General features: G+C 48.0%; 5 protein-coding genes and 1 non-coding gene across 11 annotated transcripts; 3 read left to right on the forward strand and 3 right to left on the reverse strand.

Annotated features, from left to right (window-relative positions):
* Window positions 1–4,437: 4,437 nt before the first annotated feature.
* On the forward strand, window positions 4,438–52,439 carry THRAP3 (thyroid hormone receptor associated protein 3). 2 transcript variants are annotated; one of them, XM_070404733.1, is made up of 12 exons: window positions 4,438–4,529; window positions 13,815–13,918; window positions 32,035–32,206; window positions 36,658–37,560; window positions 39,002–39,709; window positions 41,567–41,739; window positions 42,709–42,820; window positions 43,735–43,819; window positions 45,735–45,922; window positions 48,325–48,520; window positions 48,979–49,122; window positions 50,914–52,439. In XM_070404733.1, the coding sequence occupies exons 3-12, from the start codon at window positions 32,070–32,072 to the stop codon at window positions 51,133–51,135; spliced, it is 2,868 nt and encodes a 955-aa protein (XP_070260834.1). In that variant the 5' UTR covers window positions 4,438–4,529; window positions 13,815–13,918; window positions 32,035–32,069; the 3' UTR covers window positions 51,136–52,439. The 2 variants fall into 2 exon arrangements, with proteins under 2 accessions (XP_070260834.1, XP_070260835.1); XM_070404734.1 differs by having other exon boundaries at window positions 13,815–13,869.
* Window positions 20,740–20,846, forward strand: LOC139004572 (U6 spliceosomal RNA). Its single transcript, XR_011470446.1, has one exon. It is a non-coding gene; the product is annotated as a U6 spliceosomal RNA (small nuclear RNA).
* A 1,222-nt stretch (window positions 52,440–53,661) lies between the features above and the next one.
* SH3D21 (SH3 domain containing 21) lies at window positions 53,662–61,929 on the forward strand. The gene is made up of 17 exons (XM_070404735.1): window positions 53,662–53,753; window positions 53,913–54,070; window positions 54,157–54,220; window positions 54,442–54,560; window positions 54,780–54,870; window positions 55,050–55,105; window positions 55,226–55,271; window positions 55,421–55,521; window positions 55,639–55,725; window positions 55,911–55,953; window positions 59,383–59,430; window positions 60,277–60,370; window positions 60,448–60,491; window positions 60,594–60,688; window positions 60,816–61,513; window positions 61,611–61,674; window positions 61,755–61,929. The coding sequence occupies exons 1-17, from the start codon at window positions 53,750–53,752 to the stop codon at window positions 61,833–61,835; spliced, it is 1,893 nt and encodes a 630-aa protein (XP_070260836.1). The 5' UTR covers window positions 53,662–53,749; the 3' UTR covers window positions 61,836–61,929.
* A 677-nt stretch (window positions 61,930–62,606) lies between these two features.
* Window positions 62,607–64,358, reverse strand: EVA1B (eva-1 homolog B). The gene is made up of 3 exons (XM_070404738.1): window positions 64,061–64,358; window positions 63,579–63,674; window positions 62,607–63,308 (listed from the first exon to the last, which is right to left on the reverse strand). The coding sequence occupies exons 2-3, from the start codon at window positions 63,643–63,645 to the stop codon at window positions 62,881–62,883; spliced, it is 495 nt and encodes a 164-aa protein (XP_070260839.1). The 5' UTR covers window positions 63,646–63,674; window positions 64,061–64,358; the 3' UTR covers window positions 62,607–62,880.
* A 7,186-nt stretch (window positions 64,359–71,544) lies between these two features.
* STK40 (serine/threonine kinase 40) lies at window positions 71,545–110,454 on the reverse strand. 2 transcript variants are annotated; one of them, XM_070404737.1, is made up of 11 exons: window positions 110,269–110,454; window positions 89,591–89,710; window positions 87,613–87,698; window positions 87,102–87,245; window positions 84,870–85,070; window positions 83,969–84,021; window positions 80,086–80,201; window positions 76,216–76,360; window positions 75,963–76,082; window positions 75,458–75,542; window positions 71,545–73,840 (listed from the first exon to the last, which is right to left on the reverse strand). In XM_070404737.1, the coding sequence occupies exons 2-11, from the start codon at window positions 89,700–89,702 to the stop codon at window positions 73,622–73,624; spliced, it is 1,281 nt and encodes a 426-aa protein (XP_070260838.1). In that variant the 5' UTR covers window positions 89,703–89,710; window positions 110,269–110,454; the 3' UTR covers window positions 71,545–73,621. The 2 variants fall into 2 exon arrangements, with proteins under 2 accessions (XP_070260838.1, XP_070260837.1); XM_070404736.1 differs by having other exon boundaries at window positions 84,843–85,070.
* Window positions 110,455–116,668: 6,214 nt separating this feature from the next.
* Window positions 116,669–119,834, reverse strand: LSM10 (LSM10, U7 small nuclear RNA associated). Of its 4 annotated transcripts, none has more exons than XM_070403243.1 (2): window positions 119,722–119,834; window positions 116,669–117,469 (listed from the first exon to the last, which is right to left on the reverse strand). In XM_070403243.1, the coding sequence occupies exon 2, from the start codon at window positions 117,451–117,453 to the stop codon at window positions 117,082–117,084; it is 372 nt and encodes a 123-aa protein (XP_070259344.1). In that variant the 5' UTR covers window positions 117,454–117,469; window positions 119,722–119,834; the 3' UTR covers window positions 116,669–117,081. The 4 variants fall into 4 exon arrangements, with proteins under 4 accessions (XP_070259344.1, XP_070259347.1, XP_070259345.1 ...); XM_070403246.1 differs by having other exon boundaries at window positions 116,669–117,472; XM_070403244.1 differs by lacking the exon at window positions 119,722–119,834 and adding an exon at window positions 119,588–119,709.
* Window positions 119,835–125,610: the final 5,776 nt, after the last annotated feature.

Raw genomic sequence — 125,610 nt, forward strand, 5'->3', positions numbered from 1 at the left:
GAGGGGTCATTGATGTTTCACTTACAGTTACCCCAAAGGGGGACGCCCCAACTGCTGGTGGTTGGTGTTACATCCTGCTTTTCCACAGGACCTATTCTATGAGCCTCCTTTTCTTCTGTAAGGGTCTGGCATTCAGTGCTCAGTCTCCATTGTTCTGCCCACATGAGCGAATTGAAGAGAATTGAAGTGAAACCCTTCTCTCTGGTTCACTCAGAGATGTGTGTGTGTGCATGCGTGTGCATGTGTATGTGGGGATGTCATACAGAACAGTCTTTACAAGTTTCTTTGGGGGAGTACAACATCCTCTTGAGTGAACCTATCATAACTCCACACTTTTACCCTTTCCTGGCAACACCCCTCCCATCCTTCATGAACCAGCTCAAATGCTTCCTCTGTGGGAGGCCTTCCCTGCCCCTCCGAGGCTGTCAGTCACTGGAGACCCCTGAGAACAGAAATTATACTGCATCTCATCTGTATATTTGGTATTGCTTCCTATCTCATGAATGGGGCAGGAATTCAATCAAGATATGTGTGGTAGGCAACCAATGGATGTGTCTCTCTCACGTCGATGTTTTTCTCTTCCTCTGTCTCTCCCCCTCCCTTTCACTCGCTCTAAAAATCAATGAAAAAATATCCTGGGGTGAAGATTAACAAAAAAAGAGAGAGAGAAGTTGGGGTACACCTGAGAGGGGGGGGACCCTGAACTGATGAGATAAGCCTTTGATAGGTGGGGCAACTGGGAGGAAGGGCATGAGCTGTCACGAGGAGGCAGGAAGCCCAGAGTACCGTCAAGAATAGCACATATGCCCTAATCGGTTTGGCTCAGTGGATAGAGCGTCAGCCTGTGGACTGAAGGGTCCCAGGTTCGATTCTGGTCAAGGGCATGTACCATGGTTGCAGGCTCGATCCCCAGTGGGGGTTGTGCAGGAGGCAGCAGCTGATCGATGTTTCTCTCTCATCGATGTTTCTAACTCTCTATCCCTCTCCCTTCCTCTCTGTAAAATTCAATAAACTATATTAATAAAAAAAGAATAGCACACATGACTGGACCATTGTGTATGGAGGAGCTGAGGCTGGTGAGATCATGGAGGCCAGATGGTGGAAGGCCTTAAGCTTACCCTCCAACCTGATGGCAATGGAGAACCTTTGGAAATGAAGGTAAAGCTGGAGATTTAGTCAGAGGTTAGACCACGTTGGAGATTTCGGGTTTGATCCTGAGAGCCCTGAAGTCAGGGAGCAACACGATCAGAGTTGTACATGAATGACAGCACTCTGCACAGGATGGACTGGTTGGAAAGAGGCAGGAGGCAGGGAGGCTGAGGAAGAACTCGTAATCATAGCCAACATTCACATACCACTAACTGTGGCTCAGGCACGGTTTTAACCACTTTACAGTGCTAAGACATGAGAAGGCCTGAAAGAGGTTGGTAGGAGATTCAACACATGTCCTGGGGACAGAATACATTGGACTTTGTGACTGATGCCATACGGTGGATGAGGCAGCACGAGGAAGCCAGGATTCCTCTGAGATTTTGAACCTGGGCAATTGGGAGAAAAGAGGAGCCTCAATAAGAAAAAGAGAAAGAAGAACTAAGAAAAGTCCATATGCATTTACTACTGCCAATTCTGTGCCTAGCGCACCACCAGGCCCTAGGAAGACATGAACAAGCTAGTTCCAAAAAAACAAAAACAAAACACAGACACACAAAAACAAGCTAGTTGTTCCCATCTGAGAGATGGCTCTCTGTGGGAGACAAAGGAATATAATGGAGGATTTCAGTACCTTGTGATGGAGGTGCACAGATTTGTACAAGCATGGCAGGGGAGGGAGGCTGTAATAGTACTTCCATTCACATAGCAGCTCAAGCTAAAAACCTGGGGGTCAGCCTTGACTCCCCCCCCACTCTCCCACCCTGTCAATTACCAAGTCCGGTAGATTTGATGCCCTAAATACCTTTTGAGCATCTTTTGAATCTGCCTTTTCTTCATCCCCATTGAAAACACACTAGATCAAGCCACTGTGTCTCCTCATTTGAACTACTGTAATATAATTTCCTAATTGATCTCTTCACTTTCACTCAGATTTGCCCTAATTCATTCTCACACTGTGCCAGAATAATCCTTTTTTTTTTTTTTTTATTGATTTTTTTACAGAGAGGAAGGGAGAGAGATAGAGAGCCAGAAACATCGATGAGAGAGAAACATCGATCAGTTGCCTCCTGCACACCTCCCACTGGGGATGTGCCCGCAACCCAGGTACATGCCCTTGACCGGAATCGAACCCGGGAGGGACCCTTCAGTCCGCAGGCCGACGCTCCATCCACTGAGCCAAACCAGTTTCAGCAGAATAATCCTTTAAAAAAGGAAATCTGGCCTGGTCCCTGTGGCTTGGTGGTTGAGCATCAACCTATGAACCGGGAGGTCAAGATTCCATTCCCAGTCAGGGCTTGATCTCCAGTGGGGGCGTGTGCAGGAGGCAGTCTGTCAATGATTCTCTTTTGTTACTGATGTTTCTATCTCTCTCACCCTCTCCCTTCCTCTCTGAAATCAATAAAAATATATCTTTTTTTTTTGAATCCTCACCTGAGAATATTTTTCCATTGATTTTAGAGAGAGTGGAAGAGAGTGGAAAAGACAGAGAGAAATATCTATGTGAGAGAAACACATCGATTGGTTGCCTCTTGCACGTGCCCTGACCAGGGCCCAGGCTGGGGAGAAGCCTGCAACCAAGGTATGTGCCCTTGACTGGAATCAAACCCGTGACCCTTTAATCTACAGGCCAATACTCTATCCCAGTGATGGCGAACCTATGACACGCGTGTCAGAGGTGACACGCGAACTCATTTTTTTGGTTGATTTTTCTTTGTTAAATGGCATTTAAATATATAAAATAAATATCAAAAATATAAATCTTTGTTTTACTATGGTTGCAAATATCAAAAAATTTCTGTATGTGACACGGCAGCAGAGTTAAGTTAGGGTTTTTCAAAATGCTGACACGCGGAGCTCAAAAGGTTCGCCATCACTGCTCTATCCACTGAGCAAAACCGGCTAGGGCAATAAAAATATATCTTTAAAAAAACATACCAAAAAAAAAAAAAAAGGAAATCTGAATCCCTCTCCTGCTTATAAACCTTTCAATGGCTTCCCATTGCTCTCAGAGTAAAAGCCAATATCCTGGACCTGGACTATCTGACCCAGAAGGATCTGGCTCCTCAGGACCTCACCAGGCTCATGAGCTTCAGTTGCTGTTACATTCTAGAGTCAACGACAGGCCTAACAATATTTAGGATGTGCCAGGTTCCTTCAGACCACAGTGCTTTCCCATGTGTTCTTCCTTCTGCCTGGAATGCTCTTCCCCAATTCTTGGCCTGATTAACTACAAGTTTATGGGCCACTTGCTCAGGGAAACCTCCTCGGACCTTCTAACCTACGTCAAAACCTCCAGACTCTATGCCAAGAGTCAGCAAACTTTTTCTGCAATGCTTAGATAGTAAATATTTTAGGCTTTGCCAGTCATAGAATATCACAACTGCTTTGTATGATAGCAGCCACAGACAATACACAAATGAATTTATGAATGTGAGCTTTGAATTTCATAGGCGACTTCACTAGGACTGGAATTCCAGCGCACATCAGCCTGTGCCAAACCCTGCTATTTCCGGAGAAGTCTCTTTATAATGTAGATTCCAAGGCTACACTCCCCGGGAAACTTCTGGCACCCATTTTAAGACGGTTCACAGGATCACACTTTATCAGGGCTCTCATTGTTACTGAAGGCGGGGATGGGGAGGGGGCGCGGTGGCGGGCGGTGAAGCCCATCCCGGCTCCTGGATCTCCTGGATCTCGGAAGGTCACTATCACAATAAAAACAACTCCATTTTGAATCGCGCTTTCAGGGAACCAGAAGCTCTCACGAGCCTTACTTTGTGAGAGCCTCACAACAAGTCTGTGGGGTCGAAATAACGAGTCTCGTGTCAAGGGGGGTGGGGTGGGGAAACTGAGGCTCAGAGCAGGCGGACGATTTGCTCAAGGTCACAAAGCGATAAGGAGCCCGAATAGAATGAAAGCTAGGAGACCGGACTCTCAGCTCTGAGACTTTCAACAGCTAAAGCAGGCCGCGGGTGGGTGGGGTCCGGCCCTCCCTCCAAGCTGGTTCCAAAATGGTGCGGGCCGTAGCGTCAGCAACACCTCCGCCCCTTCCGTCCACCTCCGCCCTTCTTCCCCAGGCCACCCAGGCGGGGGGAGGGGACGGAACAGGGCAACCCACGTGACCACCGACGACCTGGCGCGTGACGCAAAACGGCGGGCCCAACGCTTGATCTGCCTTGTGGGAAACGTAGTTCAGCGCACCGTCAAGTGGGCAAGGAAAGGCGGGTCTCCGACTACATTTCCCAGGAGGGAGCGAGGCGACGCTGCCGCTGCCGCCGTCGGAGAGCGGGGACGCGGGCGCGCTGTCGGGCGGGGGCGAGGTTTGGGCCGGTTGTGCCGTTGCGAGGCTGCAGCTGCGATCGCGTCGGTGGGCCCAGGTGAGTCCCCGGGTGGGATGTAAGGCCGTTTGACCGGTTCCAGTCATTTCATCTTTTATCTTTTCCTCGCGGTGGCCGGGTCAAGGTCCCCGGGCTCGTCTGGCGCGGAGCGGCTCCCCGGCCCTTACCCCCTGGCCTCCGAGCGGGCCCTCGTTCTCCGGCTCCTCCCCCTCCCCGCCCTACTGGGCTCCCCTGCGCTCCGGCCTAGTTCCTCAGGACGCTCAGGGCTGCCTTTTCTCCGGAGCAGCTTCTGCCTTCCTTTCTCCTCCTTGCGAGCTGTCTGGGAGCGCCCCCCACTCCCCTCAGTCGCATGAACCAGATTATTTGGATTTCTTTTCCCGGAACTCTGGAGTGTCCTTCTCTCCCCCTCCTCCCCCGATAGTCTCCATTGGCCTGGTTCTGTCTTCCCCCTAGGGCGCATGTGGCTGGCACTCAGTAAACGTTAGTACCTCTTCCGTCCTCTTTGCCGCGTGGCCAGGGGAGGCATGGTCCAAATTTATCTGCCTCAGGAACATTTGTACGCCCACGTTTATTTCCATCCCTTGAGCTGGAGGTGAGGCCGACTTGACTTGCGTTCCAGTGATAATCTGCGTGTGTTCTGCTTACATGAGGCAATTTTTTGCCTGCCTTCGCATCTAACCAACTTTCTGTCAGCTGTTCTTTTTGCCTTTGTGAGTCTGAGGGGAGGAGCATGGCGGCAGAAGCCGGCGAGTAGCGCTGGCGGCCCGAAGTTGGAAGCCATCAGGGGTAGTACAGTGTTTACGGGGAGGCTGTTAATTGGATAGAAAGAAAGGCCTCGGGGAGTGTGGGAAGCCTGGCGGGGGAGAGCCCTGAGGCTTCTGGTGGCAGCATTAACAGAAATACCCTGGATTCAGCGCGCCTGCATTCGAAATTGGGCCCTGCTAGCTTTTGGTTTTAGGTCAGAGGGCTTCACTTCCAAGTGCCCCAGTTTCCTTATCTGCAAAATAGCGGTGAGTAACGGTGGCCACTTTATAGGATTATTGTGAAGGTTAAATAGGTTAAATTGAAAACCGCTTAGCTCATTACCTAATATGTATTAAACACTATTATTATTGTCACCATCATTTATAGGATCTCTAGATTGTGGGTCCAGAGTGGAAAGGCATGTATCACACCATCATTTTCCTTCCCTTTCAGGTGGTCCTCCCTTTTTTTGTTTGTGAAAATACTGTCTGTAGTAAAAATAGTGTCTGTAGTAGTCTGTCCTGTTATCTAGATTCTAGACAGCCTTATAAAGAAAGATCCAAAAACGGCTGCTGCCATGAACAACTTGTGGAGCGAATTGGGCTTAGTTTGTTCTTCACTGGGAAATGTGTTTCATGACCTGGTGTACACACTGTAGCGATATCAGAAACATTTTTCGGCAGCTATTTAGGCTTGCTTGGATTTTGTAGAAGAGGTGAGTTGGAGTTCCTATAAGAAACTAACAAAAAACCTTTATGCCCAATACAATTCCATCTTTTTTTTTTTTTTTTTTTAAACCTTTCACAAGAGTGAAAGCACTTCAGTTTTGGAGACTACAGTCCAGTTTGTAAAAATATATTTCTATTGATTTCTGGGAGGGACGGAGGGAGAGATAGAAACATCAATGATGAGAGAGAATCATTGATTGGCTGTCTCCCGCACATCCCCTACTGGGGATCAAGCCTGCAACCCAGACATGTGCCCTTGACCGGAATCAAACCTGGGACCCTTCAGTCCGCAGGCTGACGCTCTATCCACTGAGCCAAACCAGCTAGGGCTACAGCCCAATTTTTTTTTTTTTTTTTTGAAGGGCATGATAGTTTATTTTAAAAACCGGTACCACACTGATAGCCTTTTTTTTTTTTTTTTTTTTTAAATATATTTTATTGATTTTTTACAGAGAGGAAAGGACAGGGATAGTTAGAAACATCGATCAGCCGCCTCCTGCACGCCCCCTACTGGGGATGTGCCCGCAACTAAGGTACATGCCCTTGACGGGAATCGAACCTGGGACCCTTCAGTCCACAGGCCGACGCTCTATCCACTGAGCCAAACCGGTTAGGGCAGCCCAATTTTTAAAACTTCATTTTAGCGCAGCCATTTTGCTCAGTGTTTGACCATCAACCCATGAACCAAGAGGCCTCTGGTTTGATTCCTGGTCAGAACATATGCCCAGGTGGCAGCTGGATCCCCAGTAGGGGGCGTGCAGGAGGCAGCCAATCGATGTTCCTCTCATTGATGTTTCTATCTCTATTCCTCTCTCAAATAAATTAATAAAAATATAAAACATTGTATTCACAGATTTTTTTTTTAAATATACTTTATTGATTTTTTTACAGAGAGGAAGGGAGAGGGATAGAGAGTTAGAAACATCGATGAGAGAGAAACATCAACCAGCTGCCTCCTGCACAACCCCTACTGGGGATGTGCCCGCAACCAAGGTACATGCCCTTGACTGGAATCGAACCTGGGACCCTTTAGTCCACAGGCAGACGCTCTATCCACTGAGCCAAACCGGTTAGGGCCACAGATTTCTTTTAAAAAATGCATTTTAGAGAGGAAGGGAGAGAGAGAAACATCAGTCAGTTGCCTCCCACACGCACCCCATATGGGGGATGGGACCCGAAATCTGGGTATGTGTTCTGACCCAGAACAAACCCACCACTATTTTGGTGTACAAGAGGATACTCCAACCAACTGAGCCACTGGGCCAGGACAGATTTATTCTTATTTAGCATTCCCTATAGCTTGAAGTAGAGCACATTTTAGCCAAATAATAATGAGATTATTTAGGAATGTTTATCACTGATTTCATAAGGCACATTAAAAACGTTTTCCTTAGATTGTAACTGTCAAGAAAAGTCAGAAATCAGAGTTGACTGGATGGAGTTTGTGGCTTAAGGTTCTTTAACAGGTAAAAGGTAGCATGATGATGTGAAAGAACTGTGACACAGAGTCAGGGCCTTGGGTAAATTCCTTTTTTTGTTTTAATTTTATTTTAAAAAGTTTTATTAAGCTTACTGAATTTTTAGAGAGAGTGGAAGGGAAAGAAACATCGATTTGTTCCACTCTTTTTCCCGTCCTCCCCATCCGCGCCCCGGCCCCCCCTCCCCCCCCACTTATTTATGCATTCATTGGTTGCTTCTTGTATGTGCCCTGACCAGGGATCCAAACCTTGATGTTGGGCATGATGCTCTAACCATCTGAGCTACCCAGCCAGGCCCCCCCCCCCCCCACTTTTTAAAATATATATATATACATACACATATATATTTTTTATTGATTTCAGAGAGGAAGGGAGAGGGAGAGAGAGAGAGAAACATCAATGATAAGAGAGAATCACTGACTGGTTGCCTCCTGCACGTCCCCACTGGGGATGGAGCCTGCAACCCAGGCATGTGCCCTTGACTGGAATCAAACCCTTCAGTCTGCAGGCTGACACTCTATCCACTGAGCCAAACTGGCTAGGGCCCCCCTTCCTTTTTGGGGGGCTGTTTTTCTCCTGTAAAACAAGGGTTGTGTGAAATATCCCTAGGAGTGCTTCCAGTTCTTAATTCTCTATGACTATAATCCTAGTCATATTTGTTCAAAACTTTGTTCTGGTTCAGTGTGTTTGCATCTAGATTGGGTTGCATCATGGTCTCTTAGTCACAGGACTCTCTAGATCTTGGATTAAAGCCAGTTGTATACCCCTCAAAGCTCTACACCCTATCCATGATCTGAAGATAATGAACTTTCTCTTTATTCTAGCACTTCAAGTCACAATTCTCTTTTACAAATAACTATTTCAGTGAGATTAGAAATAGATTCATAAAAGTTATAAGTGTAGACTAGAAGTTGTGTTAGCCAGGTTCTCAGCAGAATATTACTGAGCAGAGATAAACTCCTCTGTTGCATTGTAAGTACCTGGGAGGGTTTCTGATTCATTGTGCTTTCAACAGTGCCCAGTGAAGGAAATTAACAGTTATTATTATTTTAGTGCTTGCTATGTTACTAGGAACTGTAGTCAAATTTCGATGTTCTCATTTAATTATTGCAGCAGCTTGTGAGGTAGTGTTACTCCTTTTTTATAGATTGAGAAACAGGCTTAAAAGAGTAAAATAATGTGTTTTATTTTTGTTTTTAATATGTCTTTAAAAACTGATTTTAAAGAGAGGAGGGGAGAGGGAGAGAAACATCCATTGGTTGCCTCCTGCATGCTCCCTACTGGGGAATGAGCCCACAACTTGGGCATATGCCTGACCAGGAATCAAACTGGTTATCTTTGGGTTCAGGGACAATACTCAACCACTGAGCCACACTGGCCAGGGCAAGAGTAAAAATGTTTTAAATTCGTTTTTCTGTGACACCAGATCCTGTAATCTTTTTTGCCTCAACCTACTGCTTTACAAAGACATTTTTCATAGAGTGCGCTCAATGAATGTTAGCTTAGTGAAGTATTTGTAAAATGTTTAAAAATCTTCTATGTGCATTGTTTCAGGCTTTTATGTTAGTATTTTTAGAAGAGAGAATAGCCAGTCCTTACAGGCCAACTGAATATCTTACTAAGAGGACATCTCAAGGCAACCAGTGGTTGGTAACTGTTCCAAAATAAACTGTGTTCCAAAATAAAACATTAAAACCAGCGAGGGGAACTAGAAATTGGGGATAGGGAGGGAAGAAAGATCTCTTTATTATATACTCTCGTACAGTTTGAAATATTTACTGTGTATATTTTTTTCCTTTTTTAAAACTACATATGCAGCAACATAGATGAGTCTTGACATTATGCTAGGTGACATAAGCTAGACATAACAGGACAAATATTGTATGATATGACTAATGAGGTACTAGAGTAACATTCATAGGGACACAGTAGAATGGTGGTTGTGGGCGATTACTATTTAATGGGTACCTAATTTCAGTTTGGGAATATTAACGTATTCTGTAGATGAATGATGGTGATGGTTGTGTAAGTGTGAATATACGTAATGCCACAACTAAACTATGCACTTAAAAATGGCTAAAATGGCCCTGGCCGGTGTGGCTCAGTTGGTTGAAGCATTGTCCCAGGCATCAAAAGGTTTCCTGGTCAGGGCATAAACCTATGTTTCAGGTTCAGTTCTCAGTTGGGGCACATATGGGAGGCATCCAATTGACGTTTCTCTCTCTCTCTCTCTCTCTCTCTCTCTCTCTCTCTCTCTCTCTCTCTTCCCCTCTAAGCATGTCCTTGAGTGGGGGCTAAAAAATGTTTAAACTGGTAAATTTTGTGTTAGATATATTTTATGATAGTAAAAAGAAACTGTAATTCATTTATTTGTCTTTCAACAAACATGTATCTAGACACTGGGAATCAAAAAGGAGTTTGATCTGGTAATTACTACCAATATTAGCATAGTAATATTGCCGTACCAGTAGTTTTCTAGAAAGTAGAGGCTTAAGTTGTAGGGAAATGGTGGTAGCTTATAAAAGTTTTGTAATGTGATTAAAAAGATGATAAATTCTGGGAAGATAGCTGTTATGGTTTCAGATAAGATAATCTTATCCTTTGGTGGATGACTAGAAGGACTCAAATGAGATGTTATTTGGTCCTGAGTGTCTCTGCATTGTGTGAGAGCATGATTTTAAAAATCATCAGTCTAAGTAGAAACTGTCATGCACAGATGGCATGTTGATCCTTCTCATGTAAACTGAGAACCTGTGGTACAGAATAATGGTATCATTTAGGGAGGCAGACTCATTCAGCCTGCAGTCAAGTATAGGCTTGTGTTTATTACCAGAGTGTATTGCTTAAGAGGTTTTGAAGATGTAATAAGCATCATATATTCTGATTCTGCCATAAAACCAAGTTCTGAATTGTCAAGAGAAAAAAGGGTAATTGTTTAAATGACCATACAACCGACTACCCCTACCAGCTGGTTGAAGTCTTTGTCTTTTTTTTTTTTCTTAAATTGATTTCAGAGTGGAAGGGAAAGGGGGAGAGAGAAACATCAATGATGAGAGAGAATCACTGCTTTCTCCTGCAAGTTCCTCACTGGGGATTGAGCCCGCAACCCAGGCATGTGCCCTTGACCGGAATTGAACCCAGGACCCTTCAGTCCGCAGGCTGACATGCTCTATCCACTGAGCCAAACCAGCTATGGCTTGCTTTGTAATTTTCAATAGAATGGATTTACAGACATCAAATCTGCAGCTTAAGCTAATTTCCATAGCCATTCAATATTCAATAATAGTGTTTAAGGGCCGTTCCTTTTGTTCAGAAAAATTTGAGATTCAGCCCAGAGCTAAAAAATAGAATCACAATAAAATTTTACTGCTGTTAACACGTTATGTGCCATGTTAATCACCAGTGACTGACACTATACTTTTTGTTTGGACCTCGCCACTCTCCAGCCGCCAGCATATCGGTGAAATTGGATATCGAGGGCTAAGCGGAAAGGAAGATAAAACAGGCTTGGCGCTTAACGTGTTAAGCCAATCGAACTGCTCTTTGGTAGAGCAGTTTAGGATTTACCTATTATTGACGGATGATGGTAAAGTCTACAAAATTGAATTGAGAGTGAATGAGTCACTCTTGACAATACTGGCTCAATATGGGATAGCTTAAAAATTTTTTTGCAGAGTACCTGCTGACAAATAGTACAGAATAATAACCATATGCTTTAAATACTGTGCATTTTAACAAGCTTTGTAAATTTGTCTAAACCCTCCACACATTTTTACCACCATCATTTCTGACAAGTTTTAGCAGATCAAGTTGTATTGAATTAGTGTTTTCTCAACTTAAAAAATAAATAAATAAATAAATAAATATATATATACACACACACACACACAGATATAGATATAGATATAGATTTCGGAGAGGAAGGCAGAGGGAGAGAGAGAGATAGAAACATCAATGGTGAGAATCTGCCTCCTGCACACCCCTTACTGGGGATCGAACCCACAACCCGGGCATATGCCCTTGACCGGAATTGAACCTGGGACCTTTCAGTCCACAGGCTGATGCTCTATCCACTGATCAAAACTGGCTAGGGCTCTCAACTTCTTTGAAAAAATTCTTGCCTGTTGTTCTATACAAACTCTTCATAGAGGCTAACTCTTCTGTCACCTCAAACTCAATATTAACGTTTCCAATAAACAACTGAGCAGTATCAAAAATTGCTTTCGGCCCTAACCGGTTTGGCTCAGTGGATAGAGCGTCGGCCTGCCGACTGAAGGTTCCCAGGTTCGATTCCGGTCAAGGGCATGTACCTTGGTTGCGGGCACATCCCCAGTAGGGAGTGTGCAGGAAGCTGCTGATCGATGTTTCTCTCTCATTGATGTTTCTAACTCTCTATCCCTCTCCCTTCCTCTCTGTAAAAAATCAATAAAATATATTTTAAAAAAAGATACAAGTTGTTTAAAAAAAAATTGCTTTCAGATCATCAAGAGCCAGAGAACATCACTCAAAATCATTTGCCTTTTTTTCTTTTTAAACAAATGCCTAATTTTGGAACAGTTTCAGATAGTCAGAAAATAGTACATGTATACCACACATGCATTTCCCCTGTTAACAGCAGATAGAGGCCGAGAAGTATACCTATGACTGTCCATATGATATAGGCAGGACAAGTTGGGGTGGTGGTGCATAAACACTGTGGTGGCAGGGATGACTCAGGGCTTCAGGTGTCTTCTTTTACAGAGTAACTAAGGGCCAGAGCCTCATTTGTATCTCCACCCATTGGGACAATGGAAAATTGAAGACTTGTTGGGATGATAAAGTTCTTGCCAATGTCCAAGAAGAGGTTAATAAGAAAGAAACATGATGGGATACTAAAATGGAAGATTTGTGTATGTTTGGTTAGGATTTTAAGGGTGGATGAATTGGAATAGTTCCTTAATTCAGTGAGTTGTAGAGTAAGCAGTTCTCAGTCCTATAACTGTCATGAGGATTTCCCTCAAACTGATGTGAGTCCCTGTGCCTCTGCAGTTAGAAATAGGGAAAGAGGTTTTGGATGCTGTAACCTAGGATGAATTCTAAGAATAAGCTGCAAGAATATATGCAAAAGAAAAAAAAGAATATGCTAAAATATTTTGTATGAGTTTTTGAAAGTGCTTTATTTTTACTGTTTATCAATTAAGTAAAATATATACCGACATTATCATTAAGTTGGTAACAGGCTGACTGAGTGATAATTTCATCTGTATAGAACAGTTTTATCCTGTTAGTTTTAAGGGTAGGTTTTTGTTGCCTCTTTGTAGTGTAAATTACCTGGTTACATTTGGTATAGGTCAAGAGTTTATTGCTTGGGTTATCAGCAGCCGTATCACTGTTAGGAAAATTGACATATTAACAGATAGAATGAGATGAGTGTAAGGAGAGACATGTCTAGGATAACACAGAGAAGCAGTACCTAACCCAGCCTAGGTAAGCCAGGGACAGCTGTCTGGGGGAGGAGACCCTCATAGGAATGGGTTTGGAAGAGGCTTTCTAAGCTGAGGGTTCCACATGTACTAAGAGACCATTCTTTAAGAAAATACATTAATTTCTTTCCTGGCTAAATAGGCAAGGGTTCAGCCGTATGTAAGCTACAGGTTTCAGAAAAAGCTAAGTTGGGTATCCTTGATTGAGTGAATATTAAGTGAAAAAAATTAATGTCAAGCCTGCATCTTTAGATGATTTGAATTGCGGTGCCTTCCTACTTTATAGTAATGTGAATGAGTGATAAAGCTTTAATAAGCTAGGAGTGAAGACATTAACTACATATATGAGCTTGTTGATCTTGGATTTCTTGTTGTAGATAACTGCCTACATAGCTTTGATGTATGTCCATTTAGTTTAGGTCTGGGAATATTTAAACAACTGGATCAGAAGGGGTTTTTTTGTGTTTGAGGGATGAGGATAGGAAGTTATTTTAATTTGAAATGTATTTATTAAATTTAGCATACCTCAGTTAAGTATTTTTGTTTCAAATAATCTAATTATTCTGAAGTAATTTTCCAGGTTAAATTAATGGTGTTTGTGAATTAGTCTTGCATAATGCAAACTAACACCTGAAATGTTGCCAGTGAAAGTATCAGGTTATAAGAGGAAGGTTTTGGCTTTCTGTACTGTATCCTTAGTGGAAGATGTTGAATGGGTTAAAACTTGTATGAGAGACAGGCAGACAGAGACTCTCAGGCCAGTCAGTGTACTTAGAAGCCTGTGTTCACTTGGAGTGAAATTCAGGGCTACAATAGAATTTTTGCTTATAGATTTTAAGTGTTTGCATTTCAAGATGGAATCTGCAAGGATTGTGTAGCTATTTTATCACTGCTTATTTCCTCTCATTCCAGAATTGTATCCTGACTTTGTACATTGGAGAAGCCAGCGGCATTGCCCGTGTTTGAGGTAGTGTCTGTTTGGGATCCATTGCAAGTCGAATTATTGTTCATATAAGGTAAATGCATGGTGGTGAAAGGAACTAATAATAACTTCACTGACTTCTAAAGCCAGTCTTATATTAAGAGTTGTATATTCATAAAATTCTTTAATGGGACTTTCTGGGTTCTTATTAAGCAGTGTTTGTTTGTCAGTTTAACCAACTGAAATAAGATGGTAAAGTAGCCAGCTCTCCTCTTTGATTCCTTTCTAAGTTGTAGAGTCAGCCTGTGCCCTGACAGGGAATTGAATCTTGACCTTTCGGCGCATGGGAGGATGCTCAACCAACAGCTATGCCACCCAGTGCCTAGCAGTTACATATATATATATATTATTGATTTCAGAGAGGACGGGAGAGGGAGAGAGAGACAGAAATATCAGTGATGAGAGAGAGAGAATCATCCATCGGCTGCCTCCTGCACGCCCTACACTGGGGATCTAGCCTGCAACCTGGGCATGTGTCCTGACTGGACAGTAGTTACTTTATTATTTTTAAAATTCTTTATTGTTGAAAGTAATACATATGTCTCCTTTTTTCCCCTATTGACCTCTCCTAGCCTGTGTCGTTACTTTTTAATTTTAACTAAGTTTTCAGTTCTTTACACATTTATTCATTTGGAAATACTGAAGAAAGGTCATCTATAAACTTGACGTATGTAATTATGGTTAATGTTTTGGTGCATCGTCTCTTTTCATGCATATGGTACTTGGATATGTGTATGTTTAATTAAGATTGGGATTGCACTGTCCGGGAATTGAACCTGCAACCTTTTTGGTGTATAGGGTGATGCTCCAGCCACACAAGCAACCTGGCCAGTTTCATGTTTTCATGTTTAAATGACTGATGGCATTTCATCATTGATGTGCCTTATAATTTTAACTAGTTCTTTTTAGTAGACATTTAAGCTTTCTCTCATTTTTCCCTGTCTTAGATAACTATGTGATGGATATGAATAAATTCATGTATACAGGGAAGGCAAAAGTAGGTTTATAGTTTTGAGCAGGCATATCAAACTCAAAAGCAAACACGAGCCAAATAAGATTTAAGTTTATGTGGGCTGCAAAAAAACAAAAGCTTCAATTTTCATAGAAACGTAGGTTTATTTCAATAGAGACATGCTGAATACAAAGAGCTGAAAGAAGTAATCGTTAACAAAATAATAGGCCCTGACCGGTTTGGCTCAGTGGATAGAGCGTCGGCCTCTGGACTGAAGGGTCCCAGGTTCGATTCCGGTCAAGGGCATGTACCTTAGTTGCAGGCACATCGTCAGTGGGGGGTGTGCAGGAGGCAGCTGCTCAATGCTTCTCTCTCATCGATGTTTCTGACTCTCTATCCCTCTCCCTTCCTCTCTGTAAAAAATCAATAAAAAATATATTTAAAAAAAATGATAGAACATTTTAATAAAAATTAATATTTTTTCTTGAACATTAACTTACCACTGAATAACTGCACAAATTAATAAGCGTAATGCAAGTAAACTTATTTTTTTTGATCTCTGAAAGCGAAATATTTCCTGTTGCCTCCACCAAACAAGTCAGTCCAAGACTGATGACATGGCAATTGACTGCTAAAATACTCGCTGCTAGTATTAGTGGAGAGAAATGGCGCGCCTGTGTGTAAGGCACGTAAGGGAAATGAATGCAACATGATTATAGTAATCAGTCATTGGCAAATGTTGTAGTTTGTTATTAATAACTAGAGGTCCGGTGCACGAATTTGTGCACGGGTGGGGTCCCATAGTGGGTGTGGGGGGTGGCGGGATGCAATTGGCCCTCCAGGCAGGTGGTGGGACGCCCTTGCCGGCCCAGGATCCGGATCCATCCTGCTGACATTCGTGCTGGTTGTCAACAGCCAATTGGTGGTCACTTTTATTTATTCATTTATTTATTTTTATTATTATTTTTAAAAAAATATTTTTATTGATTTCAGAGAGGAAGGAAGAGGGAGAGAGAGATAGAAACATCAATGATGAGAGAGAATCATTGATTGGTTGCCTCCTGCACACCCCCAACTAGGGATAGAGCCCACAACCCAGGCATGTGCCCTTGACTGGAATTGAACCTGGGGCCCTTTGGTCCGCAGCCAAATGCTCTATCCACTGAGCCAAACCAGCTAGGGCTGGTGGCCACTTTTTTTTTTTTTTAAATATATTTTATTGATTTTTTACAGAGAGGAAGGGAGAGGGATAGAGAGTTAGAAACATCGATCAGCTGCCTCCTCCATACCCCCTAACTGGGGATGTGCCCGCAACCAAGGTACATGCCCTTGACTGGAATCGAACCTGGGACCCTTCAGTCCGCAGGCTGATGTTCTATCCACTGAGCCAAACCGGTTAGGCCTAAAAATGCTTTTATTCTATCTGTATATTGATCATTGGTTTGGTTTGGGTATAGAATTCTAGTTTGGAAATAATTTTCCTTCATAATTTTGTAGATACTGCTCTATTGTCTTTTGGCTTTCATTGTTGGTGAGATATCATTTACCTTTGCATATAACCTGTATGTAACTTCTGGAACTTTAAAAGTTTCCCCCCCAATGTTCTGAACTTTCATAGTGATCTGGGAGTGGCTCTTTTCATTTAATGAGCCGATCACTCAGTGGACTGAAATTTTGTTCCTCAGTTCTGGGAAATTTTTAAAAATTATGTTGTTGATTTTTCTTGCCTTTATTTTCTCTACTCTCTCTTGAATTATTGTTTGGATGTTGGATCTTTTGAAATGATCTGGCACATCACCTCCCCCCCCACCCCCCGCTACTATTCCTTCTCCGTATTTTTGCTCTTTCTGGGAGATGTCCTTGGCTATGTTTTCTAACCTTTGAGATGCACACACACACACACACACACACACACACACTTCTTTATCCATTTCATAGTCAGCAAGAATTTTGTTGAATCAGTCCTGATTCTTCATGCAATCCTAAACAGCCTTGGTCACTGCAAGATAGAGTTATGCCCTTCATACATTTGTAGAAACTTGTTCTTCTACATTTGCTAGGACAAATTGGTAATAATTGGTTCTTTAAATTTTCCCATGTGAGTCAGTGATTCAAATTGCAATAAATTAAAAAGCACTTCCTCCCCATTTTTAATTTGCTAACATCATGGATGATGAGTTATTTATTGTAAGAACACTTAAGATGAAATCTACCCTCTTAACAGATTTTAAGTGTGCAGTACATTGTTCACCATAGATACAACGTTGTACAACGGATTTGTAAAGCTTAACTGCAACTTGGTGCACATTGAGTAGTAACTGCCCATTTCCCCCTCCCCCAGACTGGCAACAAACCTTCTACTCTTTGAATCTGTGAGTGTGTCTAGTATTTTAGATACATCATATAAGTGTAATTGAACAGTATTTGTCTTGCTGTGACTGGTTTATTTCACTTAGCATAATGCCCTCATGGTTCATCCATATTGTCACATATTGCAAAATTCTTTTTTAAGGCTGAATAGTATTCCATTTTATATGTATACTAGAGGCCTAGTGCATGAAATTTCATGCACGGGTAGGGTCCCTAGGCCTGGCTGGGGATCAGGGCCTTCATTCATTTTGTGCCGCCCCCTGGTGGTCAGCGTACGTCATAACAAGCGATTGAACTGCCAGTCTTTCGGTCGAGCTCCCAAGGGGACACTTTGCATATTAGCCTTTTATAGATATAGATTATAATTTTCTTTATCCATTCATCTGTCGTTCTTTGCACATTTTGGCTATTGTTTGTGTGCTGCAATGAATATGGGAGTGCTAATATCTCTTCTAGGTTTTTATTTATCTTTTGGATACATACCCAGAACTGGAATTGCTGGATATATGTTCTTATAGTTTTATTTATTTATTTTTATTTACTGTTTAAAAATATATTTTATTGATTTCAGAGAGGAAGGGAGAGGGAGAGACAGAAACATCAATGATGAGAGAGAATCATTGATCGGCTGTCTCCTGCATGATCCCTACTAGGGATTGAGCCCAAAACTTGGGCATGTGCCCTGGCCGTGAATGGAACCGGTGAACTCCTGGTTCATAGGTCAATGCTTAATCACGAGCCACAGCACCAGGGCCAAAAACTTTATTTTTTAAAAAGGAGTAATGGTGTCCACATCTCACAGTTTTGAAGACCAAGATAGACAGATAACTGGGAAATCCCTGCTTGCTGGAAGGGAACCCAAAATCCCAATACACAGCAAGCAACGAAGCTAGGGCTAGAATTCAGATTTCATTCCGTGTTTTCCATAATATGTTACTTCAAGATGTGAGCATAAAAGTGGGTATAAGTGAAGGAATATGCTGAAGCAAATACTCAACCTAAAATGCCCTGTTCCAAATGGACAGAACCCTTATTGAGTCGCTTTATAATACTGGACCAGGTTCTGTTAAGTAGTAGTGGCTTTGCCACCAAAAAAGAACTGGGTACAAATCTTGGCTCTTCCATTCATTAACTGAATAAGATATTCTCCCAATCTTACAAAAAAGGGACCTATACCTCACAAAACCAGCATGGGAATTAAATTAATATTTGTATGTAAACTGCCTGGCATGCAGCAGGTGAGCTCCATAAGCTATGTTTAGCTATGACAACAGAGAGATTGAGCTTCTCTGAGAGCAGATTTTACCACTGATTCCATTTTCCTAATATTAGTAATAAGTAATCAGATCTTCCTACACAGAATAAAGTGTTTTATACCTTTACTGGCTAAGTTGTTGTGTGCTACACTGAAGAGGTGTATAGAAGCAAGAGAAGGGCATATTCTGAGGTCATGACCTTTGGAGAACAAATCCCTTTGCTGCTGGATGTTAGCAGGGAAAATCAACAGCAACCTGAGGGGCCATTCATTTGGAATTCTTCATCACAATATCCCCAGTGCAGGTAACTTGTATCTTCTGAGAATTTGCTCAATGGAGGTCTACTATGCTCAGGATCATCTATGCAATTAAACTCTCATCATTGGAGAAACAGAATGAACCACATAGCATTGTCAGCAGTTTAAATCTCAGTTCACTCCAGACGCTTCTCTCCTATATCTCTAGGGGAGGGTCTAAATTATTTCCTAGGGTAACTTATATGCATATATTTCTTAAAAGGAACAGAACTGAATTAACCATATTATACATCCCTACATTTACTTATTTAAAGCAAGTTCTACTAAATTCCATATAATTCATTGATTTGTTGTTCCACTTATTTATGCATTCATTTGTTGATTCTTGTATGTGCCCTGACTGGGGATCGAACCTGCTACCTTGGCATATTGGGATGACGCTCCAACAAACTAAACTCCCTGGCCAGGGCTAATTCAGTATTTAAAGTTTGAGGATTTTAGTACTAAGCCGCATAAGTTGTTTTTTTATGCTAGAGATATGCACAGTTGTTCTTGATTCTGTTTTTTCTCCCTCTTACACAGGAGAGGATAATCTCCTGAGAAAAGCATAAAACAGTAAACATGTTTAATATTTCACCTGAGCTTTGTCTCCCCCCCCCCCCCCCCCAACTACCCAGAGGCATACAGAGCACAAGTCGGCCCACTGCTTTGTCTGTAATCCTTTATGAATAGTGAATTTCTTTCTTGGTTAATTTGTGCATCTAATTTTTCTTTATCTTAATCATTTGTGTCTTTTTCACCACAAGATTTCTAAGGGAACTAGGATAGCCAAAACTGTCCTGAAAAAGGACGAAGTTGGAGAACCCACACTTTATGATCCAAATGTACTATAAACCTATAGTAATCAAGATTGCATGACAGATCAATGGAATAAAATGAGAGTGCAGAAATAAATCCTCACATTTATAGTCAGCTGATTTTTGACAAAGATGTCAAGACATTTCAGTAGGGAAAGAGTTGTCTTTTCAACAGATGGTATTGGGACATACGGATATCCACATCTAAAACAATGAAGTTGACCCCGTACCTCACATTATAACACAAAATTTAAATCAAAATGGATCATGGACCTAAATGTAAGAGCTAAAAGTTTAAAGCACTTAGTTTTCAACTTATGAGTAAATCTTTGTGACTTTGTATAAACCCTTCTTAGACATGACATCAAAAACAAACAAGAAAAAATAAGATAAACTAGACTTCATAAAATAAAATTAAAAAGCCCTTTTGTTTCAAAGTTCAGCATCAAGAAAATGAAGACAGCCCTGGTTGTTGTGGCTCAGTTTGTTGGGCATCCTTCCGTGCACTGAAAGGTTGCTGGTTCAGTTCCCTGTTAGGGCACATGCCTCAGTTGTGTGCTGGATCCCCAGTAGAGGTGTGTGCAGGAGGCAGCCAATCAATGTTTTACTCTTACATCGATGTTTTGCTTTCTCCCTCTTCTTTCCTCTCTACAAAATCAATAAAATAAAAAAAAGAAAATGAAAAGACAACCTACAAAAATGGGACTTTGCAAAGCATGTATGTAATAAGGAACTTATGCCCAGAATTTATAAAGAACTCTACAGCCCAATAAAAGGACAGATAATCCAATGATTCAATTTAAAAATGAAGGATCTGAATAGACATTTCTCCAAAAGTAGTTGTACAAATAGCCAACACACACATGAAAAGATGCTCAAAATCCCTAGTCATTAGGGAAATAAAAATCAAAACCTCAGTAAGATACCACTTTACACCTACTAAGATGGCTATAATAAAAAGACATAACAAGTGTTGGAGATGTAGAGAAATGGGAACCCTTAAACACTTCTGGTGGAAATGTAAAATTGTATAGCTGCTTGGGAATAATAGTCTGGCAGTTCCTCACAAAGTTAGGCATAGAGTTATCATATGACTGAGCAGTAACACGCCCAAGTATGTACCCAAGAGAGAAAAACATCTCTGCACAAAAACATGTACATGAGTGCTCGCTTCGGCAGCATATATACTAATATTGGAGTGATACAGAGAAGATTAGCATGGCTCTTGCACAAGGATGACATGCAAATTCGTGAGCGTTCCATTAAAGAAAAGAAAAAGAAAAAACAAACATGTACATGAATGTTTATAGCAGCATTATGCATAATAGCAAAAAAGTGGCAACAATCCCAATGCCCATCAGCTGATGAATGAATGAATAAAGTGGGTTATATTGTGGTATGAAAAAGGAATGTACTGATAACATGCTACAATGAGAACATGCTAAGTGAAAGAAGCCAGTCACAAAACCCCTGAAGTAAAGACAGAACATGGATTAGTGGTTGCCTAGCACTGTGGGGTGGGGGTGGGGGGTGTGTACATGGAAACCAGGCTACTATTTTAATTTTTCACACTGTATTTTTCTGCCCTTTTCTGATTTATCTTGAGAGCAATGCTGCACTGAAGAGCCTGGTGCAACAGACAAGCAAGAACCATTTTATTATGTTCATTTTCTTGTTATTAGTCTCTTGTTACACAAAGCTCTTGTTCTCTACAATTGGCTGTAGCATTCTTAGTTTAGGCTTCCTGAAATCATCTATAGCAGAAACATTCCTGCTGTCTTTGGCAAGGGATGTGTTTTGCACTGCAAGTTCTGAAAGAGATTTCAGGCAGAGCCTGTTTTCAATTTTTGCATATGTTATGAGTTAAGAGTTAGGGGTTGGGGAAGAGAGCTGTTGGCTGCTTTAGTTAAGCATCTGGACTCTCCTGGTTCAAGATAATCATGCTTCTGAGATTGGTTGATTTTTATTTTTTATTTTTAACTGGTCAAATTCACAAGAGACTGATGGGTGAATATACCATGGGTAGCCTATAAGGTAATGGCTATTCTGGCGTAATGTCTGTGTTTGAATTCTGAACTTAACCAGCTGTAGAACTTTGGGGCAAGTTACCAACTCTAAGTCCTCATTTTCTATTCTGTAGAATAGGTACAGAACATAGTTCTTAATGAAGTTTGTGTATATAAATGATATAATGCTGAAAATTTGTAGCTCCTTGTCTGTCACATCTTAGTGTTTTTTCAATTGTTATTGATAAAGTGTCAGGGAATCAATTTCCAGTGGATACAGATCTACTAGGAAAGCCAATATTTGCCTAGGGTAGTCTTTTCTGGTAGGCAGGTCCATCCAGAGTCCAGATTCTAAGTTAGAAGGTGTTTGAACATATTCAAGATACAGAGCAAGAGGAACTAGATGTTCATAAGTAAGTCCATCAAATCAGGGTAGCTAAATTATCCTACTTGAGGAAATGATGTATCCTGGCCTTTCAGGAGAGTCCCAATTTAAAATACTTTTTCCCATTGTGAGCATAAATGTTCGATAAACTTTATGTTGGTAGATATTAATGTCACCCCCAAACCCCCAGTCTGTCTCAACCAGAAACAGGTAAAAAATCTTGACTATGTTAACTTTTAGGTTGAAGATAGCTATTTTTATTTAGGTAATTATTATGGGTCATTAAATCATATCATTCTTTTTCTCTGAACTGCAATTTCCCACTTTCAATATTCAGTATTTGTCACTAAAACTTGTGTGTTTATAAACTCGGGTCATAGATGACACACAATTAGTGTATCTTAGTGGTATTTACATCATAAATTAGAGACCCAAAAGGAATCTGTCTTAATGTTGAGATTTTTGTGTTTCTTTTTGTAGGGTTATTTCTTGGGAAGATTTCCATAGGTGATTGTTGTTCTCCATTGTTTTGACCATTAGCTTCCTTTTATTTATGCTTATTATTTTAAAATATATTTTTAATGATTTCAGAGAGAGAGGGAGAGGGAGAGGGAGGGAGGGAGAGAGAGAGAGAGAGAGAGAGAGAGAGAGAGAGAGAGAGAGAAACATCAATGATGAGAAAGAATCATTGATTGGCTGCCTTCTGCACGCCCCCCACTGTGGACCGAGCCCGCAACCCAGGCATGTGTCCTTGACCGGAGTCGAACTGGGATCCTTTAGTCTACAGACTGATGCCTGAGCCAAACTGCGTAGGGCCATTAGCTTCCTTTTAAAGGGTGGTATTTATTTGTCCTGTCCTGAAATTCTTTAGGCTTAGGTCTTATTTGGGTCTTGTAACTCAAACATTAAAATAAATGTAACATTCCTGCTTCATTGAATTAACATTTGGCTTTTCTATCTTGATCCCTTGGAAGTTTCGTGATGTTAATGCAGTCTAATAACCTAAGAAAATAAGATAACTTCTATGCTTCATTGCTACAGGGAATTAGATGTTGCTAGAAAAAGAGGCTGGTGTTCATCAGAATACCTCAAACTTTGTTTGGTCTTAAATTGATTGTAATGTGGGGATTGAAATGAGAGGTAACACCATGAGAAATGCTCTGAAAATGCCCTTTAAGGTACACGAGATCTCTTGAAGAAATAGAATGTATCCTGTGAGATAAGTTTTGATATTAATGGGAATGAGAAAATGAAATAAAAAGAGTGATTTGCCCAGCAAAGTCTTGTGCAGGTGTTAACAACAGTGAAGCTATTCAAAACATTTAGATGTAGGGAGGTGGAAGAGGGTTAGGAGGGGTAAATGGTGAAGGAGACTTGGGGTGGTGAACACACAATACAGGTGTATTGTAGAACTGTGCACCTGAAACATAATTTTATTAACTAATGTCACCCCAATAATTCAGTCAAAACAAAACACTTAGGAGTTAATATCAAGATCTCAAAACTATCCCATAGGCCAATGATGGCGAACCTATGACATGCGTGTCAGAGATGACACACGAACTCATTTTTTTGGTTGATTTTTCTTTGTTAAATGGCATTTAAATATATAAAATAAATATCAAAAATATAAATCTTTGTTTTACTATGGTTGCAAATATCAAAAAATTTCTAGCCCTGACCGGTTTGGCTCAGCAGATAGAGCGGCGGCCTGCGGACTCAAGGGTCCCAGGTTCGATTCCGGTCAGGGGCATGTGCCTTGCTTGAGGGCACATCCCCTGTGGGGAGTGTGCAGGAGGCGGCTGATGGATGTTTCTCTCTCATCGATGTTTCTAACTCTATCCCTCTTCCTTCCTTCCTTCCTCTCTGTAAAAAATCAATATATGTGACATGGCACCAGAGTTAAGTTAGGGTTTTTCAAAATGCTGACACGCCATGCTCAAAAGGTTCGCCATCACTGCCATAGGCATTAGTTCCCTGGCCCATCTCAATTTTCCATATCCTTCCATGGGTTGAGAGAGCTTTAAAAGACTTCGTTTCGAGTTGATTTTACATGTTAGGGTGGCTGTGGGTCTGTTTTATGTTATTTTATTTTCAGGTTATTTTTATTTATCTTTATTTTTACTTTTGAGAGTACATTTATTAAAGCTGGAGACAGTGAAACAAGGAAGGGCTCAGTAGTTCTCAACCTTCTGGCCCTTTAAATACAGTTCCTCATGTTGTGACCCAACCATAAAATTATTTTCGTTGCTACTTCATAACTGTAATGTTGCTACTGTTATGAGTCGTAATGTTAATATCTGATATGCAGGATGGTCTTAGGCGACCCCTGTGAAAGGGTCGTTTGACCACCAAAGGGGTCGCGACCCACAGGTTGAGAACCGCTGCAATAGAAGCCGCAACGGGAGAGAGATTAGGTGCGCTGCTTTGGTTCTCTAGAAATGTTACAGGAAATAAATGAGTCTATGGGGGCTGCTTTGGCTCACTGAGAAGTTAAAGAAAAGGGGGCCTTGGAGAAAGGTTCAGGGGGTTGCTTCCCTGGTTGCATGTCTCCTGGGGACCCTTAGAGTTTAGGAGATGCAGGACTGTGAGGGAAGAGGAAAATGTGGGTGTGCTCCTGGCAGGAGGAGCCACCAAATCTATAATAATAAAAGCATAATATGCTAATTAGACCAGATGTCCTTCTGGACGACCTTCCAGATGAAGCTGGGGCCGCAAGGGAAGCCTGGATCCCGGGTGCCGGGTGCTAGAGGGAAGCCGGGAGAAGGAAGGCCTACTCTTGCATGAATTTCATGCATTGGGCCCTTAGTCTTTCTATAAAAATAAACAGGTAGCCCAGCCGGGTGTGGCTCAGCAGTTGAGTGTCGACCCAGGAACCAAGAGGTCACCAGTTTGATTCCCAGTCAGGGCACATGCCTGGGTGCGGGCTCAATCCCCTGTGGGGGGCATGCATGAGGCAGCCAGTTGATGTTTTTCTCTCCTCGATGTTTCTATCTCTACCTCTCCCTTCTTCACTCTAAAGTCAATAAAAACATAGTTTTTAAAAATACAGTTAGGTATTTTCTGAGAAGACATTTTAGAATATGAGCTTAGTATTTAGGGATTGAAGGGTACTTGCGTAGTTTCTATATAGCCTGGCCATTTAGGCTGCCACAGTTGGAACAACCCCTGGGTGGTCAACTGAGAGGCTTTATTTGGCACTACTTAGTTTTAGGAACCCAATGTCCTACCAAGTATAACCCACAAGGTTCCAAACATGGGGCAAACTGTAGTAAATACTCTCAAAATGTTTGTTGTGGTGACTTCAACAGACATCTACCATGTGCCAAGCACAATGCTGGCATAACACTAGGGACACTAAGAAGAAACTTAATCTGGAGTGAGAGGGAAGAGGAGTAATTTAATTCTTTCTTATCTTTGAGGGTTTTTGATTTAGAGAAGCTTGCTTTGGCTTTCTCTGCCAATATTCCTTTTTCTTGGAGTTGAAAAATAAGATCTGTGTTTTTAGTGATATTAAAGCCAAGTAATTATATATCTTAGTACCTTTGTTGTGTTTTGTTGTAAGTAAAATGGCATCTGTTCTCCCAAGAGCTATGTTCTTTCAAGGACCGTTGATGTGCTTGGTAATTAGACAAGTGGTGGGGAGGGCTGGTCTTTGAAAGGGTGATGGGTTGGGAAACTCCTCTCAAGTGGCTCTGCAGAATAGTTTGAAGACGAACCCTTGCTCCAAGTGACAAAATTGTATCTGAAATGATTGCAAAAGGCTACACTTGGGTTTTAAATAAAAAAGGTGGAGGGATAAAACAACAGTTGTATAAATGTAAGATGGAGGAGGAGGACATCTTGCAGCTGAAGAAAGGTTTATGAAAAAGGACTTCAGGGTTTAGTGACTCAGAGCTCACTCTGAGTCAACATGTAGTGTGGCTGCCAGAAAGAAAAATCTTAAACATACTAGTAGTGTCTAAATAGTTCTATATTAGGCCACATTTCGAGAATCACATTCAGTGTATCCCAATGAAAGAGAACAAACAGGAATTGATTCCATGGTGAAGAGGGTAATAATGTGAGATATGAAACCATGACATCTGAAGAATGTTGGAAAGTTGAGGATATTTGCATCATACCAGGCTCTTAGTTGGGAGTTTAGGAACTAGGTCTTATTATAATTCTGCATTCTAACATAATAGATAGTATTGATCATTACTATCAATTGATATTTAGTATTGGTCATTCCTATCAAATAGATAGTATTGATTACTGCGTGGATTCTTTCATAATGCTGATGTAGGAACATGGCTATCTTACCTTAAGTGTGAGAATCTTTTTGTCCAAAATAGTTGTTTGAGGAGACATGTTTTTACCCCACGCACATTTCATTGCCATGAGCGGTCATATTATTCCGTAGTTCTGTAGGGACTCCACTTTTTCATAATATTCTAAATGAAACACCATAGTCAGCCAGGAAGAGTAGGCATTGTTGAAGAAGCAAAACTTACTTTTAGGGAAATTATACTTTGAACAGAAATTAAATAAATAAATACCAGGTACTTGTAAGATGTAAGAGGTGCTAAATTGATTTCCAAGGTAGTATTTGTTTATCTCACTTCCCTTTAAATTTTTAGAGCACCAACAATGAAGAAATGTTAGAAATATGAAAAACTGTATGCATATGAAGTTTGAAGGTCTTCAAAATAGAATTGAGAGTTGTTTTGAATGAATTTTGGTAATTTGATCAGCTGGTTTTAGTTATGATCATCCCTACCTTATACTAATATACACTGAATGGCCAGATTATTATGACCACCTGACATTTGTAGGCAAATTAGCTATAATTTCACACTGAAGTTGCTAGAGGGCCAGACCATTATAAATAGGGAAGCAGGTTGTTTACCACAACAGTAGAAGATATTTTTTTCTGAAGATATGGGTAAACAACGCGATTTAACAGCCTTTATACATACACAAACACATACATACATACACTGAGTGGCCAGATTATTATGGCCACTCCATCAGTACTTCGTTGGGCCACCTTTTGCCTTCAATACTGCGGCGATTCATCTTGGCATTGACTCCACGAGATGTTGAAAGGTGATGCGAGGAATCTGACACCATGCCTGATGAAGAGCACTGTCCAGTTCTGTGAGATTTGATGGTTGTGGAACCAGCTGCCTGATGGCTCTTTTAACTTCTTCCCACAAATGCTCAATTGGATTGAGATCTGGTGATTGTGGGGGCCACCTAAGCAAAGTAAAGTCTCTCTTATGTTCTTGAAACCACTCCTGCACAATACGAGCACCGTGGCGTGGCGCATTGTCTTGTTGGAAGAAGCCATCTCCATTGGGATATGCCATCAACATGATAAGATGAACTTGATCAGCAATGATACTTAGGTATGTTGTGCCATTCAGACGTTGTTCCACACGAATTAAAGGGCCCAAATCATGCCAGGAAAACATGCCCCAAACCATAACACTGCCCCCACCAGCTTGAAGGGTTGTATTCATGCATGTGGGGTGCATACTTTCATGCTGTTTCTGCCAAATTCTCACTCTGCCATCTGCATGATGCAACTGGAAATGTGATTCATTGGATCACATGACTTTTTTCCAATGCTCGACTGTCCAATCCTTGTGTTCCTGTGCGAATTGGAGATGTTTTATCTTGGTAACTGCAGACAGCAAAGGTGTTCGAACAGGCCTTCGGCTTCCACATCCCATACGATACAGTGTATGGCTAATTTGCCTACAAATGTCAGTTGGTCATAATAATCTGGCCACTCAGTGTGTGTGTGTGTGTGTGTGTGTGTGTGTGTGTGTGTATCTCCTACTTTCAAAGGCTGTTAAATCACGTTGTTTACCCATATCTTCAGAAAAAATTCACTTCTGTTGTGGTAAACAACCTGCTTCCCTATTTGTAATGGTCTGGCCTTCTAGCAACTTTAGCGTGAAATTACAGCTAATTTGCCTACAAATGTCAGGTGGTCATAATAATCTGGCCATTCTGATTATTATGTATATTTGTTGAGAGAAGAAACTTCATGTCTTTTGGACACTTCCCTTTTCATGTGACTTGCTCTTAATCTTCAGGTGACAGCTTAAATACCATCTCTTGACCATCCTATCTAAATAACTACCACGCTGCATATATATGCCAACATAGTATTTTCTTTGTCTTCTTCCTAGTACTTACCAGAATTTATAACTACAATATTGCTTGCTTGCTTATTAGCCTAAGTGTGCCTAGTTTATAAGCTCCATGAAGGCAAGGACCAAGTCTGCTTTAGCTTACCCACTATCTAGATCAGGGTTGGGCAAACTTTTTGACTCGAGGGCCACAGTGGGTTCTTAAACTGGACTGGAGGGCCGGAACAAAAGCATGGATGGAGTGTTTGTGTGAACTAATATAAATTCAAAGTAAACGTCATTACATAAAAGGATACAGTCTTTTTTTTTTTTTTTTTTTTCGTTTTATTCATTTCAAATGGGGATCCGGCTCGCGGGCCGTAGTTTGCCCACAGCTGGTCTAGATAGAGTCCTCTTGAATGAGTTAAGTATTTCATTAATTTATTTCCAACTGTTGTTTGTATCATCCAAAGTTATTTCACGTAATTCTCAAGGTATAGTGATGTTTTTACTGTTAGTTTCAATTCATATTAAAGAAGTTCCAGGAGTAGGAGTGGGGATGGTATCACAGTATTGCCACTCTTCAGTGTACTTGTCAATTCTAGTAAGTTTAATATATGTAGATGTATTAACTTTGGCTCTGTATGTATTTAATTGACAACTTTTTCTCTGAATGAAATTAGCTTCTTAATTTTCCAATTTCTGATGGTTGTAATGAGTATTTCCTTTTTCACAAACTGTTGCCTGTTCTTTTTCTTCTAAAGTCTGATATTGTCCACCTGTTGTGTAAATGATCTAAAAGGATTTTTATTTCTGGCTCAAGCTAAAATTGAAGATTGGAAAGAGATGTTGCTAGGCAAGACTATCCCTAAACTTGTAACAGAAGAAAGCCATTCAGCAAGAGTGAACCCAGAGAGAAAATCCCAAAATATGTTGAAGGCCAACTAGCAAAACAAAATGTATTTTCAATATTCAGTTTCTATAAATTGTTCATGTACATTCACTTCCTATCCCCGAGTAACTTATTCCTCTGCCCTGGCTTTGTATAATGATACTGCTGCCAAAAATCAGTTCCAAATAGAAGTATCTTTGACCTTGGTAGAGCACTCAACAGTTTGATCCTTTGGCAGGATCACTGTAGGTCTTTGGTGTCCTCATTACGCAATCTCTTACTCATCACCCTTTGTCTCTGGCTTCCTGGCACTTTCTCAGACCTCTCTAAATTATGTCTGTGGGATTATGGTTGTTTCCTATGAACTGGGGTTATAGTAGCTTCCTGGACTTTTGCCTTTCCAGAAGTTATTAAAATTATAAATGTAATAATTAGAAACAAATACCATCTTTCAGTTTTCCTATCTCTTGCCCTTTTACCAGATCCTAAACTTGGTAAGAGTGGAGAAGAGACTTAGATCTATGAATGACTTCTGCGTGCCAGACATTGCTCTACAGAGATGGAATAATAGTGGTTGAGAACACTGGCTTAAAAAACAAAAACAAAAAAACCAATACTGGCTTGAAGCCTGGTTGGCTGGGTTTAAATCTGTAAAATGGGACATAATAATGCCCTCTTTGTGCCCTGGATGGTGTGCTCAATGGTTAGTGCCGGCCCATTAACCAAAGTTTTCTCAGGTTCAGTTCCCTGTCAAGGGCGCCTGGTTTGCAGGAATGCAACTAGTCAATATGTCTCTCTCACATCGATGTTTTTCTTTCTGGCTCACCCTCCCTCCTTTTCTTCTCTCCCTCCCTTCTACTCTCTCTAAAAATCAATGTGCCCTAGATGGTTTGGCTTAGTGGATAGAGCATCAGCCTGTGGACCGAAGAGTCCTGGGTTCGATTCCGGTGAAGGTACATGCCCGGGTTGTGGGCTTGATCCCCAGTGTGGGGCGTGCAGGAGACAGCCTATCAATCACTTTCATAATTGATGTTTCTATCTCTCCCTCTCCCTTTCTCTCTGAAATCAATAAAAATATAATATATAAATAAAAAAATAATAAAAATCAATGGGAAAAATATCCTCTAGTGAGGATAAAAAATGCCCTCTTTTGAGGATAAAATAAGTTTGAAAAAAACAAAAACCCAAACATTTTAAAGCATTTGTTAACAATCCTATATAATAAAGAGCTAATATGCTAATTAGACTGAACAGCAGAATGACCCGTCCAGACGACCTGAAGGACAAAGCCGAACAAAGCCAGGGCTGTGAGGGCCTGTGCTTGCATGAATTTCGTGCATTGGGCCTCTAGTAGTTCATAAATAGCAGAAGTAAAACCAGTGAATTACTGAAGTAGTTATTAGTAAAAGTTTATTGTGCACACACCAAAAACACAGTTCATACACTGGCAGAACTCAAACCAAATCATGGAAGGAGGCTCAGGTCTATGTTGTTATGAAGCAGCTTACTATATAGTGAGAAAGCAGTGAATATGATTCACAGTGATTGATTATAATAATAGAATTTTCAGTGATTGCTTCCTATTAACCTTGGGAAACAGTTCGTTTTTGTTTATGATTTCCAGAGGCATAAGCAAGAAATACACATGTTAAGGTAAAATGCACATGCAAAATAAGCTAAATTTTTATTTGTTTGATTGAACTGGTTTTGTCTGCTTAGGGAAATTTCAAAGCTGATCTCCCTTTTGTTTTTTATTTTAACACTGTTCTGGGCATGAAGTAAATTAAGAAAGTTGAGATTTCTCCTGGTGGAAAGCTCACCTTCTAGTTGGGTAAAGATAGAAAACAAAAAAGTAAGCAAGATAGTTTTCAAGTACTGAATTGAGTTTTCCGAAGGGAAAAAAAACAAAGGTACGGGATTAGATCCTAGAAAATGACTGGTAGCTACTTTTGATCAGGTGGCCAGGGCAAACCTCTGAGCAGATAGCTTTTGAGCTGAGATCTGAATAACAAAATCTGTGAGTAGGGGAGGGTGAAATATTTGTTGATTATTATTTTTCCCTTACAAGCTGGGAGCAGCATCACTTAAAAGAAGCTATTGCTAAGCAGTGAGATGGCGAGGTGTGATGAAAAAAGCCCTGGCGTTTTGGCAATTTACCAGCTTTGTAATCTTTGACAGATCCCTTATTCTTCCTGGTCTTTGGTAGACACATACTTTAGCACTGCAGTGTTTTGCTACTTGGAAGATGCCCAAAGTTCTAGTAGGATATAAAGAGAATAAGTGAGTTAGCTTGACAGTGCACCTTACTGACCAAACTCAGCAGTCAGGGCAACTTCGAGGTTCTCTATTCATTCCTGTAGAGGAGAAAGAAAAGGAAAAAGACATTTTGTTTTTTTATGGGGGAAAATGACCCTATAAGAAAGTTGATAATAACTAGCTAGAAGAAAGTAATGGATCTTCACTTTATAAATTATTTTAGTCCTATGTTTATGGATTAATATCCTGTATTTTACAAGATGTAGTACATATATATTGTTGTGGTATTAAAATATTTGAGAACACTCTTGCACTTTTAAAACCTTTTTCTTGGAAATAAATATTAAGGCTATGCCTCAGGACTTCAAGGTCTGGGGATTAGAGAAATGGTCAGATGTGTACCATTTCTAAGATAGACCATAACCAAGATATTGCGTATGGTTTATTCTGTTAGAACTGGGAAGCCTGTCTCAGGTCATTTCAGGTCAGCTAACTTAGTTGGCAAAGTTTGTTTGCTTATTGCGAAAAACTGTGCACTGAATATTGTTAGCTCTCCTCATTTTTGCCAGTATTTTATAGTGTTACCCAGTTTGTGAGATATGTCAGGTTTTCCATCTGCTGCTGTGGCTTGGGTCTGTTGGGATTGTACTGCTTAGAACTCAAATCCTTGATGACAGGGGAGAGAGAGAGGGAGTGAGTTAATCAGTTATTTCATCTGCATTAAAAAAATGTTTCTAAGAGAAGTTCAGGTTTGCAAAGGGACTCATTTATTTGAATCTGTTTTCTTACATTAGGTGTAATTGAAGAGTGACTGACCCTTTCTTCAGAGATGTCAAAAACAAACAAATCCAAGTCTGGATCTCGTTCTTCTCGCTCAAGATCTGCATCAAGATCTCGTTCTCGTTCATTTTCGAAGTCTCGATCCCGAAGTCGATCTGTCTCTCGTTCAAGGAAGCGAAGGCTAAGGTAAGTGAGTGTGATTGTCTATTGAGATGATAGTTGCATCGGGCCAGATGGGTTTTTGAAGATCTTTTGTTAGATTCTTTCTGTGAAAGTCGGATGGTGGTGGTGGGGGAGCAGGGTTTGGCTTGAGGTGGAGGGAGGTTGGGCTGTAAGATATTTCTGGTTTCTTTAAATGCTACAAATCTAAATCACCTCTTCTTGCCATATTGTTTGCCTAATTCCTTTTCTCTGCCAGAGCACATACTATTTCTCATCTACTTTGGAAGAAAGCATTTTGTATTTATTTGAGCTGCTTACTTTAAATCTCTACATCTGATGATTTTTCATTGAAGTGTTTTTGGAGTCTTGGACCAAAGTTTATTTTCATCAGGAAAGAAAAGATAGCTAAGAGGATTAATAGTATGATCAACATTGCAAGGAAAAGAAGCCTTAACTCACTAAATAAACCTTAAAAACTATATCAGGAGTTTGTATACACCGGATGTGCCAATTACAAGCTGCATCTATTTAGTAAACACATCTTAAAACTAATCTGAAAATCACTATGTAGACATCACCTGGTCTTCTTACCAAATGTGCAAGTAATTCTTTCAAATTTATTACCAATATTCTTTAATTCAGTCAGTTTTCACACCTTTGGGTGGAATTTCCCTATTTCAATTATGTCCTGGAATAGGATGCCAAACCTCGGGCATCTTTTTCTCTTAATGTGTTGTGAGTTGGGTTTTTCAGACTTTAAAACTGTTTTAGTTTTCTTTTGTGAATAGATAAGAACCTTTCAGTAGATACAAGTTTCTGTATGTGCATTAGGAAAATATTGATGTATTTAAACCAAAAGGGGAATCTTTGCACAATTTCACTTTTTGTCAGAATTGCATTAGGCAAGGAGGTAATTTCTCAATTTTGCCACTTGGAACCCTTGCTGTTTATTTCTGATAAGTCTTTATAATCCTTTTCTTAAATGAATTGATTATGAAATTTAAGCCTCAGGAAAAGGTGCTATTAAAAGCTTTATTTTTGATGGTTCCATAGAACTTCTCTAAGAGTCGTAAACAAATGGTTGGTGGGATTTCTGCCCCCCCAACAAGATCAAGTTAATTTCTTAAATGGAATCTGTGAGAAGCTACCTGAAAATTAATTTCAGACCAGAGGATGAACAAAAAGTAGGTGTGCATAAGTATTGATGACTCCAATACAATATAGAACAGGAAGTTACAAATTTTTAGTCTTTCCTCCAAACAAATACTAGATATTTTTTCTTCTTTTTAAAGATAACATTACACCTTGAGGGTAAGCACTCTTAGCTTTTCTCCCTCTCATGTTTCTTGGGCATGCATTTTCCCCCCAAACTTTGTTCAAGCCCTACCAGTGGTCGGCAAACTCATTAGTCAACAGAGCCAACTATCAACAGTACTTCAAAATAGACTCGCCCAGGCTGAAAATGGACTTCTGCGCACGGGCCACGAAGTTTCAATCGCACTGTACATGCGCGCCCGCATGTGGTATTTTTGGAAGAGCCACACTCAAGGGGCCAAAGAGCCGCATGTGGCTCTCGAGCCGCAGTTTGCCGACTACGGCCCTAGACTAAATAGAGCCTGTCTGTTGCCCAGTCGTGTCAGAGTCTATAGAAATAAAATTCTATCCCGCCTTCTCAACTCCTCCAAAAAACAAGAGAGAAAACCCACTAAATAAATTTATATCTATCTTGGGAAGTTACCATCAAGGCCTTGGGACTGAGCAAAGACTCTTAGTAACTCCTACCTAGCACCCAGAGTTTTTTATTTGGGCTGATTAAATCTGTTTTAGCCTATTTGGTTCTGAAAGGTAACATTTTAGAACTTTATTTAGTAAGTAAAAACTAAGTAATTTGTTCAAAAATAAGAGGCTGTACAACCAAAACTCAGGGATAAAATAGAACTGACACAAGTCAAATTGAAAAATGTTAACCACCTCTGAGGTATTTGTGATAAATAGAACTGGGAGGATCTGTCTGGACAGATCTCTTCTGCTTATTCTACAAATCATTGGCATGGTCATCAACTTGGCAAATGAGGAAAAAATATCATAGGCAGGCAATATGTGTTGGGGTGGTCTAGAGCCCCTTTGTGTGCTATCTTATACCTAGAAAATTACTGTTTTGGAGGAATTTCTCCACTAGAAAACAAGCTTTTAGACCTGATGCTAGTGTGACTTTTCTTCTTAGAAACAGATAAATTTGCCATGGATGTTCAGTTCTTATTTCTGGCTTATCTGTTTCATAATTTTTTTTCCTTTTTGTTTTTCTTCTCCTATAAGGAAATTATACTATCCATCCAGAGAGTTTGAGAAACCATGCCTTTAAATTAACTTAGTTGCTGAGTTTTATAGAATTGGAGAAAATTGATTGTTTCCTTGTATTTCACAGACTGTATCCTTTTAAGTGACTTTTTGTAAATAACTTCATTTGCAATCTGCAGAGACTCATGTTCCTGCATCTGTACAGTGACCGCGGGTTTTGGATGCAGTATGCCACAGGGCCGTCACTAGTAATTGGTGACAGAAGCAACAGTAGCCTCTGAGGATGGCAACATGAATTAAATCCTCCTTAGTTTGGTGGTACAGCACCTCCCTCAAGTGTAGTCACTTAATCTGGTCACATTCACTTGCATAGCCTGCATCTGCCTCTTCCTTCTTCTTTTCTTATATTGTACTGTTTTCGAATGAAAAGTGTGGAAGGTAAGTTTGGTTTTTTTTAAATTGTACTTAAATAGCAACCATTAATGACCAGCATTATCATGCACCTTGCTAGTTGCTCTTGTTCTTGGGATAAAGAACCTGAGCACAGTAGGTAATAAGTAGTAAAAAACCAAGCCCACTTTGTCTTTACATTAAATTAAATGTAAATTTCTTTTTTAAAATGTCATTTTGTTGTTAAAACCTGTCACATTTGCTAAATGGAGTTATTTATAAAATAATTGGTTTCCAGTCAGACCTGCTATGAGGCCTGCTGAGTAACTGAAGGGTTTTTATTCTATATGTAAAGAAAATATTTTTGGAAAGCGTTTTCTAGCAATTTTACATATTTCTAGCTAACTACTTATGAGTAGCGGTTAATGTTAATGATGTGTATTATAGTTGACAAGACAGGTGTTATCTAAGAACCCCAGTGGATTTTTACACCAGCAAATACAGTTTTTGGCTTTTTGATCAATTGATAAGCCTGGTATTCATGGACATATAATTTTTACAAAGTTAGGTTACTGTTGAATACCTGTGATTCTGGAAATGTACCTGTGCCAAGTTAGAGTTCTATATTTTTAAACAATAAAGAACACAACTTAGGCTTTAGGTTGACTTGAAAGATGTGCATGGGAAGGAAGGGTTGTTTTATAGTTTCTCTGCTAATCTCCGGTGTACTTGTGTGTCTTACAGTCAGTAGTGCCCTCTTGTGGCACACAGTTAATCTCCTGTAGTTCAGCCACAGAAACTGATCTAATGAGATCATTTCCAAGTCCCCAGTAAAAAATTAATACTTGTATGCCTTGATGATATGATTTCAGTTAAAAATCTTTTAAACTTTGAACAGATGAATTTTCTAAGTCCCTAGTTAAGTGGCTTTAATTTAGATCTGTTACTGTGTTTTACAATTCCAGGTCTTAGTGGAATCTAAGAAATTAGCCCTGCACAGACAGAGGTGAATAGGATGGGGAGTAAAATGTTATAACAGTATAGGGGCCAAAGAACCTGAACAGTTAACTGTTTGGATACCATAGTTTGTAGTTCTTCCTTGCTTCCAATGATCTAGGCCCGTGGTAGGCAAACTACGGCTCGCGAGCCACATGGGGCTCTTTGACCCCTTGAGTGTGGCTCTTCCTAAGCCTTAGGAGTACCCTAATTAAGTTAATAACAATGTACCTACCTATATAGTTTAAGTTTAAAAAATTTGGCTCTCAAAAGAAATTTCAGTCATTGTACTGTTGATATTTGGTTCTGTTGACTAATGAGTTTGCCGCCACTGATCTAGGCTCTTGTAAAATCCCCTGTGCTGTAGAACCCTAAGCAATTAGTACACTATATTAAAATGGCCTTTGTTTAGTTTTCTGCATAAAGAACATTTTGCTATTCTTTCACTGCAGAAACATATCTCTACTTAAATGTGCTATACCTGGAGTGAGGGGCAGGGGTGGACTATAGGGGGTCAGTGGGAGAAAAAAGGGGACGTATGTAATACTTTCAACAATAAATATTTATTTAAAAATGTGCTATAATAAGCATTCTTGGCATCTTATTTGTTAAAATGATTCTTATTTGTATTTTTGTACTTAATATGATTCATAAGCAGTGGGATTAAATATTTAAGTGTGCTCCCTCTGAGCAGGAATTTCAAAATGTTACATTTTGTTGACAGGTTTTTCAAGAATAAGTATGTTTGTCTCAAAATTCTAACATTTCTTCTCCCTTTATCCCCTTTTCAGTTCTAGGTCTCGTTCCAGATCATATTCTCCAGCTCATAACAGAGAGAGGAATCACCCAAGAGTATATCAGAATCGAGATTTCCGAGGTCACAACAGAGGCTATAGAAGGCCCTATTATTTCCGTGGGCGCAACAGAGGCTTTTATCCATGGGGCCAGTATAACCGAGGAGGCTATGGAAACTACCGCTCAAATTGGCAGAATTATCGGCAGGCATACAGTCCTCGACGGGGCCGGTCCCGATCCCGGTCCCCAAAGAGAAGGTCTCCTTCACCAAGATCCAGGAGCCATTCTAGAAACTCCGATAAGTCTTCCTCTGACAGGTCAAGGCGCTCCTCATCCTCTCGTTCTTCCTCCAACCACAGCCGAGTTGAATCTTCCAAGCGCAAGTCTGCAAAGGAGAAAAAGTCCTCTTCCAAGGATAGCCGCCCATCTCAGTCTGCTGGGGATAACCAGGGAGAAGAGGCCAAGGAGCAGACATTCTCTGGAGGCACCTCTCAAGATACAAAAGCATCTGAGAGCTCGAAGCCATGGGCAGATGCCACCACATACAGTGCTGGTTCTGCATCACGGGCATCGGCAGTTTCCGAGCTGAGTCCCCGGGAGCGGAGCCCTGCTCTGAAAAGCCCCCTCCAGTCTGTGGTAGTGAGGCGGCGGTCTCCCCGTCCTAGCCCTGTGCCAAAGCCTAGCCCTCCACTTTCCAGCACATCCCAGATGGGCTCAAGTCTGCAGAGTGGTTCTGGGTACCAGGCTGGGTCACACCAAGGTCAGTTTGACCATGGCTCTGGGTCCTTGAGTCCATCCAAGAAGAGCCCTGTGGGTAAGAGTCCACCGGCCACTGGCTCCACATACGGCTCGTCTCAGAAGGAGGAGGCTGCTTCAGGAGGAGCAGCCTATACAAAGAGGCAAGTATCTTGCTTCCCTGGCCTGGTTGTGTTTTTATTTCACCAGCTGGCAGTTTGAATGTAATGTAATCTAAGTTTGACCTGTGATTAATGGTAAAGAGATAATCCCCATTTCCTAAACTTTTCATTAGCAAAATTGAAAAGCATCACCTAAGGACATCTTAAGCTTAACTCTAGCTTTCCTACCTTCCTGAATTTGTATTGCAGCATAAAGTTTCTTTAAACTACTCTGAAATGATGTTTTCACATTTAAAAATTTGCCTTGGATTCTACCAATGTAAGCCAGAGAACAGTAGAGATTTGTGGGTCAGCTATCAAAAAAATATGATCTTTGCCAAAATGAATGGCCATTGGAGCTGTTAGACCCGCTAAGAACCACCATCTACTGTGATTGATCTACATCAGCCCATCATGGTGAAGAGCTGCACCCTCACACCCTCCAGTTGAGGAGACTGTGCAGAATGGGAAAGTCCAAGGCTTAGACCAGGAAGGCCTTGTTTTAAAAATCACAAGGTGGGTGTATTCCCAGTAGAAGCCAACTGGGCTGCATGTTAGGAGAGGACGGGACAATGCTTTCGTCTTTATACCTTGGGGGACATGGTGAGTTGGAACCTGAATCTTCGTGTGGTTGGATGGATTGGGACAGCAGAGACATAACAGGGATGTTGGCTTGGGACCAGGTTGTCAAGAGGGATTTACTGGGCAAGGGGTATTTCTCTTATTATTCTTTGATATCCTGCTGTCCTTTGATTCTGTTTTACCATATTTCTCCATTAATGGTACAAATGAGATGTTAAGAATCTACTTTCCAGCCTTCAGTAAGTCTACTTTAAAATGTAAGTTTGGTTCCTTGCCAGAACTGTGAATGTCTTTAAAAGACTTGGGTATGAGCTCTGCTTTTCCATAATAAAGAGTAGGATGATTTTCCCCCCTGCTCTCAATTAACACATGTTTTGTTTTTATTTGTGTTTGCAGTATATTTCATATTTAGATCTTCTAGGTGACTTGAAGCAAATTTGAAGTCTCTTTTGAGACTTGTATTTCCAAATGTGAGTTGTATAAAAGCAAAACAGTCCAAGGTTGAACATTCTATGTTAATTTTGCTGAAAGCAGATTATAAGTGACTGAATGAAGGTTGGATAAGACCTTAATTTTTTTTTTCCTAGAACACTTACAGGTAAGTAGGTTTTTGTCTTTTAGTATCCTAAAAATTACCTTTGTTATTTTCTTTTTGGTTGCTTTTGTAAGACACAACTCCATGGACCATGTATTTTTCCCTTAAATTACTAGAAAGTAGCCAAGGAGAGAAAGTCCTTTGGTAACACTGGAACCCACGAGACATGTTTATTCAGAGATTCAAAAACCCAAGACCAGTGGCGCTGTTTTAGATCAGGTTGCTTAAGAAGCCTCTTGTGTGTCTCCCTTTTGTTTCTATAACTAGGTATTTAGATGAGCAGAAGACAGAGAATGGAAAAGATAAGGAACAGAAACAATCAAATACTGATAAAGAGAAAATGAAAGAGAAAGGGAGCTTTTCCGACACAGGCTTGAGTGATTCGAAAATAAAATCTGATCTGTTTGCTCCCAAAACTGATTCTGAGAAGCCTTTTCGGGGTAGCCAGTCTCCTAAAAGATACAAGCTCCGAGATGACTTTGAGAAGAAGATGGCTGATTTCCACAAGGAAGACATGGATGATCAAGATAAGGACAAAGCCAAAGGAAGGAAGGAATCTGAGTTTGATGATGAACCCAAATTTATGTCGAAAGTCATAGCCGGTGCAAACAAAACCCAGGAGGATGAGAAGTCAGGCAAATGGGAGGTGTATGCACCTTCAGGGAAGGAAAAGCAAAGGAAAACAGAGGAGCTGGAGGAGGAGTCTTTCTCAGAGAGATCCAAAAAGGAGGATCGGGGAGGGCTCAAGAGAACCGAAAGTGGGCACAGGGGGTTTGTGCCTGAAAAGAATTTCCGAGTGACTGCTTACAAAGCAGTCCAGGAGAAAAGCTCATCACCTCCCCCAAGAAAGACCTCTGAGAGCCGGGAGAAGCTAGGAGCCAAAGGAGACTTTTCCACAGGGAAGTCTTCCTTCTCCATTACTCGAGAGGCCCAGGTCAATGTCCGGATGGACTCTTTTGATGAGGACCTTGCAAGGTGAGGTTTAGTCCTTGATCGGTGACCTAAATGGTGTCTCCTAACCTCTCTTCCTGAGGACATTCTGGAACCAGGACAGTCCCCTCTTATATTTTCCCGTTGTCCAAGCTTCAGAGCTGATACCCTCTGGTCCACACCTGTCAGTGGGGAGTGTGTGTCACTGAGCTATTATGTGTTGAAGTCAGGGTGGTGAAGGGTGTTTCTTCAGTGACTGTTTTTTGGGGTTTTTTTGGTGTTGGATCCCCTCTGCTGTTTTCTGGCCCTCAGTCCAGCCCCCAGCCCCTCCTCACCTTCCCAGCCTTCATCCTGTTTTTTTGTTTGTTTGCTTTCCCCATGAATTTGCTTAAGGTGCCTTTGGCCTGTAGAGCCATCCAGGATCCAGTTCTCCGTTTTCAGTAGGCTCCTAGAGTCTTACTATTACAGGCCTTCACCAAGAAATAATATGGCAGTTTTTAGAGTTGGGGCTGTGGGTAAGAGGAGAACTTCAGGAAAGAATGGTGGTGGCAAGGCTAGTTTTGTTGTTTACTTTTATTAGTATTTATTTTACGTTGAATTTACTCCCAGGCCATAAGTTTTGTTTCTTCAGTTTCTTCTGGAATATCTTTTTCTTCTGTGCAACCTCCTCTTCTGGTTTAGAAACAATCTGCATGTTTTCTATAAGGATCTTCTCAATGAGGCAAGAAGAGCTCATGTATGGGTTAATATGCCCGTGAGCTCTGTATGTTCCACAACATATCTTGGGAGCTTTGTTCACCTGGGTGTGCTCAATGACCAGAGAACCTACATCTAAACCCTTAAGTTCAGCATTAGAGGCTTTCTGTGTTTTTAAGCATGCGCAGCAAAAATTCAGCACTCTTTTTGGGTCACCGACCATGTATCCAGCCCCACTGTTTTACCTGGGCACACCTACCAATTCCACATTGCAACGACGGAATGACACACATTGCTTCTGGAAAGTGACGTCCTTCAGATACTTGGTGGTTTTTTTGGACATGAATACCCTTGATGGCCTGGGCAGTTTCACGAGTGTTCTTAAAGTGAACACGAAGATTTGAACCTCTTGATTTGCATGATTTTGTGGGGGGTTTCTGGGTCAAGTAAATAGCAAACCATTTTCAGAAGTCACCTCTGGCTGCATTCTGGAGGAGGAAGAGGCTAGGCTTTTTTAAAAAAATACATTTGTTTTGTGCTTTTTAAAAAAATACATTTTTATTGATTTCAGAGAGGAAGGAAGAGGGAGAGAGAGATAGAAACATCCATGATGAGAGAGAATCATGGATTGACTGCCTCCTGCAAGTCCCCCACTGAGGATTGAACCCACAACCCAGGCATGTGCCCTTGACCAGAATTGAACCTGTGACCTTTCAGTTCGAAGGCTGATGCTCTGTCCACTGAACCAAACAGACTAGGGCGAGGCCAGGCTATTTTTTACTTGGGACAAAAACTCTGCAGCCTGTTGGAAGTCAGCGGGAGCCACATTCCACTCCTGCTTCATTGTGTCGATTCACTGAATGGCTCTGGCTGGCCAAGCTAGTTGATTTTTTAAATACATTCTCATTTGTTGTGTTTGGTAAAGCCAGCAGTGACCCCAAAAACAGAATCACTCATGTTTAACATTCACTCTATTTGTTTCTATTAAAGATTGCCAGTGAAAAAAGGGAAGCAATAGATTTTGGATACCTTTTTCCATAGTTGTGCATTGAGGTTACTTTGAAATTTGGTAGGGAATTTAAAAAGGAACTTTGTGGATAAAATTAAAGCTCTTTGAACAAATGCATTGCATTTTTAGGGTTTAAATGTTCTGACTTTCTGTATATCTTGTTATATTGAGCCCCCTTGTGTTTTTTTCCCCTCCAGACCCAGTGGATTACTGGCTCAGGAACGCAAACTTTGTCGGGATCTAGTTCATAGCAACAAAAAGGAACAAGAATTTCGTTCCATTTTCCAGCACATACAGTCAGCTCAGTCTCAGCGGAGCCCCTCGGAACTGTTTGCCCAGCACATTGTGACCATTGTTCACCATGTTAAAGGTGAGTCCCAACCCCAGTCTGCTCAGGATCCCTTGCCACAGCTTAGCTTCCTCTAATATAGCGGTTCTCAACCCGTGGGCCGCGACCCCTTTTGGGGTCGAACAACTCTTTCACAGGGTTCGCCTAAATACATCCTGCATATCAGATACTTACATTACGATTTATAACAGCAAAATTACAGTTACGAAGTAGCTACAAAAATAATTTTATGGTTGGGGGTCACCACAACATGAGGAACTGTATTAAAGGGTCGCGGCATTAGGAAGGTTGAGAACCACTGCTCTGTTACAAGCAGAAGGATGAGCAGGTGAATAAAGGAGCCTTATGAGGCCCTTCATCTTATTGAAAGGGCCTTTGAAGCGAGGGACTGACTGGAAGGAAATCGATTTCATCGAGGAGTTTCCATTTTTTAATTATAGAGCTGAACATTCTGAATTGTTAGTAGTGGTCTGTAATCATGACAATAGGTAAAATCTTCCACATGAAGGCTTAAAATGCTTGAAAAAGGAAATATGAAAAGTGGCTTTACCTGCAACTCTGTCTTTTCTTGTCCAGTAAGTGGACGCCTCTTGTTGACCTTATGCTGTGAATTTTTTCTCCACCATAAGGGCAAATGGAAGTGGATGGGTTGGGGAATGGCAGAGAGGTGATGTAGAAGCTGGGTTGGGCCAGTTATAGGTTCCATCTGAAATTTAAACTTAAGCAGGAGTTGGTGGTGTGATTCAAATGACAGTAAGCTCCAGGTTTCTCTCTTTGTATCCATGTCCTAAGATAAGGGAGCTACAGTGGTATTCTAGTGCCCAACATTGGATTGTGCAAATCAACCTTTTTTCCTTTCTCTTTTCGGTATGTTTGTTATATAGATTTGAGTAGTTTAGTCACATCTCTGTGGCTGCAGGTTCATACAAAAGAGTTGAATATTATGTCTGCCTTTGATGGCATAATGTGTTTTTCTTTGAATCCCCACAGAACATCACTTCGGGTCCTCAGGAATGACATTGCATGAACGCTTTACTAAATACCTAAAGAGAGGAACTGAGCAAGAGGCAGCTAAGAACAAGAAAAGCCCAGAGATACACAGGTGAGGACCTCAACCTTACATTGGAGGTGGTCATAGAAGACTGATCATCAGATATTAAACTATCCTTGCCTACCAGTAGAATTTAAGGTAACATCCTACAGATTCTAGGAAAGGAGTGGGTGTTTATAGTTGTGAATGGAAAGGAGTAGTCAACTCTTGAATGTGTTGTATAGTAGGCAGGACCACGTTTGTATAGTTGTCTTGGATTTAGGGTCATGCCCCTGTTGTTTCTCCTCTAGACCTATCTCATTGGTGGTATTCTAGTGCCCAACTTTGGATTGTGCAAATCAACCTTTTTTCCTTTCTCTTTTCGGTATGTTTGTTATATAGATTTGAGTAGTTTAGTCACATCTCTGTGGCTGCAGGTTCATACAAAAGAGTTTCTAATTTCCAAGGTGAAACTTGTTAGTAGGACATATAGTTAGTCCTTAAAAAAGCAACAAAAAAACCCCAATTTCTTATTGATTGATTGGTTTTAGAGAGGAAAGGAAGTGGGTGGGGAGAAACATGGATTTGTTTTTTCACTTATTTATGCATTCAGTTGGTTGCTTCTTGTATATGCCCTGACCGGGGATCAAACTCAACCTTGGCTTATCAGGACGATGCTCTAATTAATTGAGCTTCCGGGCCAGGGCTCTATAGATAATCTTGATATGAACTTGAAATCATAAGCTTGTCTGTGAGTCTGCCTTCCTGGATGTAGCATTACTGTTTGAGTGTGAGAAGTTTTAGATTTTGTATGCTTTGTGCATACCTATGGGAGAGGGTAAGAATGCAAAGAATATAAGTAATATGTATGTAAGTTATGAAACATAATAAAAAGGAATGCCTATGATTCCATTACCAACTTATAAAATACTACCTGTATTATAGTCACACTGGACATTTAAAATTTTTTGTGTTTTAAATTTTAGGAGGATAGACATTTCCCCCAGTACATTCAGGAAACATGGATTGGCTCATGATGAAATGAAAAGTCCCCGGGAACCTGGCTACAAGGTGAACTGTTGCTTTGATCAGTAATTCCGACAAAATGAGTGCGTTGGGCATGAACTTGACAGAAATGTGTTTGTTTAAATTACTCTCTACTTAAGTTTGTGTTTTTCTTTTAAGGATGGGCATAATTCTAAAAATGAACTACAAAGGGTTAATTTTTATTAAATGTATCAACAACCTTTGTGAAGTGGTTAGAATATGGTAAATGACCCCAAAGTCTATTGAGGTGAGCTTGAGAAAAAAAAAGGAGTTTTGGAACAAGTGCCCATGATGAGAGAAGAAACTTTTTGTGATATTTTTCTGCTTGTAAGTATTATCAAATCAACTATATACATGCACTATTTCCAACCATGATTTAAAAAAGACATGCATGTCAGAGGAGAGTGAAATATTCATATCTTAACTTAGTAGACTGTTTTAAACAGCTAGTCCAGTTTTTCCTAACATTGTACCATATCTGTCATCTGTTGGTTACTGTTACTTTGAAGCTAAACATTACTTTGATAGCCCAGCTACATTTGCAAGGATGTGCACGTAAAAACTCTGTTATTAAGAGGTTAAAGCTTATATCCACTCTTTTAATGTGAAATACTAGATTTGAGGCTTTAAAAAATCTTAGTATTTATTGACCTTCATTCACATATACAGTTGAAATTTAAAAATCAGAGATGGTTCTTCCAATGCTGCTGAAACCTTTCTAAAAATTTTAATTAATCTTCAAGTTTTCTAAACAAATTTGTCTTGTTGGTTGAATGTGATGAGAGGCACTCTTGCACAATCTCTGTTCTCTCCCATCCCCTTTTCTTTTTCTCGAAGAAGAGTCCACCAGATTGACACTAACATGTGAAAAGCAAGGTTTTGAAACTCAGAAGATATCTCATCTGTGCCTCACAAACCCAGCTCGTTAGAGATGTGTGCACCGCCTGAGGGAGCAGCGCCTGCTTTTGTCTTATTTTTCTTTAGTCTTTGGAGGGTGCAGAGACCGCCCCCCCCCCACAAAAAAAAACAAAAAAAACAACCCAAACAGTGGAGAGACAATAAACTTAATACCTACCACTCCTGTTAAAATTAAACTTTTATTTAAACAAAAAGCTTAGTGTAAGTGAAATGTTCCTAATACAGAGTGAACTGCTCAGTTCTTGCTCTTTTAGGGAGGTGTTAATCCCATGAGACAAGTCCTAGTGTGTAATGTCCTTGAAGTCACCTTGCATCTCTGCTCTCACTAAGTTTCCTGAGAACTGTGGGACCCTTGCAGTGCTGGTCATATTGTCCCTGCCCTGATGGTTACACTTCCTAGAAGATTTTTTCTTCTTCTTCCTTTTTTTAAAAATAACCTTTGACCTGGTTTTGCCACTTTATGAAATTATGGTACTCCCTGCATTATTGATACTTCCTCTCTAGAGAAATTCTCAGTATAACCAACCATTTAGGAAGGCTGTTTAAGGCTCCCACTGTCTGTCTTTGGACTCAGTACTCAGACATGATTCCAAGTCTAGGATAAGCTTGGGGTGGCTGCTACATTGTAGGTAGGAAAAGGGTAACATGTGCATTTCTACTATTGTTGGTGAGTAAGCAGGAGCCAGCCTTAGCCAACCACTTTCTAGTGCTGATTTGGCCTTCTCAATTATAGACTAGCCAGTTCATTACAGGGCTGCGGAGGAAACGAAGCAAGATCAATATAGAGTATTTTTAGAAGGCTACCATTATTACATTAGAGAACTGGTTTGGGATCTGAGGGAGGGATCCTCATGAAGTGACTTCTTGGGACATCTGCATCCCTCCCAAGCTTGGGTGAGGTGCCTCACACTCCCAGTTCTCGCTCTGCACCACTCCATTGGAGTAGTAACCACAGTTTATGGGGAGGTTGAGTTGGCAGCCCTGAACCCCAAAAACCTTCATTTTGATTTTCTTTTGGCAGGCTGAGGGAAAATACAAAGATGATCCTGTTGATCTCCGCCTTGATATTGAACGTCGTAAAAAACATAAGGAGAGAGATCTTAAACGAGGTAAATCAAGAGAATCAGTGGATTCCCGAGACTCAAGCCACTCGAGGGAAAGATCAGCTGAGAAAACAGAGAAAACCCATAAAGGATCAAAGAAGCAGAAGTACGTGAGCCCGTCACCTCATTCAGATTTCTGAGTGGAGTCTCATCTGCCCCCTTTAGGCTCTTCACTAAGCCTATCAAAGTGGGTATGAACCTTCTCTAAAGAAGGCCTGCCACTGGGAGATGGCCAGCTCAGTGGGCTATGGGAGTGTGGGAAATCATTTGGGATTCAAATCTTCATGGGGAGGTTATGTTTTAAAAATGGCTCAAAATCCTATCAGGTAACAACACTGGTCAAAACTGTGTGGAACTAGATAGGACAAGATTGTTGCTCTTAATGCTTTTAAAACTAAGTTAGCAAACACTTCCAAGAGAGGTTATTTGTTTTTCTTTTTTGAAAATGACAAGCTTTTATTTTATTTTTTATTATTATTTTAAATATATTTTTATTGATTTCAGAAGGGAAGGGAGAGAGAGCCAGAGATAGAAACATCAATGATGAGAGAGAATCACTGATCAGCTGCCTCCTGCACGCCCTTACTGGGGATCGAACCCGGGACCTTTCAGTCCTCAGGCCGACACTCCATCTACTGAGCCAAACTGGCTAGGGCCAAGAGAGGTTATTCTTTAAACAAAGGTAGCATTGTTGAACTTCATAGGGCAGCATTTATGCTAAGATCCTGTTTCTATGTGCATTAAAAAGTACATTTTTATTTATTTCAGAGAGGAAGGGAGAGGGAGGGGGAGAGAGAGAGGAACATCAGTGATGAGAGAGAATCATCGATTGGTTGCCTCCTGCATGCCCTCCACTGAGGATCCAGCCCGCAGCCTGCTGCAGCCTGGGCATGTGCCCTGACCAGCAATCGAACTATGACCTCCTGGTTCATAGGTCAATGCTCAACCACTGAGCCATGCCAGCCTGGCCGTTCCATGACTAATCAATCATGTCTCATTAAATGTAGCCAAGTTGAAGCCCCACACCTTCCCATAAGAAACAATGCCACCTTTGCTGTTTCTGAACTTCAGCTGGCAAGCATTTTTGCATCCATTTGATTATCAGATCCTTTGAGAACAGTTGGATAGTTGGTGTGAAGGTAAAGAAGCTACGCTCAGGACAATTTGTCCAAGATCGTAGAGGTACCGGCTGACATCAAAACTTAAGATCTTCTGTTGTACTTTGTCTCTTTCCAGTGTGTTACTTATGTATTAGGAGCCCCAGCAGCTTCAAGGCTGCCATCGATAAAGGACCTGCTACTCCTCAGTAGGATATGGAAGTGGTAACAGTAGTTCTCAGGGCTGCCCTGGTGGAAAGGGAGCAGAACCTCTCAAGTGTTTCGGGTTGGTTGGGATTACGGACTGATTCCTTCCCCTGGAACACATGGAGAGGCAGTGCTAGGATTCAAATCTGGAGCCTTTTGGAAACCTCTTGATTTCTAGAAGTCAGAGTTCTACCTCTGAGTTATGTGAATCCTATGACAATAACTTAGATTTCCCTTGTTATGAGTAAATGCTAGTAGGATTCAAATAGTTAAGTTCTTGAGTTTGTCACATGTGCAAAGTGGGGGAGGGGCAAGGTGATTTTCCTAATGAAGGAGGATGAGGGAAGGGAGGACAATGATAGGCCACTGCCACTTGGCTGGCTTCTTCCTGTAAGTCCTTTTCCACCCCTGGGAACCTGGCCTTTCTGCCACCTTAGAGGCAACCTTCCCTAGACGCAGGGCTGGCCCTGACCTTTAGTATACAGACAGTGACTCATCGCAGTAGTCTGATTTGCTATAGTCTGTAATTTCCACCAGATGAAGGGAAGGTAGGGAAATAACTGGGAAGGGTTCTGCCAGATTTTGTGCTTAATAACACAACCTGTTTGAGCTCAGTGTGAGGTGGTATGTGGAGCAGTAGTATAATTAGAAGTAGGTTTGAATCCAGGTTCTGCTCAGCTCTGTCACCTGAAAAATGAGGGAATACTGCTGAATACTCCGAGTTGCCATTTACTGTGTGCCTGCTATGTCAATGTAAAGTGTTCGATCTTTAGAGCAACCCCAAGAGATAGGTAGTGTTTGTCCTATGAGAATAAAGTCCTAGAAAGCACAGACAGATGCTAATATATATGGTCCCAGTACCATATACATGGGACTCTCAGCACAGTGTTAGTTTTCTTCTGCCTTTCTATTTCATGCATATGCATTAACTGAGCTGCCAGAGGCCATGGACTGTTTAGTTCCTTATGTGTATGTCCTATGTTCGTCACAGGCTCAAGTGTAGATGTGTCAGTGAACATGACTGACAGAATTGGGACCTCCCCAGGTACCCTGGGTGGGTAAGGTGGGATGAATTGGGGGTTTTTTTAAGTTACTTGTATCAATGCCTTCATCACAAACACATTCCTGATTGTCCTGTGCTTCTTATTCAGGAGGCCCCAGCCAAGGGGTTTATTGCTTTTTCCTGTCTCTTCTGTTTTCATAGGAAGCACCGGAGAACACGAGACCGGTCCAGGTCATCATCTTCTTCCTCCCAGTCATCCCACTCCTACAAAGCGGAGGAGTACACTGAAGAAACGGAGGAGAGAGAGGAGAGCACCACCGGCTTTGACAAATCAAGACTGGGGACCAAAGACTTTGTGGGTCCAAATGAAAGAGGAGGCAGAGCTCGAGGGACCTTTGTAAGACCCTGCCGTCACCCCTTCTCTCTAACCTCCTCCCACCAGTTCTAATTATGTGATTATCAGAATGCCAGTTTGGTTGCCCTTAATATAAGTAATCCAGTCTACAGACCTCAGAATCTGTGGTTCCCCATTACCCAGGCTTTCCACTTGTAGTTATTTTACTAATCATAATCGCTGAGCTAGATACCAGAAAGCCTCTTAGGACTTCTAGTCTCAGAACTTTCCAACTTACCTTGACTTCTGCTGTGCCTGGAGGCCCTGGTGCCATGTTGTCCTCTGTCTAGGCTATAGACCTTAGGTAAACAGAAAAGGATTGACTAGAAACCAGTGGACCTGCATATTGACTGCAGGACAACTATTCTGTGCCAGAAATGTGCTTGAACAGAATGCAAGGGCATTGTTTTTTTCCATCCCTGACATGGTCCTTTGTTCCTTTTCCCCTCTTTATGCCACAGCAATTTCGAGCCAGAGGTAGGGGCTGGGGCAGAGGCAACTACTCTGGCAACAACAACAATAGCAGCAACAATGATTTTCAAAAGAGAAGCCGGGAAGAGGAGTGGGACCCCGAGTACACACCCAAGAGCAAGAAGTATTACCTGGTATGTGTCAGGATAACCAGGAAGGGCCGGGGCCTTTGGCACACATAGTAGCTGATACCAAGGCTTTGGTTGGTATGTTTGGTCTGTTCGAACTGATTGGATATGTGTGGAGGCATCTTGCACTGGGGGATGTGTCGAGGGGCAGTAGAGTGCTGGCAAGATGAGTATTCTCTAAGAGGCAGCCCTGGCCTCGCAAGGGTTTATCAACTGAGATATATATGGATTCTAGGATAAACAAGAAGGGTTGCTTTCCCCTTTTTAGTTTGTGACTTGTTTTATTGCTCACCCACCCTCAGTCTCGGCCTCTCTTAGTCTCTACTCAGGGATAGAGCTGTAACCCTTCCTTTAAGCCACAGTTCCACTCTGTCACTTGCTGGTGCAAGATTGACAGGGAAGACAGCTCAGGATCTCTGTCTCCAAAATGAAATGCCACTGGGGCTTCTCTCATCTAGGCTGTTGGTCACTGTCAGGTACCAGGCGCCTTCTGCACATCGCTCCCCTCCCTCAGGTTAGGGCTCTTCTAGGCTGAATTACCTGGCTAGTGAGTGAACTCTCTTGGCCTTGCTATGTTAATAGCAGGCTTAGATCCAAGCAGAGAGATGTGCCTCTGAGTGTTGTGATCAAGGTAAACCTGGAGCTGAGTCTCCATCGTCTAGGAGAAGGGCTGGCCTGGGTCTGAGTTGTCATTTGCACAACTAGGAAACAGGCTATTGTGTAGATGGCTCTGCACAGCCACCTTCTCTTTTCTAGGGCTGCTGGGAGCTGCTTTGAGACTCCTCGAGGACCCTTGAGTCTGTATTTAGGGAAATGTTGACTGGGCCCAGGATAGGTCCTGGAGTGGGATTGCTATAGTGGGAGCCCTTTTTCCTGCCCCTACATGCCACCTAAGGGAGCATCACCCACCTGATGCATTTAACCGAGTAAACAAGCAACCCTGGAAGGAAGCAGCTGGCCCTTTCACTGGCTGACCCCCAGGAGCCTACCCCTATTGCATGGGTTCAGACTCTTTGAAGCCATGGGGCTGATGACTTAGCAACGACTCCTACTTTTCAAAATTCTCATTCATTCTTTCATTGGATGCCTCCTCTCTGGTGAAATGGTCAGAGCAGGATTGTTTGAGATGTAGGTTGTGTTTTTCCTACTCTGCCACACTGCCTCCTTACATAAAACTAAAGATGGGAGATACAAGACAGGAAACTGGGTTCTGGTCCTAACTTGGCCACTAAGTCTGAGACCATGAGCAACTCATTGACTCTTGGTCTTGCTGTCTGTTCTTGACCGAGGGTGGGATGGGAAGAACTGTAGCGTAGCTATGTGTATTTGAGTGCTGCTTCTTCTGTTAGCTGCCTGACAACCCAGATCAGACACAGTTTCATATTTTGGTGTGATTGGATTTTCAAGCCCATCCTTTGAGAGGTGGTGTACTAAATAAATAATAAGGAGTTAAAGTTCCTAAGCCTGTTTACTCATTTGCATAGTGGAGGGTGATAATGATAGGGTAGATGTAAGGATTAAATGAGATAATGCATGTACAGGTCTTTCCGTGCTCAGTGAAGATTTTATCATCATCATTATAATGCCCAAGCTACTGCCTTAGCATTCCCAATGTACCCAACTGAATATTCTGTTGGAGCTGAATCAGTAGTGTCTTTGGAGTGGGGAATAGGGAGGAGGACAGAAAAGGGGGTCTGGACATAGGTTTGAGAAAGTCACATTTGGGGGTAGGTGCAGAGAAGAGGGTTCTGGCTACTTGTTAACTCTGGCATTGATGACAGTTTTCTTTCCTTTTAGCATGACGACCGTGAAGGCGAAGGCAGTGAGAAGTGGGGGGGTAGAGGCCGTGGCCGAGGAGCTTTTCCCCGAGGTCGAGGCAGGTTCATGTTCCGGAAATCCAGCACCAGCCCCAAATGGGCCCATGACAAGTTCAGCGGGGAAGAAGGGGAGATTGAAGACGACGAGAGTGGGACAGAAAACCGAGAAGAGAAGGACAATTTACAGCCCACCACTGAGTAGGGGCCATTCTGATGGGAGCTCCTACCCAGGGGGACAGGCGCTAGTAAATGGCTGGTGAAGAACTAAACAGAAGAGCCCCAAGAAGATTCCGAAAATCCCCCCACCAGCCATGCAGAATGCTACTGTAGCCGAAAGCATCCCTGGCGCAGTGTCCCACTGGACGGAGGCGGCTGGCCGTGGAGCCTGGGGTCAGGCCCAGTTTTTGAGCAGAACACAGTACATCGGGCTTTAGCTGTGTTTCTCATTTGTTGTTGGTGTGTGGGGTGGGGACTGGGGCAGGGAGGGGAGAGCGATACTTGGATTTGGTTTGTTCCCTATTAGAAACCAGTTTTGTTCTTAATTTCATTTCATTTGGAGCTAAGAGGACTAATTTGATGATTTTTAATTTCTTTTCCTGGTTTTTAAAGCCCTCTTTTTTTAGGCATATATAGTAACATTAGCAGAAAGATTTAATTTGGACAACTTTGATTCTGATTCTTAAAAGAGAAAACAAAGCATGTGAATAAACATTGAAGTGTTCATCTCAGTTTGGGACCAACTGCTTGGATCTTTGTAAAAATTGGTTTTGTATGTAGAGGAGGAGTTCAAGGCTTTTCTGACCACCTTGTGTTCCCCTTTTCTGCGTAGCCATGTATCACATGGTATTGCTCCTAACCACACCCCACGTGCCCCCTCCCCCAATATTTTCTGATTTCTTCTGGGCTGGGCTTCCCATTCTCCACCAGCAGCTCCGGTGTCCCAATTTTCTAGCCCTGCTGATCTCAGCAACAGTGGTGGAAACTGGGTGACGGTTTCTGGTCTGTTTTCTAAGAAACTTCTGAATTCTATTATCTTTACAAATATAAGATGAGAAAATAATTTTTTCAATATTTTTTATTAATCTTTTTATAAAATGAAAAGAAACTCCTATGATTGATTAAGGAAGGTGGTTATGGCTGGGTGGTTTGTGGGGTTCTCTTTTTTTTTTCCTTTTTAACCTTAAGCTTTAAGTTGAAGCATTCAGATGTTTGGGGGGGAAACATCCTCTTAAAATGGGTCCTTGTGCTTGCCTTCTGGGGAGGCGGTCCTGAGCAGGTGAATCATATGGCACTTATGCATATGGTATATGCGGACTGCACCCATCTCTCCCCTCGCCCCCCCAACCTTAGCCTCTTGGGTTGTTGTGCTACTTTTACCCTTACTTTGCTACATTTCTATAGTTAAGTTGGTTTTACTTGATTCATGTTTAAGGGGAAACCCCCCTTAAAGATTTGTTTCAACTCCTCCTGCAAATAAAAATAAATAAATGAAGTGGCAGATGTAAATGGACTCTGGTCATTGTCGCGCTGTGTGTGTGTGTACACGCACGTGGGGGCGGGTCTTCCCATAGCAGCGTCAGGGAACCTGGAAGATAAACTGTCTTGGGGGCTGGACTCAAACTGTAGCCCAGCCTGATCTTCACCAGCCTCACACTCACTCATCCTGGGGAGGAGCTTATGCCTGCATTCTCCTCCCAGTGGTTTTACTTCACCCTGTATCTCAGACACCCCAGGAGAGCCAGGTGTTTTCACTGTGGTGTGTCATGCATGAGCAAGGACTTTGGCTTCCAAGGTGGTGGGGCGGAGGCCGAGGGGTGTGGATAACAGACGCGGCGTTGTGTTTTCCACTAGCAGCAAGGTTACCTGAAAGCGCCCGGCTGGCGGGGCTCAGTGCTTGAGCATGGACTTATGAACCAGGTGGTCATGGTTCGATTCCCAGTCAGGGCACATGCCAGGCTTGTGGGCTCGTTCCCCAGTGGGGGGCATGCAGGAGGCAGCCAGTCAATGATTCTGTCGTCATTGATGTTTCTATCCCTCCCTTCCTCTCTGAAATAAATAAAAATACATTAAAAAAAAAAAAGATTACCTGAAAGTGAGCCTAGCCCACATGGGATGGGCACTAGGTGGACCCTACCTTTCAGCACTTGCCAGCTCTGGGCTGGCTGTAGCCAGCAGAGGCACTGAAAGGAGAATCCGGAGGTGTTTTCTGAAACCAAAGGAAGAGTCTGTGCTTTTCCTCCTCTGCACTAGCCGGGTGCCCGGAGGGATATCCGCCTCCCAGGGAAAGCAGAGTACACCAGCAGCAGCTTTGTGGGCACTAGAACAACCACCCCTTCCACTCAGCTCCTGCCAAGGAGCGGTTCCTACCTGCAGGGGGGACCCCACCCAGGTATGTGCCTCTCCCCACCTTTTCCCCTGCAGCTAAAGGCTTGCCAGCAGGGAGAGGATAGTCCAGGAAGGCTCTGCCAAAGGTGGGTGGGAGCCTCAGGGCTAAGGTTTGGAGGACCGGAGGCAGCTGGACTGAAAATTCAGGTGAGAGCAGGTGGGGGAGCTGTGACCTGGGAGCTGTAACCTCAGCACTGGCCGGAGACCTTGGATTCCTCACCCCTGGGTTAGGGGCCGAACCTGCTGAGCCAGGCCGCCCCCTCTCCCACACCCACTCTCAGCACCTGGAGCGGGACCTATCCTATCCGCTTGTGTCTCCGCCTCCTTGGATTCAGTCTCACAGCTTGTCCCAGCCTACCCAGCCCAGTACTCGGCTGCCCGCGGGATCGCTCTATCCTCCCTGCCCGGCTCTGGAGGGCGTCCCAGAAGCGATGGGTATGTGCGGAAGGTTTGGGGTGGGTCCTCTACACAACCGTGTGGAAATGGCAACAAAAACCTCCACCACCACCCTGCTCACCCCAACACGGAGCCCGGACTTGCGCCATGGCCAGGCGGCCTTGACTGGGCCCTTCTGAACCGCGCTTCCGCCCGCAGAGGTGCTGGTCCTGGCCGGATACCGTGCGCAGAAGGAGGGTGAGCTGAGTCTGGCGCCCGGGGACGTGGTCCGACAGGTGTGCAAGGGACCCGCACGGGGCTGGCTGCGCGGAGAGCTGGGGGGCCACTGTGGCTTCTTCCCGGAGCGCCTGGTGCAGGTGAGCCGCGGGGGTCTGCTTGGCGGGGCGTCTCAGCCCTCACGCTCGGGAGCTGAGAGCCCCCTCTCCCGGGCCCTCATTTCCAGGAAATCCCGGAGACTTTGCGCGGCGCGGGAGAGGCGCCGAGACCACGCTGTGCGCGCAGCCGAGGTAAGAGCCCCACGGGGCGGGAGCGCGGAGCCATCGCTGTTCGGCCCGCCCACTCTTGCCCCGCGGGCGTCTCTGTGGGCGGGGCCGCTCGGCTGCTCTGTGGCCTGTGATTGGTTCTCAAGCACAATGCTCCGCCCTGAGCGGGGCTGGGGGTACGCACCTCCCCCAGCTCAGCGGACTGGGGCACCTGCCTCAGCGTTCTCACTCACGTCCCATCCCAGGTCGCCCTGCCAACTCGCGGAGCTCCCCAAAATGGTGCAAAGTGAACTTCAGCTACAGCCCGGAGCAGGCAGATGAGTTGAAGTTGCAAGCTGGGGAGGTTGTGGAAGTGATAAAGGAGGTGAGAGGAGAAGGTGATGAGAAGATGTGAGGGAGATGATGGAGGACACTCACGGGTGAGGGGAGGTGGGTGATGGGAATGGTGAGGGGCGCAGAGATGGGAAAGTGAGGCAGCAAGGATGGAGGCGGTCATCGGGCAGAATCGGGGCAGAACCAGGAGTGTATGATTTCTAGACTCTTGGGGCAGAACCAGAAACCCCTGCGTCCTCCCCCTCCCCAGATTGAGGACGGCTGGTGGCTGGGAAAGAAGAATGGGCAGCTGGGAGCCTTTCCATCCAACTTTGTGGAGTTGCTGGACAGTGGGCCCCCAGGTGAGACCGGACCCTGTGACCCCCGTGAAACCCTGTGACCAGACTGCAGTCTCCAATGACCCTCCCAGTGGCTGAAGCCTGTGACCCACACATCTTGACCTTGTGACCCCTTTGACCTCTTCTATGACCTAGCCTATGAATTAACACACACACCCTCCAACCTCCCTTTCCTTCACCAGGCCTTGATAACCCAGGCATGCCTTCAATCAGCCTTGATCCCCAGCAACCTCCCAAGGTAAATTGGGCGGAGTGGGTAAAGAGGTGGGGCGTTCCTCATGGGGCATCGGCATCGGCGAGGGTTGGGGAGGAGGGATTGGAGGTTCAGCTTGTTCCTCCCTCTCCCTGCCCTCACTAGATGAGCAGCCTGACCTGTGACAACCCTCCAGACTACCTGCGGACAGGTGAGCACCCAGCCAAAGAATCCCTTGGGTAGCCCTTCCCAAAGCCGCTTTCACTTCCGGAAGTGAGGATCCATCTAGGCTGATGGAGGAGGGATCTGAAGACTGATTTGGGGAGGGGATTTGGCTTCAGAGGACTGACCTCCCCTCAGTCTTCTACCCTGAGACCTACAGGGTCCTGTTTGACTACCAGCCGGAGGCCCCAGATGAGTTGCCACTGCGGAAGGGGGACGAGGTGAAGGTACTCAGGAAGGTATGAAAGGTACAGGCAGGGGAGGTGTAAGAAAGGGCGTGCTGAGAAGGGGTGGGGCCTGGGGAGGAAGGAGCTTGGGGACCGGGCACACCTCTCCCCAGCATCTTTCTCTCCCAGACCACAGAGGATGAGGGCTGGTGGGAAGGAGAGTCTCAAGGCAGAAGAGGAGTTTTCCCAGACAACTTTGTGCTCCCACCACCCCCAGTGAGTACAGAGCTAGAGACTCAGGTGTGTGCATGTGGAGGGAGACAGGGGGCGGACAGGCTACTCTGGACAAAGTCAGGGGTCATGGTGCTCAATGGACACAGCTGGAAGATCACCCCTAAATGAGGGTGGACCTAGAAATGTGGGGGCTTCTCTTCGGATTCTGATACATCTTTTTTGCACAGATCAAGAAGCTGCTCCCACGAAAAGTGGTATTGCAAGATTCAGGTGGGTGCCCTGGAGGCCGGGGATTGGAGGGGCATTGTCTGGGAGACCCATCAGTCCATAAACACCCACAGCTCCCCAGTGGTCCAGTACACCCACGTAGGAGCTATATCCTGGTGGGTTAAGGATCTGATAGGAATGTATGTAGATCAATGTTTGTATGTATCAATATGTTCGTGTTTCTCTGTATGTCTTGAAAATGCAGCTATCAGTGTATTTAGGTCTTTTTCATTGTTTAATAACATGCTATTTAACCTCCATGTGTTTGGATGTTTTTATTGTAGTTGATTTCTTTTTTTGTTAATCCTTGCCCCCCTCCCCCGATTGATTTTTAGGGAGAATAGAAGAGAGAGGGAAAGACAGAGAGAAACATCGATGTGAGAGAAACACATCAATTGGTTGTCTCCTGCACAAGCCCTAACCAGGGCCTGGGCCGGGGAGGAGCCTGTAACCAAGGTATGTGCCCTTGACTGGAATCAAACCCAGGACCCTTAGGTCCATAGTCCAATGCTCTATCCACTGAGCCAAACCAGCTAGGGCAACTGTAGTTGATTTCTAATTTCATTCCACTGTGATCTGAGAAGATGCTTGATAGGATTTCAATCTTCTTGAACTTGTAAGACTTGTTTTGTGTCCTAACATGTGGTCTATCTTTGTGAATGATCCATGTGCACTTGAGAAGAATGTATATTCTGCAACTTTGGGGTGAAATGTTCTATAAATGTCAATTAAATCCATCTGATCCAGTGTGTCCTTTAGAGTCACTGTTTCCTTGTTAAGTTTTTGTCTGGAAGATCTATCCAGTGAAGTCAGCGGGTATTCAAGTCCCCTACTATGACTGTATTGTTGTCGATCTCTCCGTTAAAATCCTCTAGAAGTTTTTTTATATATTTAGGTGCTCCTATATTGGGTGCATATATTTTTACCAGGGTTATATCCTCTTGTTGGATCGATCCCTTTAATATTATGTAATGACCTTTGTCATCTCTTGTGATGGCCTTCATTTTGAAATCTATTTTGTCGAATATGAGTATTGCTACTCCAGCTTTTTTTTCTTTTCCATTTGCATGAAATTTTTTTTCCCATCCCTTCATTCTCATCCTGTATGTGTCTTCTGTTCTGAGGTGGGTCTCTTGTAGACAGCTTATAGTTGGGTATGTTTTTGTATTCATTCAGCTACCCTATGCTTTTTGATTGGAACATTTAATCCATTTACATTTAGGGTTATTGATAGGTACTTACTTATTGCCATTTTAATTCTGTATGCCTAGGTTTCTCTCTCTATTTCTTCTTCTCATTACAGTAGTCCCCTTAGCATTTTTATTTACTTGTATTTTAATTGATGAGAGAGAGAGAGAGAGAGAGACATTAACATTGATCTATTGCCTCCTGTATGCACCCTGACCAGTGATGGAACCTGCAACCTAGGTATGTGCCCTGACCAGGAATCAAATCTGCAACCTTTTGGTACATGGGATGACGCTCCAATCAACTGAGCCACCCGGCCAGGGTAACTTCTTACTTTTTTGATGGCGTCCTTTAAGCACAAAATTTTAAGTTTTGATGAAGTCCCATTTATTTATTTTTTTCTTTGGTTGCTTGTGGTTTTGGTATCATATCTATGAAACCAATGCCAAATCCAGTGTTATACCTCAGACTGATTGGGTTCCCTTCAACCATGACAGTGAACCTTCTGATCCTCAATCTGCCCCACACTCAAAAGTCAATGTGGGCTGGGGAATGGGAGGAGTCTGCTGGAGGGGAGGAGTAGGCAAGAGCCCACCAAGCATAAATGCTTCTCAGATTATTTTAGCCTTTGGTCAATTTCCAGAGCACTGAAACGGTTGCTTTGTCATTTCCGTCCAGTTTTATAGCCGTGCGGGGCGCAAATTTGTCCACTAACTCAGCCATAGTCAAGCCCTGTTTCTATTATCCATTTTTTAAAAACATTGCTTTCAAGTTTTTTACTTCTTGTCTCACAATACTTCTAGTTTACTAATTTTCTCTCTAGCTTTTTGGCTATGTTTGATCTGTGTTTAATTTATACATTGCATTTTATTTCAGGAGTGCTGTTTTCACCTCCAGTAGTTTAGCGCGCTCTCTCTCTCTCCCTCTCTCTCTCTGTCTCTCTGTTCCTTTTCTTTTCTTCCCCTCCTCACATCTGTCTTTTTATTCCTGACAGCCCTTGGGTGCAGGCCCATCCTTTATTTCTTCAAATATGTTGTACAGGGCTGTGCTGTATTTTCCACCTGGCATTCCAGGTGTGTTGTGTGTTGTGTCTGCTGACTCTGCTCTCACTGGCCTGTCTTCTCATATTTTATGATCGTCGTGTGGGAGTGCATGACTTGATCTCGGTGTGTGGGAGTCTTGCACGCCTTGGTTGGGGAAGACTTCTTTCAGAGGGGACTGCCTTCTACTTCTGGCCCCAATTTCTCCCTTTCTGTGCACCTCTCCTACCTCTTTTAAGTCCAACAGTGCCCCCAAATTGTATCCTAAGCAGGATATCATAGCAATTATATCTCATGGGAGAGCCCCACAGGGCACCTCATCAGTCATTCCACAGGAAGCAGAAGTCAAAGTTACCATTTTAATGGAAGGAGACTTGACTTCGGATGGTGAGGACACCGCATGATATACAGATGATGTATTATAGCATTGGACACCTGAAACCTATATGACATTATTTACCAATGTCACCCTGATTTCTAAAAAAACACATTTTAAAATATATATATTTATATAAACATATATATATATATTTCAGAGAGGAAGGGAGAGGGAGAGAGAGATAGAAACATCAATGATGAGAGAGAATCATCAATTGGCTGCCTCCTGCATGCCCCATACTGGGGATCAAGCCGGAAACCCAGGCATATGCCCTTGATCGGAATTGAACCCTTCAGTCCACAGGCCAATGCTCTGTCCACTGAGCCAAACCAGCCAGGGCTAAAAAAACACATTTTTACGAGCTTTGACTGTATGCCAAACACTCTTCTAGTACTTCATATGGGTCAAGTCCTTCAAGCTTCACAGCAACCCTACCAGATGAGTACTGTGGTCATCCTGTTTTATGGATGAGGACATTGGGCCACAGGTTAACTTACCTACCCAAGTCTTCTCATAACTGTCAAGTCATGGAGCAAGAATTCAAGGACCCATGCTCTTGCCTGTTGCAACATGGCATCTGGGGATTGGTGCATGTGTCTGTGTGATAAAGCGTGCGTGGGTAAAATTCCAGGTGGCTGCCTGTGTGTCCGTGGATGTCAGTATCAATGTGTGTGACGGCCTTCAGGTGTTCACTCTGATGTCACCTTAGTGTGGCCTTTTCTGACCACCCCATTTAAAATTATTCTTATCCTTCCTCAATCACATGTCCTACTCTCTAACACACTGCATGTTTTACTTCTTTTGTTTATGTCTGCTTCCCACTAGAACATGAGCTCACTCAAGCTGCTGGGGGAAGAACACGCCAGAGGCAGGGTGAGTACAGCCAAAGCCCAGGTTGGAGGCCATTGCAATAGTCCAGGTGAAGATGGTGGTGACTTGATCAGGAGTGCTCAGTGGCCGAGGGAGTGAAAAGGGGTGGATGTAGGGCGTGTTTTAAAGATAGAGCAGACGGGATTTACTGAAGGGTTGGATGTGTGCAGCATAAAGGTATACAAGAGGTCAAGGATCACTCCTCACTTTGTGGTATGAGCAAGTGGGCGATTGGGTGAGATGGGGAACCCTGGGAAAGGGGCAGGTTCAGGGAACAGGGAGGTTGGGAAGCAAGAGACAGGTTTTGAACATGTTGCGTTTGTGATGCCCGTTAGCTCTCCTAGTGCAAATAATGGGAGGACAGTCGGATCTGAGTGTGGAGCTCAGGAAAGAGGGAGGAACTAGAAGTGGAAATGTTGGAGTCGTTGGCTTATTGCTGGTAACCAAGCCCGTGAGACTGGGTGGGATTTCTTAGGGAGTAAATGAGATGGAAAGACAAAGAAGTTTCAGGGAGGGTCAACTGGAAGGTCTTGCCATGGTCCAGGACAGAAATGAAGTCTGAACCAGTCATGACACTAAGCAGGGTCAGGTCTTAGAAAAGCATGGATTGAAGAACTGGCAGTAGCCACCTCCCCCACGAAGCCTTCCCTGAGCGCTCTTTGGGGTGCTCCCACAGTTCCCTATGCCCCTGTGGCATGAAGGTGTCAGCTTCCCCAGAGCTCCCAAGAGGCGGAGTCACATGATTCACGTCCTGTCCCTAATCCCTGTGCACAGCACAGGGCAGGGCCAGGGGCTCCCAGGTGGATGGATAAGTGAGAACAAATGCTGCACTTACCTCTTCCCTCCCAGCTCCTGTTAAGGAATCAAAAAAGATGATGCCCAAAACAACCCTCCCTACAGTCAAGAAGCTGATGACAGCCCACACTGGGCCCAGCAAAGCCAAGTAGGAGCAGGGTGGGGCTGGGGAAGGATGAGGGTGCGTAGGAAATGCTGTGCCTTTCTGATGGGGATATGTTGCAGGCCACCTGGTGGAGACGGTCAGAAGCGCCCCTCCCGAGACTCCGGTAAGCCTGGCTGCCTCCCTCAGTTGGGTGAGGACTGGGTGAACGATGGGGAGAGACTCAGCGTCCTACTAGGCCTGGGCCCCTGACATTCTGCTCTCATAGGCTCCAGTGGCAGCCTCTTGGCTGGGGGTCCGGGCCACACTGGCAGAAAGCGATCCAGAACCCAGGCTACCCGGCAGCGACCTGCAAACACTCAGGTGAGAGGCCCGCAGCATGGCAGCGTGGGAGACTGGGCAGTCTGCTTCCCAGGGGTATGGCGTGTGCGGGTGAAGGATCCCAGGCCGAGGAGAGCCCTCAGCTGAGACCTCGTCTCCATCACCACAGGAGGAAGAGCGGAGAAGCCGAGCAAAGGCCCCTCCTGCGAATAAAACCGCTACTCTGGGCAGGACAGTCACCCCAAAGAAGACCCTGCCTCCGCGCAAGGCCCGCACTCCAGAAGGGGTCTTTTCTGCGGATGAGGCCCCTGCTCTAGGTGTCGAACTTGCAGATGAAGCCCTTTACTCAAAGATGGCCTCTTCTGGGGACGAGGCCTCCACCCTAGAAAAGGCCTTGACCTTCGATCAGATGCTCTCTGAAGAGACCTCTTCCGGGGACAACACTCAGGTGGATCCCTCTCCGGAAGCAACCCCGTCCAAGTCCAAGAGCACGTCTTCCTTGGTCCATAAGCCAGAGGAACACCCCCTTGATAAGAGGGACAGCTCTGACCTCCAATTGGAGGCTACGCCAGGGTCCCTTGAGAATGTGGTCCAACTCTGGCCAGATCCCACTGCCTTCCAGGAGAAGACTCCTGTGAAAGATGAAACGACCCCCAAAGAGGAGGCAGCCCACAAAAAGGTAGCCCCTGCTCAAAAGAATCCACATCCCATCAACCCGACTCCAGGCCCTCAAGGAACTCCCACCCTTCATTCACTGGTCCCACAAAATCCCACTGTCAGCAAAAATGACAAAGAGGAGGTGAGGAAGCTACAGGAGGAGGTGGAGTCTTTAAGGAAGGCCCTGGAGCTGATGGGGGAGCAGCTGGAGTAAGTCGGGGAGGGTTAGGAGGGGGGAGGGTTAGGAGGGGGTGGGAAGGCGAAGGGCAGGGCTGACCCACCCTTCCCCTCATTCTCTTGTCTGCAGAAGTAAGCTGATGGACATCTGGGAGGAACTGAAGAAGGAGAGGGACAGGCGCCGGTTGCTGGAGGTGGGTGCTGTGCGAATCCCTGAATCCCGGCAGGAAGGGGGCTGGTGGCGGGCCCTCCCCTGACGCTGTCTCCCCACCAGGTTCAGATGAACCTGAGGATCAAGGAGTCCCTGACCCGAAGCTCCAGCCCCACGCAGCAGCAGCAGTCGCAGGCGCAGTAAGGTGGAGCCTGGAGGGAAGGCTGCTTCCGCGCACTGACGTCCTTGCACACAACGCTGGGAAAGCCAAGAAAGTAAACTTTGCTGTGTACGCTCACCGGCCTGGTCCTTGCGGGGGCGGGGCCTTCGCGGCGGGCGGGGCTGGTGCTCTGCATTCCTGGCAGTCTCTTCCTGGCACATCTGGCCAACATGTGGCTCTCATTACTGTTCCCAAGGCTTGTGCACGGCTATTTTTACCCACCGGATGGCGGCAGGGGGGAGGGGGGCGCGGGTTGGGTGGGCGTCTCCTTCGGACGCCAGCAAGCAGGAGGGGCCCAGGCCCAGGCGGGGTCAGGCTTTGCCTGCGGCCGGATTCCGGAATCCAGCTGTGCGCCAGCAACCCTGCTTTCCAACCCCAGACTCCTCCCAGTTGGCCTCACTGTCCCTTCAGGACTCACAGAAACGCGCCTCAGCTCAGGCACACGTGGTTACACTGGGGCACCTTGGCGTCAAGGTCGGACTCCCGAGGCCTGGCGTTGGGTGATGGCAGTGATGCATGAACCCTGGGCATTTGTCGGGACAGGGGTGACGTGTGCCCAGGAGCGTGCGAGGAAGGAGTGCATTTGAGTAAGGAATTCGAGTGGTACTTGTTCTGTGTGAGACAAGTGTGCTGAGGACAGAGTGATGGGGAGGTCAGCCTGGTAAAGGAGTCCAGTGGCTCTCAGCCCCGGGGTCCCTGCAGGACAGGCGCCTGCGGAACGGAACGTAGGAGGCCGGGGTAACAGAGACACCGAGTCACTAAGAATGCAGCTTTCATTGGTCACTTCACCTCTGGACCGTCCCCGGAGCGAGGGTGGGGACCCTGGGTCCTGCCCTCCCCCCAGGGTCTTCAGGCAGGACTGGGGAAGGGCGCCTCCCAGAGGGTGGGGATCGCGCCCAATAGCACCGTGGGAGCCGCGGGGGCGGGGTCGACAGCACCGCGGGCAGGGCCGTGGGAAGGTCCTGCGTCAGCGACGAGCTCGTGTGCACGTCCAGGGCCCAGAGCGCCCGGCCGTGGAGCGAGGCCCGGTCAGTAATAGTGCATGCGGCCCAGCGTGCCCGTGGCCGTGGGGCTGGGCCCCAGCGTGCCCGTGCCCAGCAGGTCCGGCTGCCCGGTGCGCCAGATCTCCCGCAGGATCCGCTCCCGCTCCTCCAAGCGCTGCGCGCGCTCCAGCTCCTCTGCCGACGTGAAGACGTTAATGCTCACGGTCCCATCGGGCTCCGCGGACAGCTCCGGGCTGGGCAGCGTGTCGTCGGGGCCCAGCCGCGTCACGGTGTCCTCCTCGTCTTCCTCCTCGTCGTCGTCCTCTAGGGCGCCACGCGGGTCCCGGCGCCGCGCGAGGAGCCGCGGCCGCGGGCGGGGCGCGCAGGAGATGGTGATGACGAGCAGGCACAGGGTGAGCAGCAGCCCGAAGCAGACGCCCAGCACGAAGTAGAGGCCAAAGCTCTCCGGGTTAGCTGGGGGTCAGAGGGCAGGAGTCATGGAGGGGCCCCGGCGGGGGGGGAGTCACTCCGTCTCGAAAGGACTCCAGGTTTTCCATTTGGGGGTCGAGGACAGTGCCTCCTATTGGAAGGGCATTAGGTAGCTGCCATCCGGCAGCGGGGGCAGCGAGGGTTGGGGTAACTGGCTGTAAGTGACTAGCTGGGGGGGCGGGGGGGCGGATTATAGTGAAAGGGGTGGGAGGGAAGGGGCAGGGGGAGGTGCGCGCCGCGGGTGGGCGCCCTCACCGCGGATGTGTGCGTAGGCCGCCAGGCTATTGCTGAGCAATTCCATGTCCCTTCGGGGGGCATCCATGCTGCTCCGGGGGCAGCGCCCTGGTCCGCCTGCGAGGTGAGTACCATCAGACCCGACTCCCCCGCCGCAGGCTGACCCCGACCCCGCTCTCCTCTCCTCGGGCAGCTCCTCTCCCTGGAAGAGCGGCCCCAGGTCCCACCCTGGAAAGCGCGGCGGCCCGACTCCCTCGCAGACTTGGGCCCTGTCCGGGGGTCCTCCCCCCGCGCACCGACACCCTCCAACCTGGGGTCAGGGAGGCTCCGCCCCCCGTGAGGTCCCCCAAAGAGGTCCGGTTTCGCGGTCCCGAAAGCGAGATGCCGGAGAAACGCGGTGCCTTCCGCCCTCCCAGGGCGAGCTCCCGGGAGGGGAGGCCGACTCCCTCTCCCATCCCGCCCGCCCCCGGGACCCGCCGGCCCGCAGGCCCGGGCTCGCTCACCGTTAGCGCCCCGTTTCTCCGCGGACCGGCCCCTGCGCCTCCGGCGGCCGCACACACCCGGGGCCCGGCCGCTCCCGCCCCGTCCGGTCGGCTCGGCTCCCAGGCCGCGGCAGCGCGGGCCGGACACGGGCCGATGGACCAGCCGGCGGAAAGTTTCCTCCGAGGAAAGAGGAGGGACGGGGCGGGGCGGGCGGGGGAGGCGGGGAGGGAAAGGGCCGGCGGAGGAAGGGGAGAGGAGGGGGAGCGAGGCCGGCGGGGCGTCTTGTCCCCCCAACCCCGCAGGAAACTGCAGGGGAGGCGGGTTCCAGGGGCCCGCCCCCGGGCTACTACTAACAACAATAATAATAACGAGGAGGGTGGAGTCCTGCCTAGGTGCCAGGCAATGGGCTGAATAAACCCTGTACAATATTATTTTATTTAAGCCTTCTAAATCATCCTGTATTGCGGTGTCATCCCCACTTGGCAGATAAGTAAACTGAGTCACGGGTTGAAAAACTTGGCCAAACGGTCAGGATTTGAACCCACTGCTCTCTGACCCCAGAGCCTGGCTGGGCTCGGAACCCTGTCCCTCTGCCTTGCTCTTCCTCCCAGGCGGTTCCCTCACCCAGGCAAGACTGCCTGCTTTGTCAGCCTCCCCCAGACCCTCAAGCCACACCCGAGGGAAGGGACTCTCTTCCCCTCCTCCCAGGGCCCAGCGGTGAGTGTGTCCAGCTGGCTGAGCTGGTCAGCAGGGTTAATGAGTGCTGGACTCCGGCTTCAAGCCAGACTGCAAGACCAGCCTTGCAGAACCCAGCCTGGGGCCTCTGAGGGCCCCTGTGTTCTGCACCAGAGTGTGGGGCGAAAATGCCTTTCCCTCTGGCTAAACCTGCCCGTGCACATGCGTTTCCACATGGGCTCAGGGCTTGTGCATGCAATGTGTGGTGTGATCAGTGTGTGGGCCCAGGTCTTCTTCCTGCCCAGACTCCCAGCCCCCCCTTCTGGGCCCCCCTTCCTGTGCTGGGGCTGGGGTGAGGGGGAGGCCTTCTTGGCGGGAGCCTTAGAGAGGAGGAGGGAAGGAAGGGGGGAGAGGAAATTGCAGACATAGCTGAAGGCGCTGCCTGAGGCCTGTGGGCCAGTGACCTCCCCCCCTGTCCAGGCTGGAGACCCCCCACTCCTAGTCCTGAGACTGGGTTCATGCAGAGGGCAGATCTAGCTGGAGAAAGGACTAGCACTGGCTCCCCTGGGGGTGGGAGAGGCACTCCTGGGTATCTCTGTGACTGAGCAGTCTGTTTTGTGAGCATGTGGCACTATTTCTGCCTAAATCTATGTATTCGTGTGTCTATTTTCATGTTGTATCTGCTTGAGTATTTTTGGGGGGGTGGGCATGTCTGTGTAGAAATCCATACAGTCTCTAGTCAACAAAGAGGACTGTTAGCATCTCCTAGCAGTGGGAGGTCAGCGGTGACAGACAGGCACCAATCTTTGTCTCATGGAGCTGACACTAAGGTGGACAGACAGACAATGCATGAAGGAGAGACGCGGGTGCTGCTGAGCTCAGAGGATGATGGAACAGGGCCATGTGGTGGGGAACACCTGGGCAGCTCTCCAGGCGGGCAGCTCTCCAGGTGGGCATCTGAGGTGAGAGCTAGATCCTGTGGGGGCAGCCATGCAGGATCTGGGGTGGAGTGTGGGGCTGGAAGGAGGGCGAAGGCCCTGACATAGAACGCCTTAGGGTCCCCGGACCCTGTGGAGGAGCTAGATGTGCGTGTCACTGGGGAGCCCCTGGAGTTAGGAGAGTGTCATGGTTTGGTGACGCCCTTTGGAGAGATCCCTGTAGGGGCTCAGCGCGGGATGGGCCACACAGGCGAGAATGGAAGCAGAGCTGTGCGCAGGCTGGCAGCCCTCCAGGCCAGCGGTGGCAGAGGGCTTGGACCGGGATGGGCTGTGGAGGAGGTGAGACAGGATCCATTCAGGCAGCGTTTTGAAGGGAGTGTTAACAGGACTTCCTGCATGGGATGTGGATGCCAAGGAAGGAGGAATATAGGACAGCTGCTTGGTATTGGGCCCACACACGTGAGGAAAGTTTAGGTGGGAGCAGGTTTGGGGCAATCTGAGTTTCTTTTTATTTTTTAAAATATATTTTATTGATTTTTTTACAGAGAGGAAGGGAGAGGGATAGAGAGTTAGAAACATCGATGAGAGAGAACCATCGATCAGCTGCCTCCTGCACGCCCCCCACTGGGGATGTGCCTGCAACCAAGGTACATGTCCTTGACCGGAATCGAACCTGGGACCCTTCAGTCTGCAGGCGGACGCTCTATCCACTGAGCCAAACCGGTCAGGGCCCGAGTTTCTTTTTAGATAGATTTGACATGTCCAGTAGATACCGGGTGAGACAGGCAGGTAGAGCCCTGAGTCTGGGCTGGAAATGTGTTTGCGATCTTAACACCCAAGATGGACTGAACACCGTGGGAGTGGGTGAGAAGAGAAGGGGTCTGAAGCCTGAACCCTGGAAGCTCCAGCCTTGAGGGGTCCCGGGGAGGAGGTGTCAGGCAGGAGAGATGAGTGACGGGGGAGGAAGACCCGGCCAGGACCAGGACACCATCAGCCATGTTAAACTGGGCCGAGAGGCGAGGCGAGGCCAGAATCTGACCCCTGGCTGGGATATTGGTGGGCGTCGTCGGTTGTACCACTGTGCTGAATGCCTACCATCATGAAGATCAATGTGTTTCGGCTGCGCTTGTGACCTACCCTGGGTGTTGGGGATGTGTGCCTTTGCGTGGCACATACATGTGCCTGTCTCCATGTGTCTCAGCCTCTCTGTGTGTGGCAGCTGTGAGACTCCGGGTATGTTTGTGCTAAGCTCTTTCCGTGTACCCTGTGCTATGCAGATCTCTGGGTGTCACTATCTACAGACCAAGCTGTGTCTGGGTTGGTGGTGGCATGTGTTTGGTGCGGTCAGGTGTGACTCAGCCCCGGGGAGGCAGGTGGCCATGCTGGAGCAGAGTGGGGGCTGAGATGGTGGCTGGTCCCTTCAGAGAGGGACACACGGCAGGGGGATGCATGTGGCCAAGCCAGGCCAGGGGGAGAGTGACCGCCTTGCCCTGGAGGGTTGGAAGAAGCTGTGGGCTGCTCCTAGGGACCCAAAGTTTTTGGCGCGTGTGGCCATCTGCACAGTCCACGTGTCCTCCTGGCCACCTGCCTATCTGCTTTTCTGCCTGCCTCTCCCTGCCCGCCGGCCCGTCTGTAGGTCTGCCCAGCCACCTGTTTTCCCGGTGCACCGACCGGGACCTCTCTGATCTCTCTGCATGTCTGTCACCTGCCTGCCTGGCTCGCCTCCCCTCTCTCTGCCTGCTGATTGTCCTGTCTTGAGGGGTCCTGTTGGCCTATGACTGCCCTGCTGCTGCCCACCTGCCCACTTGCTGGCTGCCTCTCTGCCTTCCTGTCGGTGTGAGAATAGAGACTTGTCACCCTGGGAGGCACAGAGAGTGAGCCTAAGATGAACCACGGGAAAGACAGGTCTTGGTGGGAGGTCAGGGGTTGAGCGATCCGGAGTCTCTCTGGTGGGGCCTCGGGGGCTGGCATATTCAGGGCCTAATGCCAAGCCGACTGCTCCCTTCCCTAGCAGCCAAGCTGGGGCTGGCCCGGCTGCTCTGTTCCTGACACTGGGGCCTCACCCCACTGGGGGGTCAGAGGCTGCCTAGGTCTTGGATGGGGAGAGAAAGGGACTCATTCAAGGCCTCCTACGACCAGCCCATCCTCTAACTGCCTTCCCGGCACCCAGGACCGCTGCTGGGAGGAGGGCAGCCTGAGAGTTTACAAAATGAACAATAGTAATGGCTACTGAGGAACCTCTTGGCACCTGACACTCTGCTAACTGCTGCGCTGCCCACCCCTCACAACCTCCCAGGAACCAGGTATTTTGTAGGGTGACTCCATTTTACAGACGAGAAAAGTGGGGTTCAGAGAGGTGGAGTCATATATGTGCAGTCACATAAGAGGTGGGGCCTTAATTCGAACCTCAGGTCCCTGTTCCCAACCATCTTCGAGGTCACGGTTCTCCCCCGTCAGCCCCAGCGCTGCCGTGTCACGATCCTTCGTGCTGCCCCTTTTATGCTCCTGAGTGAAATTTATGGCTAACATACCCACCTCCACATCTAATTTAAAATGCACACACACGTATATCAATATAAAAGAAATAAAGGGTAACGGTACGTATCTGAGAAGTGATCAATTGGGGGAAGGCGACAGCTCTGAGGGCAGATTAGCTCCTATTGGGATACTGTGGTGGCGGCAGTGTCTGCAACGGTGACGAACTCTTGGTGAAATTCTGAACAACATAAAGTACAAACTCCTTCCACTCTGCACAGTAGTTGCATTCCTCAAGAATTCAGTGTACGTTATGTGCACACGAAGCCTTTGTGTGTTTATGTGTAAAGTGGAGTTAGATTCTTGGCTCTGGAGATTATAAACAGGTTTTCACCCATGTCGTGCAGGAGGTAGACTCTGCCTTCCTTGTAGGGTTGTCTGGAGTCCCTGGTCCCCACCCTCTCAATGCCAGCGGCATCCCCATCCCTCCCCGCCCCCCGATTGTGACGATCAGTCCCCAAAACCCCCCAGCACCACATGGACACGCAGAGAAGATTCCTGCCTGTGGGAGCTCAACATTCGAGCAGGGGAGACATGCAATCCCTAGTCAAATAGATGATAGAATGTTGGGCTGTGCCGAGCACAATGAAGAATAAAGGAGGGTAAAGGGCTACAGACCAGGTGGACGTGGCCAGGAAGGCTTCTCTGAGGAGCTGACATTTTTAAAAAATATATATTTTATTGATTTTTTTTTTACAGAGAGGAAGGGAGAGGGATAGTTAGAAACATCAATCAGCTGCCTCGTGCACACCCCCTACTGGGGATGTGCCTGCAACCAAGGTACATGCCCTTGACCGGAATCAAACCTGGGACCCTTCAGTCCGCAGGCCAATGCTCTACCACTGAGCCAAACTGGTTTGGGCAGCAGCTGACATTTTGAGCAGAGGGAAGTGAGGGAGGGAGCCATGCCAATCTCGGGGAAGAGCCCTCCAGAGAGAATAGCCAATGAAAGGCCTTGGGGGAGCTGTGCTTGGCTTGGTCAGAAGCAGCAAGAAGGCCCATGTGGCTGGGAGAGTGGGTGAGGCATGAGGGGCTGAGAGGTTAGGGGGGAGGCCAGGTTAGAGCCTGGTGTTGTAGAACTTTCTAAGCCTCAGACAGGCCTCTGGATGTCCTCTGGGTGGCACGGGGCAGGGGCCATCAGAGGGGTGTGAGGAGAGGAGGGAAGTAATCCGTTTAAAGCATCGGTTCTCAACCTGTGGGTCGCGACCCCTTGGGCGATTGAACGACCCTTTCACAGGGGTCGCCTAAGACCATCCTGCATATCAGATATTTATCTTACGATTCATAACAGTAGCAACATTACAGTTATGAAGTAGCAACGAAAATAATTTTATGGTTGGGTCAGGAGGAACTGTATTTAAAGGGCCAGAAGGTTGAGAACCAGTGGTTTAAAGGCTCACTGACTGCTGGGTGGCTGGGCTGCCACAGGGAACAAGGAGAACAGGAAGTGAGAGAAGGGGCTCAGCCCTCAGATGGGTGGTCACAGGGAGGCCATGGGGTGTGGGAGAGAGACCAGAGATCACAGCTGACTTGGCTGGGAGCCTGAACAACTCAGCTGTGGAGAGAGACGCCATCTCACTTCCTTTCCCAGGGCAGCCGCTGGCTTCTCTCTGAAACTGCTCCCCCTGAGGGCAGACCAGGCGGTGGCTACAACTGGCGAAGCTTCTCAGTTTGTTTAGGACAGTGGTCGGCAAACTGCAGCTCGAGAGCCACATGCGGCTCTTTGGCCCCTCGAGGGTGGCTCTTCCACAAAATACCGACTTCTGCGCATGGGCCATGAAGTTTCAATTGCACTGTACATGCGCACCCGCACGTGGTATTTTGTGGAAGAGCCACACTCAAGGGGCCAAAGAGCCGCATGCGGCTCTGGAGCTGCAGTTTGCCGACCACTGGTTTAGGAGCATAGGAGGCTGTTGACCACACAGTTCTGGCATGCGAGCTGCGTGCCCTTCTAGGTGCTGGGATACAAGAGTGAGCAAGACAGTCCCTGCCCGCCCTAGCTGGTTTGGCTCAGTGGATAGAGCGTCAGCCTTCAGACTGAAGGGTCCCAGGTTCGATTCTGGCCAAGGGCACATGTCCGGGTTGTGGGCTCGATCCCCAGTAGGGGACATGCAGGAGGCAACCGATCAATGACTCTCATCATTGATGTTTCTAACTCTCCCTTTTCCTTCCTTTCTGAAATCAATAAAGAAATATATTTAAAAAAAAAAAGTCCCTGCCCACATGCAGCCTGTCTGGGCATTGCTGAAGGTAAGCCTGACTCGTGAGGAGATACCAGGCTCAGAACCGCGGCTGGTCTGGTGGGGATGGGAGGGAGGCTGAAATGGAGCCAAGACCAGGGCGGCAGCTGGCAGTGCTGGGCTGGGAGGGAGGTGTGGCCAGGGCAGCTTGGCAGGTAGATGTGGGCCAGATGAAGTGGGCAAAGTTCCATCCATGTGGGAGGGGACAGGAAGATGGGGAGCCACGTGGATGCTGGGTGGGTGTGGCTGTGGGTGAAGGCACGGAGGAAGCCTGGGGGTCTGCTCTGAAGCATCTGCAGGGCCTTCTCACATCTTGGAGAGGTGCCTCCCCCCACGCCCCCCCACGCCCCCGCCCTCTGGCTGTGTGGACATTGACTGGGAAGGAGCTTCTCCTGCAAGGACCTCTGCTCCTGTTGTGACCTGGCCTGTGTGGGTCCTGGACACAAAGGTAAGGGCCTGGGCCCAGTGGTGGCCTGGGGAGGGGCCAGACTACCTCTAGCTTCACCGCTCCAATGCTCAATCTGCAAAGTCTAAATTTAAGCCAAGGAAGGAAGGAAAGAAGAGAGGAAGGAAGCCCCTTGGCTTTTGAGGGGGCGGGTGGGGGGAAGGAGCGGGGGGCGGGGGGGTTCAGGAAAGGGCCTGGCCTGGCCCTTATTACCCCAGTTGCCCTGGATGGGCATGTGGGCACATGGTGGTCTCTGTCTGGCTAAGTCCTCCCCATCCCAGATGGGGTTTGGCAGGGAGAGAGGATCAGTACTCTGCAAGCAGCAGCCACGCCTCCTTCCTGCACAGGTCCCGGCTGAGCCAGGCCAAGCAGGGAGTTTCCCCTTGGGCACTTTGGGGGAGGCTGGATCAGCCTGTCAGGAGAATGCTGGGCAGTTCTGGCCCTTCCCCCACTCCAGACAGTGATGGCCTGTGGCCAGCTGGCTGCCCAGGTGGCAGTCATGGTGGTGGGGGGCAGCGGGGGGGGGGGCGGGGGGCTATCCAGTGCACCTGGTGGCAGAACCAAGAGCTGCAGGAATCCTGCCCCATCTGCTGGGATGGAGGGAGAACGGTTGGCGGGAGACAGACGCAGGTGAGGAGGGCAAGAAGAGCAGACGGTACAGCCACAGTGGCTCCAGATCAGGAAGTTTTATTGCTGACATGCAGGAAGAGTCCCCATGTAGTACAAAAATATGTCTTTATACAAATTTTTTTGTGACTTTTTCTGTTTTGTTTTGTTTCTTTACAATTGGACTTCTCTCAGCGTGTGACAGTCAGTGAGGGCAGACCCAACCTCCTCTTGTCTGCTTTGCTAGCAATGTCATCAGACACGTGGCTGACCTCTGTCTGATAGGGCTTCGTAGACCTGGAGGATATTGCTTTGAAGAGGAGGAGAAAGACCACATGTGGCCAGCAGCCCGGAGGGTCTGGCCGGCTGCTGGGCAAGGGCACAGCTGAGCCCTCACAGGAGGGAGTCACAGGGGCGGGAGCCCTGGGCCAGACTGCATTTCTACTCCCTTAGGAGACTTCTTTTTGAAATAAATATAGAAAGAGGGCATCCCCGACCCCACAGCAGGACACCCTGGCTCTCAGCAGCGACAGCTGAGAGAGCAGAGCTTGGTGCCCATGGGGAGTAAGTGCTAGGCTCAGGCGGGCTCCCTCAGACCCACTGAGGCAGAGGCACGAGATGCCCAAGTGCTGGGAGAAGGGTGTGGGGAGGAAGGGGCATGGGTGGCCCTGCTACTGCTGGCAAGAGGTGGCCCCATTTTTTCCAGATGGGGAAACTGAGGCACGAGGAGGTTTGGGAACTTGCCCAAGTCACTCACAGTGAGTCAGCTTTGGGGGAGAGGGCAGCTCGCACTGGGAAACGAGGTCACACAGACCTTGGTCACCTTCCCATTGGGGAGCAAGGACAGGCAGGCAGGGCCCAAGGGCCAGGGCTGCCTGGAGGGGACACTCGGCCTTTCCAAGGGGGGTGGTGGGGAGGCGGGGGAAGGTCTTTGCTTGGCACTGGGCAAGGGCCAAGTCCAGTGAGAGAGCATGGGACGGGGGCATTCTGGTGAGAACAGCATTTCTGGCAAGACGGGCATCCACTTCAAAATCTCGGCTCAAAAAGGGCAGCAGGGCTGTTCTCAAGCCAGACAGGGCCCCCAGTTCCCACAATCCTTTCCAAGAGCCCAGGCCGGAGTCTGCTGGGCGACACCATGTCTGTTACGAGGCAAGGGCAGGGGGGCGATGTCCCCACCATTCTCTGAACAGAGGGATGTGGGGAGAGAGAGGGCATGCCAGCAGGGCACCTGTCCTCGGACAGCCCTGCGCGCCCTCCTCAGCCCGCCCCAGGCACCTCTTTCACATCTGTGTTGGCATTACCTCGGTACCGCTGAGGTGGAGAAGGAAACCAGGGTTAATGCGAGTGTGCAGCACCTCAGAGAAGCTACTGAGATGGGAGAAAGAGAACCAAGTCGAGAAAGGCCTCCCCATCACCAGAAGCGAGGAGGGACTGGTGGGCTGGAGGTGGAGAGGGGCCCGCAAGAAGGGGCTCCTGAGCCTAGGGGTGAGGAGGGCCCATCTGCGAGCTGTGGACGCCCTGCTGTCTAGCCAGGCTGGGGCAGGGAGTGACCATGGGCCGAGCCACCTAATGATGGGAGAGAAGTTGGTTTCAGTATAAAAATAAATATATTTGAATTCCACTTAAGATGAGGTGAAGGTTTTCCAAGCTTGGACTGAGGGGCCTGGGGTCAGAGGGGAGGGAGGAAAAGTGACCGTGGGAGGGGTCAGGGAGAGCGGTGGGGAGTGGGCATTCGTTTGGAGAGCCAGCAGCGAGCTGCACTTCCAGCTTATTGGACTGTGGGGAGCAGCTGCCGGGGGCCGGCGGCTGGGGGGCTCCCTCCTCCTCCCTCTCACTCAGTCCAGAGACAGCATGGTTAGAGAGACAGAGGTAGATTAAAACGTCATGATTAAAAGCAGATTAGTTATCTAGGCTTCTCAGATTAAAAAACCAAACAATCAAGCAATCATTCCAAAAGGTAGCTTTGTGGTACCTCTGCTGACCCCATGTGTGACCTGGGCTGTCCCTGGTGGCCCCGTGCCAGCCCGGAGAGAGTCCAGCACTCCAGGGCCCTGACCCAAAGCAGGGCATTCATTGGCTGGGGGCCGGGAAGAGGCGTCAGGTGGTGGTGCCCGGGGTGGTGCCGGTGCCCCACCGAGGCGGCTATTTCCGCAGACAGCGCTGTGCCAGGATGGCTGCGTCCAAGGGGTTCATGGGCTGTGCGTCGTGGCCCAGCCGGCGCACCAGCGGTGCGCTGCCAAACTGCCGCTTGGGCACCCAGCTCCGGGCCTCGTGGATGGAGCTCTTCTCCTCGGCCAGCAGCAGCTGCTGCCGCATGTAGTTCTCAAACTCGTACTGGGAGCACTCCTCTGTCACCTTCGCCTGCGAGGCAGAGGGGGAGAGAAAGAGAGAGAAAGAGAGAGAGAGAGAGAGAGAGAGAGAGAGAGAGAGAGAGAGAGAGAGAGAGGAGAGAGAGGAGTGGGGGCAATGGACAGAGAAGAGCAGGGAGTGAGTGTTAGATCGCCTGGCTCCAGAGGTCCGTCCCCAGGCCCCACACCCTGGGACCCCATCCAGCCGAGGCAGAGTGTGTGGGCCCTTGAAGCCCCTCAGCCGACCTGGACCTCGCCTTGCTGGCCACCCTGGGTGTCACTCCAACGGAAGCAGACCTGGGATCTGAGCCAGATTCCCCTTCCTAACTCACTCACTGACTCCGAAGCTTTGGCTTCCTCGCCTGCGAAGTGGACAGTAACTCCCCTCAGAGAGGTTGTCAAGCACCAGGGAGGGGCCGGTGCAGGACAAGTGTGAAAAAAGAGGCCTGGGGCTGGCTAGTGTTTCCCAATGGCTAGAGCATCAGCCCGTGCACTGAAGGGTTGCGGGACCAATTTCTGGTCAAGGGCACATACCTGGGTTGTAGGTATGATCCCCAGCCCTGGTCCAGGCACGTGCAGGAGGCAACCAATCAGTGTGTCTCTCTCATATCAATGTTTCTCTCCCCTCCTCCTCCCTTCCACTCTCTCTAACAAATATCCTCAGTGAGGATTAACAAAAGAAGAGGCCTGGGGCAGCAGAGCTTCGTTATCCGGCCCCACGCCTGGAGTGGCCCAGGCAGACGGGACAGACTGAAGCGGAAGGTGCCGATGTTGATCAGCTGGGGGAAGCAGGCCGATGGAATCAACTTGGGTTCAAGGCTCAGCTCCACTACTTCCCAGCTGTGTGGCTCTGGGAAACCTGTTTTACCTCTGAACCTCAGTTCCCACTTGTGAAACGCAAACGCGGATAAGAGCACAGGCCACACAGGACTGAACGAGACGTGCCGGGTGGGCATTCCCCATGTGCCACTGGTGCTCACTCTCAGCTGCTGAACACCCTGGGGCGGTGGGAGCTGGGGGTCGCCTGGGACTCTTCCCAGAGCCAGGAGGCTCTGCTGTGGCCCCAGGCCGGTGCCTCCTGGTGCTCCCTGCCCAGAGCATCCCTCCCAAGGGCCTGGCCAACCTCTGTCCTCCAGGGGGCGCCCAAAGATCACCCAGAAGCTGCCTGTGCCCAGGTCTCTGCCCTCACTCTGGGCCCAGCACTTTCTCCAGTGTGGGGAACAGAGGAAGAGAGAAAACGGGGAGAAAATGAATCATTTGGAAAATGAAAAGCAGGAAGGCTGAGAGAACCATGTGAGTCAGAGGGGCAGAGAAATGTGACTGTTTAAAGGGCCAGCCCATGGCAGGAAGAGGAAGCTGAGGGAGGGCCGGGCTGGGCCGCTGTGGGGCCTCCACCTCAGCTGCCCTCTCTCAGGCCACACAACTGCCAACTGAGCTGGACGAGGCAGGTCCCAGGCAGCACAGGGCGAGGACTTAGGTCTCCCTTTCCCGCTCTACGAGCTGGGGACAAAGCTGAGAAGGCCCTGCGGCCTGCTGGGAGCTGCCACCTTCTGTCCCTGCCCAGCCTGCCTTCCTTGGAGGCTGGTCCCCCAGGACTTGGGTAACAACCTGTCTGCCTTTCCCAACTCACCTCCTGGGAGCTGTCCGCATTGCTCATTTGGTCGTCGATGTCAGGGACCACCTGCAGAGGCCCGCTCAGAGACGACAGGGACTGCCTGCAGGGGAGGCAGTCATGTCACACGTCAGCTCGGCTCCAAGCAGCCCCCAGCCCCTGCTCCCCGGTCCTCACTGCTCTAAGACTTGGTTGAAGTCAAAAGACCTGGGTTGGGTTCAACTCAGCCCCTTCCTGATGTGATTAACTCTGCTTCTCCAAGCCTCCGTTTTCTCATCCAATAATAGGGGACAATTTCTACCTCACAGGCTGTGAGTGGTAAGAACTCAGTGAGATAATACCCTCCATCACTGGCATCGATGGCAGGCAGGAGGTGCTAGAGCCAAGCGCTGCCAGGACCCTCCCAATCTTGCCCCCGGGGAAAATCTGGAAATTGGACTCTGCCAGGCAGAGAAACAGGCCCAACCTCAGGCTTCTTTCCTGGCAGGATGGGCAGGACCCAGGCCTGCACCAGTCCACTCACCACGAAGCGATGATGGCACTGAGGGCTTCCAGGACGTCGGCGGCAGCCAGGCGCTGTTGGGGGTCGAGGACCAGCAGTTTCCGGATGAGACACACGGTGCTCTCAGAAACGCGCCCATCCCTGATGGGGGAGGGGGAGAAGGGGAGGCTCAGGTTGGGTGGGCTGGCCTGGGTCTCGGACCCAGGACTCCAAGCCTCATTGTGTTGTCTCTGCCCCATGAGCCTCCCTCCCCTCCCCAGTGACCCGGACTCACTCGGGGATGGTGTACTCGGCAGCCTTGATCTTCCGGAAGAGCTCCTGGGGGATGCTGTCGTAGAAGGGGAACTGGCCATAAAGCATGGTGAACAGCACCACGCCCAGCGCCCACATGTCACTCGGCTTGCCCCGGTACGGCCGGCCTATGGGCACACAGATGCACCCACTTAGCACAAACCCCTGAAAGAGACAGCCCTGGGCCTCCTTCTGCTTACCAGCTACCTGCTGAAGTCTATCCAGGGACCCCTCTACCTTACCACCCTCACTTCTGGTCACCCTGCCCCGCTTCCTCCCAGAGCAAGCTCTTACCTGGTCCTCCCCCCCTCTCTGCCGCCTCTTCAGGCGGATTTAGCTCCTGCTCTGGAGACCCAGCTTGGCAGGGTGATACCCCACCTCGGGCCGGGCCTGCCTCCTGCCTCTTCCTCAAAGCACCAGCCGGGCTGCCAGCTCTCGGCCCAGCTCCTAGCAGAGCGGCTCACAGATCAGGTGGCCAATGTGCATGTGAACAAAGCTGTGCGGCTCTTGACAAGTCAGCCACACCCATCACGGTTCCCTCAGAGCACTGAGCACAACCTGTAAAGACCCCTTTCTTTGTCTGTCCCCCGTCTCCCCATGGGAAGGCAACTTTTCACATGCAGGGGCCTCTGCTTCGCTCCCCGCCGAGCCCTGCACCCAGCACCCAGCATGGGCTCTCACTGGCTAAGGGAATGACTGTCCAGTTGGGTCAACTCTCAGTGCTAACACTGGAAGAAACACCTGTATCTCATTAACCCTCTAGCACAGCTCTGTGAGTTAGATATTTTCTGTTTGTCCACAGAGTAAAATGAGGCCCAGGGGTGTGATCTGTCTAAGGCAGGGGTGGGCAAACTTTTTGACTCGAGGGCCACAATGGGTTCTTAAACTGGACCGGAGGGCCGGAACAAAAGCATGGATGGAGGGTTTGTGTGAACTAATATAAATTCAAAGTAAACATCATTACATAAAAGGGTACGGTCTTTTTTTTTTTTTTAGTTTTATTCATTTCAAACGGGCCAGATCCGGCCGGCGGGCCGTAGTTTGCCCACGGCTGGTCTAAGGTCACATGGCTGATGGAAAAGCCCTGCTTCTCCCATTGCCAGGGCAATCTGTCCATCAACCCTCAACAGCAGAGCTCCTCCCACACGCAGCCGGTGCCTGAACTGCTCCATACCTAGGATGTGGGAACAACGCCAGCTCTCCAGCTCTCAGAAAGCCCCTGCCGCCAATGCCTGGGACACCAGCAGGCTCCGTAGCACCAGGTTCCCTGGACACAACTCAGCCCTCCCATGTGGAGGAGACACTGCTGGGCACCAGGCAGTGCCGGGACAACCTCCCCTGGGTCCCCAAGCCTCCTGGGTGGCTGGAGATGCCTTTGGGGTGGAGGACACTGTTCCCCAAGGGCCCCCCTAGGCCCAATGAAGGTCAAGCAGCTTAAGGGGATGGGACTGTGCACCGAGGCGCTGTCAGACCTCAGCCTGCACTTCAAAAGGTACCACGGACCCCCTTCACCAAGCCTGTGACTTCTTCTCTAAGTGGCGGAGAGAGACACGACCCCATGAGGCAGCTGAGGCTGGTGCAGCAGGCAGCTGTGTGCAGATGAGCCTCTGCCTAGCTCTCTCGCCCTGAGGCAGCACGGCCTCACCCTTTCCCAACCCCGGATGCTGACCTTTGCTCCCAGGCCCTGCTCCACCAAGTGGGAAACCAACAGAGCCCACAGGGCCACTGCGCGTAGCTCTGTGCCGCTCCACGGAAGGTACGGCCTCTCCTGCAGCAGCGGGAAGGTGGTCCCGCCAAGATGTCCCAGATGGAGCCTCAGGCAAGGAGGGTGGGGAACCGCACCAGCCTGAGCTGCCCTGGACTGAGATGACAGCCGGGTGCTGCCTCTAGCAGACAAGCTCTGACCAGCAGGCGACCTTTCCCTGAGCTTTGGCTTCTGCGGAAACACTAACCTTCAAGCTTGCCTTTAGCAATGACGATGCCAGCTAATGTTTGCTGAGCCGGACACGAGGTTAAGGCCTCATCTAACCCTACAGGGACCCAATGAAGTAGGTGTTATTAGCTTCCCAACTTTACAGATGAGAAAGTTGAGGTCCAGAGAGGTCAGTGACTCTCCCAAGGTCCCAATTATTAACCAGACCATAAACTCTACGAGGGCAAGGCCATGACTGCCTTCACTCAGCTCCACGCCCGAGGCCCGGGCTGCGCTTGGCACACAGAATAAATGGAGCAGCAGACCTGCGACCAGAACCCCCATGCAGTCTTGTACGTAAGCATCACACCTCATCCTCTGAACAATGTGGGGGAGGCAGGGCCGTTTCCGTGAGGAGACTGAGGCTCAGAGAGGGGGGTGAAGGCCAAGTCACACAGCTGGTTAATTGGCAATGCCAGTGTCAGAGCCCGGGCCCTGGTCTCCCAGTCTGGGTCTCTTTCTGGTGCAGTGGGTGTCTCTGTTTCATCCTGCAAGATGGGGATGAGTCTGGAAGGACCAGAGAGAGAAGCCATGGGCAGCAGCCAGTGACTGCTACAATTGGACTTTTGAGGGGGCGGGTGGGGGGAAGGAGGGGGGAGCGGCAGGGGAGTTCAGGAAAGGGCCTGGCCTGGCCCTTATTACCCCAGCTGCCCTGGATGGGCATGTGGGCACATGGAGGCCACCGTAGCCTGGCATTGCTAAGGACAGTCCTGACCAGAGAGCCCTGCCACCCCCAGGCCTGCACACCCCACAGACCTGGTGGTTCCTCCTGGCTCCTTTCACCTACAGAGATGCTTTGGGGATTCTCATGGAGGGTGTCCAGCTGGACAGGGGTTGCCCAGAGAGTCCTCCAGCAGAGGCCGAAGGGATTCCAAACCCCCCAGGTCTGGAGAGTGGCACCACTACCCTCTACAGGCGGGTGGCCCTGGCATTCCAGCAGAAGCCTGGGCTGGGGAGGCCTCCAAGGGGACTACAGATGCTTATGGTAAATTACAGCAGCCGGCTTCCCAGGAAGGCAAGGACGACTCTGCGACTGTGAGGAGGGGACGCCTGTGTGTGCTGGTGGTTACACACCCCGGGGACAACCCTGGACCTTCTTCATGTGGAATAGACAGCAGCTGAATAAACCCTTGGTCCCCTACGGGGTCAGGATGAGAGACCCAATTTGGTAAAGAATGAGCGGGAAAAGGAAAGAAAACCTCTGGTGAAACAGGAGCCTGGGCTTGAGCAGCCTCCGGGTTTACTATTAGCTATGACTTTGGACAAGAGATTTAATCTCTTAGAGCCTCAGTTTTCTCATCGGTAAAAAAGGAATACCAGCAGAATGAGTGAATGAATGAGAACGAAGGGAGTGATGTCTTTGAAATGCAAATCTCATCCTGGCACCCTCAGTGAAGACCTGTTCAATGGTTTCCTTTTCACTTGAAATAAAGGATGACGTTTGTTTCTCAATAAGGCCTCCATCAGCCCTTTCATGGTCTGGCCCCTGCCCACCTCTCTGGCCTTGAGCCAGGCTCATTTTCTGAGCAGCAACCACAGGGCCTTCAGTCGGTTTTCCTCCAATGTGCTGTGCTGCCTCCACCTAGTCACACTCCCCATGATTCCCACTTATCCTTCCCATCTCAGTTCAAATGTCACTTCCTTGGGGAAGTCCTTCAAGTGCCTTATTTACATGCACAGAAATCTTCCCTGCCAAGCACTAATCTCTGAGAGTAAATGTGCACTGGTGTGGCCACTGCTGTCTTCCTCCTCCATGAGGCCCCAAGGACAGTAATGGCTGAAGCCACCAGGAAGCCCACAGATAGGGTTTGTGGAAGGAGCGAATTGCTCCGGCGCCGGCTATGTGTTGGCCTGGGCCCACTGCCTGTGCACTGCACCTACCGCTGAGCACGTCGGGACTGATGTAGGCGGGGCTGCCCCTCTGGTCCTTCAGCAGGTCCCCCTCGCTCACGAGGTGCTTTCCGAGGCAGAAGTTGGTGATGGTTATCCGATGCGTCCTGGGAGTGGAAGGCAGAGAGTGAACACACCTTGGTTCCCATGACACCCCTGCTGCCCTCACCTCCTGTCCAGTGAGCAGAGGACTCATGCCCACATCCTCTCTGCTCCCCAGGCCCTCGCTGCCTTCCCGGGGCTGTGTGGAGAGTGCCCGTGGTGCTGACTCTGGCCACTCACTCTTGGTTGCCACCTGCTGAGCCGTCCAGGCAGGGATCTGAGTCATTCTGACCCGGTGAGTGTTTAAGGGGAGCTCCCCTGAACCTGCTTCCCTAGCTGAGTCTCGGGGTTCTGGGGGGGGGGGGGGGGGGACAACAGCTCAGGGCTCGGAACAATTTGCAGGGAGTCCCCAAACAACCTCACATCACGTCTAGATTGGGAGTGATCAGGGATAGTTCAATTCCCGCATTTCCACATGAGGAAAAGCCCACAGAGCTGTGGAGCCCACCCTTAGGTGCCACTTTTGTCTCCGTCTGCTGAGCCCTCTGGCCACCCCATGTCATTATCAATCCGCATCACTGACAGTCTGAAAAGCGAATGTGTACTGAACACCTACTGGCCTCAGTGCCTGGTGATGACTGTTTCCATTCAACCCTCACACGCCAAGAGGGATTTCAAAGACAATGCAACTAAGGCACAGAGAAGTGCAGGGACTTGTCCACGGTCACACAGCTAGTGTGCAGTGAACAGGATCCACACTGGGTCTGTCTGACCCTAGGGCCTGCCCTGTAGACTAACCCAGGTGCCCACTGTGTCCTGGACAGTTCCCAACTCTCTCATTCCCCGTCTTGCCCTTCAGATTCTCCCCTGACCTAGAAAGCCATGGATCCCCCATTGGAGTCGTGGCTGAGAGCAGCTCTGGGCTCTGATCCTTTCTGGGAGTTTCACCATGTGAGCAAAATGGCCCAGAGAGGACACCTCACATCCCGCGGGGGCGGGGGTTAGGGGGGCAGTCCCCTTCCAAGAGGCCAGGGAAGGCTTCTTTGCCCCACTGGGGACAGCCAGTGAGGAAGGGTGCTTCTCTGCCCACAGACGAGCAGGGGCTACTGCCCGGCTCTGCTGGCAGCCGCTGGCAGGGAAGCAGCACAAGGGGCCGCGGGCCGCCTCTTGAGGATGGAGAAGAGTCGGCTCAGAGTGCAGGTCGTGTGGGGCTAAGGGCGGAATTCCCCAGAAGCTGCGTCCAAAATGCTCCCTAGCCTTTCAGCTCTCCGGGGAATTCTGCTGGCACAGGGCTTGGTGCAAAACAAAGGCCAGTCTGTGCTCTGCATTCCGAATGGAAATGTCGACTCTCCTCTCCACATAGGCCCGCCCGTCAGATGCCACAGAAGTCGGACTGGTGGCCCTAGGGCAGCTGGAGCCTGAGAGAGCAGGCAAAGGGTCCGGGCAGGGATCACTGCACGTCAAGCCGTGGATGGCTCCCGCCCTGAACCGCCATGTCACTGTCCTGAACGTGAGACTGCTCAGCCTCTCAAGCGCATGGTCCCCAGAGCAGAGGCACTGGGTTTCCTCCCAGCTCAGAGACGGCTTGGCAGCTGCAGCGCCTCCTGCAGGCGCTCTCTGAGGCTGGGGACACTGGGGGAGGACAGCGGAGCGGGCAGTTTGGTGGGCTTGGGAGTCAGATCCTGGGTTCCGTTCCTGGCTTTGCCACTCCCTGGTTGTGTGGTCCTGGGCATACTATTTAGTATCTTGCTAAACCTCAATTTCCTCGTCTGTGAAACAGGGAAAATATTAGCACCTAACTCCCAGGACTGTGTTAGGGTTTAACAAGATAAGAACTTAATCTCAGGGCAAGCACTGGGCCCAGGGCCTGGCGAATAGTCACTGATTACTAACTGCTAGCTCAGATTAGCATGTCATCCCCCGACAGTGGGCAGAAGCTGCCAAAGGAGAACCCTGGGAAAGGCACCATGTCTGAGGGGCAGGAGAGAGGTGCCACTTTATGTCCACAGGCCCTGAAGCCCACGTGCCTCTGCCAGCCCTCTACTAGTAAGTGTGAGGCGGGGGCGGGGGAGGGGGGGCTGGAGGAAAACGCGCCAGAGACTCTGCAGGGTGGGCAGCAGGGTCCACTTGGCTTTCACTGCTCTGCCCGCTGAGGACCCTGGAGCCTCTCCCACAGGAAACCACAAGGTCAGCTCCAAGACCTCCTGAAGCTTGGCGACGCTCCCTGCCGGGCACCACCGCCCAAGTTGGCTGGGTGGTGCACAGATCCCTGGGAGTCCAGACCCCCCAGGCTCGTCAGTCCTGGCAGAAGGGGCGAGGGAAGTGAGGGATGAAGGGAGCTCTGTGTCAGCAGGATCCGCTCTGAGTGAGTCACTCTTTAGCTATGGCCCTTTGGGCTACCACAGTGTTATTCTCCTTTTCTAGGAACTTGGTGTGCAATCTGACTACCCAAAAAGAAAGGAGGAAGAGGAACCCACAGCAAACCTCACATAACCCCAAAAGGGGATTTCAGATTTCAACCCGTGCCTTTCATCCACAGCAGGGCGGACTTGCCACTGTGCTGCTTGGCAAACACTTCTCCCGTTTCCTCCCCGGGAGCACCCTCTGCTGTGAGGACCGGGCAAGTCCTCCAGCTTGTCTGCCTGCCTCTCCAGCTGGAGTTAGGGCCTGGCCTGAGGGGCATGAAGGGGTGCAGTGCCTCCAGGTTGACTTTGAAAGGATGAAAGCAAGGTCTGGAGAGGACAGGGGTGGGCCCTGGACTCTCAGTGTGGGTGTCTCTGCACCATGCCACTCTGCCCTCTTCCAGAAGAGCTGGGAGTCAAGGGAGAGGGGGCCAGAACCTCCGTCTGACCAGCACAGAAAGGATTGTCAGATTAAAGGACTGCTGCCAAGACGAGGGGTCTGAATGAGGTACTGGTGTTCTGCAATCAGAGGAAACACACACACACACACACACACACACTGGCATTACTCAAGAGAGGTGTGACCTCTGGACTACCTTCCCTGAATGAAGGGGCCTAGAGAACTGAGAGTTGGAAGCAAATCCATTGCGGAGACTAAGAGGCTTGAGGCATTGGGGTGGTCACAGCGCAGGAGCCCTGACTGTGTTCCTGCAACCCTCGGGGTGAGCCACCAGACCCCTTCCAAGATCAAGGCCCTCTCTCCGGCTGCTGGGAGTGTTGGTTTCTGACTACTTGTAGCTGTGTCCTTCTTGGGAAGTGCCCTTATCCAAAGGAGACTGCCTAAGCTTACGCCCCACCCCGGGCATGGACCACATTCAGTGGCTGCCCCAGTAGGGGTGCAGGGTCCTGTGCCCCCTTGCCTTGATCTGAGACATCTGAAGGGCCACCTGGCTCTCAAGCTTTCCAGGCTGAGACCATTTCAGGACTGCACCAGAGTTCAGTGTCTGCCTCTGCCCGATCCCGCCCTCTCCTCCCTGAGAGCTCTCCCCAGTAAAACTCCTGCACACACATCTGAGTCTGCTTCCTGGGACCTTGACCTATTTTGCTCATCTGTCATTCTTTCACCCATTTGTCCTTTTTTACAGTCACTTACTGAGCACCCACCAGGCATGGCCAATGAATGGACCAGGGAGGATCTCTGCACTCCTTCCCAGAGCTCTGTCTGTGGTCTTGAAGACTCCTTCCTCATATTCTATGCAGCAAGAAAACAGAAGCAGGCATCCCACCCCCACCACCGGGATTCCTGGGAGAAGTGGGCTGTTTTAAGCCAGAATCCCCCTGGGAATCCTGCGGGCATGCGATAGCTGGTAGCTGCAGCATGTAGCCTACTCCAACCCCACAGTTACCTCATGAAGAAAAGCAGGTCTCACCTTTTATTGAGCACCATGTTCCCGAGCTTCAGGTCTCTGTGCACAATGTTTTTCTGGAAGACAACAAAATGGTTTGCACCATGAAGGTGAGTGAGGGCTGGGGGCGGCCCAGCCTGCAAGGTGTTTGGGAAGGTGGGATAAAACTGTGACGAGCCTTTTAAGGCTCTGCCTTGATTTGTAAGCCCCCGACAGACCAGAACCATTCTAAGACCTCATTAGCCATGTATATGGATGGGGTAATAGGTGAGCTTAGGCAATCTCTGCCCCACCCAGGGCGGGTTCCCAGCTTTCTCCCCTCAGGGCAGCAGCCAGTGGGAAAACCCAGTCCTTTCTCCACCTCTATCAAACTTCTTATTGAAAAGCAACAACAAAAAACTAAGCATCTGCCTGGAGCCGGAATCAGAGATGAACTCTCCTGACTCTGGAGACCAAGTCTGCAGGCTTGGCCCACAGAAGCTGTGAGTCTGCAAGAGGCTCTCCTAACCTGGGCATTGGGGTACTTGACACCTCCAATCCTAGGAAAAGCTCAGAGGTAGGCTGTGGCCCCAGTGGATATCTCACAGTCATCACCCAAGATGGGAGGCTCATGTTTAGCTCCTTGCCTGAGAGGGATCCCTGCTCTGGGCTCTGCTCCGTGCCCATTGCGGCATCCCTCCCCGGCCCCCCAATCCCCCCCAGGATGGTGGGCTGATGCCTGCAGCACTGTGCCTCCCCAGGCATACATGTCATCTGGCCACTTTCCTTCTGCACACGTCCAGCTGTTCCAGCTGCAAGCACACCTGGGTGAGGGCGGGACAGAGGGTGGCTTTCTGTGGCTTGTGGGGCCCAGGATGCTCTCAGGCCAGAGGAGAGGTTGCAGAGGGTGCAGCCTCACCTGGTGCAGGGCTTCCACCACGCGTACCACGTCGTAGAAGATGACCACGGTCTCCCGCTCGCTGAGCCTCTTCTCCTTGATGACGTAGTGCTGCAGGTTGATCAGGTCGGCGGTCTTGTCGCTGAAGTCGTGAGCACAGAGGCAGTCCAGAACAAGGCAGATGCGCTTCTTTGTCTTCTTAACCATTCGGCTGGATTCTGTGTCCTCAACGATTTCACAGGTACGGTCCTGGGAGGCAAGGGGGCTGATAGAACTGGGGCCAGGGCTTTGGGACTCTCCTCTGGAGCCAAACACACAAAGCAATGAGGGAGCCGGGGAGAAGCCTACATGTGTGTGAGTGATGAAGGCCTGAGGCCTGGGCAGCATGGACCATGGGGCAATGCCTGGCTTCCCATGTACCAGTGCCAGGCCGAGCAGGGGATGAGGTTACAGTAGCTCATGTGCAAGATTCATACTTTGACTCTAATACTAAGGGTTTGGATCAGGGCTGAGCATTTAAAGCCAAAGGGTCCCCTGAGTCCAGAGTAGAGGCTATAAACCCAGGACCCTGGACACCTTCCCCTCCATGGCACTCCAGGGATCCCAGCAACGACCACAGCACACTTCCTTCCAATGTCCAAGTGGTGGCTGTGAAGTGTTTTGTGTGTCCCAGACAACTGTTCCACATGGAAGAGGGACTCATGGGCAGTCTCTGGCTCCTCACCTGCAAATGGGAGCCGGTAACCCCTGCCTCACAGGTCCCTGGGAATAAGACAACCAGACTGAGTGCCAGTCCCCCGCCCCAGCCAGGGCTCAGTAGGTGGGCCCTGCTACCAACACCACGGCGGCAAGTTCTGCACCCACTCCCTTGCTGAAAAGACATTTCAAGTAAGAAAAAAACAGGCTCAACACGGGGACCTTCATCCTACCAGCGTGAGGAGGCCCTCGGTGTCATCCAGCCCCTGGGAGCTCCCGGGGACTGAACATCCACACCTCCGATTCTCCCTTCCCCAGAGACCAACAGTGTCTGGCATGCAGCTGACTCTAGAAACACTAATCACCCAGATTCTCTTGTCTACAATGATATGGCCCAGGCCAAGCTTTGGAAGCTGGCAGAAATGAAGTACTAAGAAATCCCAATCTCCCTCAGTTTGACTTCATGCTTAAGGGAAACACTAGTTTTCAGAGTTGCCTAATGATACAGAGTTGCCTGTAATTGTGCCTCAAAATGAAGACCTTAGTGGGGTGTATGTGTGGGGTGAGAGGCATTCTAATTTATTTTATTTCAGGAAATCAAGCCGACAAGGAGTTTTTACTGCCTGAAATAACAGCCACGATGAGAGTGCAAACGGGGCAGCTCGGGGCTTTGCACACTCATTCATCTTCCCACCACTGAACAAGGTGGACATCACTGTCGTTAGCCTCATGTCAAAGATGAGGAATCTGAGGCCAGAGGACCTGAGTGACTTGCCCGAGGTCACACAACCTGAACCCAGGACTGCTGGCTCCAAAACTTGTGTGCACCCCCTGCCACCATGCTGCTTTCCTGCACCAGGTCCATCGGAGCAAGAAGGGGCCCTGGCCAGTGCAGCTGGCTAAGGGCACCGCAGAGGCTCTGCTGTCCTGAGTAGGCGGCCTCCTGGGCATCTGAGCTGCTTCTCTACTTCTGAAGACACAATTTCAGTTCTGCCCCGAGGAGGGCTCTTTTCAGGGTACACATTGCTAATTAGCACCTTTCCTGAGAGACCTGGGACATCGGGGCACGGGCTCAGGGACACTTGTTGAACAAACTGGAATGCCTGGGTGGACAGGACTGTTGGTGCCAAAACAACTGAGGTGGCTCCAAGCGCCCGTTCTTCCTCACAGCCCTCCCTTCTACCCTGGCCAGGCCAATTCCTGACAAAACAGTAGAATGAGCCTGTGTCTTTAAATGACTTCCTGCTTTCCTCTTTTCTCAGAAAATCAGCTTTTCAAAGAAAGGCTGTAAGATGCGAACTGTGTGCCTTCCTGCTAGGCTGTGATCATCACAGCAGGATTGTGGGGCTGACCCAGTCTGACCTCTAGCCCAGCGGTCACCAACCGGTGATCCACAGACCACTGGTGATCCGTGAGGTCCGAAAGGTTGGTGACTACTGCTCTAGCCCGCCCGGCCCAGAAAGTCATGACACACCCAGCACGCAGGGGTCACAAGGGTGAGCTGCTCCAAGTACTGCTGTGGCCCTAGCAAGTGCCAGCCCCGGGTGGGGGGTCAGGGAACGGAGGGAACAGGCAGCCACTCACCTGGAAGAGCCCGTGGTGGTGAACCACGCCGTCCTGTGTGTGGAGGAGGGAGAGCAGAGAGTACTCGGTGTGTAACAGCATCTTGCCTTGCCTCTCCTCTTGGCTTTCTATTCCTTGGTCCCCCCTCTCCTCAAGGGTAAGGATCTTTAGGAAGGCACACACACACAAAAAGAAAAACAACCCAAAAAACCTTACTTTATAGAGCAGAGTGACCAGAACAGGAAAAGCAGGGGGTCACATTCTCCCATGCAATACTTGCACACACACACTCACACACACACCTACGAAGTGCAACAGTTTTTCTTAATGTGATGGCAATGTAATTTATGCACAGATAAAGCTCGTTAAATCAAGAGTTGTTCAGAGAGAGGCTGTGAACTTGATTGTTTCTTGGGAAGAAATAGTGCCACTCTTGCTCACAAGTGGTGCAGGTGCGAAGGGAGAGAAAAGGGAGCCAGGCTGGCAGGATGGCCCGAGTCCCCGGGACCCTGGCCTCAGGTGCCTCACTTACCTTCAGCTGATAGAAGTCATCTGTGCCATCTTTCCTCGCCAGACACTGCACAATGCTTGGCACCGGTGAGTTGCCCAGACGGGGACCTGCGGCACAGAGATCAGCTGGCTTACTGCTCAAAAGCCTATCTATAGTGGCACCATCACCACCTGGTCTTTGGCTCGTTGTTCTCCTCAGAGGGCACCACTCAACTCACCCCACAACAGCTCTCCTGGGGGAGAGTTTTCATGGTCTCCCCTCCAAAAATGGAGGGTATGTGTGCATCTGCCTGAGGTACATTTGGCTTTTGCAGTCCCATTCTAAAAAAGAGGGGTTTTCAACAGTGGGTGCAGGCTGGACTCTCTGAGGAGCATGTGTCAAAAAAAGAGCTCCCGGCTGCAACATGCCCCTCTGAATCAGCAACTCCAGGGTGAGAATCCAGGAAACCACAGCTCTGACAGGTTCCCACAGTAGCCTGATATAGCCACCTGGCCCCGGTCCAAGGACCAGCTTTTGGGAACTTGTGTATTTCTGGAGAAGTATACTGCTTGTCCTGTGAGAGCACCCTGCCTGAGCTTTCAGGGCATAAAGCTGATGATGTCACCATGTCACTAGACTGCTAACAACTCGTAACAGTGCTCCACAGCTCTTACTATGCAATCAAAACTCCTTTTTGGACATCCAAGGTCATACATGATTTGGTTCCTACCCATCTTCCTACCTGGTTGTATTTCCCCACTCCACTCACCACACTCTAGCTCAGTGGTCAGCAAACTGTGGCTCGGCAAACCGCGGCTTGCGAGCCGCATGCGGCTCTTTGGCCCCTTGAGTGTGGCTCTTCCACAAAATACCGACTTCTGTGCATAGGCACGAAGTTTCAATCGCACTGTACGTGCGCATCCGCATGTGGTATTTTGTGGAAGAGCCACATGTGGCTCGCAAGCCGCAATTTGCCGACCATGGCTCTAGCTACACTGGCTTCTTAATTCCTAAGACAGTAAGGCCTTTCCTGCCTCTGGGCTTTTGCATTTGCTGTTCTTTCTGTCTAGAATGCTTTACCCCTGCTTTTCACATGGTTGGCTCCTTCTTATCCTCAGCTGTCAGCTAATGTCATCTCCTATACAGAACCTTCCTTGTCTATACTATCTCCTGGCCCTTCTTACTCACATCACCTTGTTTACTTCCTTAAAGGCACCTACCGGGCCTTCCAGTGATGATCTTGTGTGTTGTTTACCGTTTCTTTTTGCAACTAGAATGTTAAGTTCTGTGAGGGCAGGAACTGGTCTGTCACATTCACTGCTGCACCCCTGCAAACAGCACAGGTCTGGCCAGAGTGAGCACCACTGACTCACTGAATGACTGCAGCTGGAACTCTCTTGTATCCATAAGTCCAGATGTTGTTCCCCCAGCAAAACTCACACCCAGCCTCTGGCTGCTAGGGAGTCAGGGTCCTCAGAGCCCACCCCACCTGCAACCCTGAGCATAAGCAACCGGGACTTGCTGGACCTCTAACATCACGCAGAAGGCCCAGCTGCTCCTCGGGACCACTGGGAATACCCAATTCTACAGGATTTCTGTGCCAACTTTACAGGAAGTTTCAGGGGCTATATTGACCACTGTGTGAAATTAATTATGCTCTCCCAGAGTGGTCCACAGAGTGACTTGGATGGCCCTTGGGATTCAATGCAGCTTGTGTGTTTCCCATGGGCGACATAGTAGGGAACAGACAGTCTAGCTCTCAGCTAAGACTGATCTAAGGCTGGTGCCTCTACAACAAAGGTGACAATTCTTGGTAAAGGGTGACCTAAAGCTCTGAGCCTCCCACTGCCATAAACAGACTCTAGTTAAGGCGGTGAGACTGGGCCAGACCCAGGGTTGGTTAGGACCCCACACTGTGGTGGGTGTGACACTTCACTCTGCACGTCGCAGATCAGACTGTGCATGCCAGTGCGCCCTGCCCCTACCCCAGCACCCACTCACCCAGAAGGGAGAGGCTTACCCAGGATGAACGGTCCAGCTCTCTTCGCATTATTTCCAGAAATCCCACTTCCTAGAGCCTTCGCCCTGGCCGACGTTTCCCCAGCCCCTCTGTCTGATGCTCTCCGCTTCATCCTCAGCTCTAGACGAGACAGAAAGAGCCCCTCTCACTGAGCAAGTCAGCGCATTTCCTTACGCTAACCCAGCCTCCAAGTCTCTGACTTGGGGATGCGTCACACAGCTGCTGCTGCTGCTGCTGCTGCTGTCGCTGCCACCTCCTCCCCCTCCCAGAGGAGAACTGAAGGTTCCCGGTGACAAAGAACCAGGGCTCCTTTACTTGGGATTAATTAGGGGCTTGAGGGAGTGTACTGGTTACAGAGGTGGGCAGCCACCTTGCCTCAAAGGGGCCGGTAAAATGCAGAGAGAACACTGGGTTTTGTGCGTATGCAAATTGGGTTCCCCAAGAGATCACCACAGAGAGGAGAGCTGGCTGAGAATTTACTATTCCCAAAGTAAGGCCTTCCCCCCAATTTCCTATAGCTAGTGGCCTGAGGGCTGATCCCTGGGTCCCACTCCACCCCCAATGTTATGACCTCTGCCGTGTGGTGGGGTGTGGACCCCGGGAAATGGTGAACATGAGGCCCCGGGGATTCTTATGCCCACAAAGTATACTGTACAGGTCACTACCAAGAATCTCCTCTCTCCAACTCCCCTTGACCCTTAAGTCCTCTCAGATGGAAGAACATCCCAAAGTTGTCAATCGGGGGATGGGGTGGGGTGGGTGTTTAACTTTGCTTTCTCTTCCTTTCTCCTATCTTCAAAATTTTCTTAAATTACTTTTAAGAAAAATACTGTGCATTTAGGAGCCAGATAAAGAACACCAATGGAGGTCACGATCACTATGATTTGCCTGGTAATCCCTACCTCCTCCAGGGTTAAAACAAAAGGTTGACACAGGAGCTAGATGCTTGAAGATGTACATCTCTAGACATGGATTTTTAATTTGTTTCTAAAATATATATATTTTTTATTGATTTCAGAAAGGAAGGGAGAGGGAGAGAGAAATAGAATCAATGATGAGAGAGAACCTCATTGATTGGCTGCCTCCTACACACTGGGAATTGATCCCGCAACGTGGGCATGTGCCCTGACTGGAAATCAAACCATGACCTCCTGGTTCATAGGTCAATGCTCAACCACTGAGCCTCACTGGCCGAGCTAGAATGGATTTTAAAAAAGGAGTCACTCCCTCTAGCTCTCTATAGTTAACACCTTGGGAATGCAGCGTCCTGGGAGTGGGGCGAGGAAACAGATACACACAGATGAGTTCCACAGAGCGGGCAGAGGGCCACAGGGATGCCCAGGGAAGGCTGGCTGCCCAATCCCGAGGAGAGGCCCTGGCCCAAGGTAGGTGAGGGGGTTCGGGGGAAACTTCTCTGAGGAGGTGGGCCAGGCGGAGGAACCTGGGTGAGCAAACGTACGAAGGTAAGAAATGACACATAAGCAGCCAACTCCAGGCAGTTTGTGTCACTGGAGTACACAGTGTGCAGCAGGGAGTGGAGAGAGGTGACCAGAGGAGGGGCCAGGACCACATCTAGGGGACCCGATGGCCATGTCAGGAGTGAAAACTTTAGAGGTTTAACAATCAGCCCTAAACTTCTGTAATTTATTTCTTCATACAAAAGTAATTGGCATTCCCTGCAGAAACACTAGAAAATACAGATATGCAAAAATAAGAAAGATACCCGTGACCTCACCACCCAGATGTAATCGCTGTTAACATTCAAGCAGACTTTCCTGTGTGTGTTTGTATAGGTGTGTGCTTACAGTGTTTTATGGTATGTAAACTCATTAAGGCTGTAAACAAACTAAAATAAAACACCATATTAACATCCCCTCATGACAATACTCTTCTGTAGCATCACTTGAAATAGCTGCACAGTCTCCTTGGTAAGAATGTCATGATTTATTGGACCACACCCCTATTCATGGACATCTACTCTATCCATTTCTAAATATTTTTATTAACAGCCATACACCTACATCTTGGTGTACTTGCCTCTCTCCCTCAAGATAAACTCTAAGAAGTGGAATTGCAGGGTCAAAAGGGGAGCATGTTTTAAAGGTGCTTCACATATACGGCCACGCTGCTCTCAGGGAGGCTGAGCCAGTTGATATCTCATCAGCGGTGTGGGCGAGAAAGGCCCAGGACCTGCTCCAGGACTATGTCCTTATTTTAAAGACTGCCAATTTGATGGGCAATAAAAAATATATCATTGTTTAAATTAATAATTCCTTAGTTATTCATGAGGTTGAACTTATTTCACATGCTTACTGGTTGTATGTATTATTTTTTATGAATTTCCAGTACATATTTTTCTATTTTTTTTTATTGTTGTGTATTAGTTACACTGGTTTTTAGAAACTATACATTAAGAATATAACTGGGAACAACAGGGGAGAGGTCAATGGGGGGAAAAGGGGACATATATAATACTTTAAACAATAAAGAATTTTAAAAAAAGAATATAACTGGCACAGGATGTCGTTTTTCTCAGTCTTTTAACTTTTTAAAATGGAGAAAAAAAAAAGGTTAAACAGTTCTCTTTTCCTTTAGTTTGTTTTTGCTGTTATTCCTGGAAGGCTGTCTCTACTCTGAGAACAGGTGTGGATCCACTAGTCAGGTTACTTTAACTCTTTACACGCTGTCTTCTGGCCCTTCTTCTAAATCCCAGGAGACTGACTCCAGCAGTGAACTGGAAGTAGGAGAGATGGCCTGATGTACTTCTAGCCCCTCCCAGGCTGGCTTCCCGTCAAGCCCGTTTGTTTCAGAGCTGTGTCACTGAGGAGCAGTCCCAGGGTTTCATTATGAGAGAAGCTGGGACCATGTAACTCAGTAGGCCCTGACCGTCCACAGATGGAGAAGCCATGGCTAGGCTCCGCCTTGACTTCTGCCAAAGCTCATACTGGAAACAGATTCAAAATCGTTCACACAAAAGCAGGGAAAAATGAAACAGCTTTTAGACTTCATAGCTGGGCACATGTGCCTAGAGCAGTGTTCCTGTTCTTTGCCTGGCTAACTTCTATGCATCCTTCTCAATTTAAGTATCACTTCCTCAGAGAAGCCTTCCTGGACAGCCCCACCACCAGTGGGTCCCAGCTAGTCTTACGTGGCTTCCTGTAATTTTCACTTGCAGCACTTTCCATATTTTATGGTTATATATTTATTTGTGTGTTTATATGCTTAATGTCTTACCCCCACCACTAGACAAAAAATTCCATAAGAAAAAAACACACCATTGGACCCCAAGTGCCTGGCCCCGCAGATACTCCACACTTGGCTGGATGCCTTCCCTCCAGGTGTCGGTAGTTCTCACAGGTCAGCAGCCCTGAGCTGGAGCTGCCCCTCTCCTGGTAGATAAGCTGGTTTCACGCCATTGTGGCCCTGTCCCCTTTTTAACGGAGCACTAAGCCTCCCCTCTTTCCCTGGTTCCCTGGAGAGCACCTCGGAGGCCTCATCATATCTGTATAGACGCTGCTGAGGCGCCTACGCACAGGCATGGTCTAGACTAGACAACAGTTTGCTGCGAGCAGCTGCAGCACAGACAATGAGTGGGCTCAGCTTGACCCCACCCACCCCACTCAAGATTCAACTCAAGCAAATGGCATGGGAACTGCTCCAAATGTAGGCAGACAGAAGGATGGGAGCAGACGGGCAGGGAGAGGGAAAAGATGCTGCTGGCAGGGGAGGGGTAGCAAGGCTGCTTTCCTTCCTGAGCATCCCTTCTTGCCACGCAGAGCTGGCGGATGCAAAGGAAGCAGCATGAGGAGGGGCGTCTGGAAAAGCGGAAGCTGCTGCAGGCTCACTAATGAGGTGAGCAAAGACTGAGGACAGACCCTCCTGCCCCTCAACCCCCACTAATGCACAGGGAGGGTGTGCCCACTTTCAAATGCCCTTCAGAGGCACACCTGCAAATGGTACCAATGCTCCCTGGGGGCATCCTGCCTTCACAGCGAGATCTGCAATGTGGAAGCTCTGGCTACTCTGGTCTTACAGTGGTTCCCAACCTTCCTAATGCTGCGACCCTTTAATACAGTTCCTCATGTTGGGGTGACCCCCTACCATAAAATTATTTTTGTTGCTACTTCATAACTGCAATTTTGCTACTGTTATGAATCATAATGTAAATATCTGATATGCTATTATCAGATACTTGGGGCCAGGCTCCTCCAGAGACACTGGTCCTCAGGTGGGGTGAAGAGCCCTGGCCCAGCCTGTCTAAGTGGTAGCCGTTTGCTGGTGCTTCCTGGGTGCACTGCTCAGCTCCCCAGGAACTTAGCAATCTTGGCTTGGAAGTCTCTGGAGCTTTAAATTTGCCAACTATTCGTGCGGTATCCTCCCACATCATGGCTGGTTCCCTTAGAACCTGGACTCAACAGGAAGCTTAGGGAGGCAGCAATGGGGCTGAGGGGTGGAGGCTGGGAAGGAGGCACTGAATGAGAACCCAGCCTGGCAGCCCTGCCTCCTGCAGGCTGCGCTTCTCAACCTGGATAGTGAGAGCTGGGGGGTCATTTGCTTGGCCCAGCCTAGGGAGCAAATTGTGGGCCTTAGAATAAGGGCCAACTCTGTGACAGCCATCATGGCATGCCCAGAAGAGGGGAGGCCTGCCCTACCCTGTCAATTTGGGGTTAAGGTCATGTCACCCCAAAGCTGCTTGGCCATGTGGGCCCAGCTCTCCCAGAAGGTAATGAAGGCCAGGCCACTAGCAACACATAAGGTTCTAAGTCCCATCTAGCTGAGTCCAGGGGTGTAGTGTGACAGGGTACAGCATAGTTGGATGGGGTAGAGCCGGCAGAACACACTATGGCAGGGCATAGTTCAACATGGTGGACAATACCACCAACCCCAAAAGGAGGTGGGCTAAAAAGAGAGACGGTACTAAGGCCTCCCAAGCTCAGTCTTCCTCAGCTCCACCCAACTACAAAGCAGCTGAAGCCTGACCAAGGCAAGGAGGAGACCCTCACTCACACCAGAAGCACCCCCGAGGCCTTCACACATGCGCAGACGCATGGCCCTAGGCAGGGGACACTCACATGTGCACAAAGCCAGAGCAAACCCCCACTCCCGGCAACATGAAGGGCAGCTGTGGGACCTGCTCCCATGTGCAGAAAGTTCTGCATTCAACCTCATCCTAGGCTTCTTGCTCTGGGTTCCTGGAGACATGTGGGACCTTGCAAACCAAACTGGTAAAGGCCGAGTGCGAGGGCAGTCCCCGTGACCTCGGCCCAGCGCAGCACTTGCTGTGTGTGCATGTGTGACAACAGCAGCTGGTAGCCACAATTTGTCAGCAGCCTCTTTTTGTGCTCCTGCTAGGAGCCAAAGGATTGTGCCTACACTGCAGGATCAGGCTGGGCCGAAGCCATCAATGTTCAGGCCGTTCCTGTCAGCAGCCCCTATCCCTACTCCCATGTTTCCTGGGTCGGTCAAAATAAAACAAACAAATCAACAAAAAGCTTCTGAGCTGTACAGGATTCTGTCCTTTGGACAGGACCTGGGGCAGTGCCTGCTGAAGCAGGGCCCCACACCTCTGTCCAGCCCACCTGGCACCTGGAAATGCACACAGAACTCCCACCCACCCCTAGCCTCAATCCTTTCTGCCACAGGTAAAGGGGCTGCGTGTCCAAACCCACAGCAGCTCCCAGGAGGAGGCCAAAGTGAGTCTCTGCTCACAGGACACCAGGGCAGCAGAACAAAGTGGTTAGAGCAACGCGTGCTGGTCTTTTACCTGTCAAACAAAGAGAAACTCATATAGCACGTGGGGGTGAAAGGACTGGGGGCTCCAGCTGTCCTGTGGGTGGCCCCATCCTATGCCTCAGGCTGAAGGGATGGGAACTGGAAGGGAACCTCTGAGTCAGAGCAAGGGTTGGATGAGCCACACCTGGGTTCAAAGCCTAGCACCATTACTTAGTAGTGATGAGATCTTAGACAAATGATTTGCTCTGTATCTGCAAAGTGGTGTGCAATATCTACCTTCCAAGGCTGGTCTAAGGATGGAGTGAGATAGTCCACACAACAGGCTCAGCAGAGTACCTACTGGCACATTGTAAGCATGTGATGAATTGTGCTATTTGCTTAAAACACAGTAGCTTTGAATTTCTCCTGCCCAAAGAGAAGGGGATAGTTAGGTACTGAGTTAGGAAGGTGGGGAGCAGACGGAAGGTAACCAGATTAAAGGCTAAAGAGACCTTAAACCTGCTGTCTGCTGGCCTGAGACTACAGGCCGGGGGTCTGATGGCCAGCCTGAGTGACATGCTCAACTCAGTGTGGGGGGAAAGGAGAGGCCTGGGCATTAACTGCGCTGTGGAGGAGGAGAGCGCTGTGGGCAGGGCCAGTGCATTCTGTAGCAGAGGGCAGAGTACAGTTGCCTTGGGGGCCAAGGGGAGCGCCTACTCTTTTGGGCAGAGGCACACCTCATCTCATCCTCTTGCTTTGTTCATTGGTCTATGGGGGGAAGCAAAAGCTGGAGCACCAGCTGGCAATTATCAACTCGGGCACAGGAAGGGACTGTAGGAGGATGAGGCCATCTCAAATGGGTCCTTCATTATGATCCGGTGATGGAATTAAGACCTAGTGCCACTAGTTCAAGATCTCCTAGAGCAGGACTGGGGGGTGGGACAGAGCACATATCCTAGGCCATAAAACTTATACTATCTAAGGACATAACTTTTGTCACTTTCTGCACTTGTCAAAATGACTGAATGGTACAATTAAAAGATCTGTGAAAGTCACTATGTGTAAATAAATTAATAAAAAAGCAAGCTGCAACCTTAACCAAATGGTCAAAGTTAATACCACCAATAGCAGAACATCATGTTACTCCTAATATGATGCACTTAGAAAGATACATCACTTATGTTACTTTTTCTTTTTTAACTAAAAATGCATAAACCACATCCGATCATGAGTCACACCCAAACTGAAGGACATTCAACAAAACAGGCCTATATGCTTCAAAAACATCAATTTTGGATAGGTTTTTAAAAGGCGGAAGAACTATTTGAGATTAAAGGAGACTAAAGACATATGACAAGTAAATGCGATGGGTCATCCTGGGGTGGGAGTGGGGGGGGATTATAAAGAATATGACTTGCGCCCTAACCGGTTTGGCTCAGTGGATAGAGCGTCGGCCTGCGGACTGCAGGGTCCCAGGTTCGATTCTAGTCAAGGGCATGTACCTTGGTTGCGGGCACATCCCCTGTAAGGGGTGTGCAGGAGGCAGCTGATCAATGTTTCTCTCTCATCGATGTTTCTAACTCTCTATCCTTCTCCCTTCTCTCTGTAAAAAATCAATAATATATGTTAAAAAAAAAAAAAGAATATGACTCGGAAGCCCAAGGTTGTGGGTTTGATCCCGGGTCAGGACACATATAAAAATCAACCAATGAATGCATAAATAAGTAGAACAACAAACTGATGTTTCTCTCTCTCTCTCTCTCTCTGATTTTTAAAAAGTTAAAAAAAGAATATGACTGGGCAACTGGAGAAATTTTTTTTTAAATATATTTTATTGATTTTTTTACAGAGAGGAAGGGAGAGAGATAGTTAGAAACATCGATGAGAGAGAAACATCGATCAGCTGCCTCCCGCACACCTCCTACTGGGGATGTGCCCGCAACCCAGGTACATGCCCTTGACCGGAATCGAACCTGGGACCTTTCAGTCCGCAGGCCGACGCTCTATCCACTGAGCCAAACCGGTTTCGGCAACTGGAGAAATTTGAATATGAACTGTGTATTAGATAATAGTATTGTGTCAATGTCAAATTTTCTGAATTTGAAAATTGTATTGTGGAATAGTACAGGACGTAGGAGATTGTCTTTGTTTTTCAGGGGATAGATGCTAGTGTATGGGGGTGAAGGGTCATGATGTAATTTACTTTCATTTCAGGTGCCTGGAGACAGGAGAAAGTGAACCTGCTGAAAAAGCTCCCCAGACCCTGGAGGAATATGCTGTCAGATTCACAGGTTCAAAGGGATTTCTGGTGGGTACACAGCCCACAGTGGCAGAACTTGGAATCTCATACTTGTTGGGCAGAGCCAGCCCAGCATGAACAGAAGTTCTGTCTTGACTGTTCCCCTTCCTTCCCCACCCCAAACACTGTGCTAAAGGAATGGGGATGGGGGTGGGGAGATGCCTTTGTGCAATCTCCAGGTCTGCCACCTGGTGGCGTCTTTCTGCAGCTCATCTTCAAAGGGTTTCTCTTGGCACCCTTGGGATAGGGCACTGCTCCCCAGGATGCTGATCAGGAAGGATGCAGGAATGACTCCACTAGAAGACCCCACCTCAGCTGCCTATGTAATTGAGGCTGGACAAACAGATTCCAGCAGCTGCACTTGATCCCCTGCTTGGGGATCTGGGGCTGTAGTATCTGTCTGTCTCTGCTGTGGGGGGTCTCCCAATACTCCCGTGGTCTTCAGGAAGAATCAAATTCCTCAGTGAGCCTGGCTAGACCCAGGCTACCTCTCCAGTGTCACTGCCCTTTCATGCCTCCTACATCCAGCCACACCAAATGACACAATTCCTTGATTGTGCAACGAACAGGTTTGCCTGCCCTCCCCTTTCTGTCTGGCTTGTCTTTCTCCCTTAGTCCTCACTTGCCACTTTCTGCACTAAGTCCTCAACTCCTCCAGCTCCCAGGGCACCTGAGCATACCTGTCCCCTCCTGCTGTGCTGTACCACTGGCTTACCTTCCTGACTGCCCCTACCCCAGGTTGTGTGCAACCCTTTGGGAGCAACCCCAATTCATCTCTGCTTCTCTGCACCTCACCCAGTGCCTGGAAAACTGCTGAATGAGAAAAGGAAGGGTCCAGAACTGTTTGTTGTACACCCAGAAGGCACTAAAGCCAATATGGGGCAGGGGACAGAGCTTGAGATCACCCAACTAGAAGCCAGGGGTTGGAGTGGGACCCAGAAGTATGGATGGTCTACCAGCTCATGGCAGGAGACAGAATCCAGGATCAGAGAGATGGGGTGTGGGGGATGACATAGTGGTAGGTGACTGGGCTGCAGTGGTGCTAGGAAGAGTCTGTCCAGGAAAAGTCTCGTGTCAGAAATGTCCGGGTGCCTGAGGCAAGGCTTTCTAGGCTGGCTGATAGCCAGAGGCTGTGCTTAGACAGTGCTTGCTGCTGGAGAACAGCCTCCACTGAGGAATGAAGCCCATTCATGGCATGCCTGCAGCTTGGGCCCACCCCTCACAGGCAGGACAGACCAGGCCCCTTTTTGCTGAATTCAGCTAAAAGATCTGCTTTCCCGCAGTAAGACGTGGAGCGTGAGAGTGACAGCCTGGCCTGCCCCTCCCACCAAGGACAGTCCTCCTGGCCACTCCAGGTTTGAAGTGTGAAGGTTCTTCTGCTGGTCAGAAAAATTCCTACCACTCTTACTTTCCCCAGAAAAGAGAACTTCTGGCCCAGCTTTGTGTTTAGCTGACTGTATTGCAATGAATGATGAGACTTGAGGTGAGCAGGGTGAAACCTGAATACAAGATCCAACTAAGATGATCGGTGGATCCATGCTTTATAGAGCAGACCCCTCCACACGAGAGGGAAAACAGTTCCCTCGAAAACCTCCTGGGCCCCTTTCTGGATGGTGAATTTTGGGCTCAGGACCTACTGGGAAGCCCACACCTGACATTAACTAACTTTGTACAAGGCTTTATAGCTTACAATGCACTTTCAGACAAACTATTGTAACTAACTGGCCCCGCCCCCAGAATATATCCTATATAATAAAAGGCTAATATGCAAATCGACCGAACAAAGGAATGACTGGTCGCTATGATGTGCACTGACCACCAGGGGGAAGATGCTCAATACAGGAGCTGCCCCCTGGTGGTCAGTGCGCCAGAAGCTGGGCTCATGGCTGGTGAGCTCAGTGGCAGTGGTGGGAGCCTCTCCTGCCTCCGTGGCAGCGCTAAGGATGTCCGACTGTGTGAGGGTGCAGGCTGGGCTGAGGGACAACACCCTCCCTCCCCTGCACGAATTTCGTGCACTGGGCCTCTAGTGTTCTAGAAAAAGAAACTGAAGCTCAGAAATACTGAGAGACCTGCTCAGTCTCCTGCCTAGTTGTTGAAAGAGTTCACCTATGTGAACACAGGTTTTCCAACTCTGAATACCACATATTTCTACTTGACCACACTGCTTCCTTAGCTGCTTTCTCCACCTGATGTCTGCTGTGGTTCTAGCATGCCAACCAGAGAGGACAGCACCCTCTGGACTTCCTTACAAGCAATCATTCTCCTGGAATCAGGGAGCTTCCAAGCCAGAAAGCATCAGGTGAGCAGGGAGAGAGGGGTCATGCTTGTCCCTGGAGGAGGTGCATTTCAGGGCCCCCCTGGAGAAAAGGGCTGAGTCCAAGGCGGGGTTACTGACACATCCTCCCACCAGCCAATAGGGCAGTGTCCTACACCCCTCCCTGACTCACACACACTGGGAGTCACCCTCACCGCACCTCAATATTCACGCATAGGTGCTTCTACTAGCACCACCATCTTCCCTACAGGCCTATTCTCCGTCTACAAAGCCAACCCAGAGAACCAAGAGGAATTCACAGAACCAAGTGTTTCAGATGATGGACCAGTCACTCACATGCCAGATGGGAGAGCAAGGTGGATTTTGGGGTCAGGTAGGCCTGGTTTCAAATTTCAGTTTGCCTCATTCACTTGCTTTGTGACCCTGAAATAGTCACCGATCCTCTGTGAGAGTCGCCTCCACTCCATGGGCCTCAGTTTCCTCATCTCTAAAGTGGGATGAGTGAAGGATCAGACAGGATGTTGTGGCTGGTGGTCTCAAGGGCTATGTTGGATGAAAGGTGAGCATTCCCTGTTCCATGCTGAGCAACCTTCCTGGTGACAAGTCTCTCCAAGCAAATACCTTTTAAACTATCACTTAATGGGCGTCTACTGCTTGCCAAGAACTGTCCTTAGTGTTCCTGAGATTTTCTTCAATTCTCACAACTTTATGAGGGAAAGATTTCCCCCTTTCACTGCTGACGAGTCAAAACCCAGAGATCCTGGTCCAGCTCACCCGCCTGGAGGAGGCTGCCTGGGGTCTGTTCTCTACTCCTGCTAGCTTCCTGGAAGGGGGCTCTGTCTGAGGGCTTTTCCTTTGAGTTTGAATGACAGCCATCTCTGAAGCAGGCATGAACCTTTCCCCAGGCAGCCTGAAGGCTATAAGCAATCTCCCCAGGAAGCCCCTGGAAGCCATTTGCTTCTGCGCTCAGGATGGATGCTGGGGGCGGGGAGGCAGATTAGTAATCCCTAGGCTACAGCCAGGACTCCCTGATGACAAAGATTCATGCCTGTGCTGTCATCTTCACTGTTCCAAAACAGTGTGATGATTTTGTTCCTTTTTAAAATGCAGGATATGTATAGCTCCAATTTGTCAAGAATATATAACATCACATCCTTCTTCAATGCAGTGCTTCACTGCCTCAGGGGTATGGAGTGCACTGCTGCGTTCAACCAGAGTTCCCTCTTGTTGCTCAGGGTGAACCCCACCCCCTGAAGCCCTGCTCTCCGGCCTGGGGGTGAGTACCTGCAGCAGCCAGAGAGGAAGTGACTCAGCCAGTGGGAAGTGGGAGGGGCAGTCAGAAAGAGGGCTCTGTGCCCAGCTGCTCCCCCTCAGTCCTCGGTCACTGCCTTTCCTCATAGGACTACAGCATGCTGAGTTCAGCAGTCCTGGGGGCTTTCCGGGGCCTGAAGACCCCGCCGCTCTCAGGAAGCCCAGTGGCTGCTGCTCACGGTCCAGCTCTAGTCTCCTCCAGGAGGCAAGGTTACACACACAAGGAGACTCCATAATCAGTGATTTCCCCGAGGAAGACCTCACTGGGCTCCTCTGTGATTTCCATGAAGGCTGGGGGGACAGACTGGAGGCTAAAGGCCCCTGCCCAGGAGAACGTGTCTCAGAGTGATTCTGGGAGAAAAGGCTCCAGGGCTGTGCACACAGAGGTGGACCCGTAGACCCCTCTGGGGAAAAGATAAACAGCATAAGAAACCAGTTCCTGCAGATGGGTCACAGGATCTCACCAGCAGCCACTCCAAAAGCCACCAGAGCAGAATCCAGGGCAGCATCACCAGCCCTGCCACCAGCTCACCCCGCCCAAGGGCCTCCGGAAGCAGCTGATGTGACAACAAATAATCCGTCACTGTGAGTGGGTGTCAGAGGAGGAAGGAACAGACTTAATAGCTCTTTCTGAGCTGTGCTGCCCTGGTATCTCCCTCCAGCAAAGCAGCCTGGGGAAACGGCAAAGAGCACTGTCTTGGGAGACATTCCTGGCGGCCTCTTGGCTCTGCAGGGGAGGGGGGCTTCTGCCATGAGCAGTGATGGCAGACTGGGTCACTGAGAGCCCTCCACAGCATGCCAGCCTCCCTACAACTAGGGGACCCTGGCATGAACAGATGACAGGGAGGTCCCTCAACTCAAACCATCACTTATTACTTTGTGCAGTGACTCAGCCCAGCAAGAAGGCCTGCCACAGGGTCCCACGTGGACTTCAGGTTCTTGCCACTCACAATGGTCCAAATCAGGCAGGAGAATGTAGCAAGCAACTAAAGGAGGGCTGGCTGAGTCTGAGGGCCACCTTTGTGTCCACTGTGTGACCTGGACAGGTGTTTCTCTGCTCCTGAGTTTCCCACCTAGTGAGAGAGGCAGTGATGCTTCACACAGGTTCCCTGAGGACTGCTGGGAGCCAGAGTGTGGGAGGCACTCGACAAATGCTGTTTCCTTCTACCCCAGATTTCCAGAGCGACATATGGGAGAGCCCAGGCCTGGCCTAGGTGCAACGATTCTCTCTCTTTCTACTGTTTTTAATAGCAGAAATCACTGCAGTCATTCGGAGAGAAAGGCAATTAGGACTGGGGCCAGCAAACTGCCTTTCCCTAACTGCCTCTATCAAAGATTAAATTCAATTAAACTCCACAATTTTGACAATGAACAATACAGTTCACTTTCTGCGCTTTTACTGAATGCTGCTGGCTGTGGCTGCTTGGAGGGCAAGATTACAGAGGCAGACGGCAGGCCTGGCCATGAGAGTGCCCCTCAGTGGACCGTTCAGAGGGGTGGGCCAACACGAGGGCCTCACCTGCTCTGCCTCTGGGAGGCCAGCCATGGCCAGTCCCGAGGGCCACAAGCCTCCATGGACAGACACTGGCAAGCAAACGCTCCTTGTATGTGTGCTCGCCTTGTCCACCTGAGAACCCTGCACAGGCCCAAGAGGTGCGCAGAAGACACGCATGAAATAACAGCCAACAAAGTAAAAGAAAATGCACATGCCTGGGGCCCAGCACTGCCAGTTCTAGGGATTTATCCTACAAACATACTCACACCAATTCACAAAGATTAATTGCTCCAGGGTCTTCATGTGTAGCAGTAAAAAAATCACAAAAGACAAAACCACACACACACACACCCCCCTCAGACAGGTCCACCAAGAAGGGACTGGTTCACTACATCATGTTCCATCCAGACAATGGAATAATACACAGTCTTTAAGACTAAAGCCACACCTGCTGATAAAGATGTCTATGACACACTACATTTTTAAAAAGCAAAATACAGAACAATTTGTATAATACAATCCCATTTGATTAAAAAAAAAAAAGATTATATACACCTCTGAATATACCTAGGAAATTTCTAGAAGAAACTTAACAATGGATACTTCCATGCAGTGCAACTAGGGGCTTGAGGAGAGGAGGGAGAGTGTTATTTTATATGCTTCCATAACTATTTTACCATAGACTACTATAATAATAATTTTTAAAACTCTAAAAATTTTCTGAATCCATTAAAATTGTTAAGAGCAGTAATGGAATCGGGGGAGGCTGGGCCTCCAAGAAGGCACACAGAGGGAGTATGGCACAAGAACACGAGTGTGAGAGTAAGTGCCCTAAATGTACAGGTCTGTGTGCTGACCCCAGGCTACATCAGGAGAGTGGGGAGTGGGAGGGACAAAATCACCACTGCTGGTACACTTAAGCTCTCCCAGGTAACTTGCAAACGTAAGGAACTTCCTGCTTGCCACCTGGTATCCAAAAGGGCTGGGAGGGCCACCAAGCGGTTTAAACAGGAGACCTGGAAGCTAGCTCATGACACGGCTTTTGGGACAGTTACAGACCTGCCAGCGAAGAGCTCATCTGGGCCTCTCACTAGAGCTAGCTCCTGGGTGCTGACTGCAGGCCAGACACTAGCTGAACCTGCTATAGACAGTAACTCTCGTGTCTAATCCTCATTACTACCTTAGCAGCAAGAAGTATTATGTCCATTTTATAGAGGAGGAAACTGGGGCTGGAGATAGGAAGTGACTTGTTCAAGGTCACTCAACTGGCAAGTGGCAGAACTGCTGGTTGACATGGTTGAAAGTCTCCTAACCCACTACTCAAAGGGCTGTGGTGGAGGGTGGGGGGGCGGGGGCAGGTGGAATTGTCTCCAGGCAATGGCAGTTTCCATTTTCTGACAAAGAAGGGATTCCTTCAGCTTTGTCAAGGTCCCTTCCAGCTCTACGGCTCTATGAGTCCAAGGTTCCATGTGGTCGGCTCCCTGGGGCCAGGGTCTGGCTAGGATGGAGGAATGGGATGGCATGAGTTCCAGAGTCACACAAGTGTGGGCTGGCTCTTCCTTGCTGGCTGTGTAACAGTGTACAGGTTAATAAAGCCCTTTGAGCCTGGGGGTTGTCCTCTGTAAGAGAAATAACTCCTTCTTCCTTAAATGTGAGAAGAATTCAATATGTCTTGCAGAGTACTTAGCCAAAGACCTGGAAGATGTGGGGATCCTTCCCTGTTTGGCTGTTTTCCTTTGTTCCTTCAGGAGAGACCACCTTGAGTGCGGAGTCAGAACAGAACACCCTGTGGAACTTGCCCCAAACACAGTAATGCCAGGAGCTCCTTATCAACTGCAAAGCGGAGCAGGACTCTTGCCCCCGGAGTTGGCAGATGCCAGCAGTGGGGTTCCAAAAGCCCCACAGAATTTTGGGCTAGAGCAGTCCAAAGGTCTCCCAAGGGGATGAACCCGGGCCTCTTTCCAAAGCACCTGCTGTTCCCTGATCACACCTCAAACCAGCTCTGCTCTGAACCCAAAGACAAATGACAGGCATACCAGTCCTGTCCTTGACACTTCCCATGGCAACGTCCAGGCCACTTTCTCTTCCATCTGGTACCTGGGGTCAGGAACTCCCTAAAGCCTAGAGATCCTCTACCTTTTTTGACAAGAAGACAGCAGTGTATCAACATATTTAGAGGGGACAGCTTCATTCTGAATGACAAGAGACCTCAGTTTTGCTACCTTTATGCTTTCCGAAAATTAGAGTTTCTTTGAATCATCAGGCCTGTATACTGCTATATTAGGGAGCCTAGACTCACACCCAGGACAGACAGCCATTAGCCCAAAGAGAATGACTACCACTGGGCTGTAGCCCCCTTAGGAAGGAGGACCTCAACCCCAAAAGTTTACTTTTGCTTGCTGGGGGAAAAGCAGGTTGCTTCAGCTTATTAAAAGGGGCCCAGGGAGCATTTTCTTAACCCATTGAGATTTTGCTTCCTGGCAATCATTGTCATTTTGGCTCAAATAAATTCTAAAAATCCTTAAAAAATGGGGTTGGGGGGCTAGAAATTATATTAATAGTCTATATATATAAAAGCCTAAGAGACCAGCCAACCTGCCGACCGGCTGACCACCCAGTAGCTATGATGCACACTGACCACCAGGGGGCAGACGCTCAATGCAGGAGCAGAAACCACAGGCATGGAAACATGGAACAGAATGATGAATCTCAGAGGGAAGCAGGGCAGAGGGGAGGGCGAGAAGAGATTAATCAAAGATCTTATATGCATACTAGAGATTCGGTGCATGGATTCATGCATCGGTGAGGTCCCTTGGCCTGGCCTGCGGGGATCGGGCCCAAACCGGCTCTCCGACATCCCCCGAGGGGGTCCCGGATTGCAAGACCTCTTTGAAGTAGCAACCCCTCTTCTAGAATTTATTCTGCAGATATCTAAGCTGGGCAAGATCACATGTATACAGTCACTTCAGCTTTGTTTGGAGAGCAAAAGACAGAAAATAACCTAAGTACATCAGTAGAGAGCTTGTTGAATAAATGACACACAGATGAAGACACAATGTAGCCTCAAGTGATCCAGACGTGCATGTACCAAAGTGGCACCATGTCTAACATAGTAAGCAAATCAAAGCAAGCAATAGCATCCTTTCTCCTTTGGGGGATATTGATTACAAATCCCAGAGGATATGTGGTGCTGCTGTGGGCCGGGTGACCTTCAAAGCCACAGTTTCACCTGGGCAGGTGGAGGAGAAAGATGTGCTCCTAGTCAGGCCACTTTCTTTTCCATGCTACGAGTGCAAGGAGAAATTCTGTGGAGAGCTCCGCAATTCCAAAGGGCCTGTTAGAAGCCTTGCAGACCAGCACATCCTTCTCCAGAGCCCAATCCCATTCAAGTCTAGCTCTACACTCCCCTTGAGCTCAGGGGGATAAGGACACTTCCCTTCTGGTTGAGTGAGTCCCAGGGTGCCTCTGGCTGACACCTCTCCTTCCTGAGAAGAGGACTGAGTCTGCTGACCCAGCCTCTGGAGTAAATGCAATCTCAGGGTCTCTTTCTGGATCAGATCTCCAGAGAGCTGGGAAAGCCATCCCTCCCTGGGGGTAGCTGCTGTGCAAGACCTCATCAGTCTGTCCTTTGCTGAATTGTGTGGATGGCGTCAGACTGAAGGGCCATTTGAAGGCAGAAGAAATTATGGGAGCTTTTTAGACTCAGCCACTTGAGTTCCTGAAACATTGAAGAGTTAACCTCCCCAGGCAAATCGGCATGGAGGCAAGGGGAAAGAAGGGAAGCTGCCCTTCTCTCAGGCACTGACTCACGCTAAACCAGAGGGAAGCCTGGCCCAAAGCCAGACAGGGTGCCACAGGCTTCACAACTGATCCTGTCCCGTGAGAGTGTGCACAGGGCTTACTGAATAGAGCTGGCGGGTTTCACTGGTCATTGTCTTCTCCTAGCCATCCTATCTCTACAGTATTATTCACTCTGTCACCCAAGCCAGGAACCTCTGAGTCACCTGCCACCATTGCTCCTCCCTTAATCATCACTTCCAAATACTCCCAGAGTCTAGCTGATTTCCCCCCAAACAGCTCTGTTCTCTGTCCTTCCTCTCCATCCCAACTGCCTCTGCCCTGATCCAGCCCCCCACTAATCCTTGCTTTGAATATTGCAACAGCCTCTTACGGGGACTCCAGACTTGCTTTCTCCCCAATCCATTCTCTACCCACAGCCAGATGGCTCTTGGGAAGATGCAAGTCTAATGTTTCCTCCACTTAAAGCATCCCACCACCAAAAGAATACTTAGTTCAAGCAGTTTAGCCCTGGTGCCTTCTCCGCCAGCATGTCCTACAACCAGGTGCCTTCACACCCTGTGCTTGAACCTCTGTGGTTCCTAAAGTGCACACACACCAGCACACAGCCAGGCCTGTGCCCTGCTGCTCCCCTGCTTGGAGTGCTTCATGCGCCCTCAGAAAACTCAGCTCACCCTTCAAGATCCAGTTTAAGTTCTAAGGACTCTCCAAAGTTCTCCCCAATCTTCTCATCTTCCCGGGGAATCGGTCTTTCCTCTGGGTTCCCACTATATGCTGCACAGACTTCTGTGAGAGACTTGCCAAGCTCTATGCAAGTGTTAATTGGTTAGGAGCTTGCCCTGTCCCTGCTGCTACCGCTCTGCTCTCCTTCTGCCCCCATCACCCCTCCACCCTATACCCAGCACATCCTCAGCAACACATGGGAGCTTGTGTGTGTGGAACCCGAGGGCTGGATTTGGAGTCATCACACACAGCAATATGTTTCCTGCTGACACTAATTCAGACAGCAGACTAGGTCACTAATAGGGACACACATGGAAGAAATTCTAAATACTTTTTCTCAGCATTCCTATTTCTATTTTAAAAAATGGTTCTTTTAAAGAGCCAAGCTGAATCATTCGAATGGCTCCTATACGGACTGGGTAAACTCCCCACAGATTTTCTGTTCAGAAAGAATACAATAAAACTCTGTGATTTTGTGATGCCTTAGGACACTTCTGACAGCTCATTGGGACACAGTACTAGTTGCCACTAATTGCATTGACTAGTTCGTGGAAGTTCTTTTCTGCAGCCGTAATAACAGCTAACACTCGGTGTGTGTTAAACGCTCAACCTGCCACATCTTACTAACCCTCAGCACTGCCCTGCTAGGGAGGGGCTCTGACTGTCCCTATTTCACAGATGAGAAAGCCAGGCATGGAGAGAATAAGTAACCCTCTAGTGACTGGCAGGGCTGGGATTAGAACCCAGAGATGACTGCAGAGCCAAGTAGGCTCTTCACCACTACAAACTGCTGCCTTCCCAAAACGTCAAATTCAAGGCACAATGGAGCAAATGCAGGACCCCCTACAACTGGCCTTCTGAGAGGGCAGCTCACCTCTCCAGCTGCTCAAGCAGTCTGCAATCCCAGGAAGAGAGGGGCACATGTACCAGGCACTTCCGTAAAGCAGAGCAGTCCAGGGCAATGAAGGGAGCTTGTCACCTGCCACTGGTAGCACAGAGTGCTTTCTCAGCAAAGACCTACCACCCCAGCACCACGTCTTCACTCTTAGAGGCCTGCAATGGCCTCTGAAGAGGTCTCCAGTCCTTTAGTCTCTCCTCTTCCTCTTCTGCTGGGACTCAAATGAGACAGTTCTAAAACTAGATCCAATTATGACACTCCTTTGCTTAAAACCTTCTCACAGGCTCCCCATGGCCCTTGGCACAAAGTCCCAAATTGTTAATGTGGTGTTCTCTTGTCAACCTATACTGCTTTACCTTGCACCATGTTGACTTTCATGCCACCATATGGAACAGTCTGAGGTTTCTGGAATAAACTATGAGTGTACTTGTCTCTCTCTAAGTAGAACACCTTGCTTCTTCACTCTCACCTGGCTAGGGCATCCCATCCGTCTAGATAAAGCTCCCACATAGTCACTTTGGCTAAACCTTCCCGAGACCCTCCCCCTACCCAGGCTGAGCTAGCAGGTTCCTCTGCTGGGTTCCCACAAGCCTCTTGTTCCTGCTGCTACTAGCTTTTTCATACCACACTTCAACTACCTGTCTATAGGGCCGTCCCCTTTACCAAATCATAGGCTTCTTCAAATAAGAATAATAGCTAACATTTACTGAACTCTTAGTATGTGGCAGATGGTGGTTCTATGTGTTAACTTTTTAAATCTTCCTAACAACTCTATGTTATCACCTGTTCTAGAGATGAGAACAACCGAGGCACAGAGAGGTTAAACAAACATGCCCAAGGTCGCACAGCTAGAAAGCTGCGGAGCCAGAATTTGAATTCAGGAAATCTGACTCCAAAGCCATCTCTTAAAAAATATATATATATATATATTGATTTTTTTTTTTTTTTTGAGAGAGAGAGATAGAGAGAGAGAGAGAGATTTGTTGTCCCACTTTCTTATTCATTCCTTGGTTGCTCCTTGTATGTACCTGTCTGGAGTTTGAACCCCAACCTTGGCATATAATGAGGACACTCTAATCAACTGAGCTACCTGGCCAGGGCTTCCAAAGCCCACTTTTAACCACTATAATATAGGTTACTTGCCTCTCCAGGCAAGCTTACTGTTGTTGTCTTGTGGGTAATGAATGAATGAATGAATGAGGGCTATCTCCAGACTGTAGATCTAACCCACAAACAACTGGCAAGGCAGGGCCCTCAAAGTGCTGAAGCAGCTCACAAGCACTGTTTACAAACAGTTACATTTTCTGCTCTTCCTTATCTCATGAAAGCTAAGCCAGGAGGGAAAGGAGCCCAGCCCAGAGTGACTACCCTCTTCCCCACTGCGCTCAAAACCGAGCAAAGCCAACCGGTTTCCTCCCGTGACTTAAAACAGAGCAAAGTCTATCCTGCCACAGAAGGCGGCTGTCATCTCTTCCTTCCGCCAACAAACCGGCATCAAACCTACGGAGTGGGGGTGCGCAGAGAAACCCAACGCCCCACCTACTGGCTGGAAGGTGAGGCCAAGTGGCGTGGGAATGGGCGGGCCTGACCCGGCAAGACAGGTGAAAGAGTGACCACAGCACTCTCCTTGAAAAAGGCCGACCAAAACACAGCACTAGCTAGCAGGTAGCTCTGACCCGCACCTGGACGCCCCTGGGAAGCGAAAATTCCCCAGCAGTGATGGTGCCCGTGCCAGCGGGTGAGGGCTCCCGGAGGAAGCCCCGGCTGGCTCACCCTGGGGACTCGTTCTAACTTTCAAGTCACTCTCGGATCAGGAGCGAAGCATGGAGAGGCAGAGGGATCTCTTGGGGAAAACCTGGCTGGTTCAAACGCCGGTGCCTTCACTTACGGGCGGAGTGACCCTAGGCAAGGCTGGCAGTGCCCACCTCCCAGGGCTTCCGCAGGACTAGGGTCCCCGAGGCCCCCGGCCCCGGCGCGCAGCAGCTCCCGCCCCCGCCGCCCGGGAACCGCAGACCCCAGCAGAAGAGGGGGCATTCTCTGTTGCCATTTCTGTCACAGCCAGACGGCCTCGGGCTGTCACCACAGTCCCATCACCACAGCCGCCGAGGCCCGCCCAGAAAACCCGCACCCTCCGCCCGGCTCCCCGCTCCCGGACCCCCGCCCTCACCTTCCCCCGCTGCTCAGCGCTGCTCGCCCATAGTCCGTAGCCCGGAGCCGGGACTGCTCGGAGCTCCGTCTCGGGGGGGCCGGGCCGGGGCCGGGCCGGGGGCGTGGGACCCGCTCACCGCCGCCTCCCAGCGCAGCAGCCCGAGCCGCCGCCGCCGCCGCCGCCTCGCTCCATGGCTGCGGCGCCGCCACCTGACAACGGAAGTGACGCACAGCCCCCTCCTCCCGGCCCTGGCCGCAGCCCCGCCCCCTCTCCGGGCCCCGCCCCTCGGCCGTGTCGTCGACCTCACGGCATTGGGATTGGGTGCTATCTTGACGATGGGCGGAAGCCTTCAGGCAAGAGTCCAGATTCCAAGTGCGGATTGGTTCGGGGTGGGGTCCGGGCCGAGACCTGTGAAAGGATTGGAGGCTGAGATGCTAAAGGGCGGTACTTACCGCTTATCTAAGTCTGCGGAGAGGCTCGGCCTGAGGCACCGCCCCCGCCCCGATTCCACCGCACCTCGCGTGCCCTACAGTCTCGCCCTGCCAGGTTTGGAGAAGTCTCCAGTAGTTGGCCAGCTGTAGTGTATTTATCAGAAAAATGGTTCTTCCTAGAACCCCATTTCTCGGTTTCTGGAGTTCTGTGCGGAGAACGCTGCGGTTAGATTCAATAAATGACAGGAATTCCTGTCGTAGCCCTCACAATTCCTTTTCCTCAGGGCCCCTCGCTTTTGTTGACGCCCCGCTTCAACCTGAAGATCCCTGAAGCCTTGACCAGGAAGGTTTACAGTGAACAGTTCTATTAATGATTCCAGTCATCTAACCTCAGCCCCTCCTGTTGCAGTTTCGGTCCCTTTCTCCTCCTCCTCCAGCAACCACGCCCTCCATGAATCAGCTTCTTACACCAGCAGATGAGCCCTTTAAAGGGATTGATTGCATCAGGCTGGTGACTCACTGGGGCCCTCTGAGAGCCTGGCTTCCCTCCCCTGGCATGCAGAAGCAACTAAAAGGGCTCAGTGGCAGCAGCACCCGCGACCATGGCCGTCACTTCTTTGTTTCAGAGGATGTGAGCTGGGGTGCTTGCTGCATATGACTGCCTGATTCCTGGGTGTCTGGCCAGCTGTCCCTTGGGTCACTCTGCATCCATGTGTGGGCACACGTGTCCAAACCTGTGTGCACTGCTGGGTTTTACTAGGGCAGGTGGCCAGGCACTTACCTGTATGTGCATTTGTCATCTCTATACAGGCAGTGCCAGGACATGAGAGTTGGTGTATGAATCTGACTGCCTCCTCCTGTGTCTATCTGAATGTCTGGTGTTCACTGAGCTGATGGGGCTGAATAACAAAACAGTCATCAAAACAGCTCCTGCTGTGTGTCACAACCCATGTCGAGCACTTTAGAGACATCAGGTTAGGAGTCTATTTGCAGATGAAGAATCTTAGATCTCTGAGTTGGGAAATAAGCTATTCAAAGACACACAGCTTATAATGGCAGGGCTGTGATCTGAACCAGCTCTGGCAGATGGTGAAAAGATTGGATTTGAATCCTTACTTCACTCCTTACAAGCTGACTGATGAGTGTAAGTTCCTCAACCTTCGCCACCTGTCAAAATAGGGATAACACTTCATGGGATCACTGTGAGCATTCAGTGTGTGGAAACGGCTTCTCACAGGACCTGGCGAGTAAGAGTGCTTTACACGCACCTCAGTTACAGAGCTCTGATGAAGCGGGTGACAAAGTCAGGCACAAAGAAGCCAGCCCCTGCCTCCAAAGATTTCCTCTCTGACAAAGGGAAAAGCCTAGGGATTCCGGAAGCCCTGACTCTGACAGGAATGAGTTTTGGGTTTTCCAGAGCTCTAATTATCAGCTAGATGAATCACTAGGAGCTGACACCACCCCCCTCCACCCCCAGGAGACTTCCAGCTGATTCAAAATATAGGATTTTAACAAAGGAGAGAAGGAGGGAGAGAAAGTGGGGGAGGAGAAGAGGTAATGAATAGAAACTAAAGGTGCCAGCCAGAGGAAATGAAAGGACATCAGTATGAGACTGCTGTGTCTCTCTCTCTCTCCCTCTCTCTCTCTCTCTCTCTCTCTCTCTCTCTCACACACACACACACACACACACACATACACGGTGACACACTCTCCTGCTGCCTCTCCAACTCTGGGCATACTGGCAGACAATGCTGCCAAAACAAAGTGACGCCTATGACAATAGCATGAGATGGTTGCTTGATGAGGTATAGGCAGGCCTATCACAGAAGAAGAGGAGGAGACCTTCAACCCTGATGAGCTTACTCAGCCTTCTTAAACCCAGCAAATCCTTCTTACTGGCTGTCTTCTGGCTTCTCTTTGTGGCCAAGCCCCAAGGCCTGGGTATGGCAAGTTCTGAGTGCCAGGCCCACACTTGGTGACTGGGAACCAGCACTGAGATGAGCAGGGCACTGCTTATCTTACTCTGTCATCAGTGTGATGTCAGGAGTGCTGGGGAGCAGAATAATGTAGTGTAGTATCATGGAGTTTGAGTCATACAGACCTGAGTTCAAATCCCACTTTGCTGTTCACTAGCTTTTCGACTTTGAGCAAGTCACTTAACCTCTTTGGGTCTGTTTTCTCATCTGTAAAATGGGGCTATTAATATATACCTCCAGGGTAGTTATAATGATGAAATAAGATAATTCTTTCATTCCACAAAGATTTATGGGGGGCCTGCTAGGTGCAAAGCACTGAGCCAAATACTGGTGATCCAGTGGAACCAAACAGACTACATACAGCTCTGCTCTCCCGTAGCACGTAGGGCCCTGGCACAGGGCCTGGCACACAGTGAGACTCAACAATCCATAGCTACTTCTGTTGATCATCTTGGCATTCTGCCATCACTTAATCATGGGACCTGAGGAGAGTTCCTTCCCCTGAGGAAACTAGGCCTGTTTCTTCAACTATAAAATGACAGGGTTACCCACAGGAAATACAAAGGTGAGGTTCCTACCTGCAACTGTGGGTAACAGGGTCAGAGTTAACACGGTGGAGTCTCAAGAATGTGAATGGCCCGGCTGGTGTGGCTCAGTGGTTGAGCATCGACCTATGAACCAGGGGATCACAGTTTGATTCCCAGTCAGGGCACAGGCTGGGGTTGCCGGCTCTATCCCCAGTAGGGGGCGTGCAGGAGGCAGCTGATCCATGATTCTCATTATTGATGTTTCTATCCCTCTCTCCCTCTCCCTTCTTCTCTCTGAAATCAATTAAAATAACATTAAAACAAAAATAACTGCATTTGCTAGGTTCAAAGTACAACAATCAGTCTCATTCTTTTAAAAAAATAAATATATATTTTGTTGATTTCAGAGAGGAAGGGAGAGGAGACATATTGATGGGCTGCCTCCTGCACACACTGGGGATCAAGCCCAAAACACAGGCGTGTGCCCTGACTGAGAATCAAACCGTGACCTCCAGTTCATGGGTTGACGCTTACTAGTAACAACTGAGCTATACTGGCTGGGCATGCAGTTAATCTTTTAAAGCTGTTTCCTTTTGTAGTACTTGTTCCTGGGTACTGTTAAAGTTTAGGTTGAGAAAATACGTAAAGTAAAGCTCTATTGAGCATCTATCACACACACACACAAATGACAGAGTCAGATAGGATCAGTGGTTTCCAACCTTCTCACGTCAAAGCTTCTTTTAGTATTTCCTCTCCGCAAGAGCCTCACTTTTGGCAAGATTTTGTCTCCTGTACAACCTGCAGCAAGTCATTTCTCCCTTTTTATTAATTAAAGCCTTGTATCACAGCCATTAGAGCTTGTGGTCATGAGGAGCAAGCCAGGTGACCACCATATTGTTGGTGTAATTCCAGCCCAAAGCAGAGACCAAGCTAGCTCGGTTACCTTTCACTTACTCTGTACTGTTTCTCTGGGTCCCTCTGGAACATTGACAAGAATGTTCAAGGGACCCCTACTGCCCTCAGGATCCTTCAGCCAGGGATGCCAGACTGGAACTCATGGAACTCAATGTTCTCCTTCAAGTCCCCTCCAGCCAAGAGCTGGAGCTGTTGTATCAGGGAGATGTGAATGTCAAGCTGCCTGCCCACCCAGCTCTCCTCTGAACCATGGTAATTGTCCCCTCCCGCCAATGAGAGAGAGACCCCTGTCCTCTTCTCTCCAGGAACAGGAGGAGAGGCAGGGGACATGCTGTACCACATGAACGCTCAGAATTCCTGAGGGCTGTCATCAGTGAGGACCCCACGGTGATGTACATGTGGGCTTGCACAAAGGCTACAACATGAGTCGCACAAAACCCAAACTCCGATGGGGTGATGACATTTGAAATATGCCTTTTATCTTTTCCTTGGTGTCCCTGGGCCTTGCCTTTATGCAGATAGTTAGGTTAATCTGCATTCCTTACGTCAGGAAACAACTGATACAACAGAATGCAGAGTTCATTTTTAGCTTCTGAATTCTAAGGGCCTAGCCTTCAGGGAGGAATGGGAAGAATTTCTGAGCAGATACAAATTTAGAAAACTGTGTAACAGGGGATCTGGGAGACTGACTTGGGGGCAGCAGTCCCTGAGAATAAAGATTCTCCTCAGCCGTGTAGCTGGAGGGGATCAGCTAGGTCTCAGGGACTGGAAAGCAGGAAAAGTTGTGCCCCTTTTCCTGGTGGAGTGCCAAGAAGTAACAAAACCCTCTGAAGGAACAGCTGTATGTTGCATTTGGGCACACAGGACCTAACTAACCCGAGACCTTAAGAATTTAGGCCTGGGGGTGGGGAGCAATGGAGGGGGTAAGGACACATATGTAATACCTTAATCAATAAAGAAAAAAAGAATTTAGGCCTGGCTGGCCTGGGAAAAGTAGGATAAACTCTGAACATTGAGAGGGGGATGGGTTACACTTGAAGGGCAAGTCAGGAGGTCTTTTGGTCAGGGAGAAGCAACTCAACAGCAGCCTGAGTGGGCTGATGACAAAACACCAGAACAGAACCCTTGTGGACCTATGCAACCTGAGTGCATTGAAAACAAAAGGCCAGAACAATATGGACCATCTCAGTGGATGCTAGTGTGACGGGGTGACCACCAGATCAGACTACCTTCCCCATGCGTTGGCATCTTAAAAGGAAGTGCCCTAGAATTCAACTAATTCCAAGAAAAGTGGTGGTAGCGGTATGTGTGTGTGTGTGGTTCTGATGAGGTAGTCCAAGGACAACACTTTTGACAAAGACTGTGCTGGAACGGGATGCAATGACCTTGGGCTGCTAGTGCCCAAATGAACACTCCTATCAAATCTCCCTTAAGAAATAACAGCATCTTAAGGTGAAGGGCCTGCCTTACTCAACTCAGACTGGATTTCAGTTTTGTGGTTCTTGACCACCTCTTCCATCTACATATATAAAAGCCTAAGTGACCGTTCGACCGGTAGCTATGACACGCACTGACCACCAGGGGGCAGACACTCAATGCACAGGCATGGAAACATGGAACAGACAGATGAATCTCAGATTTGTGCACCGGTGGAGTCCCTCGACCTGGCCTGTGGGGATTGGACTGAATCCGTGCACCGGGCCTCTGACATCCCCCAAGGGGTCCCAGATTGCAAGAGGGCATAGGTCAGGCTGAGGGACCCCACCGGTGCACGAATCCGTGCACTGGGCCTTTAGATTATAAACCCCTCTCCTGAAAGGACCACATCTTACTGTCAATATGTGCTCAGCATAAGGCCTGGCCCACAGCAGCTGCGCTGAGGTTTGTTTGATGAAGACAAACCCTCTAGTGCAGTGGTTCTCAACCTTGGCTGCACATTAGAATCACCTGGGAATCTTTAAAATCCTGATTTCTGGGCCTCGAGGATGAGAATTTTAAAAAGATTCCCAGGTGATTCTAATGTGCAGCCAAGGTTGAGAACCACTGCTCTAGTGCCACGGGACAGAGCTGCTTTTACTGAGATGGTTGTTTGCCTGTGGGAGGGCTGGTAATGGTTGCAAAGCAGTGACAACAAAGACTTGGCTTCTAATTTCCAGAACCCCTTCTTCCCTGAAGACCCAGAGACTCCCAGAATTGGAGCCTGATTTCGTGCTGTTGTGGAGTGAGTTCCCACACTTGAGGGGAGGGCCCAGGATTACTCCAACTTCTCCACCTCAGGAAACAGCAATGAGACTAACAGCCCCGTCAGCAGGGAATCTGAACAGAAAAGCCACTTTCTATCTAACCAGACTGAGGGACTCTCCTATCACAATTCTCAGACTTTGCTATTAGTACTGTGTGAGAAACTTACAAGAATCCAATGCCCAGGCCATACCCGATACCAGTGAAATCCGAATAGATGAAGGTGGGACAGGTGATTCCAATGTGCAGCCAAGTTTGAGACCCAGCACCCTAGGACACAGGACCAACAGGGAGCCCATACTCATCAGGAAATGCATGAGGCACACACTTGTTTTTGTCTAAGTTTAATTTTATAAGAAAAAAGACACAATTGCAAGAAAACTGGGGACACTTAGGGTGGCCGAGGTTGAGCACATTTAATAATCCTCACTGGGAGAGGGTTAAAAACAATTGGACAGATTCCCTGGATCAGCAAATCATCGACTCAGATGCAAATGGTCAAAAGGGGGTATTATCATCTACCCCAAGGCCACAGATAAACAGGATTGTGGATCCCAGGGTGAGTCTGGGAGGTGTAACCCTGTGAAAGGCAGCTGTGATAGGTGTTGTCTGCCAGATACCAGTTTCTGGGCTGGCCCTGCTCCCTTCCCAGGTTCTGGGCAGGGATGGATGGCAGGCAGTTGGCTCAGTAGAACTCTGGAGGAACCTGAGTGGTGACTAGGGCTTGCCAAAGGGACAGGCTCATTTATGCTTTTTGCTGGGAAATTCCCGCCGGCCTTGCCCCAGGCTGCCAAAGTTGCGCACACGATGGATGATCTGCAGCTGCCGCTCAATGGTCTCGGTGATGTTCACGTCATCTGGGATGTGGACATAACGGACGTTACGGCCTGTTACAAAGAGGTCATCCAGCTCAGCCTGACGCCCGTAACGGTCCGTGTAGGTGACGTTGGCTAGGCGGATGTTCATGAAAGCATCAACGTTGTCTATGCGTCCGTGGGCCACGCTCTCATCCCGCAGGTCCACAGTGGTCACCTGGCCCTGGAGGCCCTGCAGCAGGATGATCAGGCTGTTCTCAGAGATTGTCCGTTCCTTCATCGAGTGGCTCACTGCCATTTTCCCACACTGCTGGCTGCTTGAGGAAGGAGCACAGATGGGAGCTTTAGCAGGCTAGGAGGGTGCAGTTGCCAACTCCCCTCCATCAGGTTATATATAGTATAAAATCCCCAGCACAGATTTCCCCAAGTTTGCCCACCTCCCCAATTTGTGAGTCTAGAGCACCCTTATGAGCCAGGTGCTTCATGTACACACCGCAGAGAATCCTCTCACCACCTTGCAAGCCAAGGATTACTTATATTCATTTTATAAACAAGGAAAATGCGGCCAGGAGAGGTTAAGTCACTCACCCAAGGTCGAACAGTTGATAAATGGAGGTGCTGGGATTCAAATCCATAGCTACCCTATTCTAAAACACACCAGGGGTTCTGAACCCTCACCATAGCTTAGAATCACCCGGTGCGTTTTTACCTGGCCGCTACACCCCAGAGGTTCTGATTCATTTGGTCAGGGGTGGGACACTGGTATCCTATCTTTTAAAAGCTCCCAGGTAATTCTAATGTGCACCCGCGTTTAAAAACCACTGCTCTAAGATGTAGTTTATACTCTTGCTATTCAAAGTACGGTCCATGGACCCGCAGTTTCAGCATTACCCAGACAGTTGTTAGAAATGCAGAATCTCCAGTCTCTCCCAAGACCTTCTGACATGCATTTGAATATGAACCCTGGGTGAAATCATCAATAGTTCTCAAACATCAGAATCATCTGGAGGACTTATTCAAACATAATCCTGGGCCCCACTCCCAATTTCTAGCTCAGAGGGTCTGAGGTGGGGCCCAAGAATGTGCATTTCTAAGAGGTTCTCAGATCTACACAATGCAGCTGCCATATAAGTAGCATTTTGGCTCATTAATTTTAAAAAGGTAGCATATAAAGCCATAGGTTTTGAAGGCAGTGAAACCTAGGTTGGGATCTCCATTCCACCCACAAACTCTGTAAACCTAGGGCTGTTACTTAATGTCTCTGAACACCTGTTTCCACATCTATTTTTTTGTTGCTGTTGTTAATCCTCACCCAAGGCTATTTTTCCATTGATCTTTTATTTTTTTTAAAATATATTTTTATAGCCCTAACTGGTCTGGCTAAGTGGATAGAGCGTCGGCCTGTGGACTGAAGGGTCCCAGGTTCGATTTCAGTCAAGGGCATGTACCTTGGTTGCGGGCACATACCCAGTGGGGAGTGTGCAGGAGGCAACTGATCGATGTTTCTAACTCTCTATCCCTCTCCCTTCCTCTCTGTAAAAAATCAATAAAATATATTAAAAAATATATATATATTTTTATTAATTTCAGAGAGGAAGGGAGAGGGAGAGATAGAAACATCAATGAGAGAGAATCATTGATTGGTTGCCTCCTGCACGCCCCCTACTGGGGGTCGAGCCCACAACCCAGGCACGTGCCCTTGACTGGAATGGAACCTGGGACCCTTCAGTCCGCAGGCCAACGCTCTATCCACTGAGCAAAACCAGCTAGGGCTCCATTGATCTTTTAGAGAGAGTGGGAGAGAGGGGGAAAGAGAGAGAAACATCGATATGAGAGGAACACATTGATTGGTTGCCTCCTGCAAGCGCCCTGACCCGGGAGGAGCCTGCAACCAAGGAAGTGCCCTTGACCAGAATCGAATCTGGGGCCCTTTGGTCCGCAGGCCGACACTCTATGGACTGAGCCAAACCGGCTAGGGCTGTTTCCACATCTATTAAACCATAGGCTAAATGAGGCTAACAGAATCTCACCACATTGAATGGGCTTGCCCTTGCTTTCAACATGCCCTGATATTTTATTAATGTAACTTTGCCTTCCTTATCCTTACATTCAGGCTCTGAGTGGAAGGTGGTGGAACTCTAAGACCTCGCTCAGGACCCCGACAGGGCTGAACAGGGTGGCACTGTGCGGCAAGCCAGCCCGCGCCGCAGAGGAGGTAGGCTTGGAGCTGGGCGGGAAGGGCCTAGCATCCCACCAGCTTCGCCAGGAGCATGCGCCCGAGCACACTCGCCCGGGCTGCACAGTGACTGCTGTCAGGCATGGGCTCTAGGACGGGCTCTGCCGCTTTCCGGAAGGGAGACCTCTCCCAAGCCACTTAGCTCCAAGCCAGTTAGCTCACTGGTTAATGGGGATGGTGAAGAGCCTTTACTCACAGAGCCGTGGGAGTGGACTGGAGAGGAGCTACGCTCCGCAAATCGGCAAGACGCTGCTTCCGCTGCTCCCCACGGCCCTCCGCGGTTCCGTATACCCTCCCCTCCGGCTCCGCCCCCGGGTTCTCCGGACGCACCTCGCGGGATTCTTTCCGTTTACCGGTCCGCGTTCTAGCGGAAGCTAGCGGGCGCCTAGCTGGGCGGCCTTCCTCCGGCTGCGGGATTTAGAAACCATAGCAACAACCAGGCCGCTCTGGCTCCTGGGAGCATAGATAGCGCTCTGTGCGCAGGACCGCGCCACCGCAGGCCGAGCCTGAACTACAATCCCCAGAATGCCCCGCGAGCGCCGCGCGACTCACGCTTTTGCAACCCCTGGCCTACCTCATTGGAAGGTCTCCTTCATTGGAGTCATTCATTCATTCACTCACTCATTCATTCATTCATTCATTCATTCATTCAACTAATATTAATTGAGCCGCCACCCTGTGTAAGGCTCCTTCCAAGGCTCCGGACATAGCGGTGACCAAAGAGACAAGCTTCCTGATCTGTTGACCCTTAAATCTACTGGCGGGGGCAGGGAGGGATGTCAATTAGAAAACAAGAACATAATGATAAAAGTTCTTCAGAGCATTGAAATAGGGTAATGTAATAGAGACTAGGTGGCCTTTTATTGGATGGTCAGGGATGTCCTAATAAGGTGACATCTGAACTGAGATGAATGACATAAAGTCAATCTTGTGAAAACTAGCAGAGGAGCATTGCAGAGGAAACGGCTTGTGTGAAGACCTGCTGGAAACGAGCTTGCCAACTTGGAAAAACTGAAAGGCCAGTAAGATTGGGGAGAGTGGTGTGACAAGAGATCACAGAGGAAGACAAGAGCCAGGTATTCAGGACTTTGTAAGCCAAGGTAAGGAGTTTGGCTTTCTTGGTTAGGCATGTAGGTTCTGGAGGCAGTGCCAGGGTTCAAATGTGCTCTTTGCAAATGGACTTCAGGCAAGTTAATTATTCTCTCTGTGCCCCGCTTTCTTCATCTATTACTAGAAGTGCAATGATAGGCTATCAAAGGGGAGTGACAAGATCTGTTTTACATTTTTGAAAGGTCACTCTGTATAGCCTTGGAAAAGTTGCTTGTCTTCTCTCAGCCCCCACTTTCTCATATGAAAAGACAAAATAATGTCGATTTCAGAGAATTGTAAGTTTTGAGTGGCCTTCATTAATGTGTGACAGCACCTGGCACAAAGGAGAAACTCAATGAGTTAGGCTTGTTTGAGTCCTTCACTCTCATACAGAAGCTTCACTATAAGCATGGAAGCTGGCTGCTGCATAGAACGCTGAAAGCCAGCTTTGATCTACAAGAAATGCCTGTCTTAACACTGGATGTTAATGAAGACGTTAAAGACAAACTGTCTGGTTGAAAAGGTCAAAGAATTTTTGAGCACTTGGTGATCTTTCTGAAGACTACAGGCAGCAAAATGATTCCAGATACTTCAGCTTTGTGTATCTTCCCAGCTCTATATTCATTCAAGTTTCTTTAGAAAACTCAAGTTTTTAACCATTTTTGTTCCAAGAAAACAAAATTAAAAAAAAATGAATCTTATATATTCCCGGCCGGCGTGGCTCAGTGGTTGAGCCTCAACCTAGAAACCAGGAGGTCATGGTTCGATTTCCAGTCAGGGCACATTCCCAGGTTGTAGGCTTGATCCCCAGTGGGGGGGCGTGCAGGAGGCAGCCAATCAATGAGTCTCTCTCATCATTGATGTTTCCATCTCTCTCTCCCTCTCCCTTACTCTTTGAAATCAATAAAATATATTTTTAAAAATAATAAATCAGGGAGGTAGGGGAGGCAAGGGGAAGGTCAATGGGGGAAAAAAAGGGAGACATATGTACTACTATTGACTGAACAGGGGAATGACAGGCAGAACAACTGGTCGCTATGACACGCACTGACCACCAGGGGCAGATGCTCAACGCAGGAGCTTCCTCCAGCCTGCAGGCCCCAGGCTGTCCAAGGCAGGTGCCAGCAGGGGCCTCCTGATTGCCCCGCTGGTCACTCCACAGATCAGTTCTGATAGCTGGCCAGGCCTAGGGACCCTACCCATGCATGAATTTTGTGCACCAGGCCTCTAGTCTTTTTTTTTTTCAGGCCTCTAGTCTTATATAAAAGTTTATGACCAGTTACTTTCCTCTCCTCCTCCTCCTCCTCCTCCTCCTCCTCCTCCTCCTCCTCCTCCTCCTCTTCCTCCTCCTCCTCTTCTTCTCTTCCTCCTTCTGCCTTTTTGGTTACAAAGAACAACAAACCAACCCAAAGGCATTTAATTATCTCTCATGGCAAGGAGTCTGGAGGTGGATGGTTCCAGAATCAGTATAGTGCCTAAACTATATCATAAAGGATCCTCCCTCCCTCTGTCTTTCCCCTCAGTTACCCTCCTCAGCAGGTTGGCTTTCCCCCCTGGTGCTTCTCATCTCATTGGTGACTGTTTTCTTGACTGGAAATTTAATGTTACATAGTAAATGGTAATGTGCCCTGTGTGAATTAGTGCAAAATGCTGAACGTGGAGTTTAAGGAATCTCTAGGAAAAAAATAAGTTTTAAGTACTTTAGACCAGTGCCTCCCCTTCCATCTTAATTTGTGTGGAAGATAAGACCACATTTAGGATTTTATCACTTCACTGACATTTATTAGTGTGTCTATGACACATTTAATGAGAGCAGGCTAGACTTTGTTCCCAGTTTGTAGTGGCATAGATTTTAGAAAGAGAGGAAGAGAAAGGGATAGAGAGATAGAAACATCAATTCACTGCCTCCTTTTGGCTGCTTTCTGCGTGTCTCCTTCTGGGGATGGAGCCCGAAACCAGGCATGTTCCCTGACTGGGAATTGAATTGTGACCTCCTGGTTCATAGGTCGATGCTCAACCCCTGAGCCATGCTGGCCGGCTGGGCCGCTGTTTTTAAGTCACACATATCTACTTTGAGAACTTTGTGATTATTCTTTGCTTCATAGTTTACTTTGTTTCTCAGTAGGGTTATACCTTAAGATTTTTACCTCCCCCCAAGAGAAATTATTACTCTTTCTTTAATATATTTTTATTGATTTCAGAGAGGAAGGGAGAGGGAGAGAGAGATAGAAACATCAATTATGAGAGAGAATCATTGATCGGCTGCCTCCTGCACACTCTCTATTGGGGGTTGAACCCGAAACCCAGGCATGTGCCCTTGACTGGAATCAAACCTGGGACCCTTCAGTCCGCAGGCCAATGCTCTATCCACTGAGCCAAATTAGCTAGGGCTAAGAGAAATTATTGATAAAAATGATCTTGCTTTATATGCTATATATCTTGAAGGTATTATCATTTAAAAATATATATTAGAAAATATATTAATGAAAAAGACAAGAGGGTAAAATAGTTGTAATTTAAAAAAATCTTCATGGATTCATATTAGTTCTATATATCATGAAATATTTTTTTCAAGTTTGTTTGGAAAAAAAGTGCTGAAGCATATATGAGACTCTAGCTGTCTTCTACTGTATGACAGACATTGCAAAATATATAAAACAATGTCACTTCTCACTCAATTTATTTTAGAGAAAATATACTTACTTTTAGTATAAAATGTGAAAATGAGTTTCTTATTGTTATTTTATTTTTTTAATTTTTTTATTAATTAAATCTTTATTGTTCAGATTATTACATTTGTTTCTCTTTTTTCCCCCCATAACTCCCCTCCACCCAGTTCCCACCCCACCCTCTGCCCTCACTCCCCACCCACTGTCCTCATCCATGGGTGCACGATTTTTGTCCAGTCTCTTCCCGCATCCCCCTCACTCCTTTCCCCCGCAAGAATAGCCAGTCCACTCCCTTTCTATGCCCCTGATTCTATTATAATCACCAGTTCATTCTGTTCATCAGATTATTCACTTGATTTTCAGATTCACTTGTTGATAGGTGTGTATTTGTTGTTCATAATTTGCATCTTTACCTTTTTCTTCTTCTTCCTCTTCTTAAAGGATACCTTTCATCATTTCATATAATACTGGTTTGGTGGTGATGAACTCCTTTAGCTTTTTCTTATCTGTGAAGCTCTTTATCTGACCTTCAATTCTGAATGATAGCTTTGCTGGATAAAGTAATCTTGGTTGTAGGTTCTAGGCATTCATTACTTTGAATATTTCTTGCCACTCCCTTCTGGCCTGCAAAGTTTCTGTTGAGAAATCAGCTGACAGTCGTATGGGTACTCCCTTGTAGGTAACTGACTTTCTTTCTCTTGCTGCTTTTAAGATTCTCTCTTTGTCTTTTGCTCTTGGCATTTTAATGATGATGTGTCTTGGTATGGTCCTCTTTGGATTCCTTTTGTTTGGGGTTCTCTGCGCCTCCTGGACTTGTAAGTCTATTTCTTTCACCAGGTAGGGGAAGTTTTCTGTCATTATTTCTTCAAATAGATTTTTAATATCTTGCTCTCTCTCTTCTTCTGGCACCCCTATAATTCGGATGTTGGTATGCTTGAAGCTGTCCCAGAGGCTCCTTACACTATCTTCATATTTTTGGATTCTTTTTTCATTTTGCTTTCCCGGTTGGGTGTTTTTTGCTTCTTCGTATTTCAAATCGTTAACTTGATTCTTGCGATCCTCTAGTCTGCTGTTGGGAATCTGTATAATATTCTTTATTTCAGTCAGTGTATGCTTAATTTCTAGTTGGTCCTTTATCACAACCTCGAGGGTCTCATTAGATTTCTTGTAGATCTCATTAAGTTTATCGGCAGTTTCTAGAAAATTCTTGAAAAACCTTAAAAGTGTGGTTTGAACTCTATATCCAGTAGTTTGCTTTCCTCCATTTCTGTCATTTGTGTCCTTTTTCTTTGCCTCCGCATTTTTTATGCTTCCCTGTGTTGATAGAGTGGTTTTCTGTGCTAAGTATCCTCTAGGTCCCAGTGTTTCAGCCTCCCCAATTACCTGAGGAGGACACTCTTGGTGCACCCTCTTGTGGTCTTTGTGCACAGTCTTGTTGTAGTTAAGCCTTGATTGTTGTAGATATCACTGGGAGGAATTGACCTCCAAGCCAATTGGCTGTGAGAATCAACTGTATCTGCAGTGGGAGAACTTCTGTGCTGGAGACACCCCTCTGGGGCAAGACTTGCTTCAATGGGGCTTTGGTGTTCACTGATTCTGCCCCCTGAGTGTGTCCTTTATGGTTCCACGGAGCTGCAAACTGGATGGTCCCACTCTGACCTCTGGGTTTCCTGGCTCCTGGATCTCTAGGGAGGTGCTAATCTAGCCTTTGCCTGAGGCTATCCAGCAAAAGCCTCCCTGCAGGGCTTGGGCAGGGCAGGTCCCACGGGATCAACAGGGTGGGGCTAGCAGTTATGGCTGCTCTCAGTCCTGCCTTCAGAGGCTCTGCTTCTCAATGTCCCGGTAATCGCTGCAAGCCCCTAGGAAAGAAAGCTGCCCTCGAGTTCCGACCGATGCCAGACAGTCTCGCTTCTCCCGTATGAGTCTGGGTCCCTAGAGACTCGCCCGGAACTGGAGCTCAGAGCCTGAGACTCCCGCCCGATTGAAAATGACAACTGCGCCCGCTCCGCATCTTAGTATTTTACTTCCGCACTGCACCACCTCTGAGTCTCGGTGTGCTTTTCTCTTTCCTTCTAGTTGTAGAATTTCCACTCAGCCAGCCTTCCTGTGGTTCTGGATGATGTCCCTTCCGTCTTTTAGTTGTATTTTTGAAGTGGTTGTTCGCGGCAGCAAACTCCGGTGTTTACCTATGCTGCCATCTTGGTTTCCATTCCTTATTGTTATTTTAAACTGAATGAAGGTTTTTGGAGTTTCCAATATTTTTTAAGATTACAAAGGGTTTCTGACACGGAAAAGTTTGAGCACTGCTGCTTTAGTCTGAGGATTTTCACATACTTTCTCACCTCACTGAAATCTGGCTTCTGTTCCCAAGATTCCACTAATTTCTCTGGCAAAGATTACTAATGATTCTGTGTTCATAAAACTGTTAGTTCCTTTCTTAGATCTTATTTCCATGATCCTC

This window comes from Myotis yumanensis, unplaced genomic scaffold, assembly GCF_028538775.1.
Source record: "Myotis yumanensis isolate MYYU_CA2020_CCGP unplaced genomic scaffold, mMyoYum1.0.hap1 SCAF_2, whole genome shotgun sequence".
Taxonomy (NCBI): Eukaryota; Metazoa; Chordata; class Mammalia; order Chiroptera; family Vespertilionidae; genus Myotis; species Myotis yumanensis.

What these genes read in the sequence shown, in the direction of transcription:
- STK40 (XM_070404736.1), bottom strand. Translation starts at nt 89,702, where the DNA reads ATGAAGCGGAGAGCATCAGACAGAGGGGCTGGGGAAACGTCGGCCAGG. An exon ending in ACCACCACGGGCTCTTCCAG is followed by an intron (nt 85,071 to 87,101) that starts GTGAGTGGCTGC and finishes CTTGCCTCCCAG; the next exon opens with GACCGTACCTGTGAAATCGT. An exon ending in AGTGCCATCATCGCTTCGTG is followed by an intron (nt 75,543 to 75,962) that starts GTGAGTGGACTG and finishes CCTCCCCTGCAG; the next exon opens with GCAGTCCCTGTCGTCTCTGA.
- SH3D21 (XM_070404735.1), top strand. An exon ending in TTGTGGAAGTGATAAAGGAG is followed by an intron (nt 54,561 to 54,779) that starts GTGAGAGGAGAA and finishes CCCCCTCCCCAG; the next exon opens with ATTGAGGACGGCTGGTGGCT. An exon ending in TCCAGACTACCTGCGGACAG is followed by an intron (nt 55,272 to 55,420) that starts GTGAGCACCCAG and finishes ACCTCCCCTCAG; the next exon opens with TCTTCTACCCTGAGACCTAC.
- LSM10 (XM_070403243.1), bottom strand. Translation starts at nt 117,453, where the DNA reads ATGGCAGTGAGCCACTCGATGAAGGAACGGACAATCTCTGAGAACAGC.
- THRAP3 (XM_070404733.1), top strand. Translation starts at nt 32,070, where the DNA reads ATGTCAAAAACAAACAAATCCAAGTCTGGATCTCGTTCTTCTCGCTCA. An exon ending in GGAGCAGCCTATACAAAGAG is followed by an intron (nt 37,561 to 39,001) that starts GCAAGTATCTTG and finishes TTCTATAACTAG; the next exon opens with GTATTTAGATGAGCAGAAGA. An exon ending in AAAGGATCAAAGAAGCAGAA is followed by an intron (nt 45,923 to 48,324) that starts GTACGTGAGCCC and finishes CTGTTTTCATAG; the next exon opens with GAAGCACCGGAGAACACGAG.
- EVA1B (XM_070404738.1), bottom strand. Translation starts at nt 63,645, where the DNA reads ATGGATGCCCCCCGAAGGGACATGGAATTGCTCAGCAATAGCCTGGCG. An exon ending in GGCCTACGCACACATCCGCG is followed by an intron (nt 63,309 to 63,578) that starts GTGAGGGCGCCC and finishes TCTGACCCCCAG; the next exon opens with CTAACCCGGAGAGCTTTGGC.